The sequence below is a fragment of the Nelumbo nucifera genome, chromosome 4 (assembly GCF_055504915.1).
Source record: "Nelumbo nucifera cultivar China Antique chromosome 4, China Antique-T2T, whole genome shotgun sequence".
NCBI lineage: Eukaryota > Viridiplantae > Streptophyta > Magnoliopsida > Proteales > Nelumbonaceae > Nelumbo > Nelumbo nucifera.
This window is the reverse complement of record NC_142652.1, coordinates 37,319,169-37,463,347: the sequence shown is the minus strand read 5'-3', so window position 1 is coordinate 37,463,347 and position 144,179 is coordinate 37,319,169. Positions and strand designations below refer to the sequence as shown.

The 144,179-nt window shown below is 37.8% G+C and overlaps 3 protein-coding genes across 4 annotated transcripts in view; 2 read left to right on the top strand and 1 right to left on the bottom strand.

Annotated features, from left to right (window-relative positions):
• The window catches only part of GORK (gated outwardly-rectifying K+ channel), an 18,698-nt gene extending 16,933 nt beyond the window's left edge, over positions 1-1,765 (bottom strand). Inside the window, exon 1 of the mRNA XM_010272925.3 lies at positions 1,418-1,765. Within this exon, the coding sequence (XP_010271227.1) occupies positions 1,418-1,632 (215 nt within the window). The 5' untranslated portion in view covers positions 1,633-1,765. The remainder of the gene's footprint in view (positions 1-1,417) is intronic.
• Positions 1,766-43,475: 41,710 nt separating this feature from the next.
• Positions 43,476-100,677, top strand: LOC104607301 (NAD(P)-binding Rossmann-fold superfamily protein). 2 transcript variants are annotated; one of them, XM_010272926.2, is made up of 11 exons: positions 43,476-43,822; positions 44,080-44,126; positions 51,268-51,376; positions 53,616-53,763; positions 57,901-58,113; positions 59,085-59,219; positions 73,986-74,120; positions 74,602-74,817; positions 85,904-86,028; positions 87,250-87,307; positions 100,253-100,677. In XM_010272926.2, the coding sequence occupies exons 1-11, from the start codon at positions 43,731-43,733 to the stop codon at positions 100,361-100,363; spliced, it is 1,389 nt and encodes a 462-aa protein (XP_010271228.1). In that variant the 5' UTR covers positions 43,476-43,730; the 3' UTR covers positions 100,364-100,677. The 2 variants fall into 2 exon arrangements, with proteins under 2 accessions (XP_010271228.1, XP_019054975.1); XM_019199430.2 differs by lacking the exon at positions 59,085-59,219 and having other exon boundaries at positions 43,509-43,822.
• Positions 100,678-135,631: 34,954 nt separating this feature from the next.
• Positions 135,632-136,792, top strand: MKK9 (MAP kinase kinase 9). Its single transcript, XM_010272927.3, has one exon. The coding sequence runs from the start codon at positions 135,679-135,681 to the stop codon at positions 136,636-136,638; it is 960 nt and encodes a 319-aa protein (XP_010271229.1). The 5' UTR covers positions 135,632-135,678; the 3' UTR covers positions 136,639-136,792.
• Positions 136,793-144,179: the final 7,387 nt, after the last annotated feature.

Here is a 144,179-nt window from a genome sequence, read left to right as displayed (position 1 = left end):
ATTCTGAGTTGTGGGTCCGACTAATTGGGTTAAAGCTGTTTTTTGCAACTCTTAGACTATGTTTGATTTAAAAGAAAAGGCAGGAAAAGGTAAGGAAACCTTGTAAAATAAACTCATTAAGGTCGTTTCATGCTCCTGTAATTGTTGTCATACAATACATAAACAGTTCGCTATTTACTAGAAAGGTCATATTATAATATTGAAGTTTCAAATTGTCTTAGATGTCAAATATAATTGGGTCATACTAAATTATCCGATTAGTAATTGGTTTAGTTTTCATTCCAAGTTTTTTCTTGACATTGATTCCACCAGTCCTGAACCGAACCAAACACAACCCATTGGCAGCCTATTTATAGGGTAGTGTTTGGGAGGGGTGGAACTGGGGAAAGGGGCTTCTTTTAAACATAAGAAGTCTAAACATGCCTTTTGGGGTCAAAAAGTGTTTTGGGGGCTTTTTTTTTTCACCAAACGTTATTTATGGCTTTTTTGGGTTCTTTCGATTTCTAATTAGAAGCCATCCCAAACGCAGCCTAGAAGGCACTCTATGGTATCTCCAGCTTGGACAAGCACTTTTTACTTGCACTTGTACAGTTTTACCTGCATTCCATTCCTCCTGTGACAGGTGTCCAGTTATTAATAAGTAAATGGTCACACTGACATATGTATGAAAACACCCTGCCTGAAACACCTGTCATAGCCCGAACGGAAGTGAAAAAAAATGCAGAAGATCCCAACTCAGTTTATCAATTCCCTAAAAAATGCTGTCAATGTTTATCTATTGATTCTATTAAGCACAGGTGAGTAGGTGTTGGAAACTAGGAATCATCTACACTTTTCATGCACATGCAAGGCAACGAGGCATGTCGGACGTTGAACGTGTAAGCAATCCAACGACCGGATTACAAGATCAAATTCGAATCAGATGTCAAGCTACCGTCTGGACGGGAGGACGGAAAGCAGCGCAAATGCACAACCGAACCAACCGACGACTCCGGACCTGCTGGAAACAAGATATGTAACACTGTTGATGCACCAAACACGTCAGTTGCTGGGCAGAGCCAACAGGCCCAACAATCTAATGTGTTTGATTAAATTCTAAGTTGGCGTATCAGCAATTGTTACACATCCTGTTCCTATCAGATCAGCATCGTTGGATGTCAAGGATTACAGGTAGATCTAATGGCTGCATGACCACGGGCACCACGAATGCTGTTTCCCGTCAAAGTCCAGATTTGGAAATGTGGATTTTGCCTTTTCAGCCGTTTCAGTTTTTTTTTTTTTTTGGTAGGGAAGGAAGAGAAAACAGAAACTAGCTAATCCGATTTCAGAGATTGATCAATTTGGCCATTTTCAGATTAGATTTGGAAATGGAGTCTGACGACGGGAGATAGAATCGACAGAGAGAGACAGAGAGTACCTGTTGTCAGGATGAATGACGAAGCCTTTCAAGGAATTGAAGCCATTAAGAACGTTGTCTCGGCTGAACCTTCGCCGAGTTAAGTCGAGCCCGAGTTCGTCCCTCAGCAACCTAAATCGACTCCCTGTTGAAGACTTGATCTGATCGTTCAGTTCCTCCACCTCGAACTCCGTTTCCTCCGACGAATCTTTATTCTCTGGTTCTCGTCGAGGCATCGTAAATCAAGTTCTGATTCCAATCGGTTTTCGTTAAACAAAACCTCACCGTGATGAAGCTCTCGGTTTAATACGAGTTTTGTAAACAGAAGCCACTCCAGAAGCCACAAGTCGGCATTAGTGGCGATCAATAATCAATATTATCGAATCACAATCTGAAAAGTTAATCCAGAAAAATAAACTTACTTAGGAAACTAAATTCTTTGAAGCCACAGATTTCCTCATGAGTTCGAAACCGACCAATCCGGCAAAAGAAACAAAATCGAATACTCACCGTAGAAACCTAGATATCACGGGCATTTCGAGATTGAAAATCACGGGAAAACGAGTCTTTGTGGGATAGAAATTTGGAAAAAGCTTGCTTTTCATTTGAAAGAAGCAACAAGATTTAGCTTTTCTCTTTCTTGATGAAAAGCAACAGTGGATTTATAGGAGGACTGGAGGAGGAGAAGCTCTGAACTCTGAGCGATCGCTTTCACCAGTTTTTCTGGACAGTGAAGCAAGGGGCGGGTATTTAGACAGTCGTGAGTACCTGGTTTTTTTTCTTTAATTTATGCGCCTTTTTTTCTTTCTTTTTGTACGTTGGCGTAGGATATTACATTTACTCATGATATGCGCATTTTAAGGGAGGAGACGACCACTCAAAATGTAATTTTCCGTGTTTGTGTCATTGAAAATGGCGTGGACTCTCGGTTTCTTGAGTTGGTGGTGGCTGATGAACGCGTGACGGCGTGAGGAGCAGAACCCACCTAGGAGCTGGGTGTGGCGGCATTGTTGAAAAAAAAAATTGAATGTGGATTTGCTAAGGTTAACTGCTGATAATATAATTTGTAACTTATCTGAGATAAATAATTGTATACCGTTGATTGTTGAAAAAAGGAGGGGAATTTTGGTACGCATCTGCGTTAGCCCAAAGAGATGCTATTAGATAGGCTGGTGGAAGTGTATAGGCCCTAAATTCTAGAGATAGGCTTAAAGCGTGGGCCCTACCTGTTAAATGTTTATTTTGGTAAACGGTACTAACCGTTAAATTGGCGCCACATTTTCTGCTTTGTGGTGTATATAATTTGTCCTTGTGCGCAGTCATTTTCTTATTATTTCCTAAATCCGGATCAGCAGCACTTGATAAGGCTGTTTGACCAATGGTAACGCAACGCGTGAGAGGTCGTTGGGAATATATACTTGATGGTTGACGTGGGGAATTATTATCGATCAAATACCCCCTAACACGAGCCCGGATCTGACATGTGGACCCGCTGAAAGCCAAGCTTTTAACTTTTAAGCATCATCAATGGTTCAATACGCATCGTGCTGTATCATGCTAGTTGTATCAGTATCGCCGTATCGGAGGTCAATAGGTCATGAAACTTGTATAAATATAAAGAAGTAATAACAGTATTAAGGATACAATTTATTAGAAAGAATGAAATAGATATACTGGATAAAGGAGAAAAAATAAAGAACTTCTGCAATCAATATAAGGTGAGACAAAATCACCGAGGCGAAGCAGTACAAATGCATATATGTACAGCATAAATACATACAAAATAGAAGATTTTGCACTCTACGTATGTGCATTTGTACTCCTTTTAAACTCAGCCCAAGAGAAAAAACAATTAAGGGCATCTTCAACCACCGAAAGTAAGGGATAAAGATAGTAGCACTTCCTAAAGGTAAAGACAGGGAATTTGAAAAGGCATGAGAGGTGAAAAGCAATTGCTTTAACGGTAACAACCGGAACTATAACTGTGACAACAACCACATTAGGCAACCACAATGGTGCGTGCATGCGTGGTAGTTGTTTGTCTTTAGAAGAAATGAAAACGGACCACTGTTGGCTGTCTGATATTGTCTTCATCAATCAATAATGTTTTCATACGTTCAGTCCAACTTCAACGGTTAACCTCTATCACCGGCACTCTCCGTCTTTTGAATGGTGGACTTGTTATTGTGATGAGAAGTGATGAAGGGTGATTTGGCACGACCTAATAAGAAGGGGACACATAGACGCGATCTGCTCGAGGGGTGATAATTCAGTCAAACGAACCCAATTCGTAACATTCGGAGCTCGAGTATTCAGCCACTTCGGCGTAGAGACACATCGACACTCAATCCAGTTCAGGACTAAAGAATCGAAGTGCCAGTTCGGAGCTAAAGAGCCGAAACGCCACATAATCGACTCCAAAGGCCTCTCCAACGGACCCCGAATTTCCCAGGATCACGACGAGACTCATCCTAGCTCCGTCTGAATTAGAGGTAAACGATAAACCTTATCAACACATTGCTCTCATTCAAAAACGGAACAAACCTTATCCGCACAACCCGGAGATCCTAGAGCTCTTTCGTAAGGCCCACGACTACTCCATTACATAAGGACATGAAACCCCAAGGCAAAGGTACGTGTGATTATTTACTCACTAGCATTCAAGCATTCAAGTATTCAGCTCGCATCCATAGTATAATACTGACTTAAGCATCAGAGCGACCTCGTCGGGTTAGCCACCCCAGGTTCTCTGATCTACTATTTTGCAACTTGGTCCAGCTTGCCGCGTAACCGGAGTTCAAATCACCCTCCAGCTAGGAGTATCTAGATCGCACACCATCAAGAAGGCTGACAAAATTGATACTCTCTAGAGCTACGAGAGGCTTGGGGATACAAACACGTTCATGATTTCCCTATTACATACACAAACATGTTCATCTCCCTTATCACCTCTGTTATAAGTAATGGAAAACGCAACAGCTAAAAGGCATCGTTTCTTGGAGCACTGAAACTGATAAGTAGTAGGAATCCGAAAAGATTTGCATTGAAACTGGGTTCTATCCTGTTATGATGCTAGCATTTCTCCTTTACATGACAACATCAATACACCGCAAAGTCCAAATTTCCATCCAAGAACTTCCAGACTCTAGAGAGAACGATTAATATTCAAAGTTTCGGTTAGGGAGCAGAACTAGACAAGTGTTTCCATATCGTTGGGAATATAGGGAAGGAGAGAGAGAGAGAGAGACGCCAAAGAGAAGGATGATGGAAGGTTCCACTGGTTTGAGTAGAGAAGATGATAATTTTCGTCGGAAAGGTATTTTGGGTATAATTTAAAATTAAATCAAGCATGTGTAAATGACCTATGAGGGAGACTTAACAAGAAGGGAGTTGTGTGACAATTGTCACAAAATAGTAAGGATACTTTAAGACAATACTGAAATAGTAAGGGTATAATTAGTCAATTTCCTAAACCTTAGGGGTAATTTAAGAAATTTGCCCTAAATTTTCTTACATAGTTGCAAGTAGATCCCCCTCTATTAGAATCCTCTAACAAGGGGTATAAAATGTCTAAAATGCCCGTGCAATTATAATTGAGGTTGGTTTTTACAAAATAAACAATACAAACTTTCTGAACAACAAAAAAATTAAGAGTTTAAAGTTGTTGCTTTACCTTTGAGTGATTGATATGAAGGGAAAATTTGGAAAATAAATCAATTATGGAAAAAAATTTTGGAAGGGTTTAGGGTAGTAATTGATATGAAGAAAAAATTTAGAAAATAAACATTTTGGTCAAAAGTAATTACATAGACGTCTTGGACATTTTCATTCCTCTCATTAGAGGATTTTAAGAAAAGGGTCTACTTGCAATTGACTTAGAAAGTTTATGGGAGGTGATTACAACTACTAAACTTCAAGGGATGTTTTTAACAATTTCTCATATTTTAAATTGTACTAAAAACTTGGCATCCAACCACACATCTCAAATGGGCTAATACATTGTAAGTGCATCTAATTTGGGCTCATCATTGTAGTTCATAAGAAAGGGTTACTAAAGTCAAGTTTGAAAATGACCAACTAAACTAATAATCGATGTTTAGCCAAGCCAGAAAGCTAGACCAATTACAAGGACATTGTAGAACATATCTGATTCTATCTGAAGCGATCTAGGATGAATAAAAGAACTTTAATTGATCCAAGCTACCAAGCCCAAACTTAAAGGTTGGGTTACATTAATCCCAACTCTTTGTCTACATGTGGTAAGAGTGCAAATGTCAATATGTATGGTTCATGAAAATGCAAAGTTAGTTTAGTTTTGCATTGATAAATTTTGTATTCTTACCAAATGCTTTGGTTGTGATGAATTCTAAAACTCGAATCCACCTTTTTTTTACATTGACCAACTTTTTTTTTTTTTTGAAATGGGAGGAATCCTTGATAGTGTGTCAGGGAGGCAACATCGATTAAGGCAGTGTTTGGAACCAATGTCGTTTCTTGAGAGGCATTTTCTCGAAAAACGGTGTTGCATAGGCATGTCGTTTTCATAGGGAACATTTTTTCGGGTTTTCTATTTGGTACCATTGTTATTGCTGCCGCATAGGTATTTTTCATTGCCATGTTAGCATACTATTGATAGCAACAATAGAAAAAAAAAAGAAAACACCAAAGGGGCATTTTCTTAGGCCACACCTTTCTCGATTTTCAAGGTGTCTAAAAAACATTTTTCGAAAAAATGGCTAATCAAACATCAGGCATTACTATGATGCTCGGTTATAATGTCTTGAGTTACACAAAGAAGCAAAAAAGCAGGGATAGAGTTCCAAGTAAAACAATAAGATATAGTCAAAGAAAATTTGGAAACCCTATTTATGAGCAACCTTGTTGCATTTTCTCCAAGAAACCAAGCAATAGGGAAAACTTCGAAGTAGTCTGCAATCAGCGATTACCACATGGATGCACTAGGAGGAGAACGTTCCTCTAAGAGACTTTAAAGAATCAATAAAGAATCCCCTTCAAATTCAATGGAAGAGAAACCTAGCTTTTGAGCAAAGCGAAGTATATAATGTAGCATAGGCCTCAACTTCCTCTAGGGTACAATGAATAATATTCACAGCACAAGCAAAGCAAAATCTCCAAAGTGATCCCAAATAGCTACAACAATTCCCCCATGAGTTACAATCAGTGCACCATCAAAGATAACTTTAAACCAATGAGGAGCTAGTTTGCACCATTGAGCTATAAGTGAAGTAGTAGCAAAATGAAGAGAAACTAAGGTTTAAGATTTCGATACAATATGCCCAATATGAGGAGTATTGTATCATACCTTTGAAAAACAGATATGGGATACGCATGGAAATCATGTCTCTTTTTTTTTCATGCGTATTGGACCGTATCAAGGGCGTACCGGGGCATCTTGGTAGTGTATAATGAAAAAGATATGGTCAAAAACTAGAAAAAAAAAATAAAGGGGGAAAATAAGCTTCTTTGCCTTGAAATACGCCTTCTTTCACCCCCTCAAATGACTCTAAAACCCCAAACCCCATTCCTAGAGTGCTAGATTTGCAAAAAATTGCAAGAAACAAGTGTAAATCATTAATTTTTTTTTAAGATTTTTCAAATTTTGAAAAAATAAGGCAAAATAGGTAATTTTTTTTCATTTTCTTATAATATCTTGTGATTTCTTTTTATTTGAATGTTTAAATTTATTTTAATCTACATATCTTACATTCAAAATCACAATTTTTTGTGTTATCAATAAATTTATGGAAATTTCATGAAGATATTTGGGGACAATATAAATTAACAAAAAAATTGAAAATGTATTTTTTTTCTCTACCTATAAAGACTAAATATGTTTTAGATCTATGTATAGGTGCTCACCCAGGTAAAAAAATTGGACAACCTTAAATGAGGGTTAATTAAAGGGCACCCATATAATGATCCACACCATGTGGCAATTAGGGATCATTAAAAGCATTTATAGACCAACCATTAGCAAATTGACCAACTTGAGTGTCAAGTTTGCATATAAAAATGTCTTGAAGTTTCTGATCTTTGTCATTTTTTATGTATAAATGCATTCTTACCAAATGCATGCAAAACTGAACTAGAGTAGAAACTCGCTAGGTTCGGCATGTGCAATCTTACCGAATACATCCTTTGGGTCTAAATAACCTCAGGTGAAGTCAATGACTCAGGGTCCGTTTGGTTGGCAGTTGGATCAAAACACAGCTTTTCGTTCAGCATGTGCATTGGGAATATTTCCGTCATCATTCATTGGATGATGTTTCCAATGATTGTGTTCTATGGGTAGGGATGCGGGACCAAGTTGTGGGTAGCAGATCCGGAGTGTTCATTTGGTGCCATTCTGTCATTCTTTTCTAGCTTAGGAATTAAGATTAAACTTGTCTTTGAGGCTTTGACAAGTGAGCTAACTAACTGAAGTTTCTACCTTCTATTGACACTTGACAGTAATTGAGACTTGAGAGGGGCCAACAGGGCCACTCTCATCATCATCAACTCAGTTTTATCCCAATTATATGAATCAGTTACATAAATCTTGTTTTGCCATTCCATTCTTTTCAGTATCATGGGTGATTAATGATGCATTTGGCATTCCTTATTTTAAGGATTTTATTTTCTTTTTGCAATCAAAATATTCCTATGAATACTGAATTTTTAACTACAAAAAGAGATGAAAATGTCAAATTATTTCTTGTTACTTTCACCAATTCCTTTTCTGTTTGTTCCCATGAAAAAAAAAATGGGTTGGATATGGCTAGATTGGTACAAGTGCCAACCTGATCTATATCAAGTTTTGGCTCATATGATCAGCCATTATGAATGCATTTTACATATGTGTGACACCTGAGAGAAGGGCGGCAGAATTAAATTGTTACAGTCAGATCTAGATTTTAAATGAGATCAAGTAATTAATACAGACCATGGAAATCTATTAGAGGAATCAAGAGATGGGAAACTCACTTTACAAACATTTCTTCACAGTTTGAATCCTGAAATCATCTCAACTCTGGATGGTTTTGAAATACCAAGATACACAATTTCTCTTTTACACCTCATGAATCAATATGCACCATGATAAATTGAATGATTATTATATGTAATATAATAAATGATTGAAATATTTTATTTAAAATGTTGCTGTCTTGCTGATAGTGCATCCACCCCCACAGTGCAAAACAGTTTATAGTTGGGTGTGGTTCAAAACTTATATATGTGATTTCAACCGCACCACAGTTGGGCCAATAAAATCAAACACGCCACACATTATAGAAACCACACTACCAAATATTATTGCCCTTTTCCGGCCAGTCATTATCATCTATGTCAGTTTAAAGCCAAGGCCCCAAGGGGGGCCAATGTGTTTAGGAAATAACCAACCAGGCCACTTTCACAGGGTCCTGTGGAAAAGATTAGTGGTTTTGTCCAAGGTGATCAAGGATGAACCGGGAAGTTCCAATCTTTGACCCGGCACAGAATTAATGTTGGGTTGCATTGATTAAGGTAATCCATGAATCAGGCCACGAACGGATTTAATAAAATGATGTATGTAGACTACTAGATCAAGGGTTTGATAAATGGCCAATCATGATATGCCATGTCAGCATAACATGTGGGCCCGTGTGTACAGAGCTGATCAGGCGTATCATGTTTGGCTCATGGTACAAGTAAAACAAAACATAGACAATCTGAACTCAGTGCTCGGTAACATTTGGTTTTTTTTTTCATTTTTGGTATTACATAATATTTTTTAGTAGGAGGTATTACATAATTCACTTTACAGGGGAATCAGGGGTGGAGATAGACCAAGGCCCACTGGCCATGTCACCGAGAGCCTGTGGATCTGTGAGTTTGATATGACTTGTCAAGAAATCAGATATTAAATAGCATTAATAAATCAAACTAAAAATAATCAAAATATTCTATCATCACCGTCATTCATACCTTATCTTATTAATTACATGAGTCGGCTACATGAATCTTATTTCGCCAATCCAATCGATTTAAAGTCATATCCACTGTTAAAGGATTAGTGCTTAATATCTTTTCTATATAATGCCGGTGCTTGCCTTTGCCTCACCTCCTCTCCTCTTATGTACATATGCATTTTACATGACAGCCAATTAGTTATTGATAAAATTAATTAAAATGACTTTAAAGCTTGACATTGCAATAAATAAAATGAATTGAAAATAACTTGAAGTTTGATTTCCTGCAGACTTAAATACAAACATTCAAACCGATTTTAATATATATATATATATAACATATATTTAAACCGAATCAAAATAATCACCCTTAACCGGATTGAATTTGATATCAAACGGATACAGATTTGGCTAGAGTTGGAGTGAAAGTGCCAGCTGACTCAACTTTTCAAGGCAGTGGACATGGTTCCAACTTATATACCTGACAACAAATGTTTGGACAAAAAATAACAGAATGTGGACATCCCAATTTTAGGTCTTAATGATGAGTAGCATTAGCTTATTATTAGCTTAATGTGACCTTTGTTTGATATCTCCATTTCTAGTTATATACAGAGATTTTTTTTTTGGCTACATATAAAGCTCTCAAGACTACGAAGTTAGCTTGAGTTCAGTTAGAAGCTTATATCATTGGGTGGTGCCATGGAATATATGGAATCTGTATATGGAAATTTAGGTAAATCTTTAGGTCATTTTCTTTTCTTGGTTAACACTCTTTAGGTCATTAAGCACCACTGTAATATATCATTAGTTTGATAAGCTTATATCATTGGGTGGTGCCATGCAATATGCGTGTTGACTCTCTAATGGGCCATCATCATTAATCCATCTTAATCCAATATGTTAGTGGTCAATCTGAATTGGGCCAATGGAAGACTTAGAAAGATCCTTTGTGCAACTAGGGTATGTATACCTAATCTTTTGACTGTCTTTTTGCTTAACACACGTTGTCTTGTCTGATGGTTTTTATTAGGACACAGTTTAAAATCCAGGTATTGCTTTGACAATGGAGATATACTCCGATTCAGAACACAATAGTAGGGTATTATTTAAAACCATATTTAAATCCAGGTACATCAAAGGGCCCATCTCTCTCTCTCTAGATCTCTTTCAAATCTCTACTTAATTTCTCTACACTGGTTCAGAATACAAGTAGGGTATCATTTAAAACCATACCAGGTACGTTAAGACTGTGTTTGGTTTGTCCTTTCCCTACCTTTTCTTTCAAACCAAACACACTCTCTCTTATGCACGCACACAGCAATGCACACAAAAAGCATATCATTAATGTCTCAGAAGTAGAAATGGGTTAACACTTAACAATCAAGGTCTTGATAGGCACGTAGGTCAACGAATGTGGATAAACAACTTGTTGAGCTTTAGTGTACATGGAACGTGAAGTTTCTTCTCAGAGTAACAATGAAAGCAAGAAAGTCTACTCTGAGATATACTAGTTGAATAGGAGGACTAGAGTCAGAGATGGTTATCTCAAAGCTGTTGAGTTGTCAAAAAAAAAAGGTTGTTGCCTTTTAAGGCATCGATTTCATGTCCCTCAAAGTTGCAAATCCATGCATAACTAACGGAATACTACGTGCTGCAGCCCAAGTTGTTTCAACTTTGAATGGAGAGAACGGTTTTACTAGAGTAGTACTTCCTTTATTTCTTTTGAGTATATCCCAAACAATTCGAACTCCATGAATTCATTTGCAAACTTCACTCTTGGAATTCAATAGAAATCGAGTACTTAAAACAAAGAAGCTACCCTTAATTTCTCTTTCATTTGTTGCATTTTCATTTATGGGTGAATAATCAACTCCCAAGCTTTCATCCTTGTGACCCATTGGAAGGTTCCTTCTTTTATTTCTCTTGACAACTAATTCATCCTTTTTTTTATGGAAACTCAACTAATTAATCTTTTTTAGTTGCATACAAAGTGCTCTAATAAATGCAGCATAAGCTATAAACAGGTTCTGGAACTAGGGTTTAATTAACCTTGAAAGTCAATATATAGACATCCAATTTAGCAAGCGGGTCGATCATTTTCTGCTTAAAAAAGGGTGGCTCATTAGATGTATCTCATTTGAACAAGTTTTTATTTATTTATTGAGATGCTTATTTAACAAGGGATAGATGACTGTCTTGAACCTTGGATAAGGACTTCTTTCTGAAGTCTATCCAAAGACAACCTTGATCTTCTAATGATGATAAGCTATAGTTTGACTGCACTGTTGCTCACCACATGATCTCAATTTCACTAGTAAAATTTAATAAATTGGCATTCTATTTAGATGGGAATTTTACTAGTGAAGCTGACCTGTTCAGAGTAAGGATTCATGTATTTAGTATAAGAAACCTTTAATTAATATTAATTTTATAGGAGCCAATACAGTGAGTTTTCCTTGTTTGATTCCTCAATCATCGTAAAAGCTGTGATCCCATTTCCAAGGTTAAGCTCGTCATTCCTTGAGGCTATGTTTGGTTTGATACATATTGAAGGATAACAAACCATAAAACTGAGAATTGGGGCATTTCAATAATTTAAAATGTTGATCCCCATCCTAACATTCCTATGCTTACTGGAAACTCACAATCCCCTATTTTGCATATACTTTGAACCTTGGTTTGATAAGATATAAGAGAGAAATATAAAGTTGAAAATAGGGTACGTTGCAAGTCACGTTCCCCAATTTGAAGAACTTCAACTACATCAGGCTCCGATTAAGGTTTGGGCCCATTAAAAATTTGGCAAATTTCCAACCCAACCTTACCCAAGTTGCATTACTAGTTGTAAAAGTTACTTTAATAACTTTTCCTCAATTTCTTATTTCTCTCTTATTTTCTATCAAACCTAACACAGCCTCAATGTTGTTTCATATTAATTGGTTCTTCTTATTTTCCGTTAATCTCTGTGCTTTTATTTCATACTAATTAGATTAAAGATTTAGGGAATGTCGATATTCCAACAGGAATGGGAATGGGATTCCAATTCCATCCAACCAAACAGTTAGAATCGGAATGGGCTATTCTGATTCTGATTGCAGATCTTATTCCCATGAACCAAATGGGGCCTTAATCAAGGGATACCCAATAGGAATGGTAGATATTCTTTTAAGGGTCATTTACTAGAACACTCCCTGTATACAGTTTCATAGATTTATTTAGACCTACCCTATAGTTTGCATTTTACTAAAACACCCCTTATAGTTTGCAACCTGTTTACTTAATCGACCTTTCATTAAGAACTTGTATTTTTCCATCTAAAAATAGTAACACGATCACTTGAATTAAGTGAAAAATGTTTAAGGGCAAGGATCCATGGTTGTTTATTCCAAAAATACCTCTAAACTGAGTGGAAAATGTTTAAGGGTATGGATCTATGGTTGTTTATTCCAAAAATACCCCTAATACTTTTTGGTATAGAAAACAAAATTGACCAAACAGAGAAAATATAGTGGTTTTCTGTATTTTACTAGGGGCAAAAATGATATTTTATTTTTAATTTATTTTGATTAAATTTATTTGAATGATTGTTAGGGATCAAACTGTCATTTTCCACTTTTATCTAATGGAAAGTTGATTAAATAAATAGATTGCAAAGTAGAGAGGATGTTTAGTAAAACATAAATTATAGAATAGGTTTTAGTAAGTTCATGAAACTACAGGGGTGCCCTTTAGTAAATGACCCTTTTTTTTTAATGCGACTAAAACTTCAAGCTTGGCATGTAGAAAAGTCTGGACCCCATTACTTTTCACGTGTTCCATATTTGGATAAGCAGGAGCCACCATTGAATGAGCCCCGCTGTAGCAACCGGCTAAGTCAATGATCAGCTTGAGGACTTTAATTGTTTGTGTCAACAGTATACATTAAATGGCAGATATAGAAAGGAGAAGCCCTTAAGAAAGCTTATAAAATAATACTCAATCAGATGTATCTAAATTAATTGTCATCGAAACATGCTGATTTTCTGAAGTGCGGCGCTAATATTAGCTGCTTTTTTTTGACAAACCACTTTTGCTATGACAAAATCAAAGCCTATGATGTATCAATATCGTCCCAATATGGTGTCACCTTTTTTTTTTTTTTTTACGTCTAGAGGCAATTTCATTCATCAATACTCAGGTTATAAAGTAGAAAAATTAACAGTAATGAAAAATACAACCAAAAAAGTATGTCAAGTGTGTTGAGACAAAAACAGATAACTACGAGCATCGGGAGAAAAACGATATGGGAAATCTCTGCAATTGGTGCAAATTTAAGAAACGCCAAAAAGGTCGGCTAAATGCCTTCAATAGAGATGAAATCAGCAAGTGTGTTTTCCTACCAAATGAGTCTGGATCAACTATGCAAAACCCTCAAGGGGTATAGAGAAAACAGATATCATGACACCCAATCCATGACAATATTGAAAACATGAAAGCGGGAGAGGTCCAAGATCACTTCCAGTTACAAAACTCTCCTTAACGCTCCACCGTCCAAACATTCAAGGAATGAGCCCCACAAAAAGCCAAAAGTGCACAAAAGGAGTTGTAACTTGTAACTGTAGGGACGTAAAATGTGCAAAAAAAAAAAACACCCATCCATGTCATTATAGAAATCGAAACAGTTGGAAAAAGGCTTGCCATGAATGATAACATCATTACAAAACAAATGGATACCCATGGCAGACCCTAAAAGCACATCGCATACAAATTTGACCAAGGCCCAACAGAAATAAGAAAAAGAGCATAGGGAAAATGAAGATTAGAATGAATAGAACCAAAGATCCCAAAGTCTATTCCTTAGGCCTGGATAAAAATTATTGTCTCTCAAACCTATCCGAAGAACCTCTCCAACAAACACCGATATGAAGAGAAATAAATGAAAACTCACATCCATATATGTGAAAGAGAAACTCTCACGTAGAGTGTGAGAGAGAAAAACTCACATCCATAGATGTGAGAGAGAAACCCTCCTGCCAAGAGATAACCCTCACGCAGAGAGAAACCCTCTCATTGAGAGAGATACCCTCACGTAAAGAGAAACCCTCCCGCCGAGAGAGAGAGAGAGAGAAAGAGAACCCTCCCACCTTGATTAGATGAAATGAGAAGGTCACAACTCATGATTCTCGGTTTTAATCCTGCGCTAAAACCACTTAAATTAGATGAGGTGGATGTTGTGAAATCCACTTCATCCAAAAAGTACACAAATTTTGAATTGGAATGTTTTCTTATTTTTAAAAGAAGGGCCCATTTGGTTTACGGCCAGCATCGGAATCAGAATGATTAATTCCCATAGTTTGTTTGGTTCAGATAGAAATGAAAATGAGAATTAGAATAATTTGGAATGAGATTTCTTTTCCAAAGAAGGGGAAGAAAATGACCATTCTCTCAAATAGGAGAATGTCATTCCACCAGGAATGGAAATAGAATTTCGATTCCACCCACTTGATTCTAAATCCCTATTCCTACAAACCATACAGGCCCTAAAAGTTTTTTTTTTCTTACTTACTAGGGTTCCAACTTCTGGGGCTTTGCTACTTTCTAGTTCTTCTTCAGTTTCAGACAAAAAATAGACTCATTTCAAAATTGTATTACAAAGGACCCCTTCCTGATTCCTAGATTGGCGTTAAAAGCTGTCCATATTATAATAAGAATTAGTAAATTTAAAGGAGTTCATTTTGGCTGTTTTTTCTCTGCACATGACCCCTTACCTAATTCAGTATTTTATTTGTCTTTTCAACTAAAAAATATTAAGTGTGAATTTCTTTTTACCCACACTCGTTATGAGATATTATTCATAGCAATCTCCCAAAACAATCACGCTGTTTTTAACAAACAGCCAAAGTTCTTCCAATTTAAAGGGGTAACTGAATTGATTTATTTATTTTCATTTTTAATTCAAAATACTACAAAATTTATGAGAGGACAAAGTGAAAAAAAAACGGAAAGATGGTAGGCTGACGACCAACTTGGATATATAATAGATTTCCTGGACCCAACCTAGGAAACTAATCGCAACATACCATGTACCATTAATGAAATTTGAACATCATCGGTGGTGTGAAAGGACTTTGGTTTTTAGATGATAATGTCAACAGACTTAAATCTCCAACTGCAATCCATTTATAGTACAGTGTGATTGTACGGAATCACTCATCAAGGGGGAGAATGAGGAGCAGGTTCATATGGGCGGGTTCTATGCATTGTGTCGGTGGACATACGTGTATCCTGCTACCAATCCATCAACCCACTGATTGGGTCGGGCTTTAATTTGCTCCCATCGTTATCTACGATAGTATCCGATCACCTTTTGATTTTTATATTTAAATCCAAATTTTGAAATCTTAAATGCTAAAATCCTTAAACTCAGTTTTGAAAGAGTAAAAATGTAAATATATACGGTGTAAATACATATAAAATAATACAAAATATAAGATTCTGCACTCTGTATATTTATATTTATATTCCTTCCAAGTGGAGTCTTAAGGCTGTATTTGGAAAAGATGCAAATAAGTGTGAATGTAAATATGTAGAATGTAAAACGGTTCAAATATAAATTGTAAAAGTAAATTAGTTTTACACTGATAAATTTACCTTTTTATCAAATAGACTTTTAGTTGTAATGGATGCAAATATGAATTCCAATAAAACATATGATTTTTTTCATCAAAAGCCCATTTAAATGCAAATTTACTTCTTTTTTATTGATGTACTCAATTTAGAAGGAGTACAAATGCAAATTTATAGAATGCAAAACCTGATATTTTGTATTATTTTATATATATTTGCATTATACATATTTGCATTTGTACTCTTTCCAAACTAAGGCAATTACATCTTATTATCAACATAAATATGCATTGATCTATCATTTATCAATGCATAAATGTAATGTTGTCAAACACAGGCAAAAGTGAACCAGAATACAAATTTACCCTGAATCAGGATTTACATTCCATTTGCATCATTTCCAAATGCCGGCTAACTCTAACCCTAAACGCTATAACTAAACTCTAAATCCTTAAACCATGAAATTTAAGCATAAAATGAGTTTGGTTAGTTGAACCGGTAAGAATCATGCAAATTTCCTCCACTGGGTCTCCTTGTGTAGCCAAAGCCACATAGCCCACATTAGAATTTAGAATATAGAGGTCTCCGACATAAAACACCACCAGTTTGGGAATCTCACTGAACCAATGGCTGTGATAACTAAGAAATTTCTTTGATTTTCTTCTCCAGGTGCAGCATTTCAATTGCTTTTCCTACAAAGCATTTCAATTGCTTTGTATTTTAGTTATTTTTAAAGAGTGTATGGGCTCTTTAATGGTTGAAGCTGAAGTTAGCTAGATTTCTATAGCTTTTGTTATTGATTGTTTTATCCACTAAAAGACAAAACAAGTCATCCTTATTCCTTAAAGAATTGTTGAGAGGAGTAGGGCACCAGCTAGCAGATATGGTGTAACACTAGCAAGATCAATTTATTGGAAAGAGTATAACAAAATTGAACAAAGTGACTGTGTCACAGCATCAGAGACGAGCACTGAACTCTAACAATATAGATTTTGAGCCTCCCGTTAGCAAACAAATCTTGATAAGGGATTTTTAACGCTGCTTTTGGTTGCAGTGCAAGTTTTGACGGTATGCAAAATTTGCACCTGGTGCAGTTCTGCTTTTATTTGCTTGAAATTATGATTTGCTTTCTTACCAAGCTGATACAAAATTTGAATTTTCTTTTTCTTTCTTTTTTTTTTGCAATCCTGACCGTGCCGCAAATTCTGTATTTTAAAAAACTAAATGCAAAATTTGCACCGCCTTTCTCCTAAGTCTTCCCTCAATTAAATTTGCACCGCCTTTCTCCTAAGTCTTCCCTCAATTAATTTTCATAATAAAGTGGAGACTACATTTTGTATCCTATCCCATTCATCCCGTTCCTAGACAAAAGTAAAAATAAACCAGAATTTACAGTACTCAAGCCTACTTGCATATTCGCATATTCTTCATGCATTTACATTCATGTAACATAGTGCAATTGTTTTAATTAATTAATTTAATTACTCTGATGGTAAGTGTCCAACGTTGGGCTGAGGTCGCTTTGTGGCTTCATATATACTTGCTTAAATATTGTTTGACTGCCTTGTTGCACACTCTCACATACGGCATAGTGACACACCATGTGATTCCAACCACATTAATTAGTACTGTAATTAATCAAATGACGAATACCCAATTGGAAGAGGGATTTCATTAATGAAGCTGTTGTAGTTAGAGTAGAAAATTTCGTTTTTATCATATAATATACCCTTAATCGGCATTAGTTTACAATAGCTGAATTGTGACAAATCGTCATTGAACGAGTTGCATGCACTCATTTGGCAAAAATCCATTTTCTTAAAACATCATTTGGTGACAAAACCTGAAAACCCAACTCCCACTCTCAGCTCAAAGCCTTTCGGTGATCATTAATTTCAATTGTTATTTGGCTAATATAATAAGAAGATCAAATTAATATAATAAGGATGAAAAAGTATTTTTAAAGTTAAGCATTACTGATAAGCTGAGACATTGAACTACTTGCTTTTTCTTGGCAAGTATAAATTAAGTCAAAATTATAGCCAGGAATATTCAGGAATATTCGGACAGCCGTCGTAGCCCAATTCAATCAAATACTTCATTTTTTCCCTTTCAAGGGCCCGCGTTATTATTTTTCTTTCTTTTTTTATTTTTTGGATTTTGAGAGGAAGAAAGTTGGTTAATAGGATTTTGGTTCTTATTGACTAAGGATTTTCTGTTCTTTTTTCTCAGATTAACATGGAGATTAAGAAATGTTTATTTTCTTATGTATTACTTACCCCTATTTCCTAGGTGGGTAAATGATTTTTCCACCTAAGGAGAAAGTTGACAACACTTGAATGGGATAAAAATGCACCTTCTAATAATAGATTTTTATGGATAAAATGGCCATTTCCTTTTTTCTTACTTAAGAAATAACAGAACATTAGTAAATACGCTTACCCGAGTAAGTGTTTCCCAAAAAAAAAACCTGCCCATGCAATTGCATTTATCCAGATAAATAATTTATCAAAAAGTGAATAGGGCCTTAAACTTTTCTATATATAAAAGAACATTTTTACTTAGTGATGTAGCGCGATCTAGCTGCTCCCTACTGAAGGATGATCTGGTTTCCAGTTGGATGGCGAGGTAGGTGAATTTGCAAGACAAGATTAGAGAACCCGGGGTGGCTAACTTGGCGAGGTCACTCTGATGCTTAAGTTAGTAATCTGATGCGAGTTGAATAGCTTTGAGAGTTTAGAGAGCTAGAGAGCAGAAAAATTACGCGTACCGTGAGCCATTGGGGTTGGTGCCTTTTTATATTGAATTAGTCGTGGAGCTTACGAAAGAGCTCTGGGATATCCGGGATGTAGAGATAGAGTTCGCTCCGCTTTCAAAGGAGCAGTATACAAGTAAGGCTTATCTCGTTCCACTTCCGATTCCAGCGGAGTTAGGATAAGTCCTCATCGTGATCCCGAAAAAGTTGGGATCTGTTAGCTCATCATAATCTCGAGGGATTCAAGATTTGTTGGAGAGACCTCCGGAGTTGGTTATGCGGGAGTCAATTACGTGGCGATTCGAGTTGTTGATTCCGAACTAATACTTCGGTCTTTTAGTTCCGAACTGGCTTGAATACCAAAGTGCCTCGATGCCGAGGTGAGACTTGCGCCGAAGTGGCTCTGCACCGAGGTGAGCCTTAAGCCGAGGCGGCCTTTGTGTCGAGGTATCATCTCTTGTAGCGAACTAAACTTGTCAAGCTAAGTTGTCATCTCTTGATCAGATCGTCACATGTCCCTTTTTTATTTGGTCGGGCCAAATCACCCTTCATCACCTAGCTAACCAAATTAAATCTAGGGTTGAATTGAGTAGGGCATAGGGTAGTCAATGAGTCAAGAAGACTCAATGAACCTAAGGGTGAATATATTTCGGTTGAAACTGAAAAAATAAATAGAAAAATTTTGATTTTGATTTTTTCAGTTCAGTTATTTGGTTTTGGATCTCAAATTTAAAATTTTCGTTAATTGAAACTCCAAATTTTATTTCGGTATTGCCTTAATTTGACTTCAGTTAAACTTTCCCTTTTAAGCATTTAGCTAATTCGGTTTATTCAATTCAATTTTTAACAAATTTCTGCTCACCCCAACCGAATCAACCCAATTATATATAAAGTCTGGGTCTGCATTACATGCATGTCTCAATTATAATTAGTTTGGGACAGTATTTGATTCTTCCAAACCAATCAAAACTCAAACCAGCTACATACATCCACACATACATTATGTAAAAATTAGGTTGGGACCATGGTTTATAGTATTGATATATTCGCTACGAACAAACAGGTGTATTGAGTGTTTCGATGCTTCATAATTTTATCTTTTTAGTTTTTTTTTTCAAAATTATTTAAGGGATTGAGACCAGATACTTATATCTTTATCCTTTAACACGTACATATCATGTCCCTTATACTAATACATGTAAAAGTTTCCCCAATTTAATTTAATACCTATATTTTATCATATTTAAATATATTAGTTTAATAAATAAATAGACTTATTACAAATTACATATAAAAAATATGACTATCAATTATAATCGGGTCTTAAATAGTCCTAATTGGGTTGGTCATGGATCTAATACTGATCCTGCACATTTATTTATTGGTTTGGGGTCAGTCTGTTGACCCAGAGTAGACCTGTTCATTGACAGCACTAGTGAGACAGTATGCAATCCGATCCATCCATTGCTATTACTTTCCACTATTCCAAGGTTTTTCATGTCATGATTATTTTTGCATTTTTGTTATATTCTTCTACCATTAAGGAAAAGATTCTCTGAAGTTATAATCAACTTTCATTCATTTCATGATGCCCATTGCTAGTTGATACCTCCTCTTCCTTTCACAAGGTGAAAAGTTAGCCCCTTTTATTTTCCACTTGAATTTGTCTCCCACAGAAAATATTGGGATCAATCCTACGGTTTGTTCTTCTGTTTTCCAGGACCAGTAGAATTGTTCTGGTTTTGCTAGCTTTTGACTTTTATCAACTGGGTCGTTGTCCTTTTGCTTTTTTTCATGCCAATGCTTGGTGAAAATTTTAAGATTTAGGTTATATTTGGGAGGGATTATGATAAAAATAAGTATTTATTTGCATTTGGCATTCAGATTTTTTAAGTGCTTATTTTAAAATATAAGCATTTATTTCATATTGAGTGTTTTGTGGACTTTTTCTCCAATAAGCACTTAAATAAGAAATTGTGACTCTTTGTCCTCATTTTCTTTCAAATTTTCAAAATACCTAATCCAATGTGAATGAATAAAAATATTTTGATAGAAGTATTTTTATAAAAGTGCTTTCATAAAAGTACTTTGACAAGAGTATTTCTGCAAAAATATTTTTATAAAATCAATTTTGTAAAAGTGATTTTGTAAAAGTGTTTTCATGTAAAAAAACTATAAAAGTGTTTTCATGTAAAAATACTTTTATAAAAGTGTTTTCATAAAAGTACTTTTGTAAAAGTGATTTCATGAAAGTACTTTTATAAAAGTGCTTTCATAAAAGTACTTTCTTAGAAGTGCTTTAACAAAAATAATTTTTAAAAGTGCTTTCATGTAAAAATACTTTTATAAAAGTGCTTTCATAAAAGTATTTTTGTGAAAATGCTTTCATAAAAGTGTGTAAAAGTGCTTTTATAAAAGGGTATAGTTGGTATTCTAAAAACTTACTAGGGATAATTATGGGAGAAAAAATTTGAATAAGTGCTTATTGTATGAACACTTGAAAAAAGCTAGAAATTCAGGCTTAAAAATAAACCCTTATTTTTAAAATAAGCACTTGTTTCAGGTTTATTTCCCAAACACTATTAAGTGCTTAATGGTGTAATCCCCGCCCAAATAAAAACTTATTTTTAAGCACTCCCAAACATGGCCTTAGTTTGAAAAGGTTTGGCATCATCAAACATGATCCAGCCAATTCAAACAATTGATTGCTTAGAGCAAATAAACAGGTCCAATGTTTGACGGTTATCACTAGAAATTTCATATTCAATGGTTCCAATCCCTAGTTTGATTCTTAGGGCATTCCAATAAACAAAAATAAAATGAGTAATACAAGTTGTACAGAGAATGTATATTATTTGAGATCTTTGTAAAATCTAAACAAGTCACTTCTTTCGGGCTCTTTCTTCAGTGGTGGATCCAAATATGAGTGTACCTTTGAATGTATAAATTAGGGGTTAATCATTTCAGTTCGATATAATATCGAAAATACATGGTATCAAAAGACTTTTGGCCAATCAAAGCATTCTCATTAGGGCTGCAAGTCGGGCCAGGTTAGATCAGGTTGAGGCCGACCCTAGCCCAACCCTAAGTTCTAAATCCCCAACCCTAACCCTAACTCAACCCGACCTATCCAACCTTAACCCTAACCCTAACTAAATTCCTTCAACCTTAATCCAACCCAAACTTAACTCCTGGTTGGATTGGGTTCGGGTTGGGCCCAACCCTACCTTTTTCCCATCCCTAAAAATCTTGTAGAACTTCTTAATCCTATGTTTTATTAGAATTTGTTTGTTGATGTTTTCATTGTTTCTTTAAATACAATGTTCAGGAAAAAAAGTATTTGAAATGACTATAGTTTATTATGATGACTTATAATAGATCTTTTTATGGGCAACAAGTTATGGGTGGCAAATAACAGAGAGGAGATAAAGAATAAAATATTCAGAAAACATAAAATATGTTATCAATGTTTTAATATTTCCAATTAGGATTAAGTGAAGTGATTATCTTAAATGATAGTATGTGGTAGTGGATATATAACTATGATGCATCTAAACAAATCAATGTACGATCATGTATGTAACATATATTTATATATGATATGTACTATAGAGTCAGGTTCGGGTTGGATCGGGTTGCCCAAGGGATCAACCCTAACCCAATCCAAAGTAAAGCCGAATTCATAAATTTCAACCTTAACCCTAACCCGAGCATCAACCCAACCTAATCCAACCTGACTTTTTTGGGTTGGGTTCGGACTAATCTGGCCCAAGTTGCAGCCTTAATCCTCATGAACTTTGATGAATACCACCTAATTGGTCACCCTCTTTATGATACCAGTTGATTGGTTGTAAGTTTTTTCCAATATCATGTCTTTCCATTATCATATTCAAACTCATAATTTATACATATGTGTGTGCATGTTATTCTATGTTATATTTTATATTTTATATATAAAATATGACACCTATAATAGACATTACATATAATATTCTATATTATATAATGTGTAAAATAAATTTTGTACACATATTATATGCATATATATAGTACTTTAGATAAAAGTTATAGGCCTGGAATCAGGCCTAGGCTTGGGCTTACTATTTCAGGCCCGAAACCTGGATCGAACCGGGCCTGAGCCCAAGTTATAGCCCTTATGAAGGCGCAAAACCTACATATGTATTTCTATTGAGGAACCCGCCAAGGTTAACAATAGATCCGAAATGCCATTTCTCCTATTACTTCCTACGGGGGATGATTTGGCCACTCCGAACCATGAATGGGATGGGCTGTTTGGGAAAAACAGCTTAGGCTATTTGAGAATGAGTCTCGAAGCTTCTCCCGGCATGACATGTTATCCCACTCAATTCCTTGCTCATCTTTGTTGTTAAAGAATCTTCCTTACAAATACTCCCACACCCGCGGTAACATTTCTTGCATATGAAGCTCCCAAACAGCCAAAGTTTTTCCAATGGGATGAGATAAGGAACCATTGTATTGTATTAACTTCCCATATATTTCCTCCAGTATTGCATCTTCGTCCAAGTGATGCCACTGATATTGAAGTTTCTAACTTAATTTAATAAAAAAAAATGTACCTTAGAAAATGACCCTCATTGTTGCTTTGTGGAAGCATTGAGTTTAAAATAGAGAGCATTTTTTTATAAGAAAACAGGAGGAGCTACACCAGGCGGAGCGTCACTTTTACAAATGATCATAAAATTTAAAAGAAGTGAGGGAAAACACAAGAGAGAGGAATCTATGCAGACAAAACTTGATTCATTAACCAGTCAACCACTTGATTTGTTTCTCTGAATGAGTGGGCATACGAAACTCCACGATCCAAACTGACAGCTAATCTCCAACACTCTTTAATGATATTCTTCAGCCTCCAGGGGATTTCAGACTAGTTCTTCAAACACAAAACAACTAAGACAGAGTCTCCTTGGATATCAGCTATCATCCAAGCCTGTGGATGAAAGGCAGTGGTCCTCATTTATAGACATACTGTATGTAGTGGGATCATCCCTTATTTTGTTGATTCCTTCCAGGAGATTGACGCTTAAAAAAGAGAACTGATTAGATGAACTTGATAGCTGCTTTACACGCTGTGTGGAAGTGAAAGCAATAATTTTACTCCATATCAGCCACATATGGCCCATAATTATTTAATCTCTGGCTTGCATTTATATCTGGGGTGGAGCAAAACGATTGGTCCCATAACCTATAAAACAACTATCAATAATCTTTCTTAGATGAAACAAGCCTTGAGAAATTGATGGCAAAAGATTGTACCACATGCACCCATTCATGATATTATAAACCTTAATCCCAGCCATAAATCCTGTTTGGCCATGCCAATTTATCAAGGACCATCAACCCATGTCAAATCATTTCTCACTATCTCAAGCATGATTTTTAAAACTGACTCAGAGACCCAACCAGTCAGGGTTTGGTTATCAGGTTGAACAGTTCGAATGATTAATCACCTGGGTCAGTGATTTGTTGACCCAAATCAATGTTTTTTAGATAAAATTCAGTTTTGGAAAAAAATTCTTAGTTTTTCCGATTCAACCATCTGGTCCGATCCGATTTTGAAAACCAAGATGTCAAAGTATAAACACTTTCAAATTGGATCAAATCTCTGATCATCGGACAAATACTAAAAATAATATTAATTAATAATATCAACTCAAAGTTGATTCAAGTCCCCTTTCCAATATTCCAAGTTAGCTCATGTGTGGAGAAATTTCTAAATAGTGTAAGATCGACTTCTAATGGAATCTAGAAAAGAACATCTCCGATCCTCTAGCTTAGATTCATTGAAACTTGAATCAATTTAAGACCATATTTGGTTTTGGGTATATTATTTATCTATTTATCCAGATAAATGCACTTATTCAGCTAACAGTTATCCAGACTAATTTTACATGTGTTCATTTTTTGTTCAGGTTTGTTTTTCGTGTTACCAATTTTACTCTTGTAGCTACTTATTAAAAAAATACTCTTAGATTTAGCTTTTTATATTTAAAGCTTATTTAACGGACAACTTGTCTCATTAATTTTAGCATTTTCTCCCCTTAGGTTGAATAATTATTTATCCACTTGCAAGATAATTATCACTTACCCGGTATACATAAGGAAAAATTAGTTTGCCATTCAATCCACCTTTACTGAAACACGAAAGTAGGATTAGAAGAAATTAACCAATACCATTGGACCCCCCTAAAACTATGTTTGGTTTGAGGGAAAAAGTAGGGATAGGAAAGAAAAGTTAGGGAAATCTTCACAAATCTTGTATAGGTACCCTACTTTTCCTTTCTTTTCTCTACTTTTTCTTTCAAACCAAACATAGCGTAAAGGAGATCTGCTAGATTCCTTATAAGCCAAATAGACTATTCACTAAAAACCAGGTTTATATTATTCTAGCATAAAAAGTTGGTAAAAAAGTCTCCTTGTCTATTAACTTCCCTACAAGACTGTCTTGAATCCTTTCTCATATACTGTTGGATTTGAATCTCATTAGAGATTAAATCCAATGATTTTAATTGGTCAATTACATGAGAAATTGCACTTGTACACTTGTTTTAGAAAATAACTTTTCTCTTACTAAAACTAGTTTTAAATTTGTCCCACATTGGATATTTACAAGTTTTGTTTTGGGTTTTTTAATAGGAGCTGATTTACACTCCTTAGAAAAAGTAAACGAGAGAGTATGGAGGTTTGGTACCGTGCAACACACATGCACGCATGTGTGGCGCAATGAGGCGCTTTAGATGCACACTTTGCTCGCACCCATGTCGCTCGCGAATGGCGGCTTTGGTTTTGGTGCGATGCTGACCGTTGATCAATGGTCATGATTCGATTAGGTGTGATCAAGAAGCACAATTCAAAGTTAACATTCATTAACTGCTACCTTAAAAACTCTTCAGAAACTATTTAAGGGGCATGAATTAGACATCTCACACACAACATTTTTGAAATTCACTTTCTCTCTCTCTCTCAATCCGGTCTGCTATAGCCTCACAGAAGGTTTTTTCGGAGACTCTTCAACTTTGCTGGTTACAGATTCTCGCCCAAGACTCTGTTGTATCCTGGGAACGGATTTGCTTATAACCTAATAGCAGATTCAATGAAAACTAAGTGGGGGCAAATAACATTCTACAGACAATGTCTTCAAACGCACCTCAAAGCTTCTCCTCCATGTTTCAGTGATCCCATTTCCCAACATATACAACACAGTCTAAGCAATCCTTAGACATTGTACCTCACGGCTATAATTAAATACATAGAAAGATTTGTCTAAAGTTCAATATGAATGGCATCAGGATGGAAACTTGTCCTACAAGCCAACTTATTATATACAACTTTGCTACAAAAGTCTTTTAGAGGGGAACTTTCTTTCGAATGCAGTCTGGTGATGTCAACGGCTTTAAACAACACCAACTCTACAGTTCCTAGTCTGACACGCATTGCCAACTTAGATTCAAGATCTTCTTTTATAGAAAAATCAATGAATGGCTCACAAGCTATCTAAGTATCCATACTGTCTTTAACAAAAATATTTTCATGTAGAAGAGATGAATTGAAGCATTTAATGAGACCCATCAAGGAGAAGGAGATTTGCATCTCCAAAAGTCAATAGAATGACATGATCTTTGGAAATCGAAGCATCTAACTCCCTTCTTCATTTAATGTTGCCTCATCTAAACAAATGTAGCATAGACTTTGCAATATATTTTTCAAGCATGGAAAAAAAATTATCTTTCAAAACCCCCAATTTTACTTGAGGTGGTGGGACGGCGTCTTAAATTTTATTAAGTGGCTGTTTAGCAAATCTTTTTAGATAGATCTTTCAAAAGCCCAGTAGACAAGAAGATGCTCTGAGCATTTGAAGCTTCTTAATTTTCAGTTTTTTTAATCTTTTCACTCGCTCAACTTCTTATCTTTCAGTCTACGTGATACTAAACAGAAAAAAAAATCATGTTTCGGTCTTTTAAGCTTTCCACAAACCAAAAGACACACCAGATTACACCGAGGAGGTAGCCATAACCTACCTTGCTCCACAACCCAAATTTAAATCACGCTTCCCGACCATCTTAATCGGTCTAAAACAGAAATAATTTTGATAATGAAGAAATTTGTCAAATAATCCATTGCACCGATCTTGCTTATGCTAATCATATTACTATATAAAGTACATACCCCATTTATAAGAGAGCAAAGGCAGAAGATCCTCTTATCTTTCTCTTCATTATTATATCACGTGCAATGCACATGCCTACCCACGTATTGTAAATTAGTAAATATGACCATGACCCATATACCCAACATCTTATGTGTCCACCATGAAGCTTGCAATGTTGTCTCCTACTGTCCAAAGACATACAAAGACAAGAAGTTGTGGAGCTAGCTGACATAATATACCATTAGTTAGTGTTTAATAAAGATTCGTTTGTTTAGTCTTAGTATGTATAAAGCATTGATTAGTATTATGTACAATGACAGAAAGTGACTAAGCTGTGACTCATCTTTTCCCATTCTTAATCGGTGGTAGTGCTATTATAAACATCATTTGGCGAAGGTCTATGTCCCCAAATGCTAGTAAGTATTACTGTATTAGTTATTAGGCGTTAGGGTCTCCACTCTTCCACCAGGAGAAAAGTTTGGAGTCAAAAAAGTTTTAATTTCCAACTTGATTCCTACTTCCTATATTTTTTTAGTGGAAATTAGATTAAACATAATAAAAGTTAGTTAATGATATGGACGTCAAGAATGGCAGAATTTTTTCTAAGATATGAAATGTGATCTCTAATTATCAGGGGTCTTGACCCAGTTGCCAATCACCACTATGTCAAGTTGGTCGTAAGACATCCTCATATTTAGAGGCATGGGTTGATTGAAAAAAAAAAAAAAAAAAAACTGATCCAGTTTTCGCTGGACCTAGCACAGTTGAAATTTGGGTTGGGTTTGGCTGCTTATATCTTAAACCGCTACATGACCCACTTTTTCTTGTTGGTTAAAATTAAATAATAATAATAATAATAATAATAATAATAATAATAATAATAATAATAATAATTAACGTGGCTTACCTCTTGATTTGCTATTAGTCTCCCTTTAATAACCTATGGGCTGTACAGCCTTGCTTGCAGTTGTTACACGCTTGATATATTTCTTGAATACCGATCATTGAAGCGAAATTTTGCAGATCCAACCCAAGCCTTAAGACCTGATTCTTAATGGGCCCTGCATTTTTTTGGTCTGCAGAATGGGCTTAGATCAGGTTGCGCGTGTGTAAGGGTTAAGATACCCATACGTCCAAACTCCATAGCTAACTGTAGCCCAATAACATATTTGCAGGTTAGCAGGTATAACTAACCTTGAAAGTGTGAGCAAAGGACATGGATTTGAGTCTGGATCCCCTATGGTTAAGTATAAGACCCATGGACTGGCCCAAGTGGATATTCCATTAGGGTGATTCGAACTCGACCCAATATCAAAACAGATCCTATTTTATGATCCAATCAGATCCGAAAATTCAACAGGGATAATCGGATTAGGTTCGAATTTAAGTCGGATCATGATCTGGTCCGTTTACAATAACCCAAACTGTGCTATTTAAAAATCATCTGATTAATATCACTTATGACGTGACTAGTGTTTTGTTTTTTTCTGTATTTTCAAAAAGTCCATTTCAAGATTTTTCATAACTTGATTTTTTGAGTAGCTTTCAGCTTTCTCAACGTGAAAAAGTACTGAAAAAAAAAACGTGGAAGACTTCCCAGAATAATTGGAATACTATGTACATACATTTGGTGTAAAAGTACTTGCCTATATTTTTTTTTAATGAGTTAGTTCACTTATTTGGTGTTTGGCATCGATAATTGATTTTTTTTACTAATTTTTCAAATTTTGGTGATTTTTGAAATCAGCGTTTTTTTATTTAAATCAATAAATTTTGTTATTTGGTATCATTTCTGCCATATAATTTGATGCATCTCTACCCATCAAAATTGAGAGATGAATGACAGTACTTGCATGACTTGAGAAAAGCCACAAAAAGACGACAAAGCCTTAAATAACTGCACTTGCTACAAAACTACACCCGTCGGTGAAACTGCAACTGCCACAAAAGGCGAAATCAATCATTGTCGACGAAATCAAAAGGATTAACAGTTGCCACTACCCAACATAGGATCAAAGAGGGATCGACCCCATGTCAAAATCCTTCCACAAAAGAACCAAAAAAGGAAACAAAAAACAAAAGAGAATAATAGGCGAGAGGAAAAAACAATAGGGTGAAGAGAAAAGGATGAACAAACGAATAATTGGGGGAATAGCTGAATAAGGGAGTGGATTAACTAGGAGGGAGAAAGAGGAGTGAAGGACAGGGGAGAGGAGAAGAAAGAACAAGGGAGAGGAGAAAAGAGGGAGAAAGGGGGAAGAATAGAAAAAGAGAGAAGGGAACTCCCTAAAGGGAGCCACCTCAAATGAATGTCGTTGACAGAAGATAGACAACGAAAGGAAATTTGAGAAGACTTTGAGAGGAAAACTTTCTCTAAACAGAGAGAGGGAGGGAATCTCTGGAAACCCTAGAGAATAGTCACGGCATTTGTTGTTATGATCAGTGTTTAAAAAAATCAGACAGGACCAGGGTCGGAGTGGTTGAACTATGACACAAGACTTTGGACACTTCGGTCATACCTCAATTATCACACTTGATAAAGTTTAGTAAAATTCAATTGACCAATTGGTTTGACTAAAAAACCAATGAACCGGTCCTGGTTTTGTGAAACCACCTAGGTCCTTAATAATTAAAATTTTAAAATGTGTTTAGTAAGACTTGAATTGGTTATGACAAATCATTATTTGCAATGATTCAATTTAGAATTGATGTGATAACAAGGAAATGATGGTAAAAAAATGTTTTATCAAACATAAATTTGTGTACAACATTTTTTTAAGAAATAAATTTATGTCTTATCAAACATAAATCTGGAATTTATGTGACAACAATAATGGAATTGTGTACATGACAAATCGTGCTCCACATGTAGACTACGAGACCACCCCATCAGTATTGATCTTAAGGTAAAGTTCAGGAGGCAAAACCCAACGAGTAGATATCTGAGATTTGATTAGAGGAAGAGGCACCAATCTAGTCACGTGACTGGATAATAGATAATATGTCCGCTGCGATGAGTTGAAGCAGTGTTAATGACATCCTACCTTTCCTTTCTTTTCATTACTTTTTCCTTCAAACCAAACATAATTTTAATGGTTCTTTTGCATCTCCATTTCCATCAGTGCCAGACAAGAATGGCAATGGGGTGGGGTAGGGACAGAAAGCTTCTCTCCATCCCCGTCCCTATTAACAGGAACAAGGTTATCCCCCTCATCTCTATAGCAATTTCCATCCTATTAAAAAAGATTTAAATATATTTTTAAAAATATTAATATATAAATATATATGTATATATATTAGTGGGGACCCATAAATAGGGGACTGCTCTCCCCATCCCTACCAAGGTGGATGATAATTTCCCACATTTCCCCAATCCCCATCCCTGCCCCATTTGGGGCGGATTCCTAAGAGGATCGGGGAAATGAGAGAAATTATCATCTATAGTGCCAAAGAGTTATTGAGAAAGTTAATAGAATGTGAGAAGAGCTTGAAGAGGTGTTTAAGTGAAACCATTCTGTAAGTCATTCTTTGCATGTCCAGCTTGGATGGTTGTCAATGCAACATGCTAACCAAACCATATTGACTTCATGATGGGGCAGTGGAAGAATCTTTGGTCAAGTCTATTCATTGCATTGTTATAAAGTGGGCATTGATCACTCACTTTGGAGGAGTATGTTGCCAGTGAACCATTAAGAGACAAGGTGCCTTGTAGGCTACGCCAAAGAAAGAAATGAACTCTTGGGGAGATATCAAAAATAATTGCTTGAAAGTGATCTATGTTATATCACAAGGTTTTTAAAATCAGACGAGACAGGGAACTATTTTGGGTTCAGTTTCAGGGACGAACGGTCAGACTGTCCGATCTGAACAGATGGCCCATTCTGATAAAAAGTTTAAAAAAAATAAAATAAAAACCCAAAAAACTGCCGAAACTATTCTTAGGTCAAATGGTTTGATGGTCTGGTCAACGAATCATTGACCAAATCAATAGTTTTTGGCTAAATAGCAACTTTGGAGTGAAATGGTCCTGGTTTTTCCAGTCTGACTATCCGATCCAGTTCAGTTTTGAAAACCATGCTATGTCATACCAAAAAAGGAAAAAAAAAATGAAAAAACTCTTTAAGTGAAACCATTATTCATATAGAAAACTATCTCAACATATATACTAATTTTGGCCTTCCCTAGCTCTTCTGGGATCTAGATATTCTAGATACTTTAAATTGCATCAAATCACTGAGTCAACCAAATTGAAATATTAATTAATAATATCAACTTAAGCTGATTCAAGCCACCTTTCCAAGCTTTTCAGTTAGTTTTGTGTGAAAATTCTAACCAGGCAAGATTAAGTTCTAATATAATGTCTATGTCGAAAAGAACTACAATCCTTTTAAGTTAGCTTAGGTTCTCAAGATTGAGTCCATCATATTTAAAGGCCCGCCTCGCCCCACCCTGGTTCAGGGTAGGTTCAAAGAAACCTGAAACTAGCCTCATATATATATACATATATATATATATCGGTTAATAATTTTAATATATGATATATTATATCATAATATTATATATATATTTTTGATTTCTTAATATTATATATTATATTATATAATATAAAAATATAAAATATTTCTAGGTAGGTTTCAAAAAAATAAAAAATAAAATAAATTTGTAAGTATAAAAATATGGACGACTAGGGCAGGGTGGGGAAAATTCAAAGATCCCCTTTTCCCATGGGGACGGGAATGAGGTTAGGATTTCTAGCCCTATCGAGATTCAGGGCAGAAATGGGGTGGGGCATTTGAGTTCGGGACTAAGTACGAGACAGGCAAAACCCGACTCCACCTTACCCCATTGTTTAGATACCTCCTTTTCTAAGATAAGCCAGCAAGCCATGCACACATTCTTCTATTATAGAAAGTTGGCAAAAGTCCCCTTAGTCTATTAATTTTCCAACAAAGTCCATCAAGAATCCCTCTTATCATATACTACAACAATCTAGCAATCTTTAGAGAATTTTTAATTGTGACTTCATCGCCATAAATCTCAAAAGGTTTAAAATTCAAGGAGGTGGCATAAGGATAGAGAGGAAAATCGTTAATTGCGCCTCCAATGCTGTCTAGTGATGTTAACGGATTATTAAAAAAAATGGTAAAAGACTTAAACCTCCCCTAAGGTTTAAGATAAATACTATACTTATACAACCCCTTTGGTTTCTAATTGGACTTACACCTCCCTTGTCAACAAGAAATACTGTCATATTTAACAGATTCAATAAAATAACATTTTTACCCTTCTTTATTCTTTAAATTTTTAAAGAAAACCACCAAGTTGTAACCAAGGAAAAATATAGGACGGAAAAAGAAAGATACGGCTTACAAATCCAATGAGATGATCATCTATATATCTGGACCAGTACTTACATGATGTTTTGAGATATTAGAATTGAATTCACATTTTTGAATTATAAACTTTGTCGTAGCCTTGTTGCTTTAAACCAAGCATGTTAGTCCACTGTTCAGAAATCAGAACCTTTTGATTTAATCATGGCTTATTTCATGAAATAACGTTTGATTGTTTTACATCTTTACTACCATTATATCCTCCAACTAAGTTTGGATCAATTACAACACCTTCTATGTGTGTTAAGATGGTTTGCTTGATGCCACGTATGAATCTACCGGCATATCTGTTTCAAATAACGGTTTTGAGTTTTGGAACCATAACAAGGTTTCTGATGATCAATTTTCTTTCTATAAACTCAATGCATTTATGCCACTAGCACTTCAAATCTAAATATTAGAATTTAAAATTGAAAGATCCGCTAACTATTTTGTTTAGGACAAAATTGGGTTTTGAAAATATAATAACCAATCAATCTATATATATATATATATATATATATATATATATATACACTAAAAGACAATGTGTGCTGGCACTTTCTTGCTTCCTGGTTTCTTCCTAAAGTGCCAGCTTGGCACATTGCCATCAGATTTCTTTGTCTTCAATTTTGTTACAGAAATTAATTTAGTAAGTTATTTAAATAAAATAAAAATAATTATTAATTATTGTTATTGATAAAAATATTTTTATTAATATAATAAAAATGATTTAATTAATAAAGGGAATAAGATAAATAAAAAACTAATATCAATTTAAAATTAATATAAAACTAATACAAAATTATCAAATAATTATTAGTTTTATAATTAAATTTTATTAATTTTAAACCAACTTAAGTTCCACTAAAAATAATTTAAAACCCACTTAAATTTCATAAGAAATTTAAATTTAATAAAAACCTAATATACTTAAATAAATTTAATTTTTACTAATTTTAAAAATTAATAAAAAATATTAATTTTACATATAATTTAATTATTTTAAAATCAATTTAAATTCTATTTAAAAATAAGGAAAATTATAAAAATCTCCCCTATTATTTTAAAAAAAGATGCAAATATTTGTAACATGCTAATTCGATCTCCTACTCGAAAATGTCTTTGGAACTCCATGCATCTTCAATTTTGCTTATAAATAAAGCCTGTGCTTCGCAAGTATTCTGACTAATAATGTGATGTACAAACCAATCTGGATGGAGTGTTAGCAGAGGGAAAGTAATTGTCCAGTTACATCAAAGGGAGGTCGTTCAATTTAAAAACACAGGTTTCGGGGAAAGTTTAAGTCTTTTACCCCAAAGACTGCATTTCCTAATCTGACACGCATTACCAACTTAGTTAATTTGTTCATTGATTGTTTTTTCATTGAAGATCTTGAATCAAAGCATCCATAATGTCTACAAGGGCTGAAGCATTTAATGAAACCTTTATCTCCAAAAGTCAATATAATGACAATAATCTTTGCATATGACAATCTAAAGTGACACCTAATCATAACAAATGTAACATAGATAGACTTTGCAGTTTTTTTTCGTCCTAGCATCTTCAAGCTCGTCTGAGAACAAAAAAAAAAAGAACGTTTGATAGTAAAATTTTTTCTAAATAATTTGTTACATTGATCTTGCAATGCATTTATGAGAGAGCAAACGTAGAGGGTGTTTGGTCTTTAAGCTCAACTTGAGCTTTTTCACAACCTCCGATTGAGAATTGAGGTCACGGAAATTTGAAGGAGAGCAAACGTAGAGGGTGTTTGATTTTTAAGTTCAATTTGAGCTTTTTCACAATCTCTGGTTGAAAATTAGTGTCACGGAAACTTGAAGGAGAAGCTCTGAGGTGTGTTTAAAGACATTGTTTTTAGAACGTTATTTGCCCCTATTCAGTTTTTCTGAATTTGTTGTTGGGTTACAGACAAATTTGTTCACATGATATAATAGAGTCTTAGGCGAGAATATGCAACCAGTAAAGTTGAAGAGTCCCCGAAGAAACCTTTTGTAAGACAATAACAGATTGAATTGAGAGAGACAAGAGTGATTTTCGAAAAGTTCATGTGTTCATTTGCTTGATTCACAATGCTTAAATAATTTCTAAAGAGTCATGGAGTAGAGGAAGGTGCTGGTTCAGAAAATGTTCCTTGAACAATCACAATTTTGCACATTGTGATTGTTAAAAATTAGTTAATAGTTAATGACTGTTAACTTTGAATAATGCCTCTTGATCACACCCGATCAAATTGTGATCGTTGAGACATCAACAATTAGCCTCACACCAAAAATCATAGCTGCTCTTTACGAATCACGTGGGTGCGAGCAAAGTGCTTCTCTAAAGTGCCTCATTGCGCCACATATGCATGCACACACGTTGGTAGTAGCAAACTTCCATACTCTCCTCTTATATTTTCTAAGGAGTGTAAATAAGCTCCTATTTAAAAAGTCAAAACAAGTTTAGTAATTTTCCAATGTAGAATAAGTTGAAAACTGGTTTTAGTAAGAGAGAACTATTTTCCAAAATATGTGTACAGGTGTGTTTTCACGTAATTGATCAATCAAACCCCATTGAATTTAGTTTCTAATGAGATTAAAATCTAACAATCCCTCACTTTGATTAATCAATTACATAGGTCTCTCTCGATCCAAACTATTATAACATAGTTATGCATGTATTTTATAACTTAAACTTTCTATTAGTATAAATACAAGTATTGTTTGGTAATATATTCCATTGAAAAATCTTGCCAAAAAGGTCATAAAGACCTATTTGGTAACATATATAATAAATAGCTAGAATGCTAATTTTTGTTGGATAATGCACCAATTTTCAATCTTTCTGTTGATGATCAAAAGATATGTCGAATAGATAGAGGTAGTGTTAATTTGGCAAGTCTTTTTTAAGTAGATTTTTCAATGGTCCAGTTGGCCAAAAGATGTACTAAGCTTTTGGGGTTTTATCTTTAAAAATCAAGATTGTATGGTAAGTATCTCGGTCTACTAGATTTTTAAAATACGTTAAAAGCTATTTACCATGTTAAAATACCCAAAAGTCTCATTTGAAGCTTCCTAAAATTCAGAGATTTTGGTTTCTTAAATTAGGGGGCCATTTACCATGTGAGCTTTTGCATCAAGATCTTAACATCTTGAAGACCGTTTGGTTAAGGCACGTTTGTTCGTGTATCTTTCTGCGCGAAAATGAGTTGAAAAAAAAGGCGAAAAACTCCATTTGGATTTTCTCGGAAATAGCCCAAAATTAGTTGTTTGCGTTTTGTTCGGGGCTACGACTTTCGACGGCTGAATCTTTTCCCAACCAAATAGGAAAGACCAAAATGCGGGCTATTTAATTTATAAAAAACCATCGGCCTATGCAAAAAGATGCAAAAAACGGGGCCTAAGTCTTCCTAGACATGGGTCTTTCAGTATTCTCAACTTTTTGTTAACAAATGGAACAAAACTAAAAATTGGTCTTCCCAACTTGCTGAGTCCTAAAAGACCACACGGAAAAATGCACCAAACACCCCCATAACAAACATTTGCCATAGAAAACCTGCATAAAAATGATGCCATATACACCACCATGAAGCTTGCTGTCTTAGTGCTAAAAAAGATTTGTTTGTTTAGTCTTAGTATGTATAAAGCATTGATAATGCGTATGGCTAATGTGATCACCTTGACCCAACATCTTATGTGGCCACCATGAAGATTGCAATTGTCTTACTGCTATGTTGCTTGTTAAAGAACTTGTGGAGCTGATATAATATACCATTATTTAGTGTATAATAAAGATTTGTTTGTTTAGTTTTAGTATGTATAAAGCTTTGTTTGTGTAGTCTTGGTATGTATAAAGCATTGATAATACGTATGGTGTGACCTTGACCTAACATCTTATGTGGCCACCATGAAGCTTGCAATGCTGTCTTATTGCTATGTTGCTTGGCAAGAACTTGTGGTTGTGAAGCTGATAATATACCATTATTTAATAAGTATTGCTTTGTTTAGTCTTAGTATGTATAAAGCATTGATTAGAATAGTGTACAAGACAGAAAGTGACTAAGTTGTGACTCATCTTTTCCCATTCTTAATCAGTGGCAATGCTATTCTAAACACCATGTGGCGAAAGGTCTGTGGTAAAGCTGGGAAGTCCACTCTCTCTTGTGATAATTCTTTAGTTGTTACGATTAATAAAGTTCAAGGGTCCCCATCCTTCCATCTAAAGTTTTGGGTTAAAAAAGTTTTAATTTCTAATTTGAATTTTTTTCTTGTATTTTTTATTGTAAATTAGATTAAATAGAATTTAAGTTAATGTCAACAGATTCTGATATCCAATCCAATTATTTTGGATTTGGATGCAAGTTTATACAATTATAATTTGAACCCAATATATATATATATATATATATATATATATATATATATATATATATATATATAAAATAAGATGGTCCACGTTACCTTGCTTCTCTTTGCTCCATTACTCCAACTCAGCATTCTCCTTGACTCTCTCTCCTCTCCCCCTTCCCATCACTCTCAATTTGCCATCTCAGCACATTTTCTCTTCATTCTTCTCCCTTCCCATTGGGTTTTCTCTCTCCCCCCCCCACCACAACTTACCTCTCTCACTTTCTATAACAACCTAACTTATCTCCTTAATTAGTTCAATATATGTTTTATCCTCTCCTTCATTTCTATCTCTAATTCCCCTCTATCTCTCCACATTCCCATAAAAATAAGGCCACAATTTATTAAGATTTGATTTTCAAAATCAACCAATATTTATATTTATAGACATGATTTCAAGCAAATTACAAAGAGGGGAATAAGGGGAATTTGATGTTTCCTATGTATCATGGCATCTTTCATTATTGTTAAATAATCTATTGTTAAATGATTTAATAATCTACCAAAAACTAAAAAACAATCAATTATTTAATAATTTTTTGTTATTAATAAATGTTCAAAATGTCAACGTTTAGCATAACTTACATTATCATTGTAATTTAATAAATTCATTAAATTTTTACAATAACAATTTATTGATAAAAGATATTACTAATTAGTGTAACTTACTAATTTCTATAAAATCAATAATTATGGTTAACAATTATCAAATAATTTAGGGAAACTCTTTAACTAATAATCCATATTTACTTATTTAAATAAGTAATTAAAAAATTAAGAAAATATATGACAAAAATATTCTCCAAAACTATTTAAATAGTAATCCATTATTATTATTCAACTAAATAATTATTAAAAAATTTAGGAAAAATAAATTAGGAAATTAATCTATCAGAAATTGTTTCATAATTATTGAAATAACAATCCATTATTATTTTAATAAATAATTATGAAATAATTTAGGAAAATTCTTAAGTCTATCCACATCGATTTAGACCACTTGGTTGACTTTGATCATACCTAGTTTTACATTAATTAACAACAAATGGTTTACTTTTAATTAAAAATAATGTAATTTACCATAATTACATTAATTTACTATAATTACATTTACCTTTATTAATAGTAAATAATGTAGGCTTAAAATTAAATAATTTACATTAATTTATTGTTATTGTAAATAATTAATTTACTATACATTACTACTTATCAATAACAATTTCAATATTTTTTGGAAATTATCAAAAATATTGTAATTTATTGTTATTTAATTTACTGTTAATTAGTTATAGGAAATTATTAGAATTGTAGGAATGACAATTTTCCCTATAAAATTGGGGCCCTACCCTGCCCCACATCGAATGGGGCAAGTTTTCTCAAATCTTAAACAGGGACGGGGCAGATATGGGGTGAGGGTAGGGAAAATATTTTTGCCCCAAATTAGAGATAAGGTTTGCCTATAATTCCCCAAGCTCGATGGTAAATTAGTAAAATGTTTGTAGATTTAATATTGATTTTTAAAATATCTCCAAGTTTTTCTCATATTCTTAGAATCCTAGGATCCCATAATTTCATTTATAAAATACCCTCAAATTGTCATAATCCAATTCCTAAAGTACCCCCAAATTCTCATAGTCCTATTTGTAAAACATCCATAAGTTAAATTTCTTTTAGATGGTTGCCTTAGGGTGGGGAAAATTTGGGGATTCCCCATCCCCGACAAGAAATGAATGCCTCACCTTGAATCCACCATGCCACTAGGGTCAGGGTGGGGATGAAGTAGAGTGTCTTGACTTATGGGGGCGAGGAACAAGGAGTGGTGCCCCATCCCCCATCCCGTGCATCACATAGACCCCCGCTAGTGTGTGTGCGTATGTGTGAAGTAGAATCAGATTAAATCGAAATCTAATCGGATTTTGGATCAGATTCAGGCTCCCTTTTCATTAATCATATTGGTCCATTTACAACCTTAATATAGATGGACCAAGAAGGGCAAATGTGGTCTCTAATTATTAGGGGTGATAATCCTTGACCCAATTATCTTTGGATTTGGCCCAGTTGAATGGATTGGGTTTAGGCCCCGTTTGCTTTTCAGTAAATTACTTACTTGAGTGATTGCACTTACCCAAGTAAGTGTTTCCTAGGAAAGACTTACCCAGGTAAGTGCATTTACCCATGTTATTTTATTTCCCATGTAAATAAAGCAATGACTATTTTAGTCATAAAAATCAATTATAATAAGGGGCATTTTTGTCCCATTCAAGTGTTGGCAACTTCCCCTAAGGTGGAAAAGTTTTACCCACCTACGAGATAGGTATCACTTACTTGGGTAGTGATACCCAGGAAAATAAACTTTCTCTAGTTCCCACATAAGTCTGAAAAAAAGAACATAGGATTTTTGATCAATGGCAATCAAAATATCATTGACTACCTTTCCCCCCTCTCAAAATCCAGAAAAAGAATGTCCCCTTAGACTTCTAAAATCTTAAACCATTAGGTGAACTACATTTTAGTGTTACACCTAAATCCCTCATAGGGGCAATTTAAATAGCATAACACCACACTAATAACCCCCTTCCCCAAAATCTCTGCTGGAACAAACCAGCTAAGTGCTAACGTACCAATTGAAACACCCCAGTTGGCTACGTCTTGAATTGCTATTAGTCTCCATTTGCCTATAGGAGTATAAACATTTAGCGTTGCATGGATATAATTCTTGATATAATAAGCATGAAAGATCTAATACTTTGGTGGGGCTTGCAATTGTTTGGAGTCTTAGGACTGCATAATGGGCTTAGATCAGGTTGGAAATGTGTTATATGCAAACAGCCATGCCTAACCGTATCCAACCGTATATTTGTATATACAATTTCAATTTATGTCCAAGTCTTGAGTGTGTGAACAAAGGATAAATCTCATTTAGAAATTAGATTACTAATCCAGTTGTAATCCTAGCACTTGAAAAAATGAAGCCACTTATGGGTGTAATCTGGGCGGGTGCTTGGCTTTTGTTAAAATTTAAATGGGCTGGACTTGAAGGGCCGAGTCCTGTGCCCAAAGTAATGTAAAATGCTAACTCTGGCTAACTTGATTTTGATTTGCACCCTATTCTGATTATTGGGCAGGTTATAGGCCTTTTTTTTATGCTGAACGATTAGTAGATAAAACTCCATGAAAAAAATGAAACTGGATAGATGGAATGCATGCATCACATCTATATGTACTTATTTTGATACTATATCTTTTGGATTGATCAATACAAATTTGTGTGTGAGAGACAACTTTTTACTTGAAATGTTTTGAGTTGATGAATACAATTTGCTATTTTTTATCTAAAACATCAAATTTGATGTTTCTCATACACAGGCATTTTTTTAGTTGAAATGGTATTATGCGGTAACACATTTCTCACAAATTTGTGTTGATCAACTCAAAACACATTGGCAACCAATACCACTGTACCAAAACTGCCCCTTAACTAGCCATTAATACCTTTATCTCTAATCAGGTTTCTGTTTATGTGAAAAATATTCTATCTGTTTTGCTTAGAAAAAAAAAAGGCTTGATCTTCAGTATGGATCCCCTTATTTGTGATTTGTCCCATGTTTAAGTATCAAGACCCACCATTGGATGGTCCTATCAAGAGGACCTACTGGCCCAAAAAGATAGAATCTATAAAAGACAGCCCTATTATCTTATTGCTTTTAATTGGATATTAAGGAGCCTTCTACAATGTAAATGTTTTTGTTTTTTTTTAAAGTGCCACGTCAGTTACAAAACAAAAATACGTTATTGAATTGTGCTTTTTTAGAAGAAAAACAAGGTTTTCTTTCATAAAACAATTCATGATTTTTAACCATGAAATGATGGCTTTTAAAACAAAAGCCGATGTTAAATGCACTGATATTGTATGATTTCATAAAAGATGATGAGATATATTGTATGATTTAAAACAAAAGCATTAAACCAATTGATGGTAGCTTGGTACAATCTCTACCTATTATAAAGAAAAAACATGGGATCAAATCCCATTGTCACTAGGGTTGGGGGTTATGGATATGGCAATGGCAAACCCTTGTTGTCTAGTAAAAAAAACCATGATTTTCAAACCGGAAATTCAAGAACATGTTATTGGTCGTAGTTTTAGAAACAACAAACACATTTACAACTGAGAACATATTTCACATGTTTTTGTTTTAAGAAACAATTTATTTTTGAACCATATGGTGTTAAGTTGTACCTTGGTTCAATAATCCATAACAAGGGAGAGATAGAAATCATAGAATATGTCACCCAAATAATTAAAGTATGATGGATAAAATGGAGGGGTGCATCTAGTCTTTTGTGTGGTAAGTTGATACCACTTAGATTAAAAAGGAAACTCTATAAAATAGTTGTAAGGACAATTATTCTGTATGAAGTTAAATATTGGATAGTCAATAAACAATATATCTAGAAAATCATTGTAGTAGAAATGTGAATGATAGGGTGGATGAGTAGAAAAACTTAAAACGATCAGGAATAAAGTCATTTATAGAAATCTAGGAATAGCTCCAATGTGTGATAAAATGAGAGAAAGTAGATTAAGATGGTTTAGTCACATGCATATATATAGAAGACTACCAAGTACCAACAACTTCAATTAATATAAGTGATTTGTTAAAACTGAAAGGGGCATGGGTGGAGGCAATAAGAAATGATTTAATCACCAATAATTTAACAATGGATATGATTAAATAGAATGAATTGGCAAAACAACATTAATGTAATTGATCCCATATAGTTGGAATAAGGCATGGATGATGATGATGATGACCATATGGTTTTAAATTATTTTTGGAACTCACAAAAACAAAAAACCATTCACTTTCCAATAACATCCCCCTAAAATACTGTCTTACATCTGCATCTTCTTTATATATAAAAAAGGGAATAAAATAAAGTTTAAGATACAAATACAACTGAAAATTTTATGATGGAACCTCCATGAGGGAGGGAGGATGCACGTGAGGCCCATCGGTCATACCATGGAGAGCTTGTAGTTCTGCATGTTTGATCCCTTGCCTCCTATTTGGAGGGGTGCCAACTGCCAAGTGACCATCTTGACTATGGGGATCAATGGCATTGGGCAATAGAGAGCAGGTTTGTAGTAAGACCCAAATCATATTTATTTTAAAATTATGTGAGATTAAGCCCCTTTTTCTTGGACCCTTACATTATTAGCCTCAATTTTTAAGGATCGAAAAGGTGGCATGAAATAGGACAGCCCACCCACTATCATTAAATGACTCCAACATTATGACAACACATCGAACCCTTGCATTTTACTATATGTTAAAGCTTCAAAAGATCTAGAAGAGAGGAAAAAAAGAGGATTGCAATTGCATTCGTCTGAACAATCTCTCCTATTGACACCTTTTGTCAGTCAAAGGCTCATATATTGTTCTGGGGTATCCAAAGGTTTACACACTCTCTCTCTCTCTCGAAGTTTTCCTCGAGTTTTCTTCTCATTGTCCACCTTTCATCGTCCATCTTCCGCCATCGGTCCATTGGGGTGGCTCCCCTCGGGGAGTACCCCCTCTCCCTTTTCTCTTCTTCCCCCTTTCTCCCTCTCTTATCCTGCTTTTTCTTCTCCCCTCCTCCCCTCCTCCCCTCTCCTCACTCCTCTCTCCCTCCTGATTACTTCGTTCCATTGTTCAGTTATTCACCCTTTTCCCATCACCCCATCATTTTTCCTCTCACCCATTATTCTCCTTTATTCTTCTTATGTTTTTCTTTGCTTCTTATTATGCAGGGATTTTTTGGTATAAGTGGATGACTCTTCATTGATTTGGTGTTGGGCAATGGCCATGTTTCTTGACTATTTTCCTCCGATGGTTGTAGTTATTGGTAGCGGTTGTAGTTTCTTGGTGGCGGTTGCAGTTCACCAACGTGTGTTATTGTTGGTAATGGGTGCAGTTAATTGGGGTTTGTCATTTTATATGTGGTTTCTCAGATCGTGCTATTTCTAACACTTTGTCCTTTCCTTTGAGAGTCCCTATTGTCTTTTCTCTCAGTTTTAGTGGATGGAGATGCACTGAATTGATCCTTTTGTTGCTGATTCTTACCTCACTGTTCATCAGTTGCAGAAGTTCTTTATCTTTTCTTTTATCCATTACTTGTGTATATTTTGTTCTTTCTAAGAAATTGTATCATGCAAATTTCTTGATTGAATGAAAGTATGTTTTATGGATAAAATATAAAGACTAAAAGGCTCATATGTTTGAGCTCAATTAGGCTTGAGCTCAACAACTAGCCAAGTCTATTTAAGTTCGAACTGATCAAAACTTGCCCTACTTGTTTATATTAACATTTTAAAACCACAAAAAATACATCAAAATTGCCTGCTATCATCAAAGTAAGAAGACTAACTTGATTATTTAACATTTAAAACCATACATTTTATAAAAAACAGCCGATTCAACTCAAAACCTTAAAATTTTATTTATTTATTTTTTATATATTATAAAAAATAATTAATAAAATATATAGAAAACTCAATTAGACTCATGAGCCTCAAACTATTTGAATCCAACTCAATTAGCAATAGCTTGGTTTGGATCCATTCCTATGCATGGCCAAGTTTTGTCCAAAGTTTGGCACGTGTCTAATCTATGAATACATAGAACTAAAGCCCGGCATTTCACAAGTCTAAAGGCAGGAGATGGCAAGAGCCGTTATAGCCCGTCCAGCCCAGATTAGGGATGGCCCAGGCCCAGGCATATATCTCAAATGTAAACTAGCCTAAATTCAACGAAAATGCACTAAGTTAGGGCTGGAATAGGGCGAATTGCCACAACGGGCCATTACTCAAGCCCAGAGTTCAATTAGAATGAAGGCTGGTTCTGCCGTTCTGCGATCATTAGAGCTCAGACGATCAACCGCCTCCCCCGAGTCCTGACTCCTGAGTCCTGAATAGAGCCTAGACTATCAAACGAAGAAGAGGATTTCTATTCTTCTACCAAACACGTAACAGGTTTCGGCTACAAAACGGGAAAAAGAAGAAAAGAAGAAACATGGTGGAGAGATTGAAATGCCTGATTTTAGTGGGAGCCGGAGCTCTGCTCGGTTCTGTCTCAACTATCAGTCTTCTGAAGCTTCTTTCCAGGTGCGTTAACCGTAGGAACACTCAATTTCTTTTTCTCATATACAAATAAGAAATGATGAAAAATAACTCCTGCATTCCAACTCGAACTCTACTGAAAGCAGCAGCTATAATATTCGCTGTGCTCGCAGTCTCAAAAAACAAACATAACCTAGTTAGTCATTTCTGTTATATCTTTAATTTGAATGACGTTTCTATCCATCTTCCGAAGTTTCCGGATTCTGGGTTCGGTGATAATTGATGGTTTATGTGTTTTGCAGAAGAAAACGTGCAAATAGGTGTATTAGCAAAGTACATGATTTGACCAGTAAGTCCATTTCCCTTGATCATCAAGGTTGTTAATAGTAGTAAAGTTTATAGAGGGTATCTAGTTATGGGGATGGTTCCGTACTCGTCTTCTACTATCCATTCATGTTTATTAGAACATAAATTTCGAATTTCATATAATGCATTTGCCTTGAACGAGAAGCTGAGAAACAGTTCTTAATTGCTGATATGATCTCAAAGACTAGGTCTTTTTAGGGATTTAATCCCTCATTTATAATGAAATTTGTATAACAGAAACCTTCAGCTAATTGAGTTAGCTTGAATTGGCAAATGCTTAGGCCAATTTTGGGGTTGTGCATCATACTCGGATGAAGCATTTATTCAGATATGCCGACTTGTACACACATGCATTTAAATATAAGCAGGGCTGTGCAATCATTTCATTGAGACTATTCATTCTACCACTACCAAATTAGCATGTAGTTATTATCTTGATGTTGGACCTTTGGATTCTCCCTCTCTCTCTCTCTCTCTCTTGGTAGGCAAGAAAAATATATTCATCAATTATGAATGAAAGAAATTATAACTTTTTGGTAGCCTTAGCTACCCCCACTCTCCTTCCACATTTTATACATCATGATATTATAGTCTTTGAGAGCATAGCCCCTGTTATCTCTCCCGACAACATTTTATTTACAACTGATCCCAAAAACACTGTCCACTATTTTGATCCCTTATTTTGCTAAATGATCAGCCAAACTATTTTCTAATCTTGGTATCCATTGTATAGTTAGTTGCATATCCCTTGAGAACCATCTGAACCTTTGGATTCTCTGTTCTATGGGAAAAAAGAGGAAGAAGAAAAGGAACTAATCACATGGATTTTCGATGGAGTAGAAGTTCAGAAACATGCTCCAATAATGGCTTGGTTGGTACCTTGGTATATGGCATGGATGCCAAGTATTCGTTTGTCCATGGGTGTCAGACATATCAACCTATGGAGACAAGGATATGACCATAAATAAATATTATATTTTATATAAATAATCTAAAATTATGGTAAGATTAAGAAAGTTAAAGATAGTGTGGTGACAAAAGTCTTAGTAGAAAAGAGCGGCTGCCTTGTGGTCCTATAGTAATGAAGTAAAAAAGTTTAGGTGGTTGACTAGAGATATGGAGGTGAGGGTTCAGTGGGTTCCGAGAGCAGCCAATAGAATGATTGATGCTTTATCAAAGCAAGGGGTAAGGAGAAAAAAATGTTTTGGGCACAATTATAATAAAAAGAAAAAGAAAAATCAAAGGTTAGAGATAAGACTCCTTATCTCTAAGAAGAGCACTTTTACACATATGGGCTTTATTGTTTTATAAACAATATAAGTTGACAGATATTCATTAAAAAAAAAGAAATGTCTTAGCACACATCTTGTCTAAGAGAGTAGAGCTAGGTGCCAATACCTTGAGATGCATGATGGGGAGTTGGGTTGGAATCCTATTTTGGAAGACTATTTCTAGTTAGGGAATATTTTTTGATCAGCAAGGAAAATTCATTTATTAAATTATTAAATACTGGTTACAGTGCAAAGACAATCCAACATATATGTAACCCAGGATACAATAGATTACAACAAAGCCCAAAATAAAGAGGGTCTATATCTCCCTGCTTTGCTAACACATCCACCTGCTTGTTTGCTTCCCTTTTCACCCATCCAGAGTTAGAATTATATTTCTTTGCAAGCTGGCCAATTTGTCTGAAGATAAATCTGAGTTTCCAGGGTGCTGAGTCAATTTGCTTTGCCCAAGTTATGATCAATAGTGAATCTCCTTCAATTTCCAATTCCTTTGCCCTAATTGTTCATCAAGTTTCAATCCTTGTAAAAGTTCCTGAGTTTCAGCTTGAATCGAGTCACCAAATCCAATTGGTCCTGAGAATAATGCCACTATTACTCCCTGATGGTTCCAAAAAACTCCCCCTATTCTTGCTCCCTGGATTACCAAAGGAACCAACATCAAAGTTTAGCTTTAACTTATTTAAACATGGTGGTTTCCACTCCATTATTACACTTTCTCTATGTGTTTCTGAAAGTACCACTTCTCTCCATTCTTACACTCCATGTGCTGATTTGATTTTAATGGCTTCAATCACCTCCTTCTTTGACTTACTTTTCTCATTGGATATCCTCTGATTTCTTTCTTCCCAAATAGACCAAACTAAGGCTGCTCGAACTACCTTCCACATACATCTTCCCCTTTTCTTCTGTTGCCTTAGGAAATTTGAGCTGAAAAGGCTCACTATGCCTTGTGGGGGGGGGCATCTACAACCAAAAAGAGAGCAGAAGTAGTAATCCCAAATACAAGACACAAAGGACCAGGAGATTTTGTAAATGAGGAAGGGTTTCACCACAAGGATTACAAAGAACACACACGAGGAGAAAGGCAATTATTTGACCTTCTTTTTTGTACCACATCATAGGTATTTATCTTCCCTAGGAACATTTCCCAACAAAGACCTTGTACTTTAGGGGGAATTGGTTTGCACCAGATTTCTCTCATAGGAAATTTTACCCCCGTAGTGTCAGACCAGGTAAGTAGGTTAATAGAGGAAGTAGAAGAAAACAAGTCATTAGGAGCCAGATGCCAAATTCTATTATCAAAGCCATTTTGATCCAGATAAGCCATCTCCAATTTTGATAGTAGGACAAGGAGAGAATAACATTCATTATTAGGTATGACAACTTTCCCTGTAAAACTGGGGCCCCACCCTGCCTTGCTCGTCACCCCACCCCGAATTGGGCGGGTTTTCCCGATTTTAAATGGGGATGGGGATGGGGCAGGGACGGGGAAAATAATTTTTCCATGAACTGGGGACAGGGAAGGGACGGGTTTTGCATATAATTCCTCGAACCCGATGGTAAATTATTAAAATATGCCTAGGTTTAACATTAATTTCTAAAATTTCCCCAAATTCCTAAAACGTTTGGGATCCAATAATTTAATGTTTAAAATACCCCTAAATTTCCATAATATGATGTATTTTTAGGTGTTGATTTGGGGCAGGGAAAATTTGGGGATTCCTTGTCCCCGATAAGGATGAGGTGCCCCACCCCACCACCGGGGATGGGGCAAGGGATTTTGGCTACGGGGAAGGGGTGCCCCGCCCCAAACCCACCTTATTGCCATTCTTATTCATTATCTCTTAGGTTCCTTTTGAACCCGAAGTCCCAATTCATCCCATTGTTTGAGGGCACACCAACCCTAGCAATAGGTTCAGCCCTAAGGTTTGACAGAGAGTAATGGTTAGGGGTGAGCATTTGGTTAAAAACTGAACTGAATAAATCGGAATTTTTAAAACCGAATTAAAAAAATAAAAACTGAAACCGAAACCAAATTGTAGAAAAACTAAAATAACCAAAACCAAATTGTAGAAAAACTAAAATAACCGAAACCAAAATTTGTGGTTAAAACTGAATTTTAATAATGCATATACTATATTATATATTATAACATATAATATAAATTATATATTATAACACATAATATAAATTATATATTATAATGTATATTATAAAAGCAAATTTTATTATATTATATTTCAATACATAAATAATATAATATATTATACATCATATGTTCCATATTATATATTATATACCAAAGGTCGGTTAACTGAATTTCTAATTCTAAAAACTGAAACCGAAAACTGACTTAACCAAAACCTGAAAACCGAACCGAAAAAACCGAAACTGAAAATTTCAATTCGGTTTTTTTGGTTTTAACCAAATTATGCTCACCCCTAGTAATGGTTAAGAGTCACAAAAGGAGGGGTTGGTCCCCAAGCCAAAGGTCTTCCTAGAATAAAACATTATTCCCACACCCTACCTCAAGATGGATGAAGTTAGTAAAAATAGGCAAGATCTTAGAGGTTGCTTTCTGAGGGGAGTTTGAAGCTGCATTAGACACTACTTTTGCATCCCAACCATTGTTTGTTGCACCATCAATGCATTCAATGAGCCTATGCCATAGTCTATCTTCCTTATGGGGAAACCTCCACAGCCATTTGCCTAGTAGAGCTGTATTTCTCTTCACCAAGTTCCCAATTCCTAGCCCACCTTCCTCTTTAGGTCTACAAACCTGCTCCCATTTTACTAAATGGTCTCTTTTTTCCTCTCCTGGTTCCCATAAGAAGCCCTTTCTTATCTTCTCTAGCTGTGTAGCTATTTTTGCTAGGATTCTAGAGGTGGACAGGAAGTAAGTGGGCAAGTTTGTTATGGTGGACTTAATCAAAGTAATCCTTCCCCTCATTGAGATGTAGTTTCTTTTCCACATGGCTATCTTTTTGGTGAATCTCTCTACACTTGGTTTCCAAAAGCCCTCCGATTTTGGATTCCCCCCAACGGCAAATCAAGATACTCCACTGGCTATCTTTTCACCTCATAGCCTAGTATTTGTGCCAAAGATTGGGTTTCATCCTCTTTCATGTTAACTCCTCGCACAGAACTCTTTCCCCAATTAACTTTTAACTTTGAAGTCCTTTAAAACTCTTCAACTAATGCTTTCAAATTCCTCAAGTTGGATTCACCACAATCCTCACAAAAAGTGATAATGTCATTTGTAAATTGCAAGTGAGCCACTACCACCTCAGATCTCCCAATCCTCCAACCTTTGAAAAGACCTTGATCAGCCTTGAGGATTTGCCTACTTAGAACCTCAACTACAATGGTGAGCAAGAATGGAGAGAGAGGATCTCTTTGCCTTATTCCTCTTTTTGCTAGGAAGGAATCCTTAGCCACTTCATTAATTAGTATTGAGAAATGTGCTGAACTAGCACAACCTTTGATCCACTTCCTCCACCTTTCTCCTAGACCAATTTTCTCCAATAGACATAAAAGGAAAGATCAGTCCACCATATCATAGGCTCTTTCAAAGCCCAATTTACAAATTATACCTTTCCCTCTGGACCCTCCCTACTTTGCTACTACACACTCATTTACAACTAGGATTTGGTCCACTATTTGTCTCCCTTCAACAAAGGCTCCTCGATTTCGGGATATTTCCAAGGGCAAAACAACCTTTAGCCTACTTGCCAAGACCTTTACAATGATTTTGTTAAGGCTACCCACAAGGCTTGTAGGATTGTAGTCCTTAGGAGTTCTCGCCTCTTTCTTCTTGGGTATTAGGGCTAGGAAGGTTGCATTTGCTCTTGGTGAGATTTTCCCTTTTTGATGAAATTTAGGTTGCATCTCCTCCTACACGACCCCAACCCCTTAACATTCCAAGATAGAAAATTCAACTCCATCAACAAAATAAGGAAAAAAAAAAACAGTAAGAAGAGCACTAGCAACCCCCTTCTTAATACTTCTTTTCTCCCCTCAACACCCCGTCACAACTCCCTGCTCTGTCATTTAGGCCCCAAGTCAGTCTCAACATCTCCCGATTTTTCTTCATGGAATTTCCCCCTTTTTTTGCTGCTAGCTTCCCCCTTTCCATTAACACCCTTTGATCCATTGCCTCCAGATATTTTATTGTTTCCTCCTCCACCCCATCCATTGACACCCCCTAAAAGCTTCCCAACTCCAACAATTTTGAATTAACCTAGGTAGATGGGGAAGGCAATGTCTTGTTAGCTGACCTACTTGTTTTTGAAGCCTTAATAGACCCGCAGTCTTGTCTTGATCAGGTGTTGCGGTCGGGCTCCTTCCAATTCCAACAGCTTTAGCAGGAAAATTCCTACCAAACACCAAATTTGGTTTCGAACTGGGCTGGGCTCCCTTGAGACCCTTGGTTGGGTTAACCAGTTTGGACCAACCAAGACCGGGGGTCTATTGAGGTGTCTTGGTTTGCTGGCGGCTTTTGAGGTATGGCCCCCACCAGGTCCCACTTTGTGATTCGGGTGTAGAGTGATAGGGCTCTGGCTCTGCTCTAAAGAACCCGCATCTTCCTCAACCCCTAAAGAATCTCCCCCTTTTGGGTCTACCCCCTCCTGACTACACCCCTCCCCCCCCAAGCACTACTTGGAATTCAATTAGGCATTACTTAATCAACTTTTTTAGGGAGTTGACATTTAAAGCATTCCCCTCACTTTTAGAATTCAAAAATTGAAACTCCCTCACTTCCCTCTTCCCCCCTACCTGCTCATCCTGACCAATGAAGCAACGATCGGATGGCCCCTGTCTAATCTTCCTCCCTCACCTCCCAACCTTGTTCCACTGCCCAAGACTAGAGATTCCACCCTCTGCTGAGATTGAGAAAGTGGGGAGGTCGCCGGCCCCTTCTCTTGACCGCCTTTGCAAGAGAAACTTTTGTCCCCTTCCTCACAAAGAACAACTGTTTTGAATATTTCCAACAGCTGTCTCGGCCTCTAATGAACGATCTCCTAACCCTTAGAACCTGGCTTCCACCTACGCACCACTGGAAGGGTCTCCAGCCAAACACGAACAGTGAAGATCACCTCGCCAGCTACAATGTCCACTTTTTCAGGGATGTTACTACCATCTCTTATCTTCACCCAAAGCCATTCATAGGTCGCTAGTTCACTGAGAGAATTGTCCATTTGAATGAACCCACCACAGGCATCCCTCACAGCTCTTAGCACATTTGGACACCAGAGCAGTAGAGGGAGGCCATAAATCCTAATCCAGGTTTTCTCCACCAGTGGTTCCTACTGGTCCTCCACTTCCGGATAGAACTTAGAAGCATCCTGCACTCGCCCCCCACCAAACTAGCAACATGTTGGATCCCCCCAACAGCCAGGGACCATTCTGGATCACCCACTCAGCTTCAAATCTGGACAAGAAAATGAAGAGGAACAAGCCATCTGCAAGTTTTTTTAAGTCTCATACCCCCACTTCTCTCCAAGCCCTATTTAGAAAAAGCTTTTCATTTCATCGTTTTTGACTTTTCCTTGATAAGAATCTTGCAGAGAGGCTTAAATTTTTATGAAATGACAGGGCTTTTGGAGTGTGAGCAGGAAAAAAATTGGAATGCTGTGTCTTTAGCTTGTTTTTTTTTTCCATTATTTAAGTGTTGAGTGCTTACAACTTAGCATTTTCAAGTATCTACCTAAAATATTTTAATATAGGAATCATTTTTGTTAGCAAATAATGTTTTCCCTAGCCCGTCATTTCTGTTGATTATTGTATAAGGAATGTAGTCTATACTTATTGCTGCTCTTAATCGTATGACAGATAAAGAATGCAGCTCTGGAACAGGTAGAGGGGGCTTTGGCATTGCTGTTGACACAATAGTTGGGCTGGACCTATTGAAAGATGAAATAGTTTCAGAACAACTTACCAGGTAGTCTGATACATTGCTTCTGAACTTTCTTGTTTTTATGAAAAATAGTGTTCAAGTTTCTGTTCATTTATGTCAAGAATGTGATGCATCAATCTGGGTTTTATACTTGTACAGTGAACTACAGGACCTTGATTTTATAATCAATGTTATCTTAAGTAACCTGTTTGACCAAGAGTGGTTAAGATTAAGAAGATAGTCCCTTTCCTACTATACTTTTACATGTTCAATAATCAAATTTCAATCAAGTGGATGCTAGATGATGATGATGAGGCCTTGGTTCATGGGTTAAGGAACATTGATTAAATTATTAGCCTCCAGAATTGACACCTCATTTAGATGGATAAGAATCTATACATTAGTGGGCATTTTAACTAGGGAGGGAGTAGATAGGTCTATTTTATACTGGACATATGCCCTGTTGGGGTAGACAATTAGACCTGAATGCTGCATGGGCAGGGTGGACTGGTCTCTTCTGCTTATGCCTTACTTCCCACTTGGTATCTTTTTTGTAATCTTAGTTATTTTCTATTAAAAAAAGTAAGTTTTTCTATAGTAAGTTTTTCAAAAGGTATGCATTTTAAGGAAATGATCAAAGACTATTGGTGTTGAATGCATGTCTGTAAATTTTAATATTTTTATTGTGGATATGCAGAGAAACACATGGAGAATACACAAATCTAACGGAACCATAATAATTACTAGTTTTAATTCTCAGATAACGTAAAATAAGATAGAAAATCATACTCACGTGCTTACTATTTTTTATAATTGTTACTCTGGTGCTCTTTCTTTGTCTTTTGTTTTTTTTTTTTTTTTTGAATTTATGCTTTTCTGTCTTGAATGCATATGTTACTCAGTAACTTGGTCATATGGAACCTGTAATATGATGCCTTGGTTCTAGGCTAGGGCCTTGGCATGCCTTTGCATCTTAGCATGACTATGACTATGACATCATAAGGAGGTTTCCGTTGCATCAATTTCACGTATTTCATTGTGCGTCCTCATCAGGTTCTTGTTGTTGGTCTATAGCTACAAGATGTTATTTCATGGTAACACCAAATTTTCCCTTGGGGGTAGGAGGTGAACAGTATTGCGCATTTGAAAAATCCATGAGCCAGATGTTCTTTAAGCCATTCTAGTCTTCTTCTGCCTGCCATACTTCATTCATCATGCAATAGATGCAGCTGCACTTTAGTGTATGCCCTTTAATGGGCTCCCCATATCCTATCTTAAATGGACAAGGCAAGGATGTAATGTGGACAAATTGTAAGATAAAGACGTTTTGAATGTGAAGACAACAATCATAGTGCATTTTTTGCTAGTCGGTTCCCCTATAAACTCACTTGGAATTTTGGTTTTGTGGACTTAAGATGATCTTTTGAGTTATTTATCTATACTAGAAAGATACTAGATCACTGATGTTTTCTTCTGGTAGGTATCATCAATTTGGTAATACTAAAACCTTTTACAGCTGAAACAACATAAAAAGGTTCCTCTCTTAGGACTCCGAATGAGAGGTTTATCGGACGTTCTCTTTTATTTGACTGCTATTGTGCATTATTCAGCACTTAGCAGAACTTTGAAGTGTGCTGAGCCTGGTGGTGGCAGATAGATAGATAGAAGGCGTTTGTGTTTATTGCTTCTTGGCTCAAAAATTGAGAAAAAAATAATGTTGATTTCTTGAAATTTCTGAGCTAATGAATGAAGAGAACCATGTATTCTCATCATGGGGAATTGCCATCTATTAATAGTTCATCCTTGCTTTCCTTTCTTTGTTTCATTTTTAATATGTCAAGTCTGCACCATATTATCTGGCTTATCATGTTTGACATTGAGCGTGTTGGCTTTCTTCCAGTGATCATTACCTATGTGCTTTTGGTGATATTAAAGGGCACTATGCCTTTATACCATGGTGCATTCTGTTATATAAGTAGGTACTTTTTATTGTCAATGCGGTAATTTTCAGAGTGGTGCTTATGAATGAATTTGAAGGTTTAGGTCTTTCCTGATTGGTTTTGAAGATTTAATTGCAATTTCTGTTTTATTTGATTTCATAAGAAAAAAATCTGTTCATAGAATCAAGTGGAAGAACTACAGGTCCAAAGTCCAAACTCTTTGGGTTTTTTTGCTGCATTCCTTTTTTTATTGCAAATAGAGGAATTTTACTGTATTCTTCCATTTAACTATTCCTGATTCCATTGGGAATATTTCATGCTTTTTTTCTTTCTTTTAACATTAGGAACATTCAATTCTTTGGCCTGGAGTCTCAAAGGAAAGTGAGTGAATCCTTCGTTGTAGTCATTGGTCTTGGAGGAGTTGGGAGTCATGCTGCTAGCATGCTTTTGAGATCAGGGGTTGGCAGGCTTCTTCTTGTGGATTTTGATCAGGTATTCTTTTTCTTGTGTATTGTAATTATTAGCATATTTATAATTGGGAAAAATATATAAGCATGCAATTCTTATGAATAATGGAAATTTATTAGAGAAGAGGAAGAGAATACAAGAGTTATGAAAGCAGAAAACAAAAACACACCCCAGAAAACAGCAGGTGAAGTCAACCAAAGGACAAAGGTTGACAGACGTTAAGGTAAAAAAGGACAACAAACTAAGCTTGTGGAGAGAAACTCTGACATGACTGATCCCTAATGATCCCCTCCTTTGTGAAGAGACTTGACATATCCTATTAGGATAGTCCTTGTTGTATATTGTACATGTATTTTATTTAGCTTTATTTTCTTTCAGCCCTATTTGTACTTGTATGTAATATGTGATCTTTAATATATTAGGGGCCTTTTGGGGCTGGGGTTGACTGATTTATTCGACACCCCCGAACCTGTTTTCTCTTCTGTTTGAACTAGGGTTTGACATGGTATCAGAGAATGTCCTACAAGCCTGTTGTTGCTTGAATCTGTTTTTGGGCATTTGAAGGAACATCTAGGGTTTTTAGATCGACTGTATTGATCTGGTTAGAAGAAGTTTTACAGGGTTGAGAGCAATATGATAGCTGCCTGATTGTCACAAAATAGCTTAATGGGTCCACTAACTTCATGACTATCACTATAAGAGTAGTAAGCAAATTCACAGGCTAGATGGACATTGAATCCATGGATCCACAAGCTGATCGACAAGGATGGAGATGGTGGAGGGAAGTGGGCATCAAAGCGAAAACGTTCTGCTTTGAAGAAGGGAGATACAATGGCAGGTGGATTTTAAAAATCAGAGAAGAAAAAAGAGCCACCATTGTAGTAGTTGAGAGGTGCTTGGGTGGCTGAAGGGTGTTTTTGATGGAACAATACTCTCCATTAAAAAACATGGTTGGAAGAGTGTGGTGGGAGTAGCTGGAAAAGGTCCAAAGTTGAAATGAGAAGGTATGTATAAGGTTGGTTTGCGGTAATCTTGGAAATTTTTGGTGATAGCAGAAGACAGATGCTGTGTGTCCTGGAGGGGAGAAAGAGAACAGGGTGGACAACGTTTGCAGACTTATTACAGGAGTTTATGCTTAATTTGGAAGAAAAACAAGTTTCAAAAAATTGTAATAGCCCAGAAGTTTGCGATGAACTGAGTTCTAGGGAGATTCTGAAGGAGGAAAAGCCAAATTATGGAAACCCACAAGCTATTGTCTGTGGTGTTTCCCTAGATGCATAAACCTGTTCATTGATGGCTTCTGGCTCAAGGTCTGGGTCCTGCTGGAAGCTGAAGCGTCTCTATGGCTGAAAGATTCTAAGGTAGAAGACAATGTTATTCTTGAGGAATGGGTCACACGTGGAGGGGAGAGGACTGACAAAGGGTCAAAGGCCATTGGCCATTCATCGAAGGATGCTGAAGAGTTGGACCATTATGGGCGGAGCCATATCAGCCAATGCAGTTGGACCACAAGATATTTTGAAACCTAAGGGGTGGGAAGAAATCATTTGTTTTGGGCTTATCTGTAATTTTTAGATTATTGGGGGGAGTTAAGAGAGTTTATCTCCCCCATGCCGTTGTACCTATCTCTCATTTTTCATTAATGAATTGTTTTTGTTACTGATAAAAAAAAATTCTCAAGTCTCAACAAACCAGATTCAGAATCCTTCTAATTCTCAAAAGGCAACTTGAGAAAGTTAGCTTGTAAGGTGTGGGACCCATAAGAGCCCAGCTTAAACCATAATAGAAGTCTCACACTCTCTTGGATCTACTCCTAGCTTATGGGACCCACTGTGGCTGAACTCTCCTTTATTGTGAAGGAGAATGCACTCCATAGGAATTGGGCCTTTGAATCAGCCCATTAAGTCTTACTTTTTATGTCTAGGCTTTGCCACCCTCAGAACCCAGACCCAATGGTTCTAACTGATGTGTGTCTATTAGGTTTTGGGCCTAATTGAACACTTGCAAGTTGCAACATGATCCTTCCACCATTAATACACATTGTAAACTAAGGAAGGGCTTACCCTACTATGTAATAAGCAGTGTTATGCCTTCTACCTTGATGGAATCTTGGGAAAAAATCATTATACAAATTCATTTAGAAAATAACCAGAAGTGAACCCCACCTCCACCTCCAATTCTCTAGCTTCTAATTGTTCTGCTAATTTCAGGCCTTGTAGGAGTGTCATGGTTTCTGCCTGAACTGAGTCTCCATACCCAATTGGTCCTGAGTACAAGGCCACAATTTCCCCATTGTGATTCCGGAATACTCCCCCTGTTCCTGCTCTCCCAGGGTTTCCAGGGGAGCTGCCATCAAAGTTCAGCTTCACTTTATGTTGTTCTGGAGGTTTCCAGTCCATCTTATTAATCTCTTTATGTGTTCTCATCTGAGTCACTTCCTTCCATTTTCTCATTATATCATTTATTGAGATATCTTTGAATATGCCAATAGTTTTTACCCAGTGTGCAGATCTGATTTTGATTGTTTCAATTACTTCCTCTCTTGACCTGCTCTTCTCATTGAAAATTCTTTGATTTCTTTTTTCCCAGATGGTCCAAACTACAGCTGCTCTTGTTACCTTCCATAAGCATTTCGCCCTTTTTTCTGTAGCCGCATAGAATTAGAGTTGAATAAGCTGACCACATCTTGTGGGGGTTCCCATCTGCAGCCAAAGAGTGAGGAAAAGTAGTCCCAAATGCAAGATACAAAAGAGCAAGAGATTAGTAGATGAGGTAGGGTCTCACCATTAAGAAGTTGAAGTGGAAGACATTTGCAGGAGAAGTAGAGAATCTTCTAATTAAGCTATGGATTGTTGGTTCATCTTGTTTTGACTTTTAGGGTATTGTTAGTGTCCTGTGTTTTTTTTTTTTTTTTTTTTTTGTTTAGCAGGGGAGTTTTGGTTGGTGTGGTGGATTACTTTTGTCAGTGGTTGGGTGTTTTGTTTTCTTTGAGTTTGGTCTTAGTCGTTTGGAGAAGTAGGGTTCCTTTTTCTTCTCTTAGGTAACTGTTGGTCACTTTCCTTTGTATTCTTCTTTTTTATTTTAATAAATTTCTTTCTTTTATTACAAAAAAGCAGTTTACATCATGTATTGGATTCTGAGGACATACACTGTCCAACATTAGGTTTCATGTTTGTTAATCCCAATCTGCATAAATTTGGCCAGGCATTTCCTTATCTAACCTGATCTTAGTATAACCCTTGCAAACCCCATCTTGGTCTTTGCATGAACCAGGGGTCCTGCCTGGTGACGACCTGATTTTATGTTTTGGGGTTGGTTGGCCATTTCCCAACCTAACCTGAATTTGATTATTCCACCCAGATGACCCTATCTATTGCCACCCTAAGAGTATTTTTGATGAAAATTAAAAGAATTTTATTTATTAAAGATGAGAAACAAGATCTGAACTGCCAAAATAGGCTGCAGGGACAATTCAAAGAAACAGCAAAAATTTGATCACACAGAACAACAGACTAATAAAAGCAACCCTGCTGCAATCTTACAGTAAGGCCCCTGGACCTGGAATTCCTCAATCACACACATGTCTAGAAACACCTGCTCTAGCCAAGCTATCTAGGGAATTGGCAGATCTGGGAATCCACATGGATGGGCAGTTCAGACTTCTACCCAGATCCCAGAATGAAGGCTTCCCTAACCAAAGATCTGAATCTCCATGGAGGATCCTCTCTAGAGTTTATCCAAGTTATAACAACTTTGTCATCCCCTTATTAGCACATCCCTCCAATTCTGTGTAGCTAGCAGTTTAAGACCTTGAATTAGAGTTGTCAATTCCACCTTTACCTTTTCTCCAAAAAAAAAAAAAAAGAATTAGAGCTTTCAATTATTCTGTCAGAGAGTTTCAAAAACCAATCCCATCTGAATAGCATAGACCACCCTAAGAATATTTTTGAAGTGCTTGGTGTTATTAAGCTTCAGACTCTAATTGTTGTAGTCAATTCCAACAGGTTATTGAACTAATTCTACTTAAACATTTTCTGTAGTTACAACGTCAATGCATAGCACTTAGCACATCTAGCTATAAAAACACCTTTAGTTATTAATTCTAGGTGTGGTGATGTTAGGTATTATTTACATTAATAACTAAATTGATTGTGTGGCCAGGTATCACTTTCATCTCTGAATCGGCATGCTGTGGCAACAAGAGAGGATGTTGGAATCCCAAAAGCCCTGTGCCTGAAGAAGCACTTTTCATCCATTTTCCCTGAGTGCCAAGTTGATGCAAGAGTGCAACTGTATGATGCATCATCTGAAGAAGAAATTCTTTCAGGACAGCCTGATTTTGTTCTTGATTGCATTGATAACATTGATACAAAGGTAGTTTAATTGCTTTCAAATGAATGTAGCAGTCTATTCTATACAAACTGTGTTGAATACTCCATAAATGCAACTTCTGATAATCCGGTTCATTCCTATCCCTATTTTCTCATGCTTCTTTTTTCCCACAAGAATGAAGTTATCCAGAAAATACAACGAAAGAAGATCCATAAAGCTACAAAGTACAAGAAAAATCAGTAAATCACCTAGGAATCTCAGTCGCCAAGAGGCCTAGGAATCGATGTGAAAGAGACACTCAGTTTATTGGCCAAAGGTTTAGCCTCTCTCAGCATGAAATTAATCTTTGAGGTAGATTGGCAACATCTATCAAGCACCCAATCATCCGCAGATCACCTTCCGCAGTAAGCCTCCTCAATCCCCACAGAACCAAGAGTCTACAACTGCCTGGTAAAGCAGAAATTGCTTGCCTTCACCTTATGCTGTTCTTCAATAACTCGGGGACTTGGATACAGCTCCTCTTTAGCTAAGTAATATTGTTTTTCCTGATATTTGGAACTAGCTTTGCCTCTATGAATAAGATTTACCTTTGTTTCATAGTTTTGTTTAAATGTTGGAAAGACGTCTTCCTGCCTACTTTTTACTCTGTCTTGTAAAGACCTGCCAGCATCTTTAGGTGTGATGCATGACTAGGGTGACACTTTAATTTTTCAAAACGAGAATTTGTCAGAAACCAAGTATTGTAATCTACTTTCCTGTCCCTCCCTCTAGGGGTGCAAATCAAGTAACCTGATTTGAAGAATTTACGCTGCATGAGGCCCGGGCCATCAAATTTTAATAAAATCTCAATCCTGTCCTGCCCAAGTTCTACCCTTACTTCCCACCTTAATCTTTTTATTTAAAATCATTTATATATGTGCAGTCCCACATTAACATACATAAACAAAGTTGGCACTGTTAAACTATTTTTTTTTTTGCTGATTTAGAAGTGTTTAATTAGTCTTATGTATCAGGTGGCTCTTCTAGCTGCATGTGTACGTAAGGGTTTGAAGGTACTCTCTGCAACAGGTGCAGGTGCTAGATCTGATCCAACACGAATTCGTATTGCTGATTTAAGAGAATCAATAAATGATCCATTATCTAGATCCGTAATATTTCTTTCCCCTAATTAGTTCTTCTTTGGTTATACCTTAGAAAAAAATGTAGTTCTTCTATGGTATTCTGATATTTGAGCAATATATATATCAGGCTTTTCCACTCAATGTTCTTTGTGTTTTTATAATTTCTTATGCTCTTTTTTTTTTTTTATTTTTTTAGTATGTACAATTGGTTCAAAGATCTCTGGATTCATCTAATTATTGGGTCGAAATAGAAAATAAGGGAAAAGGAAGTAAAAGAAACAGATGTGCCTAACTGTGCACAAAGGGAGAGTTAATCTTTTTTGTTGGTTAAAAAGGCAAAGTACAATGTCCAAACCAATGTCTTGTCTAACAGTAAGAGGAAGATGGTTTGGGTGGAAGAAATCCAAAACTCCAAAGAGGGGATTCCAAATAAGGTTTTGCATGTTGTCACTGGTGAGTCAGCAGTGGCTGGTGTTAAGGAAGTTGACGAAAGCTCTAGAGATGGGTTGCTTGTGGTTGAAGGGCAAGGTCTGATTGATCAAGACAAAGAGAGGCATATGTCTCAGATGTGGTCAAGGTAATCTCCTCATAGAATGTCTTTGAAGGTATAGTTGGAAGGTACTGATATTGGAGGTAAGGAGGTGGTGTTAGAATTTGAAGGTGGATTGCCTTCGGAAGATTTGCAGGAAGGGCTCATTGTGGATCAAGGTAAGGGGTTGGAAAGTTGATTGTCTCCCTTCCTTTTGGCTTATGCTTGGAAATCACCTCTTGCTGTCTCCCTTTTTACCCTGATTGTGGAGGTCCTTGGAAAGAAGTTGATTGTCAAGGCGGATTCACAAGGTTTAGTAAGGGGTTGGAAAGTTGGTCGTGATGGGGTGCCAGTCACACACTTGCAATTCGCAGATGATACAATTTTGTTCTGTGAAGGAGGGAATAGAAGGTGGGTCAAGAATCTTAAGCTAACAGTGCTACTCTTCGAGCAGATTGCGAACCTTAAAGTAAATTGTGAGAAGAGTTGTATTGTGGGTATTAATATGGAAACGGAGATGATGATGTATGCCAATATCATGGGGTGTGAGGTGTCTCAATGGCCTTTGATACAATCCAAGGAAGAGTAGTTTTTGGGACCTAATTGTAGAAAGGTTGATAAAAGACTTGCCTCTTGGAAAAAAACATTACCTGTCCTTAGGAGGAAGGATTACTTTGTTAAAATCCACTCTAGCTAATTTGCCTATGTATTACATGTCTGTGTTCAAGATGCTAGTGAATGTGGGAAGAAAATTGGAAAGTTGATGACGGATTTTTGTTGGAGACAAGGGAGGAGAAAAGTGAGTAAGGGACCATGGAGTCAGTTAGGATGTGGTTTGTGGGAGTAAGGAGGTTGGTGGTCTAGGTCTAGGTAACTTGCTAAAAAGGAATGAAGCATTATTGGCGAAATGGTTGTGGAGATTACTTATGGATAGAGACAAACTTTGGGCTAAAGTGGTGGTAAGCATCCATGGGCTTGCGGCTTATTGTGGGGATGCTGGTGTACTAACTAGGGCTACTAGAGCTTTCCCTTGGAAGGCCATCCATGTTGTCTTGCCTTCGTTTTTGCTGTATTCTAGGTACGATCTTTGTTTTGAAAACCATATTAATTCTAGGAACAAATCTGGGTGGGCATCCCTCCTTTGAAAGACAAATTTCCCTCTTTGTTTGCTACTTTGCTCTATCAAGATAAAAAAATGAGCCGGTTTCTACCTTTCTTGTTCCCTCTATCTCAAGAGCTAGGTTTAACTGGGATTTGGGTCTTGGAAGGGTTGTAATGGATTCAGAATTAAATGATGTGTTGGATTGATTTGTGCCCTTGATGGGTTTTTTTTGGCCCCTTCCATTTCTGATAGACGTATTTGGACCCCTTCCTCATCATCTGGTGTTTTTTCTTCCGCTGCCTTCTTCAAGGCATTGATTCAACCAGCTGATAGTTTGGGCTCTCCTTTTCCTATCAAAGAGGTTCTGTGCAACCCCATCGGCCCATCCCTCCAAGAATTGGGTGCTTTTGTTAGGAGGTCTTTCTGGAAAGAATAAATACTTGTGATCTCCTTCAAAGGAAAAGACCCAACTGGTGCTTATCCCCCTTTTTTTTTATCAATAACACTTTCATTAAATCATCAGTAGAAGATTTACAAAAGGAAGACAAACACGCTTATCTTCCAAGAGCAACAAAGAACCTCAAGAAAAGGAAAAAAAGAAAAGAAAGAAAGAAAGAAAGAAAGAAAGAAAACACACTACAGTTACAGCTTGGCCCAAAAAAGTGAGTCCCTTTCTGCCCCTTGTTTAGCTAAACCGTCAGCTAGGGAATTAGTCGATCTTTTAACCCAACGTATCTTAACTTCCATCTCCCGCACCAGCCACTTGAATTTCCTCCTCTCATTATTGTACTTCCATAAACCATTGTGATCTTTAAGCAGCCACCCTATCACCACCTCTGAATCCCCTTCAGTTAAGAGTTTCCTGATGTCCAACTCCTTAGCTTTTTGGACTCCTTCCATAACTGCAAAGATCTCAGCTCTAAGGGAGTCACCCACTCCAATTGGGCCTGAGAACATGGCAGAAATGATCCCATTTTCATCCCTAAAAACACCCCCAATCCCTGATTGTCCCGGATTTCCCCTACCACACCCATCAAAGTTTAGTTTCACGAAACCACTAGGTGGAGGGGTCCAAGCCACACACATTACTGACTTAGTTTGTGTGCAACTTGCAATTTCACCCCACTTCCTCAACAAGTCATCCACAGTGTAATTTGTGAAAAGCTCCAAAGATTTCAGCCACTGTACCGCCCTAATTTGAATGATAGCCCTCAGATTTGCTGCTCCTCTCTGAGCTTCTGAGAATATCCTGGAGTTTCTTTCTTCCCAAAGTGTCCAACACACTGCAGCCCTTAGTCCTCTCCACATTGCCATTCCCCTTTTTATCCGCCACCTGAAAAAAGAAGGGGAAAAAAGGCCTTGCAAGTCTGATGGGGGGTTCCAACTGCAACCAAAAAGGGACAAAGCCCATTCCCAAATTAATCTCGCAAAATGGCAAGACACCAGTAGGTGAAAACCAGTCTCCCCATCCGCTTTACAAAGAACACACCACTGAGGTGACAAACAAGTATTGGGTCTCTTCTTTTGGAGTAAATCACCAGTGTTGATTCTTTCCAGATAGGCTTCCCAACAAAAACTACCAACCCTAGGAGGTATTGCTCTGCACCAAACCTCATCAACAGGAAAAGGACGGAAGGTATCCCCTCTGGTGCTTATCCCCTCATTGGTGTGTTATGTGTAAGGCTAATGGAGAAACTTTCCTTCACTTGTTAATCTCCTGCCTAGTTGCTACTTCTATTTGGGAATAGTTTTTTCTTTGTTTGGGTGTAGGTGGATTCCCTCGCCTAGTGTGCAAAGCTTGTTTTCCTCTACCTTCTTTAGGTGGCCTAAAAAAGGGGGGAAAGTGTTGTGGGAGTGTGTAAGGACTGCAGTAAGCTGGTCTGTTTGGGAGGAGAGGAACTCAAGAATCTTTTCAAATGAAGAAAGAAGCAAAGAGGCAATTATAGAGACTATTATATAGTCCACTGGATGAAATCCTTGGAGATCTTTGCTGATTTTTCTACTAATCATTTTTTGAAAAATTGGAAGTGGCTAATTCAGAGTGTCATAAGGTCATTGCTATCCCCCTTTGGGTTCCTCCAGCCAATGATCATGTTAAGTTAAATTTTGATGGGAGTAGTACTGGAAACCCAGGCCCTGCAGGTATCGGAGGTGTTTTCAGAAATGGTGAAGGGAAAGTAATTGGCCTGGACTGTGGTCGAATAGGGGTGGGTGGCTGAGATTTTGGCAGTTAGGGAGGGAGTGCAGAAGGCAAAAGAGTTGAACTTGAGCAAATTGGTAATAGAAGGTGATTCAAAGTTGGTGGTGGGTTGGTTGCAAAAGGAAGGAACATGTTTTTTTTCGAATTTTAATGGTGAGTAGAAGTTCAAATGGCTGACACAGAATATGGATGTGAAAGTTAAACGAGTCAAACGATCTGTTAATGTTTTTGCTGATGTGCTTGCAAAACCAGGGGTGGAGGAGAAGTCAATTATTTTGGGCTCAGTTGTAATTGTTTTTCATTGGGCAGAGTTAAAAAAGGTTACCTCTCCTCTTCTTGTAATCATTCTATTTAATCAATGAAAGTTGCAGTTATTGCTAAAAAAATGGCACAGTGGTTTTCTCCATGAGAATGAGTGGAGAGGAGAGAGATCATTCTCATATGCTGTAGAAGGGGATTTTGGGTGTTTGACTGTTTTTCTTTGTTTCTTTGTATGGTTAGAAATCAGAAGGTAATTTATTAAGGCTCTGTTTGGGAAGAGTGCAAATATAGTGCAAATGCAAATATGTAGAGTGCATTCTGGTCCATACAAATGAAAAGTTGGTTTAGTTTTGCATTGATAAATTTACTTTCTTTTTTTGATAAATGATAAATTTTCTTTGTTGTCAAACAAATTTTAGTTGTAATGGATGCAAACACAAATCTCGAGACTGAAATATACCTTTTTAACATTTGATCAACTTTGAGTGAAAATGTACATTGATTTTTTTTTTTGATGTAAAATTCCCTCTCATTTTGGGTGCAAACATGCCTTGAAAACTGTGTTTCCTGTCCTTGTCAATGCACAAATGTATTCTTGCCAAACATCAGCAAAACTGAACCAGAGTGCATATATGCACTGAACTGGCATTTGAACTCTTTCCAAATGGAGCCTAATGGAGAAACACTATGGATGGGTAATCCGCCTTATATAGACAAGATAGAAGTGTTGTCTTTGTAGCTCATATACAATGCATACACCTAAGTCCTAACCCCCTTTCAGAATTTGGGGGAATTGATCATGTTGATCATAAGGTAGAGATGGTCTTGAAGGTTTTGGGTATACCTATGAAAGTGGACTGGCCTAGCTACCTGAACTTAGAAGCCTTTAAACTAGTCACTCTTTCTGGTTGGTTCAGCTATTAGATCAGAAATGTAATAAGTGGTCCGACCTGTATAACTTGCCGGTTATCATGTTAAACTTGATACACTTAAAAGAACAGGTCAAATCAGCAACTCCTAAAAAAGAAACTAGCAGAATGCTGATGAAAATTCAAAAAAAAAAAAATATCCAAGTGAACCGAGAAAAGTCATCAATGAACAAGATAAAATATTTGTTGCCACCCATAGAAGGTAAGTGGTAAGGCCCCCACACATCAGAGTGCACAATGTTAAAGGAGAAGATCTTTTATTACTTAGAGGATAATTGTTTCTACAATGTTTTGACAATTCACAAGACTCACAATAAAGACTGGACAATCTAATTCCCTTAAACAGTTCTGGGAATAAATGACTTAATGTAGAATAAGAAAGATGACCCAAACGAAAATGACATAACATGACTCGACTGATGGACTCTGTAGATGTAGACCCAAAAGCAGCTTTTCTAGGTTGTTCATGGTACTGTCCAAGAGTATCCAGCAAATATATTCCATTCGCCTCACGGCCACTCCCAATCACCTTCTGAGACTCTAGATCCTGAAAAACACAGTAGGAAGGGAAGGAGGTTACACAACAGTTTAATGACTTAGTTAGGCTACTTACAGATAACAAGTTTGTATTTAGTCTGGGTACATGAAGAGCAGAAGGAAGAACCAAGGAGTCTGTAGCCTTGATGGTTCCTTTGCTGGAGATAGGGGCAAGAGAGCCATCGGGTAGGGTGATTTTGTCACGTCCAGGAAGTAAATCATATGAAGCAAACAAAGTAGAAAGGCTGGTCATATGATTAGAAGCACCAGAATCAATAATCCAAGGAATCCTACGATTACCTGAAATGGTTGCATGATTGGCAAAAGCCCATATACCTGAATAAGCAAATGCAGAAGAGGTTGAATTTCCTGGAGGGTTGGAAGAAGAGGTCACACCTTCTAGGTGATTGATCATCCTCCCAAACTTCTCATATTCTGCCTTCATAGCTGCTAACTGCTCACTAGCCGTCATCTCTTCAGTTTGGTATCTGTCACTATTTGGACCAGCAACAACATTGGCACTCCCTGCCTTTATATTATCAGACTTCTTCTGAAATCGAAGTGGTAGGAACTCAAGATGCAATTTTCAGCACTTGTCTTTAGTGTGTTTTGGCTTTTTACAGTACTCACAGATAATCTCTTTCTTCCCTGAGTTACTTGGAGTCCCTGCAACCCCCTTGGATTTCACTCCCATATTAGCAAAGTGATCATTTAGACCGCCCCTTGGATTTCACTCCCATATTAGCGAAGTGATCATTTAGACCGCCCCTTGGACCTGAACAAGTCTTCTGCTTTCTTCACTACTTACCAAGGCATATGCTTGAGACAGTGAGACACTATCCTTGGATAAAATATTTTGCTTTGTAATGTCGTACTCTGGATTTAGCCCTGTCAAGAACTCAAACACCCTGTTTCTCTCAACCAGTTTTTTGTAGGTCTCAGCATCATTAGTGGTGTCTTAGGCTACAACTTCTATCAAATCTATTTCTTGCCATAAAGACTTTAGTGTTGAGAAGTATACAGCTAATGGTTTCTCCCCCTGTCTCAAATTCTTCACATCACTTCTCAACTTGTAAACCCTGGCCACATTTAATTTTTGGGAATAGGTTTCAGCAACACTATCCCAAATTTCCTTTGCTGAATTCATCCACAAATAGTGCTGACTAATCCGTTGTTGCATTGAGTTCACAAGCCATCCAATAACAGTATAATTTTCTTGCATCCACTTTTCATATGATGGATCATGTTCTGGAGGAGCCTTTTTGCTCCCGCAGATAAAACCCCATTTGCCTCTACTATAAATATGAATTTTTACTGATTGTGACCAAGCCAGATAATTAGTTCCATCCAGCTTGACTGTGGTCACAGCTAGTAAAGAGTCTACAGAGGCTCCCGGAACCTGTTCGGATTCAACAACATGCTTGTTTTCAAAGTTTGAGGAGTTCATCTTCTTAAATACTTCAAAAAATGACTTCAAACAACTTTGAATAACAACAAATGAAGACAGAACAAAAATTGTGTTGTGAGCCAACCTCTATGTAGCCGTACCGATAACCCGCGTCACACCCAGAAGCTGGGAGAAACAGAGAAAACTCAGCCTCTCCTTTTAGACTTCACAGAACACCAATCCACTTGATTCGATCTTCAAGAAGAAGAATGAGAAGGCCTTCAGTCACTGACCGCCCAGGTCAAACTCCTTGTAGGGCTCGCAATCAGATTTCTCCAGAAAATTAGGGTTTCGGGCAACAGACTTGAATCTGTCAAGAGGACGACAAAACTAGTCCCCTTCTCTCTAGAAATCACTAACAACTGGGCTAAAACAGGTTTCTTTAACTATTCATACGATTTAGTTCTCCATACACACTGTGTATGGGAAAAAAAAGGTGAAAAAAAAGAGAAAAACGAGCCTGCTCTGATACCAAGAAGAAAAACAGCCTTTTGAGAAGACAAGACTGTTTAGAAAGTTGCAAAAATTCAAAAGAAAATAGCAGAAATCAGAGTTCAAGAGGAGAGAAGAAGAAGAAGGTGGTAGCAACTTGGGTTCAGAGAGAGATTTTTCGAACAGTCTCTTCTCTTACTCCCTTAATTGTATTTCATTAAGTTAAACTTTAGTAATTTACAGAGAAGCCCCTAGTTGGGCAGGAAATTAAAAAGACATAACATAAGAAAGAATAAAGCCTAGATTAAGGCCCATTGCAGCAAAGAACATAAAAGATAAAAAAGGATAAACAGCCTATGGGCCTTTCGACCCATCTTCTCTACAACAATTAAGGAAAAAAGAGATTGTGGGTTTTACATGCTTGAAAATGCTTTATATGTTTGCTTTTATTTTTAAATTTTCATTTGAATACACTATACATGTTATGTTTATGTATTTTAATTTTAGATTAGGTTTCTTAAATCATTTATTTTAAAATTTAGTTTATATTTTTTATTAACATTATGTTTAATATTTTTTGATTTTTTTTTGCATTTTTTTGAATTTTTTGACTTTTTTTTATTTTATTTTTTAGCTTTTTTTTTTGTAATTTTGCGCCTTTCTTAAAAAGGTGTGTGCCTCGCCTTGCGCTTTGCGCCTCAGGCGCAAATTGGCCCTTGCACTTTTTTTGCGCCTTGCGCTTTTAAAACACTGGAGCTGACTCAAGGAATTTAATAAAAGATTGGCGTGTAGGAAGGGAGGAGGTTCCACTGACACATTTGCAGTTTGCAGATGACACAATCCTGTTCTGTAAAAGTGGGGACATAGATTGGATCCGGACTTTGAAATTGGCAATACAACTTTTTTAGCAGATGTCTAACCTCAAGGTGAACTTTGATAAGAGTTGTGTAGTGGGAGTGAATATGGAGGAGAGGGAATTAAGTGAATATGCAGGTGTGCTAGGGTGTGCAATGTGGAATTGGCCTTTGAAGTACTTGGGCCTCCCCCTAGGAGATAATCCTAAGAATGAAAGCTTCTGGAACCCGGTAGTGGAGAGATTTGAGAAGAGGCTTGCATCATGGAGGAAAAATTCTCTCTCCTTAGGGGGGAGAATCACCTTGATTAGATCTGTCCTAGCTAACCTTTTTGTCTACTTTCTATCAGTGTTTAAGATCCCCACTAAGGTTTCCAATCTTTTGGAAAAATTAATGAGGGACTTTCTTTGGGAGCCTAGAGAGGAAAAGAAAGATCATAGGGTGAGTTGGGAGGTAGTAACTAGAGGTAAAAAGCTAGGAGGCCTTGGGATTGGTAACATTAAGGAAAGGAATATGGCCTTGCTGGGGAAATGGTTGTGGAGATTTACAATGGAAAAAGATAAGTTGTGGGCTAAGATTGTGGCCAGCATACATGGGCTGGAAGACAATGGTTGGGATCCTGGAATCGCTACAAGGGCTATAGCTACTTCTCCTTGGAAATCCATTCATGATTTGCTTCCAGCTTTCTCCCCTTGGGTCAGGTATGGTCTTAACTTTGGTAATCGAATAAAAATTTGGGAACAGACTTGGGTAGGGGATTCTCCTCTAAAGGACCAGTTCCCTTCCTTGTATGCTTTGTCAGACTTGAAAAATGAACCTATTTCTTCTTTCTTAGGTCCTTTAGATTCTACCTTTGGTTTTGGTTGAAACCTAGGACTGAGAAGGGCAATTAGGGATACAAACTTGGACAACATCTTATCTTTGTTATCCATCCTTGAGAATGTCTTTCTGGATCCTAATAAGGAGGACACTAGATTTTGGACTCCTTCCACCTCAGGTACTTTCTCTTGTGCTTCATTTTTTGAAACTCTAACTCAGCCTCCTGTCACATTAGGGGTGTCTTTTCCGGTTAAAGAGATCTGGAGCAAAGCCCATTCCTCCTCGGGTTGGTAGTTTTTGTTGGGAAATTTTCCTTGAAAGATTTAACACATTTGATTTACCACCTTATGGTTTCTTGTAAGGTTGATAAAACTGTATGGGAGTGGGCTCTTTCCCTCTTTGGGTGTTCTTGGAATCCTCCCGAGAGTGTCTAGAGGCTGTTCTCTCCTACGTTTTTTAGTTGGCCTAGGAAGAGAGGGAAGATTATGTGGAGGAGCATTAGGGCTGCTGTATGTTGGTCCCTTTGTGAAGAAAGAAATTTACAAATATTTTCAGACATGGAAAGATCCCTGGCAAACCTATTAGATCTAATACTTTTAAGGGCTGCCCATTGACTAAAATCTCTAGAGCAGTTTTCAGACTTTCCTGTGGTTGACTTATTAAGAAATTGGAAAGAGACAAGTACTTCTGCTATGTGTAAGAGGTCTCCTAGTCCCTCATGGTCTCCTCCCTCTGGATTTATAAAACTGAATTTTGATGGCAGTAGTTTGGGGAATCCAGGACCCTCTGAGATTGGGGGAGTGTTCAGGAATGAGGGGGTTATTATTGCTTTGTTCTCCGGACCCATTGGGGAAGGAGACTCTCTTAGGGCTGAGATCCTTGTAGCTCTGGAAGGAATTCAAAGAGCAAGGGAACTAAATATCAGACGCTTGGTCTTGGAAGGTGACTCGAAGGTGTTAATTAGCTGGCTGAAAGATTAGTCTCTTCAGCATGTTAGAGAAGCGGCAATCAACAGAGCAGAACACAAACGTGAAACTGGGGACGGAAGTCTCGGCTCACACTCAAAAGCTCCACTCCCAATTCACTGTGATAGGCAGGATCTGTGTAAGGAAGTATTTGTCACTTCTCCGAGGCAAGACAGGGGTACATCAGTGAGGGACATACATGAGGGTGAAGGAAGGAATCACTGTATAACAAATGAGACGGGAAGGCATTCACATCAGAACCAAGCCAAGGAGTTAGGTGACTCCCACCTCCCTAAACAGGGCATGACAGATTGTGCTCCCCTTTCTAGCAATCCCCTCCCACCTCAGCATAATTCAGGTAACTGTGTCCTTTCGATTTGTGTTACTAATGATTGCTCTGTATCTGTTGTGCTAGATACCAATCCCAGTCCAGAGGTTGCAGCCCCATGTGGGAGAAGGAGAAAGAGTTAGCAGTAGAGCTAGGGAGGGCCAGGAGAGAGATGGAGGACAGTAGGAGGTAAAGAGGAACAAATTGATCTTGAAATTCTAGATGGTTTATTGGATGAATTTGAAGAGAGCATTCTACAGAAGGAAGGGGCAGATGGAGATTGGAAATGACAAAGAGGGTGGAGGAAGGGTTGGGGAAACAAGTCAGGAAGGAGGGAATAGGATGTTTGATAAAAGAGATCTGAATAGTGAGGATTCTGTGGCAGCATATGTGGGGAAACTGGGGTGCAAATTAAAAGATCCAAATGACCTCAAAGTGTTCCTACAATAAAAGAGAGAGGAAGTTAAGATAAAAAGAGGAAACTGAGTGAGGCTGAAAGACTGATGAAGGATGTGGAAGGAGACAAAAGGTTTGGTGTTAAAGGGGAAAGGAGGAAAGGGAGTAAGTAAGAACATTAAGTCGGGGATAAAAATGAGGGTAGTTAGTTGGGCTGTTAGAGGATTGGTGAGTGCAAGGAAGAGGGCAGTAATCAAAGAGGCCATCAAAAAGATAAATCCAGATGTGGTATTGTTGCAGGAGACCAAAAGAGCAGATTTTGATATTAAGTGGGCCAAAAGTGTTTGGAGGGGTAGGGGGATCAGTTGCGCTACTTTGCCTTCTTGGGGGTCTTTAAGGGGCATTTTAAAAATGTGGAAGAATGATTTGCTCATAGGGATGGAGGAGTTAATAGGACAATTTTCCATTTCCTTGAAGTTTAGGCAGGTGGAGGATGGATTTGACTGGGTGATAATCAATGTCTATGGACCTAATGACTATAGAGAGAGAAGGGGATTATGGGAGGAATTGGTGGATGTTGGGGAGGACCTTTGTTCTTAGGACTTTGGTGTAATTTGATTTTTGGAAGAATTAGATAGTCCTGGGCAGAGGGTGAATACAAGCATGAGGAAATTTAATCAATTTATGGATGCGTTTGAGCTTAAAGAGATCCCATTGTCACATGCTTGCTTCACTTGGTCCAATCTCCAATTGAACCCTATTTTCTCTAAGTTGGATAGTTTTTTATTTTCAAATGATTGGGAAGAAGATTAGGGGAATCTAACTTCAAGAGCATTTCCAAGAGTAACTTCTGACCATTGGCCTATTGTGATTTGTAAGGAAAAGCTGGGAAATGTAGGACCTGCCCCATTTAGATTTGAAAACACGTGGTTAGGACATCAAGGATTTATTGAGAAAGTTAAAGAATGGTGGCTAGAGAGTAACTCTGTAGTTGAATGGTGTGGAATGAGGTTCCATAAGAAGCTCCAATTTTTGAAAGATAGAATGAAGGAATGAAACCTCCTAGAGTTTGGGAGGCTGGAGGAGAGGAAACAATTTGTGACAAAAGAGGATAAAGAACAAAGATGGAGATTGCGGAAACAGTTAGAGGATTATCTGCTCAAGGAGGAAATAAGTTGGTGGCAAAAATCAAGATGTAGGTGGTTGAAGTAGGGGGATAGAAATACCAATTTTTTTTTCATGTTGTGGCAAATGGGAGAAGGAGAGAAAATTTCATCTCAAGTCTAGAAATTGAAGGGACAACAATATCCAATCAAAGAGAGATTGCTGGGGCTTTTGCGGATCATTTTAGGTTTATATTTAGAAGACCCCTAAACAATAGGGTGTGGCACAATCCTCTAAGGAAAAAGACAGGTTGGTTGTGGAATGGAAATCTCCACCAAGCAATATGTTAAAGCTGAATTTTGATGGGAATTATATGGGCATTCCAAGGCTGACAGGTATTGGGGGTGTTCAGAGATTCCTCAGGAACGGTGGTGGCCATGTACTCAGGACCTATTGGAGTGAGAGATTCTCTGAAAGCTGAATTGATAGCCTTCAGAGCTGATCATCACTTGGGCAAAGCAATCTGGCTTTCACTACTTGGAAAGTAGAGGGGGATTCAAAGCTGATCATCACTTGGGCAAAAGGCCCATGCCAAGTCCCTTGGATTTACAGGCATGTCTTTAGGGAGATAGGTTCTCTCAAGGGAGTTAAACACCTCCTATATTTAGGTTAGAAGAACTGCAAATGGGATGGCGGATTCATTAGAAAAACAAGGGGTCAATAGACATCAGCTGTTTTGGGTACTAGTGTGAAATATCTCAACCTCATTTACTAAACATCTTTCATATAATTCATAAAATCATCTTTAGTGTATATATATATATATATATATATATATATAAGCTGACCTGGATTGGCTTGATAGTTGAACTGGTCGGCTGGCAAGCAGTGCCTGCAGTGCAGTTTGCTTTTGATAAGTACAGTTTAAGGTCAAGCTACAAGACTCATCAAGGTGAGTGGGAATGGCATGTGGAGCTGGATGTTTTCAATAAGGATACCATTTTGTTGGCATGGTTTGGGATAAAAGGGCAGATGGAATGCTGGAAACTTGATAAAATGTTTTTTTTTTTTTTTTTTTTTTTTATTGGTAAGTAAAATGCTTATTGATTATTATAAAGCAAGTATGTACAAAAGTTTTGCTTCTCAAGATATAGGTTGGATATACACCACCTATCTCCTTTCTTAAACATTACAAAACATTACATTTGAGCCCAAAAAATTTTCTGCCTATTTGTTTTAGCCTCTAGTTTTGCCAATGCATCTGCCATTCCCCTTTCCATTGAACCAACTGAAATAAAGCTTCCGTGCCTCTCATCAGCCATCTGATCTCTTTAATAACTTGCCTGTATTGTCTCATCACCTGACTATTGCTGTTAAGCCAGCTGAACACCACTTTACAATCCTTTTCTACTTCATTGATATTTTTTAAATGTGTAAGCTTCATCCCTTGTGGAACAACCAATAATTCTGCTTTTAAGGAGTTCCCAACTCCATTTGGTGCTGACAATAAAACTAGTATTCTGCCATTATCATCCCTAAATGCCTGCCTACCCCAGAAGGACAAGGATTACTAATGCTACTTCCATCAAAGTTGAGTTTTATGTAGTCACCACTTGGTGTGTGCCACTTCATTTGGCATACCCTTCTTTTGGTAGACAAGCTTGCTATCACATTGACTCTCTTAAGATATCATCCATTGAGAAGGATTGCAGATATCCATGGTTCTTTCTGGTGGAGGAAGTGAAACAACATCTTTCTGAACCATATAAAGATCATTGCCAAGCATAAAGAGAAGTTTGCAGCATATAGAGGTCATGGTTTTCAAAGCAGGAACTTCCTACATGGAAGTTGTTGCTGCCAAAATCTGCAACAAGGATAAAAATTGAAAATTCGCTAAAGACCTCAGTTGCTGGGGTGTCACCTGTAGTCGTAGAGGAACAAACATCAGAGGGCCCTAGGGTGATATCCCGTTGCATGGACTCCGATGGTCAAGTCTGTAAAGTAGAAAGGAGTGAGGATGAGCTGAAGAACTTGGTGAATGCTGTATGAGGTGAGATGTGCCAAGGTGATTGTAGAGCGAGTAGTGGGAGTGTCTTGAGTATGGGAATGAATGGGGACTCACCTATTTATAGGAGGAGATCCTCGTCCTGGGATGAAAACAGTACTCACACGTGGTCAGAGCCCCATTCCACCTGTCATGCCCATGGTTGACATGTTATATGCATGTGGTCAGCAGTGGGCCTGCATTGAATGCACTAGTGTTTATGCTCTAATCAACTCTGCCATGTGTAGCATCCAACGGTCTCGATTCTGCATATGGTGTCTAGCATGCTTCCACATGGATGTCCATGCTTCCTCGGTTGATTAGACACACGTGTTATGAGCTTGTAGGCACGTATTAGGTTAGCTATTATTAGCTCGGTCTAGCTATGTTATCTGGTATCAAGTTGGCTTGGCTGGACCACTTTGCCCCCAGCTTGTTGCCACATGGCGATTTCCGACTGGTGGTTTTGGCCATATCAGAAGTCATCTAACCAATGGCAATTGTTCTCTGTATCACTTCTCTCTGGGCCTTCAATGTTGTTTCGATTTTTGTTCTTTTCTTGTATGTTGCTCTCGGTCTTATCTCTCCTTCCTTTTAGAATGAGTTGATAATTTTAGTTTCCTTTAATTTTTTCTTAATATAGTTTTCTTTCTTATCATAAAACCAAAAAGAACAAAAATAAGAAGGTTTTGTTGCATGCTCATTTGTTGGTCATTGATTTGTTCTATTGAAGAATGCTCATAGTTTGCTTCCTATATCTGTCCTTTTAAATTTCTGATACAGATATAAGGATTTTTCTAGCAGTTCCTGTTTTCTTGCATTCCTTATTAGATTCCTATTTTTCAGGTAAGACATCGTTTGAAGAAAGATTATGGTATTGAAGGTGGAATACCTGTAGTATTTTCAATGGAGAAACCAAAAGTAAAGCTGCTTCCATTCAAGGGTCCAGGTGGACAAGAAGAAAATCCTTCTGATTATCAGGTTAGGATGGTTGTATTTCTTTAGAATTGCTAACTACTTCCCTTTGATCATATATATATTAATATCACCAAGCAGTTGGAGTGCCCGAAGTTTTGTGCAAGGAAAGGAAATTCCTATTGTTTCTTGGCTGTTTCAACTCAACTCAGTCCTATATTTTCTTTTGAAAATATAATCAAAGGAACTTCCTTTCGATCATATGTATTAATATCACCAAGCAGGTTAAGATGATTGTATTTCTTTAGGATAAAAGTTTTAATGTCACTGCCAGCTTGATGCATTTCTTCTTTATTCAGGCTTGGGACCAGGGGTGTAATCCTTCTTTATTCAGTTTATTGCTTGGCTGTTTCTTGAATATAACATTGTGTTGTTTTCAGAATATTTTCTTGCTAATCTAAAGTTACTTTTAGAAATTATGTTGATATATCAGTTCAGGTTAGAAGGGGTAAATGTTCACATTCTAATTTGGAAATCCTGTTATCAGATTATACCCGGTTTCAGGGTCCGTATCATACCTGTGCTGGGGAGTATCCCTGCAATTTTTGGACAGGTGATGGCTTCCTATGTTGTGACTCAGCTTGCAGGATTTCAAGTAGAAACAGAGCCAGTGGTAAATTTGGATACAGATCATTATCGAATTCTTCATCAACGTCTTATTGAGCACGAGGAGTTACTGTATGGCACGACCATGCAGGTTCAGGTACTGAAGTCTGTTGTTCCGTATTTACATTTACACAGTTACTTCTGGATGCATTAAACAATCTTTAATCATGAAAGGCCTCTAGTATTTGAAGTCCGACAAGCAGCAGAATTGAGAAAGAAATGAAACCTGAGGTCTAACTAAATGAGCAACCTATTCTGTTTCATTAGTTTTAATCTATTGGTTGATATGTGAAATAATGAATCATTGGCCTTCTATCCTTGGGATAAGAATATCCTCTCCTACTAGCATATTATTTCATAACTTATAAAGAAGCATTTATTTTTACTCCATTCTGAAATTCAACTGTCCAACCTTAAATGGTTAGGACTAAGGCCAAGTTGAGTTTAATCTGAAATTCAAACAACTATGTTCTAGTGCGCTACTTTTCCTGTCCCGGAATTACCAGATAAGAGCCTAAGCCTGAATCTTTCAATCATGTCTGAGATCCATGCATTACTAAGAAGCTTAGGGTACGGCCAATATTTTAAAACACGGAGGCGTGATGCGAGGTGTTCTACTACCTAGAGGCGTGAGGTGTAGTTCAGAATGTAAGAGGCGTAAGCCTCCTGAACACAAGTAGGCGTAAGCCTACTTAAGGGAATAAGGAGGAGGGAGAAGGAGGATCTCATTTTTCTTTATTTTTAATAAAAATCTTTTACATTAAGAAGAATGAAGATGCATAGCATTAGTTAAAAGGGGGGTATTGTTGAAGTGGAGGTGAGCACGAGCGAGGAGCAAGACCCCCCTAACAAAAAAAAACCAAATTGGGCTGCATCAAAAAGGGGTTCTGGGGGGCGAACAGCCAAAGGGATCCATGGGCTTAGCCCCTGGTCCACTTTCTTTCCCCTTATCTTTTCTTTCCTTCCCTTTCCTTTTATTTTTCTTTCCCTTCCCTTTCTTCTCTTTTCCTTTCCTTTTTTTTTCTTTTTTCTTTTTTCTTTTTTTTTTTCTATCTTTTTACATAAGGTGTGCATGAGGCATACACTTCAGAGGTGTGGGCGCCTCTGGCAAACACCTCAGGGCATTTTAGGGGCATCTCGCCTGGAGGCGTACACCTCCCACACCTTTTAAAACACTGGTATAGATCACCAATCCCAATTTAGAGAACATTTGCTTGAGATGGGTGTAGATCTGAAAGGGTTATGGTAATTGAAGAAAAGTAGTTAGATTAGCTTCAAATATTATATTACTGATGTTTTCTTTTTGGTTTATGCTGAGTTAGAGTTTATATTGTTGTATCTTTGGTCCTCTTGTACAGATCCTCTTTGTATGCACTGTGGTATACATGTTTTAATCACTTTTTAGCAGTATAAATCAGTGCTTTACCTTTCTCACAAAGTTACAAGGTGGGAACCTTATTGGAAGATCACTGCTATTGTTACATTGTATATGTGTTGGTAAATTTATCATGTATTTTATAGATATTGTTGCTTATGTTTTATTTTAGCTGTTTACTCTTGAAGAAGAAAGAAAGAAAGAGAGATAAATCATAAATGAAGGGTAAAAGAGGAGGACCTCTTTGTGTACTCTCTGGTGCACTGTTTTGGGCAGTGAAGGAACATCTCCAAAAAAAAAGTGTGGCGAAAAAGTGCAAATGCTGCAATGGATGAGAAGGAGAACTAGAAAGGACAAGGTCAGAAATGAAGTCATTCGAAGGAACCTAGGAGTATCTCCAATAGGTGTAATAATTGAATGTATCACAGCCAAGTGGTGCATTGGATCAAATCATTGGCTGTATTTTGACCTATTTTTGCTGTTGATATTTTTGAAAGGGGGGGGGGGGGGTGGTGCAACCTCATCTAAAAAGATTGTTGTTCAAAGGAATTAGGGACCACCTGAGGATGACTTTATTAAGTCCAATTGAAATAGGGACTTTACAAGGGCTGAACTCCTTGCTGTTCTCCATGGTATATCTAGAACTGAAAAGGATTAAGAAAATTAGAAGAGAGTAGACAAATTTCGAGGCACAGAAACTAGGATTGTGGAACCTATATGAAATTTTAAATTTGAATTTGAATTAATTAATTTCATTTTTAGTTTAGAATTTGAATGAATTTCATTTTTTTAATTTAATTCATTTTTATTGAATTTGAATGATAAGATCTATTATTTATATTAGGATAACAAGGAGCTTTACATAATGCAAGGTAAAAGGACTAAAATGCCCTTGTGGCACAAAGTACACAATTACAACACTCCCCCTTAAGGTGGGTCATAGATGTCAATCATATCCAACTTGTGCTGCAAAAACATTCAGACCTTTTGCGGGTATTTCAGCAAGTTGTTCTTTAGAGCTTATATAGGGTGTGAAGACTTCTCCTTTCTCAGGTTTTTCTCTAACAAAATGCTTATCAACTTCTGTGTTTGGTCTGGTCATGGAGAACATGATTTGCAGCTATGTTGGTGGATGTTTTATTATCACAATAGAGTGACATAAAGTGCCCCATAATGAATCCAAGTTCCCCAATAGGTTCTTTATCCATAATACTTTGGCAACACCAAAGTATTAGTACTAGATCTCATCTAGCAAAAACTCTTTGGTTCTTACTCCAAGTGACTAGGCTACCTTCTATAAAAGTATAATAATAACCGGTGGGCCTCGTGTCATCAATGGATCCTGCCCTATCTGCATCAGTATAAACTTACACTCTGTTATGGTCATGTTTTTTAGACAATATACCCCATCCAAGGTGCTTCTTCAGATGCTTATTAGTACTCTTTCTGCAGCTTCAAGATGGAAGGTTCTAGGTGCATGAATATGTTGACCAATGACCTCCACAACATAAGAAATGTATAGTCTAGTCATAGAGAGCTATAGAAGTCTTCCAACCATTCTCTAGAACTGCTTGATGTCTAACAAAACTTCATCATTATGTAGTTTATGATTCACCTCAGTAGGAGTGTCAGTTGGCTTTGCTCCCAGATGTGATTTAGTCCAATTAAAACTGTAAAATAATTTCAGATTATAGCAAAGAAAGAAAAAGGAAGAAGAAGACAACAAGAAAGAAGAAGAAGAAGATGGAGAAGAAGGGAATGGAGAAGAGAGTTAGATGGTCACCTCTTCTTCCTCTTTTATCTTTTATTAGTCTTACTAAAATTGAACAAATTACAAGTCTGCCCTTAAGTGGGAAGCCATGGCACGATGTTCCTTGCCACCATAGCATAGTAACTGGAAGTGAATCTCCTATCATCAATACACCTATATCAGTCAGCATCAGTGTATGCTTCCAACTTCATGTGTCCATGCTTAGCAAGCAAGATACACTTCCCTGGAGTCCTTTTCAGGTAACACAGAACCTTCTTTGTAGCTGCTAAATGTCTCTATCTGGGAGAATGCATGAACTGACTAAAGACACTCACTACATAGGAAACATTTGGCCAAGTCATGCAAAGATATAACACTTTCCCAAGTAGTCTCTGGAACACCCCCTTATTTGTCAATAGTTCACCATCAGTAGCTGAGAGCTTGTGATGTAGGTCTATAGGAGTGGAAGCTGGTTTAGCACCCACTCCTACAAGTATATCAATGACATACTTGCATTGAGAAATGAAGATATCATTCTTAGACCAAGCAACTTTAATTCCCAAGAAATATCTGAGTTCACCCAACTCTTTGATCTCAAACTCAGTGTTAAGAAACTTTTTGAGATTAACCACTTCCTGAGTGTGATCACCAATAACCATAATGTCATCAACATAAACAATTAGAAGGGTCACCAAGGAATCTCTCCTCTTAACAAATAGGGTATGATCAAGGTTCAAAGTATCAGAAAGGCAATTTTAAGATACGTATCGAGATATGCCTTGGATACACATGCGTGTTGGAGAAAAATTAAGATATGCATGGAAACACACAGAAACACTATCAGAACTTCAATATAACATAAAAATACACCAATAACACTAAATATCAGGCTTTAATAAGATAATATACATTAAATTAATATATTTTAATAGAATTTATGAGGAACCGTATCATAGTCAATATACAGGAACATAAAATTATACAATCATATCACAGAATATATTAGTTTCTTTTATATATAATTTTATATCTAGTTTTCAGTCCTTATGGGCATATCAAAAAAATGTAATTAATTATTACTTATTTTTTAATTTCAAAAATTATAAATAATAAAAAAATCATATTTAGAGAATAAATATCAAATGATATATGGATATGATAGATCAACCATGTATTAACAATATATTGAGTTCTTAGGGATATATCATAAAAAATGTATTTGATTATTATTTATTTTTAATTCCGAAAATTACAAAAAAAATAAAAAACATATTTGAATAATAAATGCCAAATGATCTATGGATATGATAGATCAACCATATATTAACACTATATTCAGTCCTTATGGGCAAATCACAATAAAAAATAAATAATTCATATTTGTTTTTAATTCTGAAAATTACAAAAAAAAATCATACTTGAAGAATAAATATCAAATGATCTATGGGTATGATAGATCAGCAATATATTAACTCTATATTCAGTCCTTATGGACAAATCACAAAAGAAAATAAATAATTAATATATTTTTTTAATTTCGAAAATTACAATATATATATATATATATATATCACACAGAAAGTTTCAAATCTTACATGGATATGGTAGATCATCCATAGATTTCTAACAGTCCGTTCATGCTAAAAAGAACAATTTTCAATATTTTTTTTTTATTTTTTATTTTTTCCAATTTTCCTCATAAAAATTCATAGATCTACACTTATAATAAAAAAGTGTGATTTTTGACATGGGAAATGTAGATCATCCAAGAATAGAACACTTCCAAGCATTCAAACAAGAAAGAAACAATAAATCAAAAGGATTAAATGAAAAAAAAAACGTTGAATAACTCACCTATTTTCGCAATAATTTCCAAATCTTCAACTTTGATGTGTTTTTTTTTGGTAGATCCAATAACCTAGGTAAGTTTTCAAAGTTTTGGAGTGGTTTAGGGGGGGGGGGAGGAAAAAAGCCTTCTTTCCTCCATACTCTGTTTTTATTTTTTGCCCATATCATTTTGGTGGCGTATTAGTCGATATGCCCCCCGTATTGGTAGCGTATCGCCCAATACAGGTTTGTATTGACATGATACACATAAAAAAATACGGTATGCACGATTTCTATGTGTTTCCCATATCTTGATTTAAAAGATATGATACAATATGCCCCGTATTGGGCGTATCATATTGAAAATTTGAACCTTGGGTATGATTAGACTAAGTCTGTGTGTAACCAAAAGTAATAAGGGCAACCTAGAATCTCTCAAACTAGGCTCTAGGAGACTATTTGAGGTCATAAAGAGACTTAATTTACACATTCCTTCACATGCACCCCTAGAGGTAAAGACATATAGACCTCTTTATGTAGGTCTCTATTCAAGAAAGCATTTTTAACATCAAATATGAAGTGGCCAATCAAAAGTTGTAGCCAAAGATAGCAAAACCCAAATTGAAGTCATTTTAGCCACAGGGGGAAAAGTCTACAGGTAATTAATACCATATATTTAAGGGTTTCCTTTTGCAACAAAACAAGCCTTAAACCTCTCAATAGTACCATCAGAATGATACTTGATAGTGAACACCTATTTATAGCCAATTGGTTCCTTCCCTTCGGGAAAGTCCACAATTTCTCAAGTATTGTTTTTATTGCAAAGCATCTATCTCAATCATCATAGCATCCCTCCATTTTGATTTGGATAAGGCTTCTAGGACAGACCTGGGAAAATGTCCTATATAAAGCTTTTGGAATTTCTGAAAACGTTTTCTTGAAAAATCCACAAAAAATCACAAAAGCATCAAACAACTACAAAAATCATAGCAAAATTCCTCTAAAACCAGGGTGAACCAAACTAGGTAGGCTTCATGGACTACCACCGTCACTTGTACGCACTGCTGATGTTATCCAGTGACAGTCTAATGTCAACAGGTCATCCTATAGGAGAAAATCAAAGGAACAAATCTGCCCAAGAGTCTCTACTTTCTCTAATACCAAGAAGTCAGTCTAGGGTTTATGGAGAGAAGAAAAGAAGAAGAGGAGGAAGAGGAGAGAGACTGTTGAATGAGAGGTGTGTTACTGTTCACACGCTCAAATCTGATATTTATATTTTGAGGAAAAATTACAAGAAAGCTCTCACTTGGGCACCCATATACAAACAAATAACAAAAAGACCAATGACACCTTGCCCAAGCATTCCCTTTATCAGACCAAGCAACTTCTATACCAAGGAAATAGGCCAACATCCTTCACCTCAAATTGTGAAGCTAGAAATTCTTTCAACTTCTAAATCTCTTTTTCCCTATTTCTTGTAATCACAATGTCATCTGCATACACAATTAGAATAGCAATGAGACTTCCCCCTTCATCTTACAAATAATGTGTGGTCAGCTTGACACTGCATAAATCCAACTTGTTGAACTACCTTATTGAACCTTTCAAACCAGGCTTTGGGGGATTGTTTCAACCCATATAATGGTTTCTTCAAATGACAAACTTTCTCCTCACTTCCTTGAAGCTGAAACCTAGGGGGCTGAACCATATATACCTCCCCTTGAGGTGAGGCAGAGAAGAAAGGACGAGACTCAAAAATGGAAGCATGAAGCATCCATAGAAATGTAGAAGAGAATAGAAGATGATGATAATATATGATTCAAAACTTATATTACATTTATTGATTAAATTAAGTAATTTAATCTATAGATTATGATAATATGTTAATATATAGTTCAAAACTTACCATTATGATTTAAATTTTTTAAATATTACCTTTTGTATTACTTATCAACATATCCAAGTATTAAATTGAAGAAAAGTTATTAATTCACTTAAGTGGCTCAACAGTCAAGTGAGAACATGGACTTTGTAATCATGAGTACTTGGGTTCAAATCTTCAAAGTATTATGGGACTTATTTTAAGGCATGTTCAGTTCCACCAAGGCTGGTTCTCTGGGTAAGTTCGGGTAGGGTGAACCTCTAAACCTTAGAACCAGCTTGGGTGGGGGTCGGTTCCAAGAATTCGGAACTAGACCCTACTTGGTACCATATTGGATATGGTTGGTTCGAGATCGACTCCGGCCTTCTGGGTAAAACCTACCTATTTTCTCACCCCTACATATCTAAAAGAGGGCATGGGACAAATTGAAGGTTTATAGCATATAACTCTCTATATCCACAACTTAATTCGCTATCATGAAATGATTTCTGTGGTCAGACAGGCGGTGTTTTCAATGGATAGATCCAAAGCACCTGGTCCAGATGGCTTTACAATGGCTTTCTATCAGGATTGTTGGGATGTGGTCAAAGAAGACCTTGTCGGGGTGTTTCAAGAATTTGCAGATAAAAAAACGGTGAGCCCTGGAGTCAATGCTACTTTCCTAGCCCTAATCCCAAAGAAGGCAGATGCAAAGAACCCTAAGGACTATAGGCCAATCAATCTAGTGACAAGCATCTATAAAATCCTGGCTAAAGTGTTGTCATTGAGAATCCGAGTAGTACTACCCTCCATCATCAGTCAAGAACAAGGTGCTTTCGTGCAGGGAAGGCAAATAACGTATCAGATCCTAACAACAAATGAGTGCGTGGAGGACATGAGAAAGTCAAGAACCCAAGGTTTCGTTTGTAAATTAGATTTGGAGAAGGCTTATGATCTTGTGGATTGGAGTTTTTCACTAGAGGACCTAGGGTGCCGTGGGTTTGGAGCTAGGTGGTGCAATTGGGTAAAGGGTTGTATTAGTTCCTACCATTACTCCGTTTTGGTTAATGGGGTGGTGAAAGACTTTTTCCCAGCTTGTAGAGGCCTTAGACAAGGTGATTTAGATTTGGAGAAGGCTTATGATCTTGTGGATTGGAGTTTTTTACTAGAGGACCTAGGGTGCCGTGGGTTTGGAGCTAGGTGGTGCAATTGGGTAAAGGGTTGTATTAGTTCCTACCATTACTCCGTTTTGGTTAATGGGGTGGTGAAAGACTTTTTCCCAGCTTGTATAGGCCTTAGACAAGGTGACCCTCTCTCCCCTTTTCTTTTTACCCTAGTTGTAGATGTCTTCAGCAGATTAATCTCTAAAGTAGATAGGGAAGAGGAAGTTAGAGGCTGGAGGATTGGAAGGAACAATGTTCGGGTAACCCACCCGTAGTTTGCTGATGATATCATAATTTTTTGTGAAGGGGGTGACAGGCGGGAAGTGAGAAATCTCAAAGCATTGTTACAACACTTTGAGAATGTCTCCATTTTGAAGATAAACCTGGATAAGAGTTGTGTGGTAGGGGTTAATCTGAATGAGAGGATTTTGCAGTCTGTGGTGGATTGTTTAGGTTGTCCCATTTCTTCTTGGCCCTTGCAGTATCTAGGTCTCCCTCTAGGGGCTAACCCAAAGGAGAGTAGATTTTGGACCCCAATTCTGGAAAAGTTTGAGAGAAGATTAACTTCTTGGAAAAAGAACTACATTTCCATAGGGGGTCGAGTGACTTTATTGAGAGCTACCCTAGCAAATTTACCGGTTTATTTTCTCTCTATCTTTAGGATTCCTATTAGGGAAGCTAAGAAGTTGGAGAGGATAATGAGATCTTTTTAGCTCAAAGGAATAAAGCTCTCTTAGGGAAGTGGTTGTGGAGGTGGCCTAGAGAAAGGGAGAGATTGTGGCATGAAGTGATAGCTAGTATACATGGCAGACGGGAAAATGGTTGGGATGCGGGTGTATCACGTCAAACTATGTTGGCATCTCCTTGGAAAGCAATTCAGAGTGTCCTCCCTCAGTTTCTCAACTTGGTCAGGTATGATGTCAACTCTGGTGATTCTGTTTTATTTTGGGAAGATACTTGGGTGGGTACCGTTGCCCTTAAGGACAAATTCCCGGCTCTCTATTCTCTTTCCCTTTACAAGGAAAAAACTGTTTCTCATTTTCTTCCTTCCATTACTTCACCCTCTTCCTTAAGCTGGGACTTTGGTTTTAGGAGAGGTTTGAGGGATGTTGAACTTAGTAGTGCTTCAGAATTGTTGTCTCTTCTTGGCAGTGTCTTTCTAGACCCTCTTCACTCGGATGTGAGACTTTGGTTCCCTCATCCAAAAGGATTTTTCACTTGTGCTTCCTTTTTTAAGTCCCTTTGCCCTTCTTTGGGACAGTTGGGTTTCCCTGCTAAGGAGATTTGGTTCAAACCTGTTCCTCCTAAAATTATAATATTCTGCTGGGAGGTGTTTTATAGAAAGATCAATACTCTGGATTGCTTGCAGAAGAAAAGCCCTTTCATGCGCTTGTCCCCTAACTGGTGTGTACTTTGCAGGGCTAGTGGTGAGGATTGCTCCCACTTATTTGTATATTGTTCCTTTTCTAGTGCTATTTGGAGTTGGATCTTTTCTTTGTTTGGATGCAGGTGGAATCTGTCCTCAGAATTAAGTCAGTTGTTCGATCCTTCTTGTTTTGTGTGGCCTACAAAAAAAGGAAAAACGATGTGGATATGTATTAGAGCAGCAGCCTTGTGGACAATTTGGGAAGAAAGGAATGCTAGGGTGTTCAAAGAAAAGGAAAGAAGCTTACAAACTGTTGAGGATTGCATATTGACTAGAGCCATTCATTGGCTAAGAACTTTGGACTTTTTCATACGTTTTCCTTTGATGACATTTGGAGTAACTGGAAGGCGGTAGTCACTAGTCATATGAGGAGGGACAAGGCAGCTGCAGTGTGGAAGCCTCCTCTTGAAGGTTTGGCAAAGCTGAATTTTGATGGTAGTAGCCAAGGAAACCCAGGCCCTTTGGGGATAGGAGGGGTGCTGAGAGATAGAGAGAGCAACATCCTAGCTTTGTTTTCAGGCCCTGTGGGAATGGGAGACTCAAATAGAGCAGAGATCTTAGCGGCTGTACAAGGCATCCAGATTGCTGAACAGTTAGGAGTTCAACACTTGATAGTTGAAGGAGACTCTAAAATTGTTGTGGGATGGCTGACAAAGCCAGCTTCAGCTATGTGGCGATATAGAGATTTATTGAGGAAAGTCAATTGGCTCACAAGAAATATGACAGTTACCTCTCTTTGGGTAGAAATATCAGCAAATTCCTTAGCGGATGGACTAGCTAAGCAAGGGGTTTCAAGGGATCATTTGTTTTGGGCTTCTATGTAATTTTATTTCTGTTTATTTCTGCTTATCCGGTTCTTAATTGATGTAATACTTTGTTAGAAGAGGTAACAGCTCGTGCCTTTTCATGGGTTTCTTGTATTGCCTTATATTCTGATTTAATAAATTATTTTCATTCATAAAAAAAAAAAGATTTCTGTGGTCTATGATGGTTGATTGAGTATCTTTGAAAGGAAATTCTTGCTATTTGTTTCTAATTTTATTGAGCTTTTGATGCCTCTCTCTCTCTCTAGACAAAACCATATAACTATAGCAGCAATTGGCCTGAATTACAATATCAATAAAACAACCAAAAAGGTTCTAATGGGTACCATTCACATTGCTATTTACAATATATTAAAGCACGTAAAATCTCTCTCAGAAACCTTTTAAAACCTTTCCTTAACCTAACCAGTCTGTTGCTAGATACCAAGATCAATAAAATAAAAGTAAGATATACCCAAGTAATTGGATTTTATGACATGTACTGGATGGCACAAATTTTAGATACAAACTAAGCATAGGTATTAAAATCAACTAGGCTAGACAACTTACTAAAACCTATCCAAATCTTCTATAATTTCAACCAACTAAAGGTTGGGGTGACCGCTCCTTTTGCTCCACCATTCCAGAATCAACTTTTGACTTTGGACTATGTCTAGCCATCTACTATCATGAACATATGGCATTATTTTAAACTTCCATGGAAATTTTATAACTAATCCTTAGCATTTTCTTTTACATTTTGTTCTCCTGTTTCTTCTCGTTTACCATACTTCATATTGCTGGTAGACTGATTTGCATATGTGTACTACATGCATACACTTGTATGCATAAACTTTTAATTGTGGAATTATGTTCGCTGACAGTTGAGATACTAAATGCATACACTTGCATGCATAAACTTTTAATATTTCTGTTTCTATTATTGTATCTCATTGTTGATCTGATCAACTATCTAAGGTAGATATTGAAGATGTGATGTATGTCGTAAAAGAGTTGTGGCATGGGAGAAGTGCAAGAGATCAATCTCCAAAAGATGTAGGACGCGGAATGTGGCGATCTGTTAATGAGTTAATGCTTGTAAGGTAAGAAGTGTTTTTTAACTTAATTTCCATTTGTTAATTGTATTACAGGGAGAGAATGTGCATTAAAAGCATTTAATTGGTCTTTCTTCTTCTGGGAGTGGTACTTATTATGCCCTGGTGAAAATGACACGGAAATGCAAATTATATTGATTTTTATGAACCATATTGGGGTTAAGTCAACAATGTAAGCTCTTTTTATCATCATTCCATCATCTGGCATGATTTGTGTTTGAATTAGGGTAAGAAGGATAATCATGGTTATGTTTCAGTCTGTGCTCAACTGCTCACTTCATCTGGAGAAGGGATATTGTTATATATTGTATTCCTATCAAACGAAAGAATACAAAGTATGATAAGATTCCCTTTATTAAAAGTGTCTATGCACGATACACCCATTCTGGCTAAATGTGCTTCATTTGCATCCAATTTTATTGTTGGAACTTGTCACATTATGGAATAACTAGTATTGAAAGAAGATACAAATTGTGTGATGCTTTCAAATAGATATTCTCATTTTGATCCCAAAACAACTTATGTCAAGGTAGCTGAAGAAAATGCAAAAATTTACTAAATAACCTACTCAGAAGCTGCTTACTTATGGACCATGGGAACACAGATGTGGGTTGATTTGGTTTCTGTCTATGGGGATTCCTCATTTACATTAGAGAATTGAAGAAACTAATTTTTCTTTTAACAAAAAAAGGGCCATTACCCAATGTTGGTTCCATCTATATGGGGTCTTGGGAGGGGTGGACAGGATATGGTTCTTACCTTTGGCGTTTTTTGCACAAAGGGGCCGCTCTCAGACTTGAACCCACATTCTCACACTCGAAGAGATTTTACCATCATACCAAGTAATGACCCCTTGACAAATCTGTCCATTATGATCATATCAGACATTGATGATTTGACTGTTTGCGAGATGGTAATATTTTAGGTTGCTATTATGCAATTGTCATTGTGGTTTTTCTCTCTCAATTTGCATTAACACATTTTAATGTTAAAACGTCATAAGCATTTGAGAAAGAATAGTGCTTGCAGAGTTCTATTATCAGATGATATAGTTCCACTACTAATGTTCTGATCTATAGTGAAACTGCACCTTAGTGGTCAACAAGAATCAAGAGAACTAATTATATATCATGGCATTGCATTGTATACATGAGGAGAGTCCCATCACTTATCTAAATGTTTTCTTGATGCTTCCTTGGTGTTTTCCAGGTGGGACCAGGCAAAGCCAGCATCTGTATCAAATTTGATTCTTTTAAAATTTAAGGAGGTAATATATAGAATTTTATATTAAAACTATTTACATCTTTCTTACATGGTTTAAAATGTTTACATATCTAATATTTCCACAACATATTTCCATTTTCATGGGTACTGATACAAAATATAACTCATTCTGGCCATGAATTCATGTGCAAATCCAGCTTGCCCCCAGCAAAATGAGAAATAGGGAAAACGGAAAAAGAAAGACAAATAGGGATTTAAATGAAGAATTAATCTTGGAACCCAGAAACTTGATAAGACCTTTTTTGTGATAGATCAAAAGAAAAATAAAGAAAATTGATAAGACCTTTTTCCTTTCCTATTTAAAGAAAATTGATAATATCGAGGCTGGGTATGCCATCATTTTGCTTTTCAGATGGTTCTGGTGTACACAATGTTTTAAAAGTGCAAGGCGCAAGGGCCAATTTGTGCCCAAAGCAAGAGGCGCAAGGCGATGTGCGCACCTTTTTGAAGCAAGGTGCAAAAATACAAAAAATTGCTAAAAATAAAAAATGTCAGAAAATTCAACAAAAAAGCCAAAAAATTCAAAAAAAAATATTAAACATAGTATTATTAAGAAATATAAACTTAATTTTTAAAATTAATGATTTTAAAAAACCTATTATCTAAAATTAAAATACATAAACATAACATGTAAAGCATATTCAAATGAAAATTTAAAAATAAAATTAAACAAATAAAACATTTTCAAGCATGTAAAGCACACAATCTCTTTTTTTCTTCAATTGCATTACTTCATGTAGCTAATGTGATGTAAAACATATTACATTCCTAATTCTACGAGTCACCTTTGTGCCATGCCCCTCGAGGCAAGCCCAAATAAGTCCATGTTAGGATCCTAAATTCTTAGTTCTCACACAAAAAATAATGATTTTATAATTTTAATTGCTTTTTAAGAAGATATTTTAGTAGGATGAATGAATGAACAACATTACCAAAAGGCACCCGCCTGGGCCAAGGCGCAAGGCGCCTTTTGGAAGTGCTGCACCTAGGACCTGGGCGAGGCGCCTACCCTAAAATGCGCCTCGCTTGTGCGCCTAGGTGTGCCTTTTAAAACACTAGGTGTACACCAGCTCAATCTCAAGGATGCTTTCTATTAGAATACCACTACCGTAGTCAAAATATAGTTGTCTTGGGATTTTTCTAGAATTGTTTGCTAGAAATCGAGCTCTCCTTTCTTATAGGTATTAATAATGTGGAAACTATATTAAGAGAGATAATATATAATGGTGTATACAAAAAGGGGGAGAGGGCAAATGAAGATATTAAGAAAACACCTTGCACTCTATCCCCACGAAAAGGTATGAACCTAAGGAAAAAACATGTCAAATTTATCCCATAAAAAACTCAATGTTATAAACCATTACTATTTAAAAGAAGCATGCTCAATCAGCTATCTACAGGACCATCCATTGTGAAAAGTGAAAACTCCCTAAAACCAGCTGTAACCAACCAACCTGGACAAATGACAAAGGCCAACACTTTTTGCAGAGACTTGTTAGCAGCTCCATTCAAATAACCCAAATAACACCACTAGAGAGCTTGCCTTAATGCCTTCTACAAACTGAGTAGATTCCAAAGGGCCAATTAGTTAGGGTGAGATTTCCCCTGTTCCTCGATCTCTGCTTGCAAAGCTTTCCCCTTTCCCTCTTTTCCCTTTGCAAATGACTCTCCAATGATATATTGTAAGAGTCATACATAGCCAACATAATGTCTTCATCATCTGGCATTCCCTTTTAAAATATTTCTTAGATTTGGTGTTTCCACCCAGAGAGAAGAGAAGAGAAGAGAAGAGAAGAGAGAGAGAGAGAGAGAGAGATCCCCAATATATCCCCATTTGCTATGTAGTGATTCGAAATCTTCCGTGATTTTTTTTTCGAAATATCTTTGCTGATATATCAACGATTTCATTGATAGACTATATATTTAAAGTTTAAAATTTTAGAATATTACTAAAAACTTTTCAATATTTCATTAAAATTGTCATATTTTTTTTAAATATTTTCCTAAAAGAACCAACAAGGAATTAGTGATTGGATAATTGGCTTACTACTTTGATATGATTTGCTTACTAAGTCACTATAATTCAAAAGAACAAGAAAAATGGATATAACTATTAAAAAGTATTCTCAATCTAATCAAAACACATGGTAACAACAAAGGCAAAAGTTAAAATGGCAAACAATTGACATAAATAAAGAAGAAAAGATGGCTAAAGACCAAAAGGGAGACGAAGAGAAACACACCTATTACAATTGCTTTTTTTTCCTATTTGATTTATATAATTCTTCGCTATGGTTTTTTGACCTTTAAAAGTGCAATTATATTTTGCCATTACTAATAAAAAGATGCAGTTATATTTCTTCTAATGATGTCTTGAAGGTTTATTAACTAATTTAGGCTCTGTTTGGAAGGAGTACAAATACAAATATCTACAGTACAAATGCATACAAAATATAAGGTTTCGTATTGATTATCCAAATATCTTAGAGAAATTAGCAAAATATCTCCGAAATTTCTCCAACTCTACATGGCGAAATGTTCATAAATATCAATATTATGAACCATGCTCCCAACTTCTTCCGAGTACCACCCTTCTATATATAGCATACCAAGCACCCCAAATGTTGGCTATCCTTTGCTAACCCCCCCTACTGTAAAAAATGAAGCCTCCATCCTGGGGGATTATGCTCCAAAACAACCATTTCTTTACTGCTCCCTGTTTTGCCAGACCCACCCTCATAGATGCTTGATTGTTGCTCACAGAACGATATTGTACTCCATATGTGCCACTCATATTTTTGGGTAGTAGGAATTTTTATCAATGAATTCAATTTGTTTGTTATGATCAGAAAAAACAAAAGATGGCTTCCTTGTTGTTTGACTTTTCTTTAAAGATTTTAGAGTTCCTTTCTTCCCATATACACCAAAGTTTTGCTCTCCCAATGCATCTCCATTACAGTTTAACCTCTCTCCTTTGTTGGGGAAAGTAAGATTTCCTAAACAAGAAAGACGCCCTCCAAAGATTCTATAAGAGAGAGGGCATCTGAAATCTCAAGATCCCTCAATCCTCTCCTGAAGACCCAAATCCCAAGACAACTTCTAATTAGTTGTGGAAATATGGTGGGAGATCAAATGATCTTTATGCATAGAAAGTGAATAGAGAAGAGGAAATCTGCCTTAAAGGGCATCTTTTTCCCTCTAAAAGTCTACCCAAAATTTTGTTTTCACCTCCAAGAACACCATATTTGATATACTGCAAAGAATCTAGCAAGATGGAGAGCATAGCTTTCCTAGGAATATCCAAGGAAGCTCTTGAATTCAAACTTGTGTCCCAATTATTGGCCAATAAACCATGAATACTTTTGATGACAGCATGGTACAATTTGACCAACTCTACGGGAATCTCTATGACCATTTGCCTAGCAGTGTTGCATCTCTTGACCTAATCTAATCAGTGTAGTAGTGCCTCATTCACCCTTTGTTTTTGCATGTACTGTTAGCCAATTGATTAAATAATCGTTCTTTCCCTCATTTGATCCCCACAAGAAATCCCTTACATATTTCTCTATTCTTTTTGCAACTAAGGCTGGAAATTTGAAGAGAAAAAGGTAATAAATTAGTAGGTTGGCAAAAGTTTATTTGATTAATTCTCCCCCAATGAAACATAGTTTTTCTTACAAGATGCCAACTTCTTAGCAAAATTGTCCATTCTCCCCCTCTTTTCCCTTCAACAGCACTCCACCTCTATCAACATCCCAAAGTCTTCTAATCATATCCCCTTTGCACCTCTCTTACTCCCTTCAACTTGAACCCTCCCATTCCGCACTTGATACTCTGCTATCTCATTTTGACACTTCTACCATTTTCCCGTTGTCTAGCTGCCTCTTTTCCTCCTATATAAAAACGCCAATTGCTTTTCTAATCTCAATCTCCCCATCAATCAGCTTGGTCAATTCCACCTCTACATCATCAGGCCACACCTCCTGTTCCTCCTCCCATTTTGTATTATCTTCTATGAACTCTAAATCGCCCTCCCATTTGGCTTTTGCTGTTGTATTGCCTGACTAGGGCTACAAGTCGGGTCGGGTTAGGTTGGGTTGAGGCCAATCCTAACCCAACCCCAAGTTCTAAACCCCAACCCAGCCTTCAACCCGACTAACCAAACCCTAACCCTAACCCTAACCCTAACTAAATTCCTTCAACCCTAACCCAATCCAACCGAACCCAAAGTCAATTTCGGGTTGGGCCCAACCCAACCTTCTTCCCATCCCTTAAAACCTCATAGAATTTCTTGATTTTAGATCTTAACTCAACTCTCACTATATATATTAATCCTATGTTTCATTAGTATTTATTTGTTGACGTTTTTTCGGTTCTTTTGTTACAAAATTCAGAAAAACAAGTATCAGAAATGACTATAGTTTATTATGAGTTATGACTTACGATAGATATTTCTTAGGCGGCAAACAACATAGAGGAGATGAAGAATAAAATTTTCAAAAAACAAAAAATAATGTTATTAAGGTTTAGTCTTTCTAATTAGAATTAAGTGAAGTGACTATCTTAAAAGAAATACATGATACTATATGGTGGGGGCTATATAAATATCATGCATCTAAACAAATCAATGTATGTTATATATTACATATAACATATATTTATATATGACATATACTATAGAGTCAGATTCGGGTTGGGTCGGGTTGGCTAAGGGGTCAACCCTAACCCAACCCAAAGTAAAGTCGGGTTCATGAATTTCAACCCTAACCCTAACCCGAACATCAACCCAACCCAACTCAACTTTTTCGGGTTGGGTTAAAGTTGGGTTCGGGCCAACCCGGCCCAAGTTGCAGCCTTACGCCTGACTTACCACATTAATGCCCCTTTATCCTGAATAAAACTGCTTCTTTCTTTGATTACCTTCTACTTCTACTTGATCTTCCATGGGCCCAAAAGGTTGAATTTGCACCAAATCCTTGAACTTGGAACTGATTATCTGGGCCTCCAAGAGAAACGATCAATCCACTGAAGTATTTAAGCCTTTCTGTAACTGAGTGGCACATGTATGTAATGTGATTAATCTTCAATACTGGAACTGGTCCCAAACCAGTTAAACTTATTAAACCTGTTTGCTTGGCTACGCAGAATGACATTTTGAATCCATTTTGTGAAGCATACTTTCTCAAGGCATCAAATAATAAAATTATGTTGTGAACAAAATAAGAGACACACAAAGGAAGACTTAATTAGTTATTTACTTGAGAATTGAAGTTTATTGTATGGATGTCAACTATTTGGTCATCAAAGGGTTGTTGCTTTCAATTACCGGAGTAGACGAGTTCACTTCTCTATTTGGACCTTTATTTGGTACACATCCAAGACATATCGGTGATTAAAATGGTGAATTTGAAGTGGATTTTGTGTTTGTATTACCTCTTTTACAATGAAATGAGCTTGTTTCTGAGGTAGTCTTTCATTCAACAACATCTACAGTAGATCCAGTGTGCTTTACAAGATTTTTCTTTCCAAAGAATCTGAACTCCACTCAATCTATGCCCTGTCTGTTTCTGACAATGCTAGCCTCTTTACCAATTTAATGTCAAGAATGATTCCTGCGAGGGAAACTTTTTAGTGTCTAAGAATGGTAAAGTATGTTGATCAAGAATTCAAAAGCTTAGAGGGTGTTCAGGACACAGGTACAGTTCTTTTTTTTTTTCCGAGTTTTGAAAATGGAAAAAAGTTGAAGCTGTTAGGATGGGCATCTGTGGTTTGGGAATCGGAAATGAGGTTTGTTAGATACCCAAAACTACCCTCTTTTCTCAATAATATAAATGTAGTAGATTTTTAAAAAATGGAAAGAATTTCTGCTGACATATGTGTGATGTGGAGAAGGATTCAGTTTGAAACTAACCCACCAAACATTGCTATACTGCTACCATGTGTGTATGTGTGTGTTTAGCAACAGAAGAATGAATATATCATCATGAAAGATCAATGCCATTCATTCCCAAGTTTTAGGAAAGAAAGACAAGGGCTAGAAGCCTAGAACTACTCCAAGTAGGGGCTATAACCACATAATATATCCCGGACAAGCCAAGGTAGCCCTCCTCCACGCATATAACCCCCAACCCTGGTTAAGGTGGGATCCCAAGTCTCCGCTACAACCAGCCAGACACGTTACTAACTGAGACAGTTGGCACCTTTCCCAAAGCCCAGATATACTTTGTTTACTTGTTAGGAGCACAAGCTCATGAAATGTATGGCACTTGTAAATGGACCTGTTCACAGGCCAGCCCAGGCTTTTCCTCTTTATTGACAGAAAATGACCAGGCCCAAGCCTGTGCCTGGCCCTTGTATAAAGCCCTAAGCCCAATCTGGACAGATATATTATAATATATAATATTATTTTACACAATAATATATAATACATATTATATATTATTAATATATTATATTTTTTATTATATATAATATTATCAGGCTGGGCTTATTTGAGAAAGCCCAAGCCCAAGCTCATGGGCTTATTTGATAAAGAATGGGCTGGGCTGGGCCAGCCCGTTGGGCTACCTGGCCCATGAACAGGTCTACTTGTAAAATACTGTCTGTAAAGTTTCACTTACATTTTGTGATCCTTATACTGCCTGTTGCGAAACTTGTTTATTGGTTTGCTGTTAGTATGCTGTCAGCCTACAGGGTGTTTGGTTCTGTTTACGTTTATTCAGTAAACGTTTATTGATGGTGCCACATAGGCACCATCTCAGCATTTTCTCTCTCTTGCTCTTCTGCATATATCAAAAATGTAAAAAGTAAACTTTGGTTTATGTGTATGCCAGCCGTTTGTAGAAGTTATTTTTTGAAGCTTCCACAAACAGCCAGGTGTTTATTCACTGTTACGCTGAAGTGGTGCCTAATTGTCATAAACGGTTGCAATTATTGCATTTCTCGGTTTTACCAGCAAATAAAGTACAAATATTTATTCAATAAACATAAACGAAACCAAACACATACCTAGTCATCCTAGGTGCTGTCAGTTAGTTTTTCCTTTCTTTTTTTGTTATTTGTTTATTATTAGGAATTGCCACCAGGGGCATTCTTGTAATTTCTGATATTATTTTAAGAGAATATAAATAGCAAGCTGGTATGAGCCAGCCCACGTCTTTGGTTCTCAATTGAACCTCTCTCTTTCTTCTCATCTCCTCTCTCTTCTCTTCTCTCTCTCTTGTATCTCTCTCTCAGGAAAGAGCACATGGTATCAGAGCTATAATTCTGGGCTCAAAATTTTTTTTCCTCTCATCTGAATCTCAGTTTTTTTTTCCTCTCTTGATCTCTTGGACATGGAAGACCAAGAATTCTAATCGGACTGGTCAAAGTCTTGCAGCTGTTGTTCTGTGGGTTCTAACTTAGTCGTAACACCAAGGAAACCTTGATAGAAGAGGGGCGATGCTGGGATGACTCTCCTCTCTTAGTTCGATGCTGTGAAGAATACTGGGTTCTTCAATGCTGTGAAAAATATTTTCTGGGTAGTTCAGTGCTGTGAAGACTATTTTCTGGGTTCTTCGATGCTGTGAAAAAGACTTTTCCGGGCTTGCACCTTCGTACAGGTGCTGGACAGGGGTATGTGTCCCCTCTTTCTCTGTGGTCTATGCTGTGAAGAGCTGTGAAGGCCGTGGTTTTGAGGTTTTCATCTTTGTGCTGGACAGGGGTACGTGTTTTTTTAATCATGTGCTGTTCTCGAACTGTTAGTAGGCCTTTTTAATGACTCCCTGTGGCCAAACTATTGCTGTTAATAGACTGTTTTCAGTAGCCTGTTAGTAGACTAGTTGCTGGACTGATTACTAGGCTATTCTATAGGCCGAACTATTGCTGGACTGTTTTCAGCAGTATTTTTTCTCTTTCCGGAAGTGAAAATTCTTGGAAGCTTAGCATTCTGTTTGTGTGGGATCTGGTCTGGTATATTTATGACCCTTTTTTCTCAATGGCAAGCTATGATTCAACATCATCTGAAGTTACATCAACTCATAGTACAGCTGGTATGGGGGGTGAAAACATGATGTTTCCCATGCCAATTACCCCTTTAAATGGCCTAAACTACCTAGAGTGGGCTAAAAGTGTGAAACTTTATGTAACAGCAAGGGAAAAAGCTGGTTACATAAATGGCAGAGTGGAAGAACCCAAGTGTGAGACAGCTAAACATGATAGGTGGGACCATGAAAACAGTATGGTGATGTCTTGGCTCCTTGCAGCCATAGAACCCGAGGCGAAGAACTTTATGTGGGCAGACACCGCTAGTGAGATTTGGGAACAGGCCAAAACCACCTATTCTGAGCAAAGGCATTATGCCAAAATTTACTAGTTGCAAGTTGAATCCTCAACCTGCAAACAGGGAAATCGTAGTTTGTTTGCCTATTATTCAGCCCTTATTTCCGTATGGAAAGAATTGGATCACTATCAGGCTATAGAGTGGAAACATGATGATGATGCTAAGGCCTATAAGAAGCTGGTTTCTTAGCCGCAAGTGTTTGCTTTTTTTTTGGGACTAAACCCTGCTTATGAACCCTTGAGAGTTCAGATCGTAGGAAGCAAAGAGTTGCCTTCGGTTCAAGAGGTATATGCCCTTGTTCAATCTGAAGAAAGTAGGCGGAGTGTGATGGTTACAACTGAGGGGGAGCAACAGGTAGCTTTGACTACAATGGGTAATAAAAATATGAGGAAGAAAAGTGACTCCAAAAAGGCTGATGATAAAGACAAGTTATTTTGTACCCAGTGTTGGCGCTCGTGACATACATGTGACACATGTTGGGAAATTCACGGGAAGCCCAAGTGGGCAGTGAAGAACCAAGAACAGGGTAAAGTGCAAGGTCAGAAGAAGCCGAATACAACACATAATGCAGCACATGTGGCAACCCAAGATACTTGTGCTGTTGGTACTACCCGAGATCACTTTACTAGTTCTAACCCCAAGGAAGATATCATGAATTCCTTCAGAGATCACTTAGAGTCATATGGTAGGGCTTTGCAACAGATGGATAGTTCAGTTACTGGTACTCCTTCATTTGCATCTATTTCAGGTAATGCAGCTTCTGCATTCCATGTCACCACTACCACTGATTCCCCTTGGATCATTGACTCAAGGGCCTCTAACCACATGACCAGTAAGCCAAATTTGTTTTAGACTTATAGTCTTTTGTCAGGAAGGGATAAAGTGAGGCTTGCAGATGGATCATTCTCCTCCATTGCAGGCCAAGGATCAATATCCCTTCCCCATGGCCTTAACCTAAATAGTGTGTTGCATGTTCCCCAACTTCCTATAAATTTGCTTTCAATCAGTAGCATCACAATCTCTTTAAACTATAGTGTAACCTATTTTCCTGGTTCATGTGTTTTATAGGATCTAACTTCTAGGAAGACGATTGGTAGTGGAAGCCTAATGGATGGTCTCTATATTCTTAACAACAAAGTTGGTCTCTCGGTGTCGTCCTTGGAGTCATATAGTCAGTCAAATAAGAGTCAAATTTTTTTTGTGGCATAGTTGGTTAGGTCATGTTTCTTTTGAAATAGTGAAATCTTTGTTTCCGTTTTTATTTAAGTCATGTTCAGTGTCAAACATGTCAGTTGAGCAAACAATGTAGAACAACTTTTCATTCAAGTAATAAAAGATCTTATTTTCCTTTTTATATTGTGTATTCTGATGTATGGGGGCCTACTACTATAATCTCTGAGGGCGGGTATAAGTACTCTATCACTTCGACCGATGATTTCTCCCGCTATACATGGGTATTCCTGATGCATAGTAGATGAAGTTCCAAAGATCGTGCAAGACTTCCAGCAAATGGTATTTACGCAGTTCCATGTTGAAAAACAGATCTTTCAATCAGACAATGCCAAGGAATACTTCCACAATGAACTTAATGAGTTCTTTGCCTCCCATGGATCTATTCATAGAAGCTCATGCGCAAGAACACCGCAACAAAATGGTGTTGCCGAAAGAAAAAACAGACACCTTGAGGTAGCTCGAGGGATGATGTTGCACATGAATGTTTCAAAAAGGTTTTGGGTGGATGCTATAATTGCAGCTACTTATGTCATCAATTGCATGCCCTCTAGAGTGTTGAACTACATGGCCCTTCATCAGTTGTTATTCCCTCATTCAACTCTATTTTCCATTCCCATGAGAGTCTTTGGCTGTCATGCTTTTGTCCATGATTTGTCTCCGTCTCGAGGAAAGTTAGACCCTCGGTCCATTCCTTGTATCTTTCTAGGGTATCCTTCCTCTCAAAAGGGATATCGGTGCTTTGACCCCGTTAGTCATAAATTTTTTGTCTTTATGGATGTGTCCTTTGAGTCTGAACTGTTCTTCCCTACTCCTCAGGGGGAGAGTAGTGTGGAAGAGGAGAAGCAGGTTCAGATCCGCCAAGTCTCTCTTCCTTCTATTCTGGACCTGACCCCCTTCCGTGTCTTCCAATGTATACACCGTAGAGATCAGCAATGTGATAGAGATGTGGAGCTACCAAACATTGAGCATCTTACACTGTCAAACTCCTAGGAGGTAATTCCAAACCCTACTATACCTATTGACAGCCCTGCTCCTACTATGGATGACCTTGACATTCCTACTGCTCAAAGAAAGGGAGTCAGGTCATGCACTACCAAACATCCCATCACCCAATATGTCTCGTATGATCACATTTTCCTCTCATATTGAGCCTTCCTATCTGTAGTTGATTGCATCCCTGTACCCAGAAATGTTGTAGAAGCCTTAAAATACCCTAAGTGGGCAGATGCTATGAAGGAGGAGATTAATGCCTTCCATAAAAACCAAACTTGGGAATTGGTGGATCTTCCAAGGGGGAAAGACCCAGTGGGGTGTAAGTGGGTGTTTACAGTTAAACATAAGGTGGACGGGACAGTTGAAAGGTATAAAGCAAGATTAGTAGCCAAGGGGTATACTCAAGTGTATGGAGTTAACTATGATGAGACATTTGCTCCAGTAGCTAAGATGAACTCAATTCGAGTTCTTCTATCATTAGCTACTAATCTTGATTGGGAATTGCATCAACTAGACATTAAGAATGTCTTTTTAAATGATGACTTAGAGGAGGTGTACATGGTTCAACCCTCGGGATTCTGTGCCAAGGAAAGTGAGAATAAAGTGTGTAAGCTAAGAAAGTATCTCTATGGTTTGAAACAATCTCCTAGGGCTTGGTTCAGTAAGTTTCATATGGCAGTTCAGCAAGTAGGGCTCAAGCAATGCCAGTCCGATCAGACACTCTTTGTGAAGAGATGTCAGGAACATGTTGCTGTTTTGATTGTGTATGTGGATGATATCATCATCGTAGGAAATTGGAGTTCAAAAATACAACAGTTGAAACAATTCCTTGCATCTAAATTTGAAGTGAAAGATCTACGTCCTCTAAAGTATTTTCTTGGAATTGAAGTTGCCCACTCAAAAAGGAGTATCTTCATTTCTCAAAGGAATTACACTCTTGATATGTTACAAGACACAGGCAAGTTAGGTGCAAGACCAGCAGATACTCCTATGGATGTTGATCATAAATTGGGTAACTGTGATGGTGAATCTCTGAGAAATGTAAAACAGTTCCAAAGGTTAGTGGGGAAGTCAATTTATTTGTCCATGACTCATCCAGACATTGCATATTCAGTTGGGGTCCTAAGCCAATTCATGCACTCTCCTAAGAAACCTCATTTGGAGGCAGTAGAAAGAGTTCTTAGATACTTAAAAAATTATTCAGGAATAGGTCTACCATTCAGTAAGAATAATCATCTAAAGGTGAGAGTTTTTACAGATGTTGATTGGACAGGTGCTGTGGATGACAAAAAGTCCACAAGTGGGTATTGCACATTTGTGGGAGGAAACCTAGTGACCTGGAAAAGCAAGAAACAAAGTGTGGTAGCAAGGTTAAGTGCTGAAGCGGAGTATAGAGGCTGAAGTTCTTTGGCTAAAAAATCTTATAGGGGAGCTTGGAGTTGCTATTCATAACCCCATGTTTCTTTACTGTGACAACAAGGCAGCCATTAACATCACCAACAATCCTGTCCTACATGAGAGGACCAAGCACATTGAAGTGGACAAACACTTCATAAGAGAAAAATTGGAAAAAAGGGAAATTTGCATCCCTTATGTCAACTCCAAGGAACAATTTGCTGATGTCCTCACAAAAGGATTTCCATACTTGCGATAGAATGAGTTGTGTAACAAGTTGGCATGATAAACATATACAGCCCAACTTGAGGGGGAGTGTTGTGAAACTTGTTTATTGGTTTGCTGTTAATATGCTGTTAGTATGCTGTTAGTCTAGTCATCCTAGGTGCTGTCAGCTAGTTTTTCCTTTCTTTCTTTTTCTGTTATTTGTTTATTATTAGGAATTGCCACCAGGGGCATTCTTGTAATTTCTGATATTATTTTAAGAGAATATAAATAGTAAGCTGGTAGGAGCCGGCCCACGTCTTTGGTTCTCAATCGAACCTCTCTCTTTCTTCTCTTCTCTCTCTCTCGTATTTCTCTCAGGAAAGAACACACTGCCAAAAACACAACCACAGAATTTATTGGTTATTTTGAGTGCATGCATAGTTACATGGAAACCACTACTTAGAGTAGAAAGTAAGAACGCTTGGAAATGATGTAGAAAGTGGAAATATAATTTTCATCGTGGAAATAAAATATATCCAAGCAACTATTTTCCATCTTTCAGTGCTAGTCAGTTATGCACATTTTAGACAACATTGGACTGAGGGGCTTCTCATTACCATTCTACAAAGCTGCACACCTTCTGTGACTATTCTTTTGGTAGAATTTTATACATCTGACAGCATTCTATGTTTTTTGCTTAAGATTTCATGTATATTTGCTTTTAATAAATATAATATACTTTCAATTTCTATACTAAAATGGACTCTGCTTTTGGTATAGGCTGATGAACACGAGTCAAGGACACTTGATGCCATAAAAGAAGAGGAACCAGAATTTTTCATGCGGATAACATCTGTACTGAAGCGAGCTGAAATAGAGTACGATTTATAAGTGGAACTTTCATTCACCAATCAAATGGGAACAGATTAAGTTTCAACTTCTTTGTGACATGAATCAACTATCAATGGGTTTACAGGCCTTTGCAGTAGGCCTTTAGGACTTCCCATTTCTTGTGTTTCTTGATTTTTTATTTTTTTTCAATGTAAGGATTTTCTTTGAGTTGTCTTTTTGCATGGCCTTGCTTTTGGGGCCATAAATTTTGTACCATATTTCTAGTCTAGCACTTTCTGTTGCAACAGAAATTTTGTTCTGTTTATTGGGAGAGCCCTAAACTTTTCTAATTGCAGAGCTGGTGACCTTTTCAATATTGTTCCAGTTCATTGGAATTTATTAGTATTAGATTCATTCAAGCCAAAAAATATAACTAGAGTTGTAGGCTCATAGGCAATATACCAATCACATAAGACTCCATTTGTTTGCCGAGCAATTTTATTTGAACTATAATGAGAAAAATGCAAATTCTGGTTCAATTTTGTTTTGGGTTTTACTTTACATTTCTTCAGGTTCAGGTTTTATTTTAGTTCATCTGCACTGCAAACAAAATAAGGCAGTTAAGGACTTAAGGCAGAAGTTAGATAAAAATAAATTAGCATTTGCACTCTCACAATTTTGCACCAGTGCAAATGAAATTGCACTACAAACAAACCAGGCCTAGAGTACACATTGTAATATATTAATATTTCAAAAATGCCAAGATTGGTTTGGGCGTGATCGGGACTCAGTTCAGGGCAATATAGCTGAAATTTAAGCTCACGTTTGGTAAAAAAGAACCTAGTTGGCTCATCACATTTACACCTTATATGATATTTAACATTGAACACTACCATCCATACACACTAAGGTACTGTTGGATAGACTTCTACTTTTGTATTTTTAATAGTATCAAAGTATAAAGCAATGCTCAAAGTATCATTACGTATTGGCCTGTATCGGCTGATATGTATCATTCTGGGACCCTTCCCATATGCCCCTACAGTGGGTGTATCGGGGGTCTGACCGGTTCAGAGGATGGAGGGATCTTAGACTGGCTCCCCTGAACCAGTTTTGAAAAAAATAAATAAAAAAAGGTAATAGAATGAGTATCAAAACGCCCGAGCGTATTGATATTTTGAACCTTGGTATAAAGTACATAAAATGCTTTTATTTTGGTATTTTTGTTTTGAAACCGTTTGTGTAAAAAATTTTGTAAAATGTGCTTTTAAAAACAAAGCAACCATTTCCTGTTTGGTAAAAGCACTCCATTCATTCTTCCAATGACAGTTTCCAGTGGTTTGGTGGCTGAGACCGACGACGGCGGTCTAATTCCAATAGCAGCGAGCAGAGATAGGGCCGAGAGTTGTATCGAAGGGTATGATCACCCTCCAAAGTATGATCACCATCCAAATCCCAATCTCTCTCTCTCTCTCTGTATTTCATTATTCTTCATCTCAATAATGACCGACCTGAGGTCCCCAAACAGGCAAAGAAAGATTCCCACATTCCCTCATCTCCACCTCTACAGACACAGACAAGGCAAAAAATAAGTAAAAAAGCTAAACATGTGCAAAATGTGAAATGTGATGTGGGGGATGCTTTAAAATTTAAATCAGGGCAGAGAACTGTGCATTTTGCATGATTGATAGCCATGATCATCAGTTTGGATCATCTAAGGATTTTGGGGCCAATCTGCTAGAAAACAAAATCCATGTTGTCCCTTCAGTTGAATTCAAAATATCTATCTCGTGGAACATTGGTTATTAATTAAGTGGGTGTTTTAAAACGTGAATGATTTTGTTTTCATTTGTTTTCGAAATTGTCACATCAGTATATATATGATTAAAGATTTAAATGGTGTTTTTGTTTTGAAAAGCAAAAACAGATTGGTTTTATTGCAGGAAATAATACATGTTTTTGAAACCATAAAAATTAATGGCGGTTTTTAAAACAAAAAAACAAATTTTAAGGTACAGACGACAATCTATGATTTATTATGAAAGATGATGAAAGATATTATGACTTAAAACAAGAACATGCTTTTTCAAACCAAAAGGTCAAGAACAGTTTTTTTTTTTCAGTTTTTAAAACAAAAGGCATACATACAACCAAGAACATGTCTTCCATGGTTTTGTTTTAAGAACGAATTTGTTTTCAAATCTGACGCATGGTTTTAATTCATCTTTGAAATTCATAACAAAATAAACAGTACTTTAAATTGAAAGTCTTTCAAAGATATAATACCGAAAAAACTTACAACCAACCAACCGGCATCATACAAGTAGTAACCAATTAGGTGGGTTTTCATCAATTTCACGGAGGTACCTAAAAATCATCTGAACTGTGGATAATTTGATCTATTGCCAAGAGAAAAGAAGGACTAAATCTAGATTGATAACCATGAACACATCATATTGTGAGATGACACTGAAAGCTTAGCTTTAGTTAGTGGCTGAATGCATGGCGTGGGCTGGTAGTTGTGGTGCCTCTGATGCAACATCCCACTCAAATTTCTATTATTCTTACGTGTGCTACTGGCTACTAACCACCACTAACAAACTGGACCCCATCCCACTACCACATGATTATTTCCATCTTTTCTTTTTTCTTTGTGTTTGTGGTTAAAACTAAAGATTATTTCTATCTGATCAAGTGCGTTCTTCATCTCCAGAAGGATGAGATGTGACACTCCAACCCACTCGTCATGCATTTGGATTGCATGGAATCAGTTCAAGTGCGACGATTAGGTTCACCAAACAACGAACCATCTCTTCTATTTTATTTATCCATTTGTTTGTTTGTTTGCTTATGGAATTAATGGGGGAGCAGGTAGTGTCAACTTGCAAGAAAACTTTTCTAATCAGAAGGCTTTCTTCTAAAGATTATGATTCTCAAAGCTTCCAAGAGATGTGGGAACACTCACATATCATGATCTCTCTCTCTCTCATATATCCAAATCTTTTGGCTAATAATGGAGTGTGGTGGGTCCTTAAAAAGATAAGCGTCACAGGATTTTTTTTTAAGGAAAGGAGAATGAAATTGGGTTTTGGGTTCTGATTTAAATTCTCATTAGCAGTGCTGGAATGAAGGGGGCAAAGTAGATCAATTAAGAGGTGACCTCTACATAAATGATCAGACAAATAATTAAGTTAAAACAAAGCAAGGATTAAGACAAAAAGGTTAAGAGAAACCAAGTTAGGGAACTCCCTTTACAGCAACATACACCATACAAACAGATAGTACGTGGAGGTTTCCTTTTCCTTAGCTTTGTGGTGTAAAGTATAAAGGGAGAAAAGAGAAAAAAGGATAAGGATGTTTTCATTTGAAGGTTCAACTTTTTAACCCACTAAAAAAATCCAATAAGGTACATCTATTAGATGACTCTCCTGCCTAAGATGATTCACCTGAACTCATTCTGCAACAATTTTTAGATTTAACATCAATTTATGTAATTCTTTATGTTTAATCCCAATTTATATGTTTATTATGGTAGATTAATGTGATATATATTCAAAGTATCGATACATTCAATACTGATTTTTCGTTTATATCAATCATGTCAATTACGCTGCATTTGATTGTATGCAAATTTATTTGTATTAGTACAAATGTAAAAAATGTGAGTTCTTATTTAATTCTGTTTTGGATTTTACTTTATTATATTTTATGTCTTAATTTACTTCATTTGTATTGTAATCAAACAAAATAAGTTAAAATTTAAAACAAAAATAAATCAAAATTTACACTCAAATCATTTACACTGTTATGGTTTTGCATCAATACAAATTTATTCGCATTGCAACCAAATACAGCCTTAATTGCAAAAGAAGACATCAAGGAAGGTATTGACATTTAAAAACATTCATTAACTCTAATTCCTTATGTTCTATGTCTTGATAACCTTAAAAATTGATACAATTGAACCATATACATTAATGAATACATACATATCATATATATATATAATACTATAAGTTGTCGATTTATCGATTTCTAAAGCGAATTGCCAACCTCATATAAATGGGATAAGGGTTAGATGATAATAAAAATGATCTTTAAAGCAGATACCCCACTTTCATGAGAGGATATATAAAGCATATATACCTTTTTTATTATCTATTCACTATTAATACTATGTTATGCATGTACCTTCAAGCTTGTATAAATTAGGAAGTAAATGAAATAATCATACATATATCGACAACTTACTAGAATATTTGGTGATTTGAGAAAATCTTTATAATAAATTGCCACTTCAGCGTCGAAGATTAAGTTTGTTTTATTTATATGACAACTAGATAAGCAAATCATTCTTCAAACAAACCTTTGGTTCTCCAGGTTTGAGAGTCTGTGCCATAATCTACAGGCTCTTTCTATGTGACACTTTATTTATGTTGCATAGAGTTCATATGGACTTTACGTGTCACACATGGAGAGGTTATTTTATTTGATTCTTCAATCTACAAGTGGAAATTTATTGGATCTTTGGTAACAACCAGCCAGCTAGAGATTTAAGATATATGACAGATACTATCAACCTGCCAATAGATGTTGATGTCCAATTGAGAGATTGATTGTACCCATCAAAAGAAATTTGAGAAAATGATAGATCTGATTGATCCCAAATAAGGCATCTCTCTCCCCAACCTCAATTCATTGCCACTAGCTCCATAGCAAAATTCAATTCTGAACATAGCTCATATTCCATAAGCAAACCTAGAGAGGCTGAACCGAGACTTAAATGTTGAGCAACCTAGCTACCAATAAGCTGTAACTGATAAACAATTAATACACATGCAAAAGGATAGGGACAGTGCATACGTCAAGTTGCTAATACACGCATACATACATATATACATTTATGCATATGTACATAGATACCTATAATAATATATAATTTGTCAATCTTTAAAGTGGATTGTGGATACCTCACTTTCATGAGAGGCTATACATACCTTTTTGTCATCTATCCACTATTAATACCATGTGCAATGTATGTATACTTTCCCTCTTGTATATTAAGAAGTAAATGAAGTAGAGGCTAATAACACTTTATTAAAATATTGGGAGAATGACTGTTCAGCCCACCTTAGAATTCTCAACCCTACCGTACAGGTGGGATGAGTCCTGATCATGGATTGATGTTAAATCCACAATTAGGATATAATTCATGGGGGGCTACTAGTAGACTATGGGGGACTGTAATTTCAGAATTCTGTAGTAGGGTGCAGTGTACTTTTTCGTAAAATATTTAGTGTTAAACGTAAACCTTTATGATAAGGTGTCTCTTTAGCCTCAAATATTAAGGGCATGTTTGAAAGTGCTTAAGTTAAAAATAAATGCTTAAAAACAAGTGCTTATTATTCTATATTGGGCATTTGATAGTCTTTTTCTCTAATAAGCACTTAAATAAGCATTTGTGACTAAAAGTGTTTTTAAATAAGCATTTGAATAAGCACTTATTCTATAAAAACGCTTTTATGAAAGTACTTTTATAAGTCATTTTCTGAAAGCACTTTTATAAAAACACTTTTATGAAAGCACTTTTACAAAAGCACTTTTATAAAAGTATTTTTATAAAAGTACTTTTATGAAAGCACTTGTAATAAAGTACATTTATGAAAGCACTTTTATAAAAATATTTTTATATAGTGCTTTCGTAAAAGTGCTTTTATTAAAGTGCTTTCATAAAAGTACTTTCGTAAAAGTACTTTCATAAAAGTACTTTCATAAAAGTGCTTTCATAAATGTTTTTGCAAAAGATCCTTCATAAAAGTGTTTTTATAAAAGTACTTTAATAAAAACACTTTTACAAAAACACTTCATAAAAGTACTTTTATAAAAGAACTTTTTCAAAATTACTTTTATAAAATTCGACTAAGAATAATTTTTGAAGAAAAAAATTGAATAAGTGCTTATTGTATAAATACTTAAAAAAACTGGAAATTTGGGCTTAAAAAATAAGCCCTTCTTTTTAACATAAGAACTTATTTCGGGCTTATTTCTCAAATACCAATAAGTACTTCTTAAACTACCCTTGTGGTTTAGTTAGTTGACTAAGTATACCCTTACTGTTTGAAATTGACTAATGCTATCCTCTATTGTTTCTAAAATTGACTACTACTAAAGATAAAAAGACTATTTTACCCTCTATTTTTCTTCAAATTTTTAAAACAAAACAAGGAAAAGGAAAAACACCGTTGAACAATAGAAGTGTTCGCTTAGGAATAGCACCGCCGTTGCAACAGGATTTCTGACAGCAAAGGAAATGGGCTGCCAATGGCGGTCTAACCAAAGTGGCGGAAGCCTGCTTCTCGGCGTTGTACCAGTCCTTGCAAACCAAAGAAGCAGAGCTCCTATCCCTATGGGATTTCACGAAACCAAGAACACATTCTAAGACCTCGTCTGAGAACGACGAAGCTTGCTTCTTCTCCTCCTCCGGCGAATCCTTTTGCCTCTTAGAAGCCATGCCTACTCAAACCTCAAAATCGAAAACCTAAACGCCATTTGGGAACAAATGAAAGGAAACTCTTGAGAATCTAAACTGAACATCATTTTTTTCACTCGTTTCAAAGGTCTAGGATAATATAACCGAATGCTAGCGTAAAAACTGGCTGAGCTCCATTGTGGAAACTGCAGGTCACATCAAAACAAAAAAAAAAAGTTGCAGAAAAAAGGGTTTATCTCCTCAGTAGAAAAAAACAAAAGCTTTAAGACCACGTATGGAAATTCACATTTGCAATAACTCTAGCACCTGGGGAAAAAAGGACTAGAAGAAAGACAAATCCTCTACTATAAAAAACACAAATGCGATCTATCAGCCATGAAAAGGCTCGCACCCAAGAAAAACAGACCGCAGACCGAAAGAAATAGACTGTTTTGTAATTTAAATTCGACGGCGGTGAATAACAAAAAAGAGGAGAAAGCTAGAAAGAATTGTAGTTATTCCACCCGAAGCGTCTCCAGAAGAAGGGGGGAAAATCAAAAGAATCTCGAAGCCCTATAAGCGGAAAGACAAATACGCCATGGAGGTCGCTCTCACATCCCCTCCCCCATACGGAGACAGCTCAGGTAAAGAGGAGAGAAAAAAATTGGAGAAATAAGAGAAATGGCTTGGAATGCTTAGATGCCATTTGGATTTAGGTGTTCACCATCCATCATTTACCACTCTCCAAACAAACCCTTATAACCTAAAAGGAGGGAAGCTGGGAAGGATCTACGCCTCTGAAAACAACCAAAGAGTGTGTGTGCCGACCCATTGCATATTATAGCAAAAGCAGGAGAGAAAAAAAAAAGGTTTTATTAACTTAAACTCACTCACAAGACACTCCCACGTTGTAAATATGACTGAACCCAACAGGAAAAAGAAGGGGAGAGAGAAAGAGGGGGAGAAAGGTGAGGCTAAAATTAGGTTTTAAATATATATATATATATATATATATATATATATATATATATAAACAATAAGGGTAGAGTTAATCAATTGTTAGAAACAATAAGAGTAGGATTAGTCAATTTTCAAACAGTAAGGATACAATTAGTCAATTAACTAAACCATCATAAGGGTAATTTAAGAAATTTACCCTAATTTTATTATATGACAACTAACAATCCTTCTTCAAGTAAAACTTTGGCATATCCAGATCTGCAGCTTCCAATAAATTATGTTTCAACACACTTTCAACATAATCTTACACCATACATCTCATTCTGTCTTGTATGATGGGTCTCAGTCTCATGGTTATATGTGTGGTGTTAGATCATGTTGGAAACATATTAGAACGGGTTTTGTTGGGAGCAGATCACCACTTAGCTTTAGTTGTCAAGGTTTGAAGGTCTATGACTATGTTCCCTCCATTGACTCTTTCTACTGGCAACTTGTTTATATAACCATGCCTTCATTACTCACTGTCACTGTAATACCAAAAAAAATGCTAATAAACACATTTTAGTACAAAAAAAGGGGGACAAGTAGACGAGATCAGCTTCCATCTGGGCAAACCTGTGCCCACACCATTCTAACAGCCTTTTGCAGCCTTGCATTGGGAATATCTTCCCATGAATTAAATCACACAAATACGGAGATATTCTCAATGCAAGGCAGTAAAGGCTGCTCGAATGGAATTTGCCCTGACTGAAGTCAAACTCCAAGTAGACAGACTTACAACAATTCAAAATTTCAAATACCTCAAGAGGATGTGTGAGGACAGTGTGAGGCGTGTTTTGCTCTCACACGAACCCGGAGACGTGTAGCGCAACCATCTCTTGTGAGGACAGTATGAGGTGCCCCGTTGTGAGGAGCAAATTCGGACTCCCGTGTAATGAAATTAATTCTAAACTGGCACATGCCCCAACTGTATGTAGAGTTAAGATTTGTGAGGGTGGATTGAACAGTAAAACCTCCAAAAAAACAGAGTATATTGCAGTCCACTGCAGAATTCTAAAATTACAGGAAATGGGACTCAGTCAGTGCAAAGCCTGCTCAAACAACCATCATAGCCTTGCATCGGGAATATCTCCCATGAAATAAAGCGTAGAAGTACGGAGATGTTCCTGATGCAAGGCTTTAAAGGTTGTTCGAACGGGCCTTGCACCGACTGAAGTCAATCTCAAATTACAACCCCCATAGTCTATTAATCTACTAATAGCCCCCTATAAACCGCATCCTGCCCATAGATTTAGCATCAATCTACGATCATATTCATCCCACTATATGATGGGGCTAAGAATTCTAAGGTGGACTGAACAGTCATTTTCCCAAAAAAAATCCCTAAAAGCCAAAAAGAAAACTTATGTGCTTACTTTTATGGGTGTCTAGACCTGTTCATGGGCCGGGTAGCCCGACGGTCCGGCCCGCACCCCGGCCGGGCTTGGTCATATAATTAGGCCCGCGAGCCTGACCTCGGGCTTAACACAGTAAGCCCGACTGTGTTTCGGGCCGGGCTCGGGATTTGTCAAAAAAGCCCGGCCCGGCCCAACTCAGTATTATATATTTTATAAAATATATAATATATATTTTATATATTATATAAAATATATAAATAATATAATATTTATTAAAATATATATTTATAATTTAATATATATATATATATATTATTCTTTTCTTTATAATTTCAATCTATCTCTCTCTTTATTCAAGTGCTTCAACATTAATAATAATAATAATATAGGCTAAATTTCGAGCCCGGGCCCAGGCTCAGGCTTCGGGCTTTTTATGAGGGCCGGGCTCGAGCCCAAATTGTAGGCCCGATGGTCGGGCCGGGCTCGGGCTCGAGCCTTAAAAAAATTTGTTAATACACAGTAAAAGCCCGGCCCAAGCCCAGCCCGGCCCGGCCCATGAACAGGTCTATGGGTGTCATATTACCTAATACCTCGTCAGATTTTTTGTCCTTTTGTGCTTCACAGGTTTGTGGGGTCACGGATTATAGCACTGGCATAAATTATAAGCAAAATATCTCTTTGGGGAGTTCACATCTCCGCCCCACAGCATCTCACCCCACAGCACATTCCCACCGTGTATTGAGAGCATCTCTTGACGATGACATCACCAATTCTGGTACCATCATCGGGAGATATTCCAAATACACGGCAGGTATGTGCTGTAGAGCGTTGTGGGGCCAGACGTGGAGCGGAGATGTGATCTCCTGTTTGGGACTGTTACTGGTTTTTTAATAAGGTGTGTTTGGTTTGATAAAGAGCATAGAGAGTTGAACCCAGTTTTCTACCCACAAGCTCTTCTCACATGAATACCCACCGGACGCCACAAGACGTATATTGGGAATATCTCCTTTTCATTCATGGGGAGATGTTCCCAATAGAGGACAGTAGTAGCTTGTGGGCAGGGATGTAGGAAAAGTGTATAGGTAGCACTCTAGCAGGGCCGGGAGATCTGGAGAGAGTTCTTTGATTTTCAAAAATTCCTTATTAGAACTTGTCTCAACATAATATGGGGGGCCAAAAGTTAATAAACATGCATTGAGGGATAAAAATATAAATGAGATATCAATGGGGTTGTGGGAATTTTTTCAAGTTATAGGGGAGGCCAGGGCTTCTTTTGCCCCTGTGAACAACAAACGGCTGTCAAACATAAACAGCCAATTTTTATTTTCATTTCCCTTTCTTCAATCTACAGGTTTCTTCAAAATCAGACCAAAAAACCCAGGAACCGGTCAGGTAATCACTTTCCGTTTCATTCTAAAATCGTTTTTTTGACCAAAAACCATTGATTTGGTTAATGATTCATTAATCCGAGCAATCGAACCACCAATTCAAACAATGGTTTTTTGTTATTTTTTTATCTTTTAAGTAAAAACAGGTCATCCATTAATAATCAAACCATTTGACCCAAAAATATTCTGTCCAGTCCGGCTTTAAAAACCTTGGTCTGGACTACCCATCCATACAAGCTTAACCAAGCTGCCAACTAGAAATTAATAGTATTACCAACCTGCCAATGATGTTGATGCCCAGTTGAGAGAGTGATTGTGCCCATTAAAAAATTGAGAAAATGATTCATTTGATTGATCCCAAATAAGGCGTCTCTCTCTTTCTCTTAACTATCTAATTAATGCCAACCTCAACCTCAATTCATTGCTACTAGCCTCATTTACAAATTCATTGCTACTATCTAATTAATGCCAACCAAATTTCAATTCACTCTCACTGGCCAAATTAGCAAAAGTCAAAACATAACCCATATTCCATACGAACTTAGAGAGACTGAACCGAGACTTAAAAATGTTGAGCAACCCTCCCTCCAAGAAGGTAGTAATAACTAGTATGCAATGGATGTGCAAGAGTACTATAGAGACGGTACATGCACCAGGTTTGTCAGACATGGAATGTACTAGTCACCAACCTGGAGTTGTATCTATAGAATCTATATAAATGATAATTTATAGATCTTTAATTAAAGTCAATACCCCACTTCCATGAGAGGCTAGATAAAGCATGCATACCTTTTTTATCATCTATCATATCCACAATTAATACCATGTGCAGTGTATATATATATTTGGGGTTAAGCGACCTTTGTTCAAGGTTGACAATATGCTTCTTCCACAAATTCTTTCTATATGACAGGTTTTTATACAACCATGCCTTTGAGTACTGTTACTGGAGTTCATATGAACTATCATGTGGCACAAGGACATTTATTGGATCTTTGGTCTGGACTAAATAACAGAGCTGGTAACTGGTAAGCAGGATAGAGACAGCTCATGCACCAAGTTTGTCACGCATGATACCTTGTGACCAGCCTGGCCGGAGTTGTTAATATACTGAATTATTTTAGGATGGAGACCGGATTAGCTGAATACATATACATTTAGTTGCACTAAATATAATGCATTTAATGACATAGGTCCAAAGCCTGGCCCAACTTGGCCCCAATTATATCCCTTATCATAGGCGTTAGGACCGGTCCAGCCGGCACCCTATTTAATGGGGCAAGAAATGCAAAGAATTCAATGACGTAGGGGGTTATGCGGAAATAGTCATAAATTAGGAGCAGATGTAGGGATCCAAACGGATCGGATTCAAATCCCATCCGACACTGTTCATCATGTTAAATCCGATCCGATCGAATCTGATAAGACTCGATTTCAATTTGAATTCTATTGGTACGTCGTCGAATCTTCGGATCTCATATGACCTGACTTGTTTTTTTAATTATAAATTATTAAAAGAAAATTAAAATATATTAATTTAAATAAAGTAAAAACAAAAAATAAGTCTTTTTTAATTATTTTTATCATATATATATATATAACAAATTTATAAAAGATATATTTATAAATGAATAAATAACAAACACATATATACGTATTATATATTTATATTTATAAATATATAATATATATTGGATTGGATCTTCTCGAATCAAATAGGAATAATCTGAATCTAATCCAATTTCTGATCAAATTCTATTATCCAATCTGACCCAATCCGAAGATCCGAACAAGGGTGATGCCGACCAAATAGGATCGGATCTTGAATAAGATCGTCATTTGCACCCGATGTATATTAGGGCTGTTTACAGGTCGGGTTGAGTCGGTTTACTAGCGTTTTTTCAACCAACCCGACCCAGTCGGGTTATCTATAGATCAAACCGAAACCGACCCTCTATTAAGTAAAACCGACCTAATCGATTTGAGTCGGTTTGGGTTTCAACCAACTCCGAGCTTGTACAATGCACATAAAGTCAAAGTGCTAATATTATATATAATATTTCAAAATATACTTTCTAGAAATATATATTTAAAACCAAAACATATATACAAATATATCAAAATATATATTTTCTAATTTTTGGAAATATATATTTCGGAAATATATATCTGATGTATTTTAGAATATATATTTTTTCAGATATATATTTATTATTTAAAACTAAAATAGCTATATTTTACAGATATTTTTTCAGAATATATATTTTTTCACATAACTCGGTTCGATTCAGTTCAATTTCGATTTTCACACATGAAAACTAAAACCAAACCAATTATCAATTTATTTATCTTTGCAACCCGAAACCAACCGATCAACTCGGATTAGATCAGGCCGAGTTGATCGATTTGATCGGTTTAGATTTATTTGTGAAGAGCCCTAATGTATATAAAAAAGAGTAGCCAAAAACCACAATTTAATATGGCTGTTTAATGATGAAATGAACTTAGGCGTCCCTTAAGGCCCTTCGATAACGGGTGAGGAAGTGGTTGAACTCAACGACCTAGTGATTTGTCTTTTAGTGAATAAAATAATTATATAATAAAATTGCTAAGATTAATTAATTAATTAATTTAACATGCCTATAATCATTATTTCAGTTTAACAACTTATCAAACGGCTCCTCGTATAATGTCACCCTACCAAAATGATCTGACATGTTACATTTCATCATGAGAGTGGGACTTTCATGACAAAAATGCCACCTATGGGGATGTGCGGTGTTGATGTTGGAACAAACTCCCATTAAAAGGTGTATGCATACTCCCTTTATATAATTAATCACATCCTTTTACAAATATCAATTATTCTAGAATCTTCTACCTATTAATTGATGTCATGTTGCAGCCAGCTGTCAATTACCGGCGCTCATATGATTTACCTATATTGTTATTTACTATATTAAAAAAATAATAATTTGTTAATAAAAAAACTTGTAATTATAAGTAATCAATTCTTAAAACTCATATCAAGATTTAAAATAGATCATTATGTATTCATTTTTTAAATATTGCTTCAACAAAGCATAAAAAGTAAAAACCAAAATGATACATATGTGTGATTGCCTCATAACGGAGTCACATACTAGATAAAATATGGTAAGCCTCTTAAATCAAATAAATATCTATCAAAATAACAAATGAAAAATCTAACCTAAATTTTTAATATAAATAATTTAAAAAAAAATTGAAAATTTAAAATAATTGCCCCGTATTGAGTACAGGAGTCATGCCTAGTAAAGACTTAAAAGAGATCATCATGTGCTCATTTTCTAAACACAATCATATAGTGATAGTTCTGAGTTTTATTTCATAGTTGTCATTTGTTTCACATCGAGAACTCCCAATTGACTCGGGCGGTAGGATCGTTCGTCCCGGGAACCGTCTAGGCAACCGGATCCATTTTATCCCAAACCCAATCCCTAGCCAAAAATCGTTGAATCAGTCAACGACCCGTTAACTCGGGCGATCAAATCGTCGACCCATTCAACGGTTTTTGGCCATTTTTATTTTTTAATTTTTGTTGTCAGAATGGGTCATCCGTTCAAACCAGACGGTCGAACCGTGGAATGGAAACAGGTGGCCAAAACGGTTCCATTTCCAGGTCATTTTTTTAGATGTCAATAATTAGACGAAATAACTTTGTAGTCATAGTCATGGGAAGGGTGGACATTGCAAGGGATTCCAAAACCTTGAAAGATAAATCCAAAGTGACCTTAAACACAGTCAAAAAAATTGACAATAAATCCACCAAACTAGAAAAACCAAGGAAAAAATCAGAAAATCGAGTCCAAAGTTCTGCTTTGAGATGAAGCTAGACATACATGTAGTCAAAGAAAGAGACAAAGTAGATTGTCTTGTAAGAAAATTAAAAAAAAAAAAAAACATTGCACAAGAAAACCCAAAGAAAAGCAAAGGGGAAGAAATAAAATAGTGGTAAATCTTAGACCATTTTGGAGGATCTTGAAAAAGAAACCAAACACAAAAAATAAATAAATAAAAACAGAAAATAAAAAAAAAGGAACATACTGCACACGCTCGAAAAAAGCCCACAGAAAAAGAAACCTTTGAATAGTGAATCCAAAAGTATAAAAGACCATGGTTTTCAAACCACTGACCCGGACGGTAGGACATTTCGGCCCGGGAACCGTCCAAGCAACCAGTTTCGTTTTACCCCAATCCTGGTCCCTGTCCAAAAACCGTTGAATCGATCAACGACCCATTGACACGGGTGGTCGAACCATCGACTAGTTGACCCGTTAAATGGTTTTTGGCCATTTGTTTATTTTTTAAATTTTGTTGTTAGAACAAGTCGTCCGTTCGAACCAGACAGATGAATCGTCGCCCCAAAAACCGGTGGCCAAAACAGTTCCGTTTTCGGGTTGTGTTTTTAAAACCATGTAAAAAAACCCTAAAAAGTAGAAAAAAGAGGGAGAAGAATAGAAAGATGGGGGCGAGATAGAAGCTTTGCCAAAACAAAGACGGAGAGAGAGAGAGAGAGAGAGGTTACTATGTGAAACTTGAGCCGCACGAGTGGATAGGGTAATGCGTGCAATATGACTTCTTGGATTTTGCACGCACACTTTATGGTTTGCTTGTGGGGATTCCATTTACTAGACGCTCAGGGCATCCATTTACTGGAGTGAACACCGTTGAATGAACAGGCTACTAAGTAATGTCAAACCAGAGAGTCGGAGTATGCAGAGCCTATTAGGAAGAGACGGAGGACATGAGAAGAGGGAGGAGGCAACATAAAGGCATAACAACAAAGAAATATTAAGAGAGGTGGAGGAGGTAAAAGTAGAAACTTAAGTCACATGCTCAAATGACATAACATGTATGATACTGTTTAATGGACCTCACACACTCAATTTTTTGCCTGCATGTGTAGATACCATTTAGTGAACGCTCAAGCATCCACCAAGTACGAGGCTAGTATTTTTTGATAATTTTTGTTTTGTTTAAGTAAAAAATGTTTAACTTTTTATTATTATTTCTTTATTTTTTAAAGATTATTTGTATTGTAATATTTAGTTAATTAATTATAATAATTATTACAATTAAAATATTTATTGTAAAAATTTAAAGATTAATCAAAATGTAATATTTACTTAACTATTTAATTAAAGATTAATATTATTTTTAATTAGTAATGGTGATGATTATTTTCTTATATTCTTATTAATAATCAGTATTCAATTACTGAGTTTTGTTGTTATAATAGATTTACTAATTACACTAAATTCTAATAATTTACATAACTTTAATGCATAATCAGTTTTTGAACTATAGGCCTCTTAATTAAAATTTGTTTACAATTGAAGGTAACCACTTTGACAGTTTTTTAGGAGTGGATGAGCATACTTCTAGGATGTTGTTTAATTAAATTTTAGAATGCCACGTGTTTAATAAATTTTATGGATAAACATGTGTTAAGCTAATAAATAACTGTCTATTGAGAATGTTTAAGAGTGAAACTACTCAATTTTTGAATCCTATTTCTTGAATTAATAGGATGCCATGTGTTTGAAAGGGGAGGACTCTAGCCCGACAACCTTATAGATTTACTTAATTTGTTATTATTAAGTATTTAATTTGTTATAATTAATAATATTATTAAGTAATAATTTGTTATTATGAAGTATTAAACTAAATTGTCTTTACTAAGTAATTAAATTGTTAAAATTGCTTTCTTTACTTAATTAAGTTTTTATAAATTGTTATTATTATTATGTATTTAAAATTTGGGGTCGGGACAGGGAGTATGATCCCTACCCTCTGAACCTGCCCATTGCCATTCCTACCAAGGGGGTCTTCCCCCCAACACCATGAATATAGTTCCAATAAGTATGGTAATTATAAATGTACTATCCAATACTTATGGGAATTATTAAAACTTTCAATTGTTTATTTAAAAAATTCAAAGTTCTATAATATAACTTTCACTAAATTAAATTACCAAAAGTAGAATTTTTTATTAATAATTTGAACAAAATTACTGAAAATATCAATAACTAAAAATGAAATAAATTTATATTTATTGAATTAAATTTTCTTATCAATAATTTTCAATTATGAAATTTATATTAATTAATATTTTGATTAATTATTAATTTGTAGTAATCATTTATTTCAATAATTAATTTAGACACACTTCATGGAATTAAAGTACCAAAATCAGTAATTTTCAGCAAGTAATTTCTATAAATTAAATTTTCCTATTTACAAAGTTATATAATTAGTGATTATAAAATCACTAATATTAATAATATATTAATTAAAGATCAGTATAACATATAAACCAGGGTTTGTTGGAAACTAGATCGAGTTAAATGAATAAATTACCAAACTCAGTAATTTTCAACAAGTCATATTTAGTAATTAAATTTTCCTATTTATCATCTTATATTATTACTAGAATAATTACTTATATTATTGATATTTTAATATAGATATTAATATTAATGATTTGAAAGCCAATAGTGTTACTAATATTAATTGCTAAAAATAATGTTATTAATTATAATTATTGATATTAAGTAATCTTCATTATATATTGATAATGTTAGTAATTATAAATCGATAATTAAGATTAATAATGAATCTGAATATTAATAATAGAAATAATTATAACATTAAAATTACTGATAGATAGATAGATGCTTTCTGACCCGAACTGAACTGGATCGACTCAGGACAGATTAGACCGGGTCTGATCGGGTCTGTGACCTAACCGCCTAAAAGATGTCTAACTGTCTAAGGCTCTTACAGGTGGAGCTTTATTTGCCCTTTTAGGAAGGACAGTCAGGAAAGATCATCGATCATAATTGTGAGTGAAAAGGATTTAGGTTATTCCGGTGGACAATATTTTATGGCAGCCATGAGAGCATATCAATGCAATATCCTTTGTATTGGACAGATCTGAAACTTGTCTAAACACAAACATCTCTCTCCACCCGCCAAGATAGATACATTGAATTGGGACTTCTGAGTGAAGATACATCCACGAAGGATGGAAGCAATACAAACAATCAAACATCAATTCTGGCACCCCATTTGTTCCTTATCAAGCTTGGATTTCTTGCTTTTACAGTACTTATTAGAACCGTGCTTTCTATTTAAATTCTTACCAGATGCAGGGCCTCGATTTGCCACGTCATCAATTCACTCAAAGACCCTTGTAAATCGGTAAAGCCGAAAAGAAAACTGTAAACTGATTTTATATGCTTACAGTTTATGGGAGTTGATACCTAGTACTAGTCAGATTTTTTTGTCCTTTTGTGTTTCACAGGTTTGTGGGGTTATGGAACACAGCACTAGCATACGGAAAAGTACGGACGGATTCATTATACATCTACAACATTTCAAAAGTCAATTATCTATTAATTACTTATTTAGTACAGAGTCCAAAACCCTTACACATTCTATGCACCCCTATCCACGTGTGAATTGGCATCAATTTCGAACTGGCACTAGTCCAAATGTATTTTGAACTTTCAAATTCTGACTCTGCTAAACGTCATTCTCCCTATTTTAATAAAGCTAATGTTTTGAATTGATAAAAAGTATATATAAATAGCAGGGTAGGACATCCCCTTCAAAAATTCCTTATAGAAATTCCATCAATTTTCTACCTTTCTTATTTTCTATCAAACCAAACACAGACTAATAGTCCCTGGTATGGTAGGAGCTAGTCCCTTGTATGGAAGGAGCTTCTGTGGCATTAGAATAGGATTAGCTAAAAGTTTCCATTCAAATGAGGATAAGGCTGCAAACAGTATCTATTTGTCCCAACTCGAATTTGAATGTGACTCCATTAAGGGTGATCCATATTCGGTTCATTTATAATTAATAAAATATGGGTTCACTCTTATCCATTTGATATAAATATATTAAATTTATATTGTATCTATTAATAAAATTGATTTTTTTAATCTAGAGCCTCAAACTTTACTCCAATGGGATACCCACCATAAAAAATTATTAAATCAAATTCATAAATTACATCATTCTCATTACAGGCGAGAACATAGCCCGCCTTGCCCCCCATAAACCCAGCTTACCTCCCTCACCCACTTTACCCCACTCAAAAATCAAACAAAAACAAAATAAGGACAAAGAAAACATAACTAAAATTTGAACGTTGTATCTTTACTAAATTTTTATTACTTTAAGTTTTATATAAGTAATTTTCAATTAATTTTATTCATAAAATATATATAAAGTCACTTTTATTTAATCTTATTAATATTAAATAATATTTTGATCATTTTTAATTCAACATATCTATACTATTCAATATCTGATAATTTAAATTAAACTCAAATCTGACATAAATCCAATAGAGAAGATCTTGTTCAAATTCAAATATAAATCCTAATGATGCCTCGATCTACTCGGGTCCTTGTGTGAGAGTGGATAGTGGCGCGAGCCCTACAAGAGAGAGGATGTCAAAGAGCCTGGGTTGTGAGCCCAGGTGTAGGTATATAGTGCTCCCTCAGACCCTCAAAGCACAATTAACACCAAATTAATACCACATGGACGCTTGCGATTGATTTGCAGCTAACCCTCCCATTGAGATTAACCCACAGTGCATCAAAGGCCTGCGATGAATCTACGACGCATATCGCAAGACTACGATAAACTTGCAGTTCATCGCATGCTTGCGATGAAAATATTCTTAGCTTGAGCCAATGCAAGCCCGGGTTCAACCTGTGATGAGGTTCACACGCACTCGACTCTACAATAAACCCTCAATCGCTACGGCACCCCAGTCTGCTGAGAACCATGTACAGGTGCCACCTACGCGTGTAATGTCGAAGGGATGAACATGACAAGGCACCATGTAGACCTAATGAAACGTCGCCCGCCAAATGGTGATGTCATGGGTGCCACGTCAGTTAAGCAAGGCGCACAAAAGGTAGTAGCACACATGAGTTATGAGGATCCCTGAGTGAAAGGAAAGTCGATCATGTGGCGAGACCCTAGCAGTGCCCTTAACGATTGACAGTGAATCCAATATTCCCTTTCCTGGTAGGCAACGAACACCTTTGGCTCATTCCTTTTAGGATCCCAGGATCTCCCCCATAAATAACCTCGTAATGAAACTCAAGAATCTAGTCATTAGTTAACCCTATCCTTAGACTCCCTGCTTAGTCGTCTCCTTACCTTCTCCGTCTCAACCGCCTGTTTGTTTCCTCATCCCTGGTATTCCTTTGTCCTTCAAGGAGACCACCACCCTCAGCCTAACTACCACCTAACTTACACTAGGCACGAAGGCTCTGGCGATCAAGTTAGTGCCAAGATAAACGAATTGAAAGAGAGTTCTGAGAAAAGAGAGCAATGTAAGCTAGAGTTACTATTAGAGATCGTACCTTGTGAAAGCCAAATGTACCCCCCCCCCCACACCCTTTATAGAGATGGGGGGTGATTAAGGCTCTTTCGAGATTCTTGGAAGTAATGGCTTTTGGTTGACCAGATTCTTAGGGTCACATGGGAGCATTCTCCCGTTGAGGTGCTTGCCATTTCCCTAAGAAGTGGGGAGGCTATTACTATTACCATTAGTCGCTTGACACGTTCCTGGGGATTTCAGAGGCATTGAGTGCCCGGAAACACATCCTTCATGCTAATGTGGCAAGTTGATGTTATTTAGCCGAAGTATCGATCTGGTGCTTGTGCTGTTTGATGTCCCGATGTGTTTGAGGTGGACCCAGGGTCTTGGGCGGTTTGGTTCAATTGATGTTGACGACCACTCGAGGTCACTTGAGAATATACGTATCTGCCTTGAAGACAGATGATTCATGTCCTGCTGTTCCTGCAAGTCCTGAGGCTTTTGAGGTGATGTGGCGTCGGGAGGTTGGTGTGTTGGTTTTGCCCATCATCAATTGCCCCCCACTCCCGAGCCCAAGGTGGAAGACTTCGAGCAAAGGGAGTAGATCAGTGAAGAGGGCTTTTGATTATTTGTTTTCCTCAGATCGTGGCGGAGGACAAATGGCAGTGATTCAAATGGTGCCTTTTGAAAGGAAGCTTCCAAAGGATCGTGTGCATATACGTGCGGATGCGATGCCCCATTAGGTTATCACGGATGTCGGTGATTTATTAAACTAGGTTCAGATTCTCGAAAATCGAAACATCATGCCAATCTGGACCATTGAATGAAGTTGATCACAACAATTAGGGACTCATGCCCTCTTGCTATAAATAGTTGGCCTTGGGGGGTCCATTTCCCATGTCTTTAAGCGAGAGTTGGGTGGTGGAGAGCTCGGTTACATCGGTATAACTTTGCGGAGTCGGTCATCCCTCGGAATTTTTTGGTAAGTTTACCTTCTTCTTTCCTACCTCCATGTCTGGTAGTGAGTCCAAAGGGGAAGGCCAACGTGCTACCCATGTCGAGGAGGGGTCATCGTCCCAAGAGCGACGAGGTTCCCATAAGGGGGCCTCCACCTCCCAATATCCACCCAAAAAATCCGAGTTCGGTCCGACCGAGCTAACTTCCGAGGTCAGGTTTTTCATAGGTCGGTATAGGATCCCGAGCCGTTTCAAGTGTACGCTTCCCGCTGGTGGCCAGATGCCCTAGTAGCATGAAAAGAATGAAGTTTATGTCTTCGAACATGCTCTAGAGGCCGGACTGAGATTTCCGCTACACCCTTTCATAGTCGAGGTGTTAAATTACTACAACATTACCCTTTCCTAGCTTCATCTGAACTCTGTAAGGACCTTGGTAGGGACCATTTTGTTCTACCATCACTTTGGTTTCCCTCTGGACCTCGATACCTTCTCTTGCCTTTGCCACTTGAAGAAAAACCCCATCGATGAGTATAGCTTTTATCTCTCCTACCGGTCTAGCTACAAGTTGTTGGGCGGTTTTCCATCCAAGGTGCCAGAATGAAGAAACAAGTTCTTCCTAATTTCCGAGGAGGGGTGGTCCTTCAATATTGAGTGGAGGTTGGCCATTAGGGATACTGGGGAGGTTACCTTGAGCGAGGCCTTATAGGAGTGGGTAAAAGGGTTGATTGAGAAGAAAGCACAGGTCGACGACTACCTGACTGAAGAGGCACTAATTCGAGTTGGGTTGAGTCCTCATGGTAGGTCATCTGTCGACACTAAGGTATTTTCCTTGATCATGTTCGTCTTTTCATCTCACGATATGTTCTTGCATGCACAGGTGAAATGGGCAGTGTCAACTCCATGGGAATCCTCAATCAAGCTAAGAAGAAGACGAGAAAGAGGAAGGCCTAAGATGTCCCATAGTGCTTCCGATGAGCAAGAGGACCGACAATCTACCCCCATAGTTGTCCTTGAGGAGGAAGAGGAGGAGGTCGAGCCGATGCAGACTAATCACATCATTTTCGCAGAGGCTACATCGAGCTCTAAGCATATTAGTCTGAGCTCCAGGACCGAGCGAACAAACGTAACCAAGGAAATTCCACCTATCATCGATGTTCCACCAACTCGGTTTTCTCCGGAGTAGTTAGTAATGATGTTGAACTGGATCATGGATCCCTAGGTGGCGCTCGAAATGAGTAGGGGCATTCTTCTCCCTAAGAATATTAAGAACTTCATTGGCCAACCCACTCAAGTATTCGGAGGGAAACTCTACCGAGTTGTTTTGCTAGTAAGAACTCGACACTTATTCTTGAGGACCCTTTTGTTTCCCTTATTCTGATTTGATCTTGCCTTGTAGTTGAACACCTTAGCCCAGGTCCTTATAGACCGATGTGCAAACTCCAAATGTTAACACTAGCTACTAGGAGGGGAAGTGATGGATCTTTGACCTCAGCTAGAGGGATGTCGATGCAATGTCGTGCAGTTGCCAGAGCAGATCACCATTGTGGAGTCGGAGAAGACAGAGTTGACTAGGCGGCTAACCGAGTTCGAGAGGAATGTGAACTCCTTGATGATTGAGCAGAATGAACCGTCTGTCCAGTTGAAGGAATAGAAGGCCAAGATTGCTGAGGACATCCGAGCTATTGAAGTAAAGGCTATCAGTGCTTTCAAGGCCTCCCACTACTTCACCAAAGAGAAGGACAAATATGATGCCCACGCCATGAGGGAGGGCTTCAAGTTGTGTCATAAACTTGTCGGTTCACTTACCCCAGATTACGACATCAACTCCCTAGTAATCAACATCGTTACCCCCGGAATGGTCGCGAAAGTCCATAATTAGAGGTGTAAAATGGGTTGTGCTGCCCATAGCTCGACACGAATTTGGACCGACCTGGCACGACGATCTGCGGGCCGGCATGGCACGACCAAGCAAGTTGTGCCTCTTGCGGCCCACGTGTCGACATGCACAACCCATATATATTATTTATATATGTTTTATATATTTATATAATATTATATAAATTATAATTATATAATAATATATAGTACATAATATATTAATAAAATAAATAATTTTTTAATTTTATTATACTAATTTATTTAATTATTGTATATATATGCAATTTTATACATCAAAATTCATATAAAATTAAAATTTTAAATTTTGTCATTTTTTTTAAATAAATAGCTTTGGCTCAATGCATGGCTCGACGTGGCCCAAGGCTTGGCCCATGGGCCAGCCTGGCCCGCAGCACGGCATGGGCCGACCTCCCAAGTTATCCCTAGGGGGGTAACACGACTCGAAACGGCCCGTACTTTGCGTAGGCCACCCGACATGACACGTTTTACACCTTTATCCATAATTAGCCGGACTCGGGGGGGGGGGGGAGACAAAGCTAGCCTAGGGGACGACTCTGAAGAGAATGGTAGCAAGCACGAGGGTTGTGAAGAAGTGGAAAGCAGTGAGGTTGGCGAAGATGGCGACGATGGAGGGAGCACGAGGGTCGATGATATACCACTAGCCAGTAGTGATTTCTTTTGCCTCTTTTTTATGATTTTTTGTCCATGATCTGTAGCCTGAGCCTCCAAGCTCGGTTTCTTACTTTAATCTGAAGTACACTTTTCTTTTTCTTTTTTTGAATGAATATATTGAACTTCCTTTACTTTTTTTGCAATGAAGCATTTTCTTCATATGCTTATGTGATAGGGTTTCAATGTAATAGCAGGTCGGCCTATGTATCCTGATCTGAAACTATACGAAAATTTGCTAAGTGTTGGAATAGGGTTAAAAATGTCTCCCGGGGTAGTCTAAGCTCCTATATTCAAATGCGAGCTCTGAGGTAGCCTGAGGGGTTGAAACAATTGTGACCTGAGGTCGTTGCCCTAGGTGTAGGCTCTTAACCAAGGTGTTTGATTGCCTAATTTTAGCAAAATCATGTGAGTATCGCAAAAATGGAGCTCGGTCGGTCCCTGTACCGAGTTGTTTCTCAATGAAATACTGTCATGACAACACAAATCGAAGAGAGCCGATCAAACAAAATTAAAATTTGAAGTATGAATTAAATCAAGGCATTTGAGCTGAACTAAATCGAATCATTTGTGCGAACGAACTCTTAAAAGTGAGTCACACGCTTGTTACATGATGAGTTCGAAAATTCTAGGCGTAGTACTTCCTTAAATTCTCGGCATTCCACATGTGGGGTATCGGCCTCCCTTCTAGAGTTTTGAGCAAGGTTCAAAGTATCAGAAATTCCAAGTGTATCGGAAAGGCAATTTTAAGAGATAGATCCGGATACACATGCGTATTGGAGAAAAACTAAGATACGCTTGGAAACAATATAAATACTTTACATCAACAACACTAAGTATATGACCTAAATGATGTGTTTATATATTAAATTAATATATTTTAATGGTTTCATGAAGAAACATATTGTAGTTAATTATAATTTCATTAAAAATCCTATGCTTAACTACAATGTATAAATTATAATTCTGAAATTTTAATGTTTTATGGGATGGGAAAAACCCAACTCTCCTATCCAACCATAAAACATGCATTGACACAACTTCTATGTGAAAACATAATTAATAATCATTTATTATTTATTATTTATTTCCAAAAATTATAAAAAAAAATAAACATTATATAATGTATTCAAAAAACAGTTATTAAAGAAGAAATTTCAATTGCTTTGTGGATATGATAGATCATCCATATAATTATAATATATTCAATCATTGCCATCAAATGATAAAATATAATTAATTAATTAATTTTTAATTCTAGAAGTATAAAAATAAAAAAATAATTACGAAAGAAGAAATTTCAATTGGTTTGTGGATATGATAGACCATCCATAGAATTATAATATATTCAATTGTTGTGATCAAATGATAAAATATAACCAATTATTATTTATTTTTTAATTCTAAGAATATAAAAATAAAAAAAAATAAAGAAGAAATTTCAATTGCTCTATGGATATGGTAGATAAGTCCATAGATCTAAAACATATTTAGTCTTTATAGGCAGAGAAAAAAATTATATTTTCAAATTTTTTGTTAATTTATATTTTCCCCAAATATCTTCATGAATTTCCATAAATCTATTGATAACACAAAAAAAATTGTGATTTTAAATGTGAGAAATGTAGATCAACAAAAATTTAAACATTCAAGAAAAAAAATCACAAGATATTATAAAAAAATGAAAAAATTACCTATTTTTGTCATATTTTTTCAAAATTTGAAAAATCTTAAAAAAAAAATAATGATTCACACTTATTTATTGCAAACTTTTACCAATCTAGCACTTTAGGAATGAAGTTTGGAGTTTTAGAGTCATTTGGGGGGTGAAAGAAAGCTTATTTTAGGGAAAAGACTTTCCCCCTTTAATATTTTTTTAGTTTTTGGCCATATCTTTTTTGTCGATACACCTCCGATACGGGTTCAATACGCATGAAAAAAGACGAAACACTTGATTTCCATGTGTATCCCATATCTATTTTTCAAAGATACAATATGATACACCCCATATCGGGTGTATCATATCAAAATTTTAAACCTTGGTTACGAGCTTGTAAGGTTGAGGCCAATGGTCTCCGTCACCTTGCTTGAGCCCAGTTCAGGTACCTTAACTTTTCAAAGGACTAGGTCACCAACTTGGAAATCTCGCCTTTTAACTTGAGCATTATGATAGTGGGCTACACTTTGCCGGTGCGCAACGAGCTCAGTTCCTTATTTCTTTGATGAAGTTGAGGTTGGTGCGTAGTTCATCGTCATTACCGTCCTCAACATACACTTTTGTCCTGAGGGTTGGTTCTTCAATTTTGGTTGGTATCATAGTCTTGGTCCCATAAGTGAGGCATAAAGGAGTTTCATCGGTGGCCATCCTGTAAGTCGTCCAATATACCCATAGGACGCTAGGGATCTCATCTACCCATAACCCTTTTTCTTATGCGAGCCAAACTTTCAAACCTTTTAGAATAGCTTGGTCCGTTACCTTGGCTAGCCCATTTGCCTAGGGATGAGCTATGGATGTGAAGTGTTTCTTGATCCCTAGCTCATTACAGTTCTAGAACCCAATGTCTTTGAACTATTTACCATTATCCAAGATCAATGTGTGATGTAGTTCAAACCAGCAGATGATGTTTCTCCAAAAAAACTTTGCACATTTCAAGTTGTAATGGTCGCTAGCAGCTCTGTTTCAACCCATTTGGTGAAGTAACCTACAACTACGAATAGAAACTTTCTACGCCCTATTGCTAGGGGGAAGGGGCTGAGAATATTTATCCCCAACTGTGCAAAGAGACACGGGATGGTGAGGTGTTGCATGTCAACTGTAGGTTGCCGAGGTATGTTAGTGTGGCACTGACATCTGTCACATCGTTGGACGAGCTTGATAGCGTTGACTTTCATTATCGGTCTGTAATAACCTTGTCTAAGAGCTTTCTATACTAGGGCCTTGCCCCCCAAGTGTTCGCCACATAATCCCTTATGGACTTATGAAGGATGCGTTTTGCTTCTGTAGGTTGGAGGCAACACAAGTACGAAAGAGTCAAAGACTTCCTATACAACTGCTCACCAATTATCACGTAGCGAGCCGACTTTCGCCTGAGTTTCTGAGCTGCATTCCTATCCGAGGGTCCAACCCCATGTTGCAAGTATTCGAAGATCGGATCTATCCAGCTTGGTTCAACAATTTGTACAGGGTTATTTCTTCTATCATTGTCTCTATACTAGGTCAGGGCAAATCTCCATTGTGCACCGTCCTTGTGTTATCGGCGGCACCGACTAGCTTTGAAAGCACATCAGCCTATGCATTCTCTAACCTCAGTATGTGATGGATGGAAAGCGAATCAAATTGCTGAATAAGCTCACAAACCTTGGTTAAATATTTGATAATTGTGGGTTCCTAAGCTTCGTAGTGTCCATTCAGTTGGTTGATGATGAGTTGTGAGTCGCTGCACACTTGTAGATCTCTTACGCCAATCTCTTTGGCCAAGGACAAATCGTCTATCAAAGCTTCATATTCTACTTCATTGTTGGATGCTTGGAATTCAAATCCTAGGGCATACTCGAGGCTTACTCCATCCGGCCCGAGCAAAAATCCAGCCCCACTACCCCTTTGATTTGATGATCCGTCTACGTGGAGGATCCAGGGTTCCACTCTTGGTTCATTGGGCGGTGTCGTGCTGATGAATGCTTCTTGACTTAGGGGTAGGTCATCGGCCGTTGGTGTATTGAACGTGCACTCTGAGATGAAGTCTGCCAAAACTTGAGCCTTGATTGCAGGACACGGTTCAAAGCATATGTCATACTTGCTTAATTCAATTGCCCATTTTGTTAACTGCCTTGATCCTTCAAGTTTCTGTAGGACTTGGCAAAGTTGCTAGTCGGTGAGCACGATGACGGTGTGTCCCTAAAAGTAAGGTTGCAGTTTTCTAGCCAAGATGATGAGCACAAAGGCGAGCTTCTCAATGTTGGGGTGTCGGGTCTCGGCTGCATGTAGGACTATACTTACATAATAAACAATCCGATGTGCCTTGTCAATTACTTGGACCAGTACCGAGTTAACGACATCATCGCTGGCTAATAATATGAGATTAGCTCGTCACCTAGCTCTAGCCTTGTCAAATAATAATGGCAAGCTCAGGTAGAGCTTGAGTTCTTTGAATGTAGATTGACACTCCTCGGTCCATTGGAAGTCCTGAGCTTTCTTGATTGCTTGAAAGAAAGGGAGGCACCGCCTTACAAACCTAGACATGAAGCGGTTGAGGGTGGTGACCAGTCCAGTAAATCTCTGGACTTCCTTAATGGACCGAGGTGGTGACATATCCAAAATTTCTTGGACTTTTTTTGGGTTTGCTTTGATGCCATGTTGGGTTACTACGTAGCTCGAGAACCTTTTTGAGGTAATACCGAAGACGCAATTGCTTGAATTAAGTTTCAACCAGTACTTTCTTAAAACATTAAAGACGTTGGTGAGATTGGAAATAAGAGAGTTAGCAAAACGATTTTTGACAACCATATCATCAACGTACACTTCAATTTTATTTCCTATTAATTCAAAAAAAAAGTATTTTACAAGTCTTTAATATGTTGCCCCAATGTTTTTAAGGTTGAAGCACATGACCTTGTAACAGTACAGGCCAGTCTCGGTTACAAAAGTGGTCCTTTCTGGGTTGGTGGGATCCATCAAGATCTGGTTATAGCCTGAGTAGGCATTCATGAAGCTTAGTAGTTCGAACCCCGAGGTGGTGTCTATGAGTCGGTCTATCCAAGAAAGTGGGAACCAATCTTTGGGGTAGGTTCTATTGAGGTCAGTATAATCTATGCACATACGCCATTTACTGTTCGCCTTTTTTAGGAGTACTACACTAGCAATCCAGTTCGGGTAGTCAACTTCTCTGATGAAGTCGGCGTCTAGGACCTTCCCGACCTCCTCATCAATGATCCTCCACCAATCAGCGGCGAATTTCCTTTTTCTCTACTTCACGGGTCTAACCAAGGGGTTCACATTTAGTTTATGGGTTATCACGGGGTCTATGCCAGACATATCGGTGGCTGACCAAGCAAAAACATCAAAGTTTAAGGCCAGGAATTTTATCAATTCGGCGCGTTGAGTCTCCTCAAGGAGCAACCCAACCTGCACTTTCTTTTCTGGCTCGGTCTCGAAGAGAGGAACCAAGATTGTCTTCTTGGTGAGCTTGTCACACTCTTCCTTGGGTTGCTTGAGTGGGTCGAGATTGACGTCCATAGCCAAAGATTGTTTGCCTTGCCTTTCAGGGTCACAACGTAACATTTGTGAGACTTGAGCTGGTCCCTTTGACTATGCCGACACCATGCTTGGTTGGAAATTTCATTGCAAGGTGTTAATACCACGACTCGGAGGGCATGGAGCAAAGGAAGGCCTACAATGGCATTGTAGGGAGATGGTGAATCAACAATTAAAAAATCATGTTTTAGCCTCTGTCTGTTTGGCGCGGTCCCCGTTGAAACTAATAAGTTTATTTTGCCCATGGGGTGTATAACATCTCCACTGAAACCAACCGGAGGTACGTTGGTTGGGGTAAGGTCCTTTGTCTTCAACTTCATCTTCTTAAAGGCCTCCAGGAATAAAATATCGACCAAGCTTTCACTGTCTACAAGTATGTGTTTTACCTTGTATTTGGCGATAATAAGCTTTATAACCAATGCATCATTGTGTGGGAGATACACTCCCCGGAGGTTGTCTTCATGTTGTAGTTCTTTAATAGGTTTTTATTCCCACCGAGGTATTGTATATAGCCACAATCGACCCTCCGGTGATAGTTTCTATCACCCCCGCAATCTGCTCCTCATCATCGGTCTCGTTACGTAGGCTCCTAGGTTGCTCAGGCGTGCATTCTTCCTTCTTAATGGATTGTTTCAAGTAGCCCCTTCTCATTAACTCCTCAATCTCGTTTTTTGAGGTTTTGGCAGTATTTGATGTCATGGGCCTTGGCTTTGTGGAAGTGGTCATACCTGTCTTGGTTCCTGTTCTCTGGGTTTCCCTTCATGTGAGGTGGCCACTTCAGATATTCCACTTTCTTGATTTGCATAAGAATCTCCCATGTTTTGCGTTAAGCAGTGTAAAACTACAATACTTGACCGGGGGAGTTTGCGACCTTTTGGCCGATGACTTTGATCTCCTAGATGACTTATGCTCACGTCATCCTCTCTTGTTGCTTTTTGTGGCTCTCATCTCGACTCTTCCTCTTCCTATCTCCCTGATCACCTTGATCCGCGATGAGCTCTTCTACATTCATGTATTTCTAGGCACAGTCGAGGAAGCTCTTCATGTTTAGTGGGGGATTCTTGACCAGGGAGACCCTAAGGAATCGGTCTCGTACTCTGTGGAATGTAGTAGTGACTTGTACTGTTAGATTGAGGTCTCTGACTTGTAGGCACTCCAGGTTGAATCTATGGACGTACTCCAGAATACTTTCTCCAAAACTCTAGTGAAAAGACTTCAAGCTCATCGTAGACTCAGTGTACCTCCGGCTAGTGGCAAAGTGAGATGGTGCCTAGAGCGAGCCTTGAATACCACATTCGAACTGTTTGGCGGAACGTGGTGGGGAAGGATAGGCACATACTAGCCTCTATGGCCCCCTAAAGAAGCATGAGGGCCTAAAAGCTTTCTATGTGGTCCATAGGGTCTGCTGTGTCATCATAGGTTTCAAGGTTTGACGTTTTGAAGTCCTTTGGGCATGGCTCAGTGATGATCTCAACAAACAAAGGAGAGGGCAAGTGAGTTTAGGAATGCTGGAGGTCTCCGTTGGCTTGCTAGTTGAGTAGCGGTGGCATGTTGATCTACGTGGGTCCTAGACGGTCCAGTACTGAGGTGCGGTGTGGACGCCTCCTGGGTCTATCGCGTTGCAAACCGACCACAAAGCGGGATGCCTCAGTTTTGAGTGATGTAGTGGCCTTGTTGTCTATGCCGTTAGAAGTGTATGTGGGGTCCTATTGTCTCGACATAACGGTCCGTGTACAGCTCCTTGGGGAATGAGCCAGTGAATGTTGGCGGTCGTCGTTTGAGGCAACTTGCTTACCACGGTCCTCCACATCAGCGACCTGCTTATCGCGGTTCTAAGGATGGTCCTTACTATTGGGGTTATGCTTGTTATTGTCCAGTAGAGGGTCCTGTCCTAGCACTTTCATAGAGGGTTGTCCCATGGCAGCCTTGCGTTGTTCCCATGTCTGCATTCGGAGGTCAATACCTTGAGTGTAGGTCATCAGCTCCTAAAACTATTGAGCGTCAACCCCTGCCAAGACGGTCGAGGGGTCTACTGGTGTTTCCCTAGTGGTGTTGGCTTGAGCGTCCTTTCCATTGTATGAAGCCATATTGATTGGCAAAGGAACTAGTATTGAAAGCGATGAGCGATGAAGGTGATTTTTCAATTGGTGCCTACAGACGATGCCAATTAATGGTGCTCAATCTGCTCAGGTCCTTGTGTGAGAGCAGATAGTGGTGTAAGCCCTACAAGAGAGGACATCAGAGAGCCTGGGTTGTGAGCCCAGGTGAGGAGGCTCCAATGGTCAAGTTAGTGCTGAGCTAAACGAACTGAAAGAGAGTTCTGAGTAGAGAGAGCAAATGTAAGCTAGAGTTGCTGTTAGAGAGTGTACTCTGTGAAAGCGAAGGTAGCCCCCCTTTTATAGAGATGGGTGGGGTAATTAAAGTACTTTCAAGATTCTCGGAAGTAATGGATTTTGGTCAACCGAATTCTTAGGGGCTCATGGGAGCATTCTCCGGATGAAAGGCTCCCCATTTCCCTAAGAAGCGGGGAGGCTCTTGTTGTTACCGTTAATCGCTTGACACATTCCCGAGGATTTCGAAGGTATTGAGTGCCTGGAAACGAATCCTTCTTACTGATGTGGTAGGTCAGTGTTATTCGGCCGAAGTGCCGATCTGATGCCTAGGCTGTGTGATGTTCCGAGGTGTTTGAGGTGGAACCGGGGTCTTGGTTGATTTGGTTCGACTGATGTTGACGACCTCCCAATATCGTTTGGGAATATACGTATGCGCCCAGATGATTCACATCCTATTGCTCCTACAAGTCCTGAAGCTTCCAAGATGACGTGGCATCGAGAGGTCAGTGGTTTCGCTCATCATCAAATCCAACAAATCCAATAGAGAAGATCTGGTAATCAAGACCCACGTGGCGGTCCTTATCATATTAACGTCAAAATCCAAAGCTGATAAAATCGTAATTCCTAAGTAATCAAGACCCACTGGATCCTTCTTCTCCCAAATTTGAGGCAATTGGGATTAAATATTGAAAAAAGGGTACTAAATTACAATTAAAAATTAATTATTGGGAATGCTTTGGTAAAAACGAAATTTCCTCCCTTCTTCTAACAGGGATCAAATAATGCAATTAATTAATCTAAAATTAGGAACAGATGTGTTAAAAAGAACAAGAGAAAACAGACAAAAAGTCTATTTATATAGCGTTAAATCAGTGACGAAATTAAATGGGGCCTTGCTTAAATCAGCCAGTTCGTCGCTCACTCCCAGGTTGTCGTTATTGCTTTGGGATGTATAAGTAAAAATATTTAAGTTCTGTTTGATTCATGGGAATAGGGATTTGAAATAGGAATCTAAATAGGCAGACTATTTTAATTTCATTATTTGGTTGGACAGAATTGAAATCTCATATACTCCGTGGAATGATATTTTCCCATTCTTTCACTTTTTTTGGAAATGAAATCTCATTCTAGTTAATTTTAAATCCTATTCTAATTCTTGTATGAATCAAACAAATTATGAGAATAAACCATTTTGATTTTTATTCCACTTCCAATTTTAACAGATTTTGATTCTGATTCTACTGTAAACCAAACGGACCGTTAATTACCTTAGATCCGGCCAGCCGCTGGCGTCCAACCAAGTGCTAGTGAAGTTGGCACCTCCCAGCTCATAACGGACAACCAATTTGGCATGACTTGTGACAGCCGCCCTCGTCGCCTTTCATGGCCCCACGTCACTTTTCGGCCTCTTCCACGATACATCTCCCCTGGTCACAACGCACAACTAACAAGTAAGAAGTGCTTCCGCCGTGGAAAATAGAAGCGAGAGAGTAGATAAGATTAAAAAAAAAGTCTTTACTACACGTGTTAAAAACAATTAAATAGATCGGGTTCCGTTTCCAACAATTAACCGTCCTTGTCTTTCGTCGAGGAATCAGGAGTGAACTGTTTTGGGGTGCCATTACAGGATTAGAATGGTTAGATCGGGTCAACTCAAGTCAAGATTGTGGTGGAAAGAAACTGACCCATGGTAATGAAGAGCTATACCGGGTCGGGTCTTAAGAGGTTAGTGGTGTTTGATGGGTTAATTCTCTGCACTAGTGCGCTGGTGATGAATTGGCTTTCACATTGTTTCTACCCTTTCTTCGGTGATGAACTGTTGGCACCAGTCCTATATTTTGTCTTTGTGGACCGAGGAGAAAGAGGGGCTCAGGGGGAAGAGGATTGTATCATGAGAGAAGCAAGAAGGTTAACTTGTTTCAAATATATAACATGGATTCTGGCAATACAATGTAGTTGGACCCTCATGTGAATCAGCCTTTCCACGGATGTAAATCTTTGTCTGCTAAACAAGAGGATAACAAGTTTCTACCCACAACTTTATTTGGCAATAAAAAAGAAAACTTTATTTGGCAATTGTTGATGGTAAAGTGCAGCAAAGAACTTGAGGCATTTGATTCAGAATTTATGGGTGGATTCTGTTATTTATCCAATAAATTGAATTTGCATCGGTGCCCCACAGCCCATCCCAGGCTGTCATGTGTTGAAAAAACATCTCCCCATGAAAAGTATGGAAAATGTTTTCAATGCACATTTATGAAATTTAATAAATTATTATCATAAAAGTGATAACCAATCAGGTGGTATAGTCGAATTATTGAAATGTTTGGCCATTGGTTAATTTCTTTTCCTTGCTATGCCATGTCTAAGAATAGGGATACAAGTGGGGAATCCAATTTGAAGAATTTACACAGCATTAGGTTTGGGCTTTCAGGTTATATCCATTCAAATTTAAACAAAGCTCCAACCCAACTCTGCCCGAATTGCACCCCTGCCCGAGAATTCACCAGTTTAATTTTTTTCAATTTACATATGGTTGATCACAGTCCAATTTTAGTTGGGTCCTCCTCAAGACAATCGAAATGGTACTCAAATCAAGATTTTCCACCTTCAAATTAACTACATTCATTTTGCTGTAAATCTTCACACTAACTACTTGATCACAATTGAGAGTGACAGGGTGGGGAGTCCCTACCACTTATCTGTCAATATGCAAATAAACAAAGAACACCAACTTTGTGATAATTTCTGTAAATTGTTAAATGTAATTATGGAATCTAATTAATGATACATAAAATATATTATGATTAAACTTGAAAACCGAATAAACACTCCATTAGCATTATTGTGGCACTTTCTTAAAACTTTTAGCTTTTTTTTTAGGAGATATGAAAATTTTAGAGCCGTCAATGGATTGGGTCTGATTTATATTAATCCCGATTTTATCATTAATTAGTTCCATAAGATAGACCTAGAACCGGATGCAATTATAAATGGAGATAATTGGGTCTGATCCAATTATCAGTTGGGATAATCGATTTGGAACAACAAGAATCAGTACTGAACCAATTATTAATAATGACATAACCATAGAATCAGAATCAAATATAAACAGTTTGGTTGGTTCAATTCTATAGGATAGACCTGACCCATTAACAGCCATGGTGGGGGAAAATCCTTAAACCTTCCTTAAAGTTGAAAAAAGCACATATACAAATATGTACGGTACAAATATATAGAAAATAATATAAAATACAAAGTTGTGTATTCTACATATTGTATTTATATCTCTTTTGAACTGAGCCTGAATTTCTAATTTCCAACAGAAACTAAACCTTACCACCAAGGTTGCATTTGACATTATTCCTTATTTTAAGAATTTATCTCTTTTTTTCTGTTAAAAATTTAGTGTTTATAGGAAAATTTTAATTATAAAAGAAATAAATTCTTAAAATAAGGAATGCCAAATACATCCTAAGTGAGGCCCACTGACCTTCCCATAAAGAATCTACAGCTATACAAATTTGATCCCATTCCTCCATATGCCAAAGAGATGTTGATTAACCATCTCATCTATTGGGTCATTGCAAAGGCTAAGTGCCCATTTGCGAGGATTTTCACACAGCAGCTTTTAGCTTTGCAAGATAAGTCCCAGACTAAAAACCTTGAAGCTATTTTTGGCGAAAAGTCCAAAATCCAAAAACATGAGCATATAAATTAGGAAATCAAATTTCTAATGAAACTATGTTTTGGTAGCTTCTGAGAAACAGCAATGCTGAAGCGAAAACCTCCCAAACGAGCATTAGGCAATGGAAATTAGCGTCATTTTAAAAATGTCAGAGGAGATTCTAACATTTATGATATGATAAACCTCAATTATCAAAACGACTTTTTCTGAAATTTTAGAAATTAGTTTTTTGGGTAAAGTTAAAAAAACTACGATACCGAAAATGCTTTAAACAATCAAAACCCCGTGAATTTTTACGACAACCTAACGTGATTGGTTACCACTTTTTATCATACGTGGTTATGATAAATTTTTCCCGAATGATATGTTTCGGCACCATAGTCGAATCTTGAATATTGATAAAAGCAAATACTTTCAGTTTTAACTAATTTCTAATTTTCATGCCAAAAAAAAGGAAAATCTATGATGCGGAAAGGAGATAATATCAGAACAATTTTGACCAATCAAAATTCATCCATGAATTTTTATAAAAAATATCTTATTGGCACATTTATGAGTTCAGTTCATTGATCAAAAATATTTCATATATCATATTTTTTCATATCATAGCCGAACTTAATTTCTAATTTCCATACACTTATCCACGTAGCAAAAAACTTACCACAGAATGTGTCAGTAAGACATTCCATCACTTACCTACTCCAAAGGAAACTCAGCGAGTGACTCGCTCCCCAACTGCTAATCCTTTTAGTTACATCGACCGACTAATCCAAGTAATTATAATCCTTTTAGACTTGGGCCCCACTTACTCTCTATCCTCCTACCTTCCTTTAATCCTCATCCCACGCCGGCTCGAGCTCTCACTCTATCACGCACGTTTTTTCACTCCTAAGATGCTACCTATATAAACACCCCACCTCCCTCTTTCCTTCCAGAGTCTTGGCCATCCAACTCACACTCATCACGCACAAACCAACATGGCACTAGTTAGAGAACGCCGGCAGCTCAGCCTCCGCCTCCCCTTACCAGATTCTGCCGACCGCCGCCCTCGCTTCCCCCTCCCCCTCCCTCCCTCCTCCCTCTCCGCCCCCACCACCACCGCCAGCACTCAAGATATCGACCGCCTCTCCGACCTCGAGAAGCTCCGGGTACTCGGCCACGGCAACGGCGGCACAGTCTACAAAGTCCGCCACAAGCGCACCTCCGCCATCTACGCCCTCAAGGTCGTCCAGGGCGACTGCGACACCACCGTCCGCCGCCAGATCTTCCGCGAAATGGAAATTCTCCGACGTACGGATTCTCCCTACGTCGTCCGATGCCACGGAGTCTTCGAGAAGCCAACCGGCGACATCGCCTTCCTCATGGAGTATATGGACGCCGGCACCCTCGAGAACGTCCTCAAATCAAGGGGAACCTTCAGCGAATCCTCGCTTTCAAGCATCGCTCGTCAAGTACTCAATGGTCTTAATTACCTGCACACACAGAAGATCGTACACCGTGACATCAAGCCGTCGAATCTGCTTGTGAACAAGAAGATGGAGGTCAAGATCGCTGACTTCGGAGTTAGCAAGATCATGTGCCGCACCCTTGACCCCTGCGTTTCCTACGTCGGTACATGTGCTTACATGAGTCCAGAACGATTCGATCCAGACACGTATGGCGCCAACTACAACGGATACGCCGCTGACATATGGAGCTTGGGGTTGACACTGGTGGAGCTCTATGTGGGTCACTTTCCGTTTCTGCCCCCAGGTCAGAGGCCCGACTGGGCGACCCTAATGTGCGCCATATGCTTTGGGGAGCCACCGAGCTTGCCGGATTCTGCGTCGGAGGATTTCAAGAGCTTTATCCGGTGTTGCTTGCAGAAGGAATCCAGCAAGAGATGGACGGTGTCGCAGCTCTTGTCTCACCCTTTTGTTACTAAAGATTGGAAATGAACGGTGATTTCAGGGATGAAGCGATCAGATCCGCCGGTGTTTTCCTTTTCCGGTGCCGGATTCTGACAACGAGAGCCTTGTACATAAGACGAGTAGACGACGAGCTCCTTTTATTTCTTAATATTTAATACAAAAATCTTTTTCTACCCCAAAATATGATCTGGTGGGCCTTAATGTGTGCAACTGATATAGTCCAACACCGTAATTTCATTCATTATTCCAATCACGAGGCAGAATTTGAGGGTATTCTGATAAAATCGATAATTACGTAACAGATGAAAGAGTAAAGACTTACTGTTTTGAACTCTCTTTAATGACCTACTTTGTACTTACTCCAAAGATTCTATTTTGCGGTTCCCTGTTGGTGGTCATTCAATGCCTGCGATGGCGGCCGCCTGCCGCTGCAGTAGATTTGATAAATTGAAGTTTGACGTCCTTCTTGAGTTTTATTGAGTCAAGGGTATTTCTGACCTTTCATTCAAGTCGGCATGACCAGAAGAGTCCAGGTGAGTCACTGATGGCCGAGACTCGAGAGTCGTGATGGCACATGCGTATGTTAGAAAATGAGGCGGTAACTTCCTTGAAACCGTCGAGCCATCATATTATACGGTGCAACTTGCACGGTTGCACCCCATGGTATTGCGGTGGAATCTGGAAGCATGGCAAAGATCTGGCCGTTTGATGAGTTGACCCTTTTATAGACCATTACTTATCTATGCTGCAGGATAAGTCCACCAATTGGACGGATAGGATAGAACGGTTTTTATGGATGTTTACATCAAAACTCAGAAACATAGTCATACACGAAGTAATGGTGACCTTTTCCAACTTTGTCTCAGTCCCAATCAAGCCTGCTGCAGATCCATGAACACTATTAACCACTTGTTATGTTATGGTTGGGCTTGAAAGGCCCACCAATTTTTTGGTAATGAAAGGCCACCAATTTTTTGGTAATGAAAGGCCCACCAAATTAAAGGCTTAGTGATAAGGATACCCTGTGCGAAAAAGACAACACATATAAGAAGTGGCAATTAACTGGGCCTAAAGAAGTCTGCTGCAGACCCATGAACACTATTAACCACTTGTTATCTTACGGTTGGGCTTGAAAGGCCCACCAATTTAAAGGCTTAGTCATAAGGATACCCTGTGCGAAAAGACAACACATAGAAGAAGAAGTGGCAATTAACTGGGCCTAAAGTACAATTCTAGCCCAGGCCTTTATTGATGTTGGGTAGGCAGACCATTGATGTTAACCAAGCCCAGAATCATCTTAACATAATCGCACCGCAAGTTAGATTCTGATGCCATTAGAATGGATTATCTCTGGCCTTGGTTTCAAGATAGGCCGGGCCTAAGATTCAGAGTCGAAAAATACAATATAACTTTGCGCATTCAGCGAATCGAACCCCGATCAGTACCGTGGGAGGGTACTATGATACCACTACACCAAATGCGCTCTATCGATCCTTTTCAAATAATATCTTACTTATTGTGGCAATCACCACAACAAATTAATGATCATCCTATATCGTCGTTCAGACGAAATGTATTTCACAACTATGAACCATTCATGTAAATCCACGTTGGTCTTTCGGTTCTCATTAGTAGGTTCAGATATGCTAAGGACTCTCAACAAGAAGACCGGGGTGGGGGGGGGGGGGGTATAAAAGACAAAGCCCAAGTGAGACAAGGTAATTCCAATGATCCTCGTGAGCGATTCAGTCTGCAACTTGATTTGCCTCTCAATACACATGACGATACATTAAGACACTGTGGAACATGTCTTTCACCCGCAACTTGAATAATGCTTTTTAGTCTCTAAGGTGGATTAATCTTCCTCTTTAAGCACAAGATGACTGCTAATTTGGAATCTCCCACGATGATGATAGAATAGTCTGAAATTCAAGGCTAAGTTATGAGTTTTCCAAACAGTCCATGCTTCTGCTTGAAGTATAACTTGGCCTTTCTTAGAACTAAGTAACTATATGCATTTTTTTATTACCCCATTTATAATTTAATACCTCTAGAGCTGGAGTTTTAGCAAATAAATTATCATTATCTTAGATATTTCTGTCACTATCACTATGTCCATAGTGTAAACCATTTCCATTAAATTATTATCTTAATTTTTGTTGTTTTAAATCATGCAAGTAAAATGTTGTATCAGTAAATTATACTTACCCTTATAATATCTCACTTTCTCTCTTTAGCCAATCAACCCCAACTGTAACAACTTGGGCTAGGCAGAGGTGGACTAATCATGACATCTGGTGCACAAATGGGGGTGTTCAACAAAAAACAAAAAAACCAAACTAAATCGAGGAAACTAAACCAAAAAAAAATCCGGTTAAATTGATGGTGAGTAATCCAGTTGGTCCTAACTGTCAACGACCTTGCCTCTGAACGGAGCTACAGGGAGCTTGAAACGGAGAAGATGAGGAAGCTCCACGGGAAACTCGGTACGAATGCTTCGAAACTCAAGTTAGAATTCTCTCAAAGGCAAGATAAAACCAAATGGCACAAAGTTCACATACATTGTTCTTGGGGGGTAGAGAGCCTTTTATAACCACCTCGTGCACTCACTTCTAAGCATCTGTCAGGTCGGGTATGATTACCTTTGGGCTCCTGCCAGTTTAGGTGTCATCCCCTCTGCTGGATAGAATCGCCACTGCTCTCTTTGTCGGAGCCGTCTCTGCGACTGGCAATGACGGTGGCAGGTGGCTGTGGCAGGTGGCCGTTGAAGTGTGGCTGTCAAGCGTCAGATCCCAAGTCAGTCAGGTGCGCCGCCCTTGGATACGGACCTCCTCAGTGTCAGGTATGGTACGTTTGTTCAGTTCGGTGTCCTGGAGGCAAAGTGCTGGAGTGGTGAGTGAGGTGAAGTCTTGAGTTCGGATAGGGGAGTGTCCCGAACTGCCATGAGGCGGGCCAATTCGGGTCTTTGCCTTGTGGGGAGTTCGAGCTCCTAGTAAGGAGTTCAGGCTCTTAGTGAGGAGTTCGGGCTCCTAGTAAGGAGTTCGGACTGCTGGTTCCTCCCTTCGATGCTCGCGCCTTGGGCGCGCTATTGTGCCAAGCTGTTTGCCTTTGTCACGTTGAGTGATTACGAGGTCGGGCCAAATCTTCCTTCATCAATTGCCCCCCACTCCTCGTGCTAAGGATCTTGCCCAGGCACGGGGAGTTCGCAAGCTGGCAGTGGATTTGTCCCGTACTTCGAATCTTGGTTGATTGATAGCACGAGAAACGCGCCGACCTGCCTACAAATGCTGACAGACGTGGCAGCGCGCTCCTTATTTCAAAAATTCAAAAAGCGCACTGCTGGGAGACGTGACAGCAGGCGTCTTTTCAAATTTGAAAACGTGCCGCTGTCTTCTTAAATGTGAGGAGACGTGCATTGGCGTTCTGTCAGTTTCAAAAAGACGTGCGTCGGCGCTCTGTCAGTTTCAGAAAGACGTACGCCAATCACGTCTCGGTCTCAAGAGACGTGCGGTCAGCGCAACTGCGGGCCGTTGGATCGGCTTTGATCTGCGTTGTTGCTTCTCGGTCACTGTGGGTATAAATAGTGGGGGACCCCAGTCGCTTTGTCACTTCTGTGCTGCCTCTTGAGCTCGTGTCCAGGTTTCAACTCGCATCCAGGCTTTCAGTTCGCGTTCAAGGTTTTTGCTCATTCAAGTTCCCGTAGTCTTGTTCAAGCTTTTTTTCGAGTGAGTACCTTCCTGGAATCCACATTCTTTCCTCGATGTCTAGCTTGGATAGCTCAGACGGTTCTTCAAGTGGGTCAGATGCAGGTTCCACAAACCGAGTTGCATCCCCTGATAGTTCTAGTGAGCCGGAGGTAGAGCTCGAAGAAGAGTTCGAACCCGTAGGTCGAGTCGCCACGGGTAGTTTGGCGTCCACCTCTTGTCGAGGACGGACGTTAGACAAGTTTGGCCCCTCGACCATGACACCTAAGGGGCTCCAATCCCTTATTACCTATTTCAATTTGCTTGGGGAGTACGCTTATTTCATACCTTCGGGTAGCTTTCCTTGGGAACATAGTCCTGATGAGATCGTGATATTCCGGGAGTAGCTCACTACGAGGCTGCGATTGCCTTTCCATCCCCTCCTTGTTGAGGTCTTGAATCACTTCGGCGTTACGGTCGGCCAGCTTCACTCGAACTCCATTCGTAATTTGGTGGGGACAATCTCCCTATTTTGCGAACAGGGCTTTCCTTTAGACTTGGAGATCTTCTCTTCCATCTTAATGCTTAAGAAGCAAGCGGGTCTCCTCCCCGGGCGTAGGCGGGCGTACTACCTGTCTCCTTGCCCGGGTTTTAAGCTTTTACATGAACTTCCTAACAAGGTCCCGGCGTGGAAGCGGACTACTTTGGGGTGCGAAGTGTGCTGGGGTGGCCGTTTAAGACCGGGTGGGGGATGGCCGCCCCTGACTCCGGTGTTACGCTTGACAAAGAGACGGTGAAGGGCCTCTGGCAATGGAGGCCAAGCTCATTGCGGCCAGCCTGAGTTCGGGTAGGTTCCTTACTTAAAGGTTCTATTTTGCTCTGTCTCTTGCTTTTTTTCTAATGCCGAACTCTTTTTTGCAGGTGTGATGGACTCAAGAAGGACTCGTGGTAGGCACTTGTTTCAAGGCAAGAAGAGGAGGAAGCGAGTCGCCAAGCGAACTCGCGTTGAACTGCCCCGAGATGCGGAGCCCGAGGTACCAGACTACCCGTCAGAGGATCCGCCTAGGGAGCCCGAGATGGCTCCTCCAATGCAAGAAGCGACAGGGAGCCCATATGCTGAGACTACTTACACGGGGGCTCCCACCTACTATGGTGCTCCTACTTACTCTAGGTCTGCTCATACGCGAGCTGGGCCCTCAGGCTCGGGGGCCCCAGGGGAATTCAGGAGTGTGCTGTCGCCGACCCACGCTCTTTAGAAGAGTAAGGAAGCTATTTTCCCCGAGGAGGTTGCGACGTGGACTGACCTCCCTCTGCACCAAGTGGCCTGCCGTGCTGTTACTCATGCCATGGTGGTAAGTCAGACTTTTTATCGAGCTCTTTTGCTTTTATCCTTCTTGTTGTCATTCTTTTGATCACTTGTTCTTTCTTTTTGGTAGGTGAACTCTTCTATCCATGCTTTGGCGGCCTAGGTGGAAAGGAGCTCGAGGTAGGCGCGAGCTGCCGAAGAGGCTCTTCGTGCAGCCGAGATGACTTCCCGAGCTGCTGAGGCGGCTACTCGTGCTGTAGAGGCCAGGCAGGCGAGGTCTCAGAGAGATGTCGGGGCCATGGGAGTCGTAGTGAAGCACATGGCGGACCTGAGGCTGGATTTGCAGCATCAGGTCGAGTACCTTCAGGAGGACATTAGGGAGAGGACGCAGATCTTTTCTCAAGGTATTGAAGATGCCAAGAAGAAGGCTGTTGATGAGTACAATGCCTCGCCGTGCTTTGACAACCTAATGGTGGACTCGTACTGAAGGGGTTTCAAGCTAAGCCAATGGATGATCCGGAATACGTACCACGAGCTCGATATCAGTGCCATATCCACTTCGCGCATAACTCAGGAGATGGCCAATGCTGCTGATGGTGAGCTAGATTCCGAGGGCGAGGCAGGGCCTTCGGGTATCGTTAAAGTGCCTTCCGATAATGAAGAAGTAGCTTCGGGCCTATAATTTTTTTTTTGTTTTTTTTTTCTAAATGTACTCCCTTATTTTGAAATGCAATGACTTTTCTTTTGGTTAAGTGTTGGTTGTTCTTTCTCCTGAACTGAACGTATTTTCCGAACTGACCATATGTCTGGTTTGTTTCCTACCCGGGTTACCGCACTCGCGCAGCCTGTTTTGGTGAACTGTCTCTGAGATGCCAATGTCCCTATTAGTTCGTTGTCTCCGTTTCGCCTTTGGCTGACTTTTCTTTGCTTGCCTATGCCGAGGTTCCTTCGTTAGATCGGTGGTCTATAGGTAGTATCGCCTTAAGTGGACGATGTTCCATGCTCGGGGTACTTGCTTACCTTCTAAGGTTTCGAGCTCGTATGCCCCTCCGAGTGCTTTCTTTACTCTGTAGGGTCCTTCCCAATTTGGTCCGAGTTTGCCCACGCCGGGTTCGAGTACCATGATCTTACGGAGAACCAGGTCGCCGACGCGGAAGCTCCGCTTCTTTACTCTGGCGTTGTAGTACCGAGCTACTTTTTGCTGGTGGCCGCTGATCGGATGAGCGTGAGGTCTCTTACCTCATCCAGTAGGTCGAGGTTGGTGCGTAACTCGTCTCCGTTTGTCTGATCGTCATATGCTTCTAGTCGCAGTGTAGGTATTTCAATTTCCGCCGGGATTACCACTTTGGTGCCATAGGTGAGGTTAAAGGGGGTCTCTCCCGTGGCAGTTTTTTCCGTAGTTCGGTGAGCCCATAGAACACTTGGTAGCTCATCCACCTACAACCCTTTAGCTCGGTCTAGTCGTTTTCAGTCCGCAGAGGATGACTCTATTCATTACTTCTGTCTGACCGTTTGCCTGCGGGTGTGCGACCGATGTGAAGTTCTGACGAATTCCCATATCTTGGCACCATTCTTGGAACTTGATATCCTTGAACTGTTTGCCGTTGTCGAAGATCAGTACCCGAGGTAGCCCGAAGCGACATACTATGTTCTTCCAAAAGAAGTTTTGTATGTTTCGGGCTGTGACTGTTGCCAGAGGTTCAACTTCTATCCACTTTGTGAAGTAATCTACTGCCACTACTAGGAACTTTCTCCCACCTATTGCTGACGGGAATGGCCCAAAGAGGTCGATGCCCCATTGTGCAATGGGCCATGGACTGGTGAGGTACTTGAGGTCGACAGCAGGTTGATGGTGGATATTGGCATGCTTCTGACACTTGTCGCATTTTCTGACGAGCTCGACGGCTTCTGCCTTCATCGTTGGCCAGTAGTATCCTTGTCGAAATGCCTTTTGGGCGAGGGCTCTGCCCCCCAGGTGTCCGCTGCACAGACCTTCATGAGTGTCGCGGAGTACGAGCTCGGCTTCGGCAGGTCGCAAGCAACGGAGGTAAGGGAGCGTGTAGGACCGTCGGTACAACCGTTTGTCTATTATGACGTATTTGGCTGCCTGGCGCTGCACCCTCTTGGCTGCATTGCGGTCCTCAGGGAGGGTTCCATCTAGCAAGAAGCTCGCGAGTGGGTCGATCCAGCTCGGCTCTGCTTCACGGACGGGAACGACCTCCTCTGCCCCACCGAGAATGCTAAGCCGAGGTAAGTCCTCTATGTACACGGTTCTCATGGTGTTGTGACTCGTGCTGGCTAACCGGGATAGGGCGTCGGCCTCAGTGTTCTCTGACCTCAGGATTTGCCTAATGAAGTGTGACTGGAAGTTGAGCAGAGCCTCCTTTACTTTTGCCAAGTATGCAATCATAGTGAGCTAGCGTGCTTCCTATTTGCCCGTAACCTGGTTGACCACGAGCTGTGAATCACTGTAGATAACTACGTGCATTGCTCTTACCTTGTGCGCTAGGTTCAGCCCAGCTATCAGTGCCTCGTACCCCACCTCATTGTTGGATGCCGCAAACTCAAAGCGTAGTGCG

Excerpts from the sequence above, each read along its gene's own strand:
- LOC104607301 (XM_010272926.2), top strand. The coding sequence starts at position 43,731 with ATGGTGGAGAGATTGAAATGCCTGATTTTAGTGGGAGCCGGAGCTCTG. Across the intron at positions 53,764-57,900 it reads TTCTTGTGGATTTTGATCAG|GTATCACTTTCATCTCTGAA; the intron begins GTATTCTTTTTC and ends TTGTGTGGCCAG. Across the intron at positions 87,308-100,252 it reads TTCTTTTAAAATTTAAGGAG|GCTGATGAACACGAGTCAAG; the intron begins GTAATATATAGA and ends CTTTTGGTATAG.
- MKK9 (XM_010272927.3), top strand. The coding sequence starts at position 135,679 with ATGGCACTAGTTAGAGAACGCCGGCAGCTCAGCCTCCGCCTCCCCTTA.